The following is a 144,179-nucleotide window of genomic DNA, read 5'->3' on the forward strand; positions in this document are numbered from 1 at the left end:
GGAATAGAAAAATATTTCAAGTACACGGAAAGTAGCCATGGCTGGAAAATCACAGGTAAGTGGTTAGTTATTCGTGTCAAGCATACAGCTCTCAGGTTTTGCTGACAGGCCATGCAGAGCAAATGAGAGAAACAGAATGGTTTCTAATAAGAACATTTACCACCCCCCCGCGCCCCCCACCCACTCCCACTCAGCATCTCCTAACTTGATTGGCCCCCTTCATCCAGGCCACCGCAGAGAAAGGTGCTGCATAGTAAGGAGACTACATTGGCCACCAGGTGGACTTCACATTGGCCATTGGTTCCATTTGATGTGGCTGCAAATTGATGTGGTTATATTTTGAAAACAATAGGGACAATGGAGACTGCTAATACTGCTTTGCAAGCCATTGGTTGTGTTTTCCAAGGGACTACCAAGTTCTGTGATAACATATCCACAGAGAGGAAAGAATATAGATAGATGTAACGACACACAGAAAAATACCCTCACTTTGTACTGTTGATTTTGTACCATCCAGGTATTTAAGAGGGGGAGAAACAAGATAAATGGTGGTGGTAGGAAAAGCATGCAAACAGGGAGAAGTAGAGAAAGAGAAGAATTTGGGAGGGGCCTGTAAAAAAACGAGGGAAGACGGAAGTGCAACCAAACCCCAAAGAGTAAGTGAAATCGCTGTAAGAAGAGATTTCCTTTTGAATAAAACTCTGAGGTATGTTCTAAGTATAAAAGGAATAAGAAAAGAGAGACAAAAGAACACTTACTGAGAGGTACAGCTATCCAAAAAGGGAGGCAGAAGTAGAAAGAGGCAAAGTGTGCAAAGACTACACCAAGTAACCTTTAATGTAGTGGAAGGCTTCTTTTATTTTACTTCTTATGACTTGTCCCTTAGAAAAAGGTCCCTGCTTTGTCGGTCCATTGACCAAGGAACTAATTGTAGATAGCTGCCTCAGAGAAGACTTGGATTAAATGGCATCTTCCCTTTTAGAACTGAACTGGTCTAACCAAGTTATTTAAAAATTGCGCCAAAGTGCATAATTTCCCCATTCTCTTAAATTCTGTTAAACTACTTCGAGGAACTGAGAGTTATATTTTTATGTAATCTACACCCCAGAGTAATTTGTGGAGCTCTGGAAGGGAAATGTGAGTTCTGATGGTATCTCAGCTTGAAACACATGAAGCGGAACCTGAGGTCATACTCATAACCTATCAGGAATTAAGGAAGTGATTCCACTTGAAAGACCCTAATGTATGTTAAGACTGGAGGAGATAGGTCCCTCTCCAGAGCGGGTAGAAAGGGAGAATAAAGGTAGAGAGATGACCGAGAGGGAAAACAGTTACATGCATTGTGCCTGCGTAAGTGATCATCCTGTTGTGTCCTAAATTCTGAATCTGGATGTCATTGATATCCTGTTCAAACTTCCTCTGAATCTATTAAACTGTTGAAGCCACTGCTTGGTTCCTGCGTGGAGCTCCCAGTGTCGGTTAATACGTGTTTCTATTGGCCTGGGATCTCTGTTGCCACCAAGGCTGAAAGGAGCAAGCTGAGGGAAGATGAGACTGACTCTGGGCTGCCTCCAGCTCCTGGGGAGCATTGAGCTGCACGCTGCATCTGCCACATGCACCTTCCCACAGAATTCTTCACTCGCAGCAAGTGCTGGCTTTAGGTTATTTGTTGGAAGAGCACAGGCTGGGTTCGGAACCTGTTGTCCCTCCTCTGCTTCCTTAGATCCTGTGCATACCTTTCTGATCACTTCTCACGGCTTATTAGAAGGCAGGTTACCAAAGTGCCTTATTAAGAGTATGGCTTCTGGAGATAGACCACCTGTGTTCCCATACAGGTCCACCCTGTACTGGATATGTGACCTCGGGCAAGTTGCTTAACTTATCTGAGCCTCAGTTTCCACATCTGTGGAATGGAGATAATCATAATATCTACCTCCTAGAGTTGGAATGAAAAACTTAATAGTGTCACATGCTTGGAACACTGACTAAAATGTTAGCCATTCATGTTATTATAAATCTATCTTTTCTACCAGAATATGTTTCTAAAAGGCAGGGCAAATTTGTATATCCAATCCGTAGCATAATAGAATATTCAATGTTTATTGAATGTTACAAAGTAGTTTAGGTAGGTTTGGTTTTAGAGATATGGATCATAGGTATGGGGGTAGGTATACGAAAGAATTCAATATACTTTCATTTTAGACTATACATACATACATACATACATATATATATATATGTGCAAAGCTCAAAGGGCTGATCCACATTTGCTATTCATTCACTTAGTCACTTGGCAAATGTTTCTTGAACTCCTACTCGGTGCCAGGGATCAAGTGTTGGGTGAACCAAAGGGAGAAGATGTCTGCCCTTGAGGAGTTTAGTGGTGGAAGCTATCATAAAAGAATAAACACAAAAATAAACTTATGATTACAATTTGTCATAAGCGCTTTGACGGCAAAGAGGAGAGAATTAGGAAAGAGAAGGATCTTTTGTTGTCTTCAGGTCCCTGATCTGCAATACAATGGGGAAAAGACACTGCAAGATGGAAGAGAATTTGTATGTGTGCTTCTCGTAGTATGTTAACAAATACGAGTGATCAAGGTAGAGACATTTGTATAACTGATCTTTTGCTGGTTCTTCTTATGCTTTGGCTTAATCAACACATAAAGCTCCCTGATGTCCATGGCTGGTTAGCTCATTTGGTTAGCTAATGAGGTCAAGGTCAGAGGCCAGCATGGGTCAGCAAGCTTTTCTCCTTTCTGTGGCCGGATTGCACTCTTAACCTCAGTCATCTTTCAAAAGTGCGTGTTTGGTCACAGGAAGGCTGTGTCAAGAGAGTGTGTATAGAGGAGCCCCCAAATTACCTCACTTGCAAGCCTCACTGATAGTAGGTCTCTGCTGGCATTTTCTTATGTTAATGATAGCAGGCTGTATTTTATTATTCTCGGTCCCTAGGGAGGGGCTAGTCCCATTTTTGACAAACGTAGCCAATAATTTCAACAACTTAATTCCCCAAAAAGAAAACTGCCATTTCAAAATAAGCAAACCACTTTTAAATATCATCTGGGCTGGATGGGCGCTGTAGACTAGAGCAGCACTCCTCCAATGGCGATGTGCATAAGAATCACCCAGGGGTATGACTGAAATGTGGATTCTGGTGCAGTAGGTCTGGGTGGGGCTTGAGACCTGGCATTTCTGCCCAACTCCCAGGTAATGCTGTTGCCGCCTATGCACAAACCACATTGTGAAGGGAATGGGACTAAACAAACAGTAATAAATCACAGCTAAGTCCAGATTTTAGAAGTACAGCAAATACTAAGCCAAAGCATAGTGAGTCTGACCACTGGTACAACTTGCTGGAACTGCTTAGTGTTTAAGGCACTTCATTGTTTACAGAAAAGCTCTCCCCAAACAATGTTTCCTTTCAGCTTTTTTTCTTTTTCTTTTTTTTAAATGGTGTTTTGTTTTCCTGGGGGGGTAGGTATACGAAAGAATTCAATATACTTTCATTTTAGGCTATACATACATACATATATATATGCGCAAAGCTCAAAGGGCTGGGGCTGCAGCTAATTCCATGTTATGCAACATAAAATGCCTTTGAAACACACACAAAGCACTTTTATTTTATGGAGGAGATTTTAGTTTCATCTTCAACTTACTCCACCATATGTGACAAGTGCAGTAAAAATCTTTTGCATCTTCTGTATTTATTTTTGATAATAAAGGGAGACAGTTCCTTTTTCCCATTGCCCAGAAGAGGCTTATTCTCCTGCTGACATGTCTGCGTAACTCCTATTGATACTAAGATGATCGCGAGCATGAAGTTGCCAAAGAAACTGCTGGTCTGAGGAAATTTCCATGAGTGTGAAATCATGGGAATCAAAAGTGATGAGAAAGTCCCTTTAACCGTGTGAAAATTGCCAGGATTCTTATAGGAAAAGAGCCTAGAAATACCATGATTATCTCCTTTAACATTCAGTGAGATGCATTTCTATTACCTTTGGAGAAAACGGTCAAGCTCTGCTTAGTGCAAAATGCTTCGTTTATTTTTCTTCAAATGCTTTGGGTGGATATACATTTGTAAATTTTGTATTTTTATACTTTATTTAGTTCAATCTCAGCATTTAACAGGCAAGGACAGCCAAGTACAGAGGAGCTAAATGACCTTTTTAAGGTGTTACATCCAAGCTAGAGGCAGAGCCTGTCTTCTGGTCCTTTCCATTGCACCTCCATTCCTTGGGGGCCTTCAGATAGTCACAGGCACAGAAACTCAAAAACACATTCAAGAGAAGTTTGAGATTTGCACATATCTTGGTTCCTCAATTTATTTAAGCCGTCAATCAATAAATATTCAATTAGCTTCTACTAAAGCCTAGCACTGTTTTACATAATGTAGAGTAATTTAATATTTATTTATTGGTTCAGATTTTCTGTCAATAAACCACTTTGGGGTGCGTTAGGCACTATCGATTACTGAGTTAACTCTTGGAGCCCACTCGAGAGCTATTGATTATAACAAACTTCTCCAAATTTGAAACCTCCACCACTTTTCACTCCTTCGTCTCATCTCCCTCACGTAAATCAGTGGCTAAGGTTCTTTCCCAAGCGCCCTCTTACATCACTTCTTTCTTTTCTTCATCTACTTGTCTTGAAGGCCCTGTTACACAACTGTGACCTCTAGCCTGTGGTTGAGGCTTGGGGCCCTTCCTCCCAGAGCTCCCCCACACCCCTGACATCCCTATTCTCTTTTCCTTCAAAACGTACTTATCCTGTGTTTGCTAGGTAACTGAAGCTACTTTACCACTAACACCCTAGTTTCCTTCCTGCAATCTTTGACCTTGATTCTTCCAAACTTCTGCTACTGAGTGCCCTTGACTGAAGCATTTTCTCTCTCCTGTTTGTCCCTAGACATAGCTACTAAATCCAGGTTTCTAAAGTGTGGTCATCTGTATGCATGACCTATCCTGCCTGGAACCATACTAGAAATGCTGCCGGCGACTAATAAGTGCCTCCCTCTTCTTTTTCTGTCTCTCCTACATATATAAAAGCTGGAAGAAGTCCCTAATGATTAACTTTCCATATATGTAAAATGAGGACAATAATTGTACCAATAATTTCATAAGGTTTTGTAAAGTTTAGCTATTATTATTACTGAGAAAAATTCCAAGCTAGGAATAGTTAATTTTATTGTCTTCTATCACCTGGCATCATTTCATATATGCTAGTTTCATTTTTTTTAAAAGGAAATAATAAATACTGTGAGGAAAAGACAATGTTTTGCATTTTAGAACTCCCCCCACTCTTTACTCAATTGCCTAGCATGGAGCTGTGATCCCAGTGGGTGTCAGCAGTAGTGATCAGCTGGTTCCCACCCATGCAGGCTACTGGCCAGGGTATATGCTTATTGCTAGGGCATCTGTTCTGATGGGTCAGTGTTTGTGCTACATAGTCTTGACAAATATTCACACATCACCCCCTGCTTGATTTACTTATGGTAACTGGAGTTTGACATTGACCAAGTGAAAAAGTTAAAATAGATTAAAGGCATATAGACTTTTGCTTTCTCCCTTCCACCTCCATAATATGAATTCCGTATTAAAAATAAGTTATAACTATAGTTGGAATCCCTCTCATGGCCTACCTTATTACATTGTGCCTGGGTTTTAACAGAATGTTATGGGAAAGGGGGCAGAAATAACGAGAGAAATACAGAGATGGCAGGAGGCTGCAGGTGCAAGCTACACCTGGATTCCCACACTGGCACTGCGCTGAGATCTAAGGCAAGTGCCTGCGCCTCCACCCCTGGCCTGCGGATGGCGCTGTGGGTGGAGCCCACACTTGGGAACTCTAGCTGAACAACAGGCATTTGACATTGATAATAGTAAAAAAAAAGCCAGGCAGCTTAGTGTTACCTTCATGCACGTCTCCCTCAGCAAGTCATTGTTACACTGTCCATTTAACACTGTTGAAGAAAAACAGACTCATGTCTTAGGATGTTTTCCTTTGGAGGGAGACCCCTTTCAGCTTTACATGTAACTGCTCCTAAGCATGACTTAACGTTTAACATTTCTCTTCCCAATTCACCACCGAATTTCCCCGAATCCCAATATGATGTTGAACACTGGGTCAGGGAATAGAGGGTGGTGAATTAAACGTAATACTCTTCAGACTGGAGGACATGGGGGCCCTGGGAAATCCCAAGGACTCTGCGCTGACTTCAGCCTCTGAAGTTTGGGGAGTTTGGCAGACACCATAGAAAAGCTCCCTTCATCTCTTAAATTGTTTGAGTTCCATGGCAACAGCAGCCTTAGAAACTTGAGAGAGAGGGATGGGGAGAGCGGGGGATGGTTGAGAAGGAGATAAGAAAAGATGACCGAATAGGCCTGGGATTTTATATGCGGCGCTCAACTTGAGAGAGAAGGAAACGAGTGGGGAGGAATGCCCAAGACCGCCGCCGGGGTGATCTCATACCAGCCAAAAGGCAAACGAGGGCCTGGCCGCCAGCTGAAAGGAACAAAGGCGGTAGGTGGGTGGATGTAACGAAGGGAGGGAGGGAGACAACTCGCCCACGCTTGCGAAGCGCTTCAGCCTGCGTGTGACAGCCCGGAGTTCTGGCACGGAGAGGGGATGCATCCCAACCCACAAAGGCTCTGGCCCAAAGAATGGCCCGGCGCGTAATTCAGCGCAGGCCCCTTGACCACACTGGAGTTGTAGCCTTTTGTGTTAGCTACAACAATGGAGGGGGAGAAATCAGGCCGTAGGCTCGCGGCGCAGACGGGCTGGTGCGGATGTGTCTCGGCCCTGGCGGCAACGTGTGCTGCCTTTCGGGACGTTGCCCGGCAACCGGACGCTGCCCGCCTGTGCCTGCCGAGCCCATTGAAAGCCGCGCAGCCGGGTGAAAGGGAGAGCCGCGCTGTTCACAGGCCAGGCTAGGGGAAGAGGAAACAAAGGACAGGGAGCTGGGGCAGGGATTGCGTGGGACCATGGGAAGGCCTCACATCGTATGATGGGAGACATCGGGAGTCCCCTTTTCTGAAGGGCCTGAGTTGGTACCCTGCCTTGGCCCAGCGCGTGGACTGCTTGAACAAATATAGCTCTTCCTCCATCTTCAAGTTCACGGCATTCCTAGGCCAGATGTTGTATTAAACTGTCTGGCTATTGTGTAAAACATGTAAACAGCCCCATACAAACAACAAAAACAAATCCTGTTCAAGTGACCAGCTGAAATTCATTTGTTAGGCAGGAATATTTTCCAAAGTTGGATCATGCACCTGGTGGAGAAATAGACAGATGCTCACCATACAAAACTGTTTGCTAAGTGCAATGTGGTATCTTGGATTGCATCGTGAAACATTAGTGGAAAAACTAGTGATATACAGTCTGTAGCTTAGCAAATAGTAATGTAACAATGTTAATTTCTTACTTTAGACTGGGAGTCAGCAAATTTTTCAGTTAAAGACCGAAAAGTAAAGACTTTGGGCTTTGTGGACTCCATGGTCTCTGTTGCAACTATTCAGCTCTACCATAATAGTGGTAAAGGTCGGCAGACAATACGTAAAGGAATGGGCGTGACTGTGTTCCTATCAAATTTTGTTTATGGACACTGAATTTTGAATTTCACATGCTTTTTATGTGTCATGAAATATTATTCTTCTTTGGATTTTTTTCAACCATTTAAACATATAAAACTCCTTCTTTGATTCTAGGCCCTACAAAAACAGGCAGGAGGCCAGATTTGGTCTGTAGGCTGCTGTAGTTTGTCATCCCCTGGTTTAGACAAAGGACCAAGGTTATGTAAGATGTAAACATAGGGAGAAATTGATTAAGTGTATAGGAGAACTCTCTGTGCTTTCTTTGCAACTTCTTTGTAAATCTAAGGTTATTCCAAAGTAAAAAGTTTGTTAAAAAATATTTAAATGGAAAGCTTTTTAGATGGAATGTTTGGAAAGGGGTTTGTTATGGGGAGAGGGAAAAATCAGTGTTTGTAGCATGTGTGTGTCTGTGTGTGTGTATTGGAGACATAAAGCATGTTTTTCTTCGTATTTCTTGACATGTGGTACTAAGACCTCCTGAAATGAAACTCTTTGCTACATCACTATATTGGTAATCAAGCCACTAACATCAAACAGCCTGAAAAGAAAATAGCGGAACTCTTTGACCCTGAGGGTTGGACAAGTAGTATTTTGAACTCCCACTGAACCAGGATGGGAGACACCGGGACAAAGAATCAAAACCATTTTGCTCTAATAGGAAACTAGAAAATTCTTGGCTAGCTCGTTTTTAACTGCACACCCACTTATGTGCACACACGCTCCTTTTTTCTTTCCTAATCTGGCTAACATCTATACCAAATAGAGCACACACGAGGCTTTGCTTTACAAACCAGGATATGTTTTCCTTTCCTGATTTTACTAGTTGTACAAGTACAGAATATTCTTTATATTTGCTAAAAGTGTTGTGATATTACAAGACCCTCTCCTGACTTTCTTTCAAATTGAGTTCTAAAACATTCTGTCTTCGGCTGGGCACTACCAGTTAAGACTGGGTGATGAAAAAGTACAGGAGAGCGTTTAACATAAAGCATGCCCTCTTCCTGACTGCGATCCTAGAAGGGTAGGGATGCAGTGTGAAGATGATATCAAAGTTCACGGGTAGCTGACTGGTGTAACACCATGCATGGTGGGCAGAGGAGAGCTCAGTAATGCACCTAATGCTGAAAGTGAAGGAAAAACCTGTAATAGTGTTTCTCGGCAAAGTGTGAATCAACTGGAAATGAGATTTCAGGCATTTTCCATCGCCCCTCTCTTCTAATTTCCTTTCCTGAACTCACACTCTCACCTACAACACATTAAGACTTTGTTTTTTCAACCAGGGATGTTTCAGGACTCATTTATTCAACAACTCTTTTCAAGCCTGGACTTTCCCTGTGCTATGGATTGGCCCTGGATTGGGGCTGGAGATATGAAGATGAATTAAAGATGGCTCCTAGCCTCCAGTGTCAAGGGACTCTGGGTGCAAACAAGGCCGAGTTCTCCAGTGTTGTTGGTGGACACCAGTGTCAGGATCACCAGGGAAGGTTTATTTACAAACGCAATCTCCTGGGCCTACTCCACACTCACTGACTCAAAATCTCTGTACAGGGAAAGGGACTCTGCATTTTTAGCAAATTCCTCAAGTGAATATTTTTCTCACTAAACATTTGAGATCCACTGGAAATGTGAACAGATGTGAAAATGTCTTAAGTACAGTGATGCTGGTATGAACTGGTTATTATGGAAGCACAGAAAAGGGGTGAGGGTAGGGTCAAAAGGGAAGTTCTCTAAAAATGACACCTGAGCCTAATCTTAAAGAAAGGGAAAACAAAGGTAGGGCTGAGGGTGAGGAATAGCATGATAAAGGGAATGGGGACAGGAAACAGAATCCTGAAGTGTGAAAAACCACACTCTCATGTAGCTGGAGTGTAAGCAGCAAAGAGGAATGACTGGCTAATGGTGGACTTTCAGGCCTTGTGGTAGACAGTGGAAAACTTATTTTGAGCAAGGGATCCTCCTTTATGTCACTCTGCTGAATTATAAGTTCAAGTCCATTCCTCCAATAAGGGTATATATAACAGGCTTGGCCTTTTCCCTCACATTGTATTCTCTGTAACACAGAAATGTGGAATAAAAATGTGTTCTATGTCAAAGGGCAATAGCAGATAAGGGCTTATTAGGTCACTTAGGCCACTCTGCTTACAGACTCAGACATTCCTGGAAGCAGAGCTGTCTTCCTTTTGATTAGAATAAGGCTGTGAGCTCTGTGATGTATAACAAGGAAGATTTGGGTTATCCTTTGGTGCTTTTAACAGAAGGCAGGCAATACCTCTATTTGGGGGGATGGTTATGAGGTAGTTATGGGAATAGAAATATGGTCTCCCCTGGCCTCCCAACCTCTATTTCTAGTTTGGCCTATCATTGCATCCTCATCAGCATTTCTGTCTTCTTCCAATGTTTCTTTTTCTGGACTTTAGCAGGTGGCCTTGGCATTGCAAGACTTTGATTCTTCTGAAAATGAGATGATTGGGTGGTCAGCCTTATCTTCTTTCCCATGGTTTCATGTTTCCTTCCAGGTTCATCTGGTTTCTTTGACTACCCTATTTTAGGAATGAGGCATTTTGCTGGGTCAAGTGCATGAATGAATGTAGCCAGGGCAGCTAATCTAGACAAAAAATACTCAACATGCAAACTTACCAACAGCTGCAGAGACCATTATCTGCGTTGTTTTCCTTCATGAGCTAGAGAAGAACCTCAATTCATCAAAATAGTTGAAGACACTTGAAAAGTTAGCACTGACCATTCGGCTCCTGGAAGAGAGAAACATTTGTTTTGTGCTAAAAGTGACCCTTGGTGTCTTTCAGTAAGAAGCCATAGATTTAGGTGAAAGCAGAATGGTGCCCAGTTATATAAAGGTAGAGAAGAGGGTTTTGAGGGGTGGAGAAATAAAGGAACAAATAAATACATTCCCATTTCACCCTTACACATCCATGCCCATTTCCATGGAGCAGTTGTGCAAAAAATAAAATTCGAGTTCAGAGTATCTCAGCATAGGCTCTATTGACATTTTGGGCAAGATGATTCTTTCCTGTGGAAGGGCTATTCTGTGTGCTGTAGGATGTTTAGCAGCATCTCTGGCCTCTACCCATGGACTGCCAGTAGCAACACCCACTCCCGCCCTCCGAGTTGAGACCAGTCAAAAATGTTTCCAGACATTGCCAAATGTCCCCTGAGAGGTAAAACCAGCCCCTGTTGAGAACCACTGCTCTGGTAGAATCACTTATCACTTTCATAAATCAAGCAGTATCCAAAGTGTCTATGGTAGTGATGGGAGGGCAGGATGCTCCAGTGGCTGCATATTTGTGGTTGGCAGCTTTCATAGCATATCAGGCTTAAGTGGACATGGAGCACAGCTTCATCTCAAGAATGTGACAGTCACAGCTGTGAGTTGCAGGATGGTTGAAAGAAGCAAATCCTTTTGGATAGGATATCCTGTGAGCATAATATGTGACATTCATTGGTTTTAGAAGTAGCTTTCAAGTTCTTTTTCTTCTGCGGCTTTGTGCTGTTTCTGTCCTCAAGCATATAATTTCAATTCTTCACAGTTCATAGGAGTTGCAGGAGAAACATTTTTTCTCCCTTTGTGTAATATGTGGGTCTCCTTGACAATATACTGGTATTCATAAAAAAGAGAAATTCACTTAAACTTCTCGCTTGTGTTACTTGATTTTACCCAGACTCGGAGAATGTTCCGTATTCCAGGTCCCATTAATCTTATGGGGAAAATTAAGCTGTAGACTGGTACATCCTTCAGTAGGAAATTCCCATGGTTCCCAGCCCCTAGGGTGGGTCTCTGTGCTGAATCTGGAGGAAATCCATGCTCCCTTCTCCAAACTGTGTTAAGCCTTTCCTTTGCTCTTATCGGGCCTGCCCTGCCTTTTAATACAATAAGGTCTAAACAATGAAAAAGTAATGGTGAGATTTAGACCAAAAAATCACAAAGGAAGGAAATTTTGAATTACTGCTTTCACTCAGGCTCTCATTCAACGGGTCCCAGTGTTATCAAAAGATCAGGGAATCGTATTATACATCCCACAGCATATAATTATCTATGAATATGCTATTATAGGCTTAGAATCTTAAAATATTTCAATCCCTGAAGTGTTAGGTAAAAAATTCCAGAGTACTAGCCAGGGATGTCTTAGAGATCCCGGAAATAAATTATGGGTTCAATTGTGATTAAACTTAGCAGAATGCAGTTAAGATTGGTAGTTACAATGTCTTTGGTCTTTGAGCAAATTTAATGTGGTGTAGACTTTGACATCACGCTTAGATATTCTGACCTTCTTCCGTTTTTTATATTGTCATTACGGTCGAATGTGCATTGACATATTGACGTTAGTATGTAGGGATCAAGTTGCTTCATCTTTCCAATACTGACATTAGTTATGTCTCTTTTAAAGCAGCAGTTTAGATCTGTGGGGTTTTTTTGTTGTAAGTTAGTGATTGTAGTTTCACTCTATTCTCATGAGTGTAATTTAACACTGTTGGGCTTACCTTGGCATGTGAGATAGTCATAATAACATTAAACTTCAAAATCTCTGGGACAAAATCTAGGGTTTGAGTTTCCTAACTCTTTGCAGAGCTGTAACTTAGCTGGGAAATTACACTTCAATTGAACATTCTGTAATGCTCTGAGGTACTGCAATAAACGAGTGTGAAAATGCCAAGCACATCCCGTCCTGGCACTTCTTATTAAGCATATAACATTCTTGAGTGAAAGTAATATCTCGGAGTAATTTGGTTATTAAGGCAATAATAGCATATCTTGTCCTGGTGATAAAATTACCTTTTGTTAAGTTTTCCTCCCTCATTTTAATAGCTGCATTAAGAAAGATGCATAATGAATTTTCTCTGAAAAGACTGCCTGTTCCACATTATTTTCTTCTATCTGATTCTACTACTATGTCTAAGGCTGGATGACAAAGTCCCAGCCCTAGGGCTAGTAAATCCAAAGATTTTACATAAATAATTAATAAACGAAAGACTTCTTAAGTCAGACCTAGGAGGATACATTCCAAGTGCTTATTCATAGGTGGTGGGGATACAGATGAGTTGTTATAAGTGTTTTCTTTGTGCTTATCTATGTTTTCAAAATTTTCTGAAGTTAGTATATATTATTATGTATTTCAAAAGTATTATTGTAGGAGTGTTAATGGATCCAGCTTCCTAACAGTTTCAAACTATTCAACCACAGAAATTCAGTAAAAGTTTTTTTATCTATGGAGATATTTTGATTGCTTAAAAATGCATACAGGCAATATTTTCACTCCTAAAGCTTGTTTAACTGAGAAAGGACCAAGTCATTCTTAGCTTTTGGTTTGAGATATTCCTAGGGAGATGTGAGTTTATAGGTATTCATTTAAGTATCTCAGATGGATCATATTGAAACAAATGAAAGAATTAATTATGCATTCAATTGACTTGCTTTTTTAGGATAAGTGATGCTTGGAATGTATTCAGATACATTCCTGATAAGTTGTTTTAATTTGGTTAAATATGATTTAAGAAGGCCATATCTACACAAGAGCAGCCCTGTATTGTAAAAGTGTGAGAAAATGAGTAAAGTTACCTGCCATTCAGTTTGCTGCAAACTTTCATGTTCTTTCTGTGCATCTATTATTATTTAGTTTTTTATTAAAAAAATGAAAAAGGAAAAAGAAAAACCTAAGTAGGAAGCAAAAATTCATCTTAATAGCCAGTTAGTCAACAGTGTATGTTGAGTACTGAATATATACAAGTCATTTGCCTGAGCACTGTGGAGAGTTCAAAGCCATATAAATTTCTTACAATCGCAGAACCTGACACATAATAGGTGCTTAATAGACATTTGTTTAGAGTGAATGCATGAAGTCATAAAAGATAAATCATGATAATGAATAAATAAATGTAGAAATTCAGAGAAGGGAACCCTGATTTTCATTTGGCTTTTGTTAAAATTTTTTCTTTGTACTTATCTGTGTTTTCAAAACTTTCCACCAAGAAGGTGGAACTTCAGCTTGGTCTTGAAATATGGGTATTTCTTAGGTGGAGAAGGCAGGGAACAGAGGCCTCAACTCAAAGGCCCTAGATTCACAAAGATCAGATCTTTCCCGAGTAGAGGGGGGAGGGCGTACTTTGGAAGAGAAAGGGAAAGTGGTCAGATAGAAAAAGAACAGTTCAGCTGCAGAGATAAACCCAGCCCTGCTCACTCCACATCTGTGTTAGGTAGACCCCAAATTATGTCTTGAGGGCACTCTTGGGGAGGTCTTCAGGGAGTTCCTTGAGGTGTCTGGCCTTCTATTTAATTTCTGGTTCTTGTCTAACTTCTCCCCTGCTCACAAATGTAACTCACTCCTGTCCCAGCTGGGCTGACAGTTTAGGACAGATGCCGCTGGCTACAGGGTTCTTCTCATGGGTATGCGTTCAGACTCACTGTGGCTCAGAGCTTAAGGAAAACTGAGTGGAGAAAACCAGCCAAAGGGAAGGATGTCTGAAGACTTTCTCTAGCTAGTGGTTTTCATGGGAAAAAATACACAGTGACCATAAGATAAATGCTTATGTATCGTGATGTCATATATATATATCATAGTCACTAGGTTTTATATATATATATATACACATACAAACATATCTTTAAATTTATTATGTTAAATTATATCTATTTCATATAATAATACGTATGTATTCACAAAATTTACCCTAAAGAATACTTACTCTAATTCCATATCCTTACAACTTGGGGCACTCTGATATATTCTGAAATACTCTGTTTTGTATTTCATCTTTAAAAATGCTCATCTTGGGGCTGGCCCTGTGATGTAGTGGTTAAGTTCAGCACGCTTCACTTCAGTGGCCTGGGTTCGTGGGTTCAGATCCTGGTCATGGACCTATACCACTCATCAGCCATGCCGTGGCAGCAGCCCACATATAAAGTGAAGAAAGATTGGCATAGATGTTAGCTCAGGGCTAATTGTCCTCAAGTGAAATAGAAGAATATTGGCAACAGATGTTAGCTCAGGGCCAACCTTCTTCAGGAAAAATAAGTATATAAATAAAAATTCTCATCTTGACTCACTGAATTTGTTTAATACCCCATAATGAGTCTACCCATAGCCTGAAAAACTTGGCTGTAGTAAAAGTTTCTCAAACATCAGTGTGCATCAGAATTACTTGAGAAGCTTTTTATAAAACTAAATTCCTGAGGCCCCTTCCCCAAAGATTCTGATTCATTACATCTTGGGGGAGGCCCAGGAATCTACATATTTTAATGAACGACCCTAGTTTATATTGACAGTATATAGATCACATTTTGAGGACCATGATGTCCAGAGATTTAAAAAAAAATCTATCCCCAAATTAAGTTGGACCAGCCAAAAATGGATCCTGTTGTTTTGGAGCCTCTCATTTCCATTAGTCTCACTAATTTTTACTTTTTCTCCTGGTGTTATGCCAACTGCCTACATTACGGGATGTATTTACTCTAAGAATATTGTTGAGGACAGTTATTGTTCACCAGAGAGTACAATATCTTTTGTCTGCAGACCATGGAGAGAAATTTCTCTCTGTTCTTGGTATCAGGGACTATTGGACTTATCCTGAGAAATGGTTTGTCGTTTATCCTATTTACACAGTGATTCAAGTACGAGATCGTGTTCTCCTCACAGCATGCATTTTGTATGACAACCGTACTCTTGGCTTTATCTTATTTTCTAACCATAGCTATTCCTTTGTTCCAATTTCGTGATCAGCTTATTTTAAATCTTATGTTATCCTGTATGAAGTTTTGTAAACTCCCTGAAATTCTATTTTGGAAGAAGGGAGATATATAAGCAAAGAATAAAAATAATAGAGACAAATCCTTAGGAGTCATCTAATCGATGTTGTGGTTCCATTATCAAGCCTTCTGCCCGTGGTTGTCTTCCTTTCTCCCGGGACTGCTTTCACTCCTTTCAGTCTTATTCCCACAGCTGAACAACTTCAGTCCATAACTACCCTATTGGTTAGTCTTTTTGCCTTTAGTTTGCCCTGAATTTATTCATCTTGTGTAATTCCTTCAGACCAATCTTCGTAAAAACTGTCTTCCGTCTTGTCCTCCTTCTGCTTAAAGACCTTTAATGGTTCTTTATCCTGTCCAAGCCCCTTGGCCTTGAACAGGGGGTCCTCTTCAGTCTGATCTCATTCGACTTCTGTGATGACTTGACGTATCCTTGTACTTCACTCAGGTCTAGCACAGTACCAGGTATCAAGGGTAGCGCTCCATACATGTTGATTTCAGATGTAATCTGCTCAAATTCTACTGCCCTTTTATATTTAGACTTTGAAGACGATTTTTTTAAAGTAACATGATTAAAAGTTAGATATATTCAATATTGAGACTCAAAGAGGCAGATACAATCTTTGTCTTCAGTTAACTCACACCTTTGTCGGGGAGAAAGGATCTCTACATAGAAAGAAAATAATGATGTTGAGTACATTCTGCTAAGGTCCATATGAGAGGTCCGACAGTATGTTAGATTCATGTTCAGAGTGAAGAGTGTTTACTGTCTTACACATATGCTCTACATATCTAATTGTACCTCTCAATGGACACTCATTTCGAAGGTCCCAGAAAGAAAAACCAACTCATGGAAGAGTGACTGAAGAAGCAGGTTCATTGGAGAAAAGCTATTCATGTTATCTGTAAAAACAAAAACTTTTAGAAGCATTGCTTCATTTAATATCTTCACCTAACTTACTAAGCATTTAAAAAATGTATTAATCTTCCTCTCTTTCTTCTCAATGTAGTAGAATAGGCTTAAAGTATGATTAAGTTAATGATATCTAGAGATGACGGGCTAAAGCAAGTTAAACACTGGGTAAACTGCCCTTTGGTTAAGAATCCCGTAACTGAAGAGGTCATCAATAGATCGCCAGGGAAAACCGCAAAGGTGCTTAAGTTTGCCATGAAAATAAATAAAGGTCCACGTGCCCAGAATCTAAAAACCTAGTCACACAAAGTCAACCCCATGATATTCAGACAATGTCTAAGAGAATGGGTTATATTTGCTCATTTGCCTTTTTTAGAGCCCTAGAAGGCCACACTTGTTTTAAGCAGCTGCAAAATTAAGTAGATTTTTAGAACAAAATCAAGATTGGCTGGAACATCCTCATTCTCATCAAATAGTCTAAGTCCCAGATGCTCTATGATGCGCTCATAAATAATGTGTGTTCTGTTCTAGGAGCTGACATTTGCAAGGAGATGCTTGGTAAAACTGTAGATATAAATACCTTCTTGTAGAAATATGGTGTGCTGTCTTTCACATAAGAAGATAGTGTTCCTGACCTACCATCCTTTATTCTGAGGCTTTTCTCTCTGTGTACTCTCACCTTGTTACCCTCATAACCAAGCACATATTTGCCAAAAGAACAATTCATGGAACAAAACAAAATGACATGGGCTGCACAAACTTAGTTTATCACTCTGTGGTAGCCAACTGAGCTAACCAGTAAAAGACCCTTAGATTGGAAAATGCCTTAATCTGGTTCAGGGCAAAAGAAATATTTATATTATATAAATTCCATTTTCCCTCAATCTTTGCATTATATACATCTGAAAAACAGCTTTCTTTGTTTAATACAATAAACTACACATATTTGAGTATACAATTTGATAAATTTTGACATACGTATACACCCATGTAATCTCTTCCACAATCAAGGTAATGAACATATTCCGTATTCATTACTCCCAAAAGTTTCCTCATGTAAACACTACCCTCCACCTTTGCCAGGATCCCCAGGCAACTACTGATTTGCTTTCTGTCACTATAGATTAGTTTGCATTTTCTAGAATTTTATGTAAAGTAACCATACAATATGTACTCTTGTTTTGTCTGGCTTCTTTGACTCAGGAATTAACTTTGCAATTCACCCAGAGTATAGCATTATCAGTAGTTCGTTCCTCTTTATTGTGGAGGAGTGTTTCATTGTATGGCTATGCTATAATGGTTTATCCATACACCTATTGAAGGATATTCAGATTGTTTCTAGTTTGTGGCAATTACAAATAAAGCTGCTATGAATATTCATGTATAAGTCTTTATATAGATATATGCTTTCATTTCACTTGGGTAAATATTTAGGAATGGAATGTCTAGATCATGGAGTAGGTCTATATAGCTTTTTAAGAAACTGAAACTATTTTCCAAGGTGGTTGTGCAGTCATGCATTGCTTAACAACGGGAATACATTTTGAGAAATTCGTCATTAGGAGATTTCCTCATTGTGCGAAGATCATAGAGTGTACTTACACAAATAGATGGTATAGCCTACTACGTACCTAGGCTATGTGGTACTAATCTTAGGGGACTACTGTCATATATATGGTCTGTTGTTGACAAAAACATCATTAAATGTGTGTGCCTGTACTATTTTACATTCCCCTCAGTAGCGTGTGAGAGTTCCAGTTCTACACATCACAAATGCTTGGAATGATGAGTCTTTTTAGAAGTATCTTCTTTAATCTCCAAATATTTTAGAATTTTCCAGCTATCTCTTATTAATTTCTAGTTTAATTCCTAGTTTCTAGTTTAATTGTGGTCTGAGAACATACTTTATATGATTTCTATTCTTTTAAATTTGTTTAGGTGTGTGTTATGGCCTAGAATATGGTCTGTCTTTGTGAATATTCCATGTGACCTTAAGAAGAATGTGTATTCTGCTATAAATGTTAATTAGATCCAGTAGATTGATGGTACTGTTTAGTTCAACTATATTCTTACTGATTTTCTGCCTGCTGGATCTATCTATCAGTTACTGAAAGACGGGTGTTGAAGTCTCCGACTATAATATTTGTCTATTTCTTCTTGCAGTTCTGTGAGTTTTCGCCTTGTGTATTGTGATGCTCTGCTGTTCAATGTGTACATATTAAGGAGTCTTATATCTCCTTGGAGAATTGACCCCTTTATTATTGTGTCATGCCTTTCTTTATTCCTGAAACTGGTCCTTGTTCTGCAGTCTGCTTTATCTGAAACTAATATAATTACTCCAGTTTTCTTTTGATTAGCATTAGTATGGTATATCTTTTTCCATCCCCTTTATCTTTCCCTTTTTCTGCCTTCTCTGGTTTTAATTCAGCATTTAATATGATTCCATTTCTTCTCCTCTCTAAGCACATTAATTATACTTCTTTAAAGAATTTTTTTAGCAGTTGCCCTAGAGTTTGTAATATACATTTGAAACTAATCTAAGTCCGCTTTCAGATAACACTGTACCACCTCATGGGCAATTGGTAATGAATTCTTTCAGCTTTTTTATGTTTGAAAAAAAATTTATTTTGCCTTTGTTCAGAGAGATATTTTCCCAGGGTATAGAATGCTAGGCTGATAGTCTTTTGTTTCATTTCATTAAAGATGTTTCTCCACTGTCTTCTCACTTGCATTGTTTCTAATGAAAAATCTGCTGCCATTCTTATCTTTGCTCCTCTGTATCTAATGGGTCTTTTTTTTCCTCTGGCTGCTTTTATGATTTGTCTCTTCATCGCTGGTTTTGAGCAATTTGATTATCATGTATCTATACCAACTAACCAAAACTATACCAACTAACCACAACTTGGTATAGTTTTGTTTGTTTCTTGTGCTTGGGGTTTGTTGAGAGTCTTGGATCTGGGGTTTTAAAGTTTTTCATCAAATTTAGAAAAATTTTGTCTGTTAGCTCTTCAAATATTTTTTTTCTATCCCTGTAAATCATTTCAGGGATTCCAATTACATGTATATTATGCCCCTTGAAGTTGTCCCACAGCTCATTTGTTCCCTTTTCTTTCTTTTTGGATTCTTTTTATCTTTGCATTTCATCTTGGGTAGTTTCTATTGCTGTCTTCAAGTTGACTAATCTTTTGTTCTGTCATGTCTACTCAGTTGTTGATCCCATCCGGTATATTTTCACTTCACACATTTTTATTTCAAACATTGTAGTTTTCATCTCTAGAAGCTTTATTTATTCTTTTAATGTATATCTTCCGTTACTCTACTTAACTTTATGCAATATGGAAAACAGTTAAAATATTTATTTTAATGTTGTTGTCTGCTAATTCCAACATCTGTGTTTCAATTGATTGATTTTTTTCTCCTCATCATGGGTTGCATTTTTCTGCTTCTTTACATGTAACTTTTGACTGGGTGCCAGACATTGTGATTTTACCTTGTTGGGTAGGAATAGTGTGAATCATGAGGTTTTCCAGTCTAGCTGGTGGTAACAGGCACTAATCTCTACACTATATGAACACTAGGCATTGTTCCCTCTAATCCTTTCAGGTGGCTTTTTCCCCTGGCTTGAGCTTGGGTAGCTTTCTTACATGCATCTGCTTATCAGTACTCAGCTGAATTCTCAAGGGGGCCCCTCTGCACATCTCTAGAATGCTCTCTCTGTTCAGTTCTCTCCTCTCTACATTTTATATTATGAAATATAGCTGTCTTGATCTCCCTAGAGTTTCAGCTCCATCTCTTCAACTCAGTGGGGATGGGGGAGTCACTGGGCTCTGCTTTGGGTCATTCTCTGTGTGCTGCAGCTTGAAAATCCTCAAAGCAATAAGTTGGGGTAATTATAGTGGGGCCAGTAATTCTTCGTTGTAGGAAGCTGGAGTGCATTGGAGGATATTTACCACCATCCCTGGCCTCTATCTGCTAATAACATTGCCATTAGTTGTGACACCCAAAAATGTCTCCAGACATTGCCAAATATCCCCTAAGGGCCAAAATTGCTCCCAGTTGAGAACCATTGATTTAGAAATTTGAACACAGACTTCTCAACTTGGTATTTAAGCCTCCAAAATATATTCCCAACTAACCTCTTCCAGCCTCATCATCTAGCCTTTTACTCATTCCATTCTCTAGCCAAACAACTGCTTGCTGCTCTCCTATCGAGCTTTGAATACCAGTGCCCCTGTGCCCCTTCTCATGCTATTCTCTCTGCCTGAAATGCCCTCCCTTGTCTCTCTGTCTATAGAAATTCTCCCTCTTTTAAAAGACCCATTACAAACATCAACTTTCCCATGAAGGCCTTTCTGATTTTCTAACCTGGTATGATTTTCCTCTAGTAGTGGATTTGTCTCACTCTTCCCCTTAGTAATTGTAAGCTTCTTGATGTACCTTTTTCTTGCTTTCTGCACGTGACACTACCCTAAACTACACATAGCAGGTGATAAACATATATTTATTGAATTGTTTGTGATTTTTATGTATTGAGGTTACATTAAAAAACTGTATATCTATTACAATTCAATAATAAAAAGACAACCTAATTAAAAAGTGGGCAAAGGATCTAAATAGATATTTCTCCAAAGAAGATATACAAATGGCCAATAAGTGCATGAAAAGATGTTCAACATAATTAGTCATTAGGGAAATGCAAATCAAAACCACTATGAGATACCACTTCATACCCACTGTGATGGCTGTAATCAAAAAGACTGATAATAACAAGTATTGACAAGGATGTAGAGAAATTGAAACTCTCATATACTTCTGGTGGGAATGTAAAATGGTGCAGCTGCTTTGGTGAAAAGTCTGGCAGTTTCTCGAATGGTTAAACATAGAGTAACCATATGATCTACTAATTCCCCTCCTAGCTGTAAACAGATCTAAGAGAAATGAAACATATGTCCTCCCCAAAACTTGTATATGAATGTTCATAGCAACATTATTCATAATATCACCAAAATGGAAACAACCCAAATGCCTATCAACAGATAAGTGGATAAATAAAATGTGGTCTATCCCAAGAATGGAATGTTTTTCTTCAATAAGAAGAAATAAAGTAGTGATTCCTGCTCTAATGTGGATGATCCTTAAAAACATATACTGAGTGAAAGAAGCTGGTCACAAAAGACCGCAGATTGTATGATCCCATTTATATGAAATGTCCAGAATAGACAAATCTATAGTGACAGAAAGTAGATTGGTGGTTGCGCAGAGCTCGAGGGGATAGGAAGATTGTGGGGTGATGGCTAAAGGGTGGGGGTTTCATTTTGGGGTAATAAATGTGTTCTAAAATTGATTGTGGTAATTGATGCAAGACTTGGAATATGCTAAAAGCCATTGAATTGTGCATTTTAAGTGGGTGAATTGTATGGTTTGTGATTTATATCTCAATAAAACTGTTTTACAAAGATATGTCTGTAATTAAGATTAAAAGAGAAATATGTAATATATGAAGTATGTAACATATGAAATATCAATATAAATAAACTATCTTGATAAAAAATAAAAGTCCTTTTTTGTGAGAAAACAATTGGATAGCAAAGCCAGTTTTTTTGGCAAGAAGAAAATTGCTCAAGCTTTCACAAATCTGCCTCTAGACTAAACAGAGGAATTCTACTAGGATGGATGCCATTAATTTTTGCTAAGACATCATCCTTTTTGGCACATTGTTATTAAGCTTTGGCTCATTACCACTTCTCACAAAATTGGTAAGAGTCCCACCTGATCACTCTCCGTTATTGTATTATTTGAATATCCAGCCAAGGCTTGTCTTCAGTCTTTGCAAATAGCAAAAAAGCCATTACTTTCTCCATTCATAATATGATCATCCTGAGGTAAATAAGGTGGGTTTTACTTGTATAAAGAACAAGTGCTTGAGGCAGAAAAAGTAAGAGGCAGACTTGAAGATCAGATCTGATATACTCTCCTCTGCTTTCCTGACAGGCTCCTGACTTTGGCTGTACCCCTTCAGGTGGACAATTAGATGTTATGTGTCCTTTGTGTGAACTGCAGTAGATTTACATCCTTTTTTTTTTTTATAAGGAAGATTGGCCCTGAGCTAACATCTGTTGCCAATCTTCCTCCTTTCTTCTTTTTTCTCCCCCAAACCTCAGTACATAGTTGCATATCCTAGTTGTAAGTCCTTCTAGTTCTTCTGTGTGGGATGCCACCACAGCATGGCTTGATGAGTGGTGTGTAGGTCTGTGCCTAGGATCTGAACCAGCAAACCCTGGGCCACAAAAGTGGAGCATGCAAACTTAACCACTATGCCACCAGGCCGGCCACAGATTTATGTCTTGAGTTTCATGGGTAGAAACACTCAGAGAAATAGGAACAATGTTTCAGAGGACTCCAAACCAATTTTTAAAATAATTTTGTTACCTGCTGCAGAAAACTTTATTTACGTAAAGAGTGATAGAGTTGATTAGGTATTTAAAATAGTGTAAATCTACATTTTTGATATTATGACAACTAGGCACTTCCTTTTTCTCCTTCTGTTATGATCAGTAGAGTGAAAACATCAGCTATTTTAACTCTTGCCATTAGGAATACTTTATGTTATTAACTGGGATATTTTTCAAATACAAAAATAAATAATATGTTGTACACGTTTGTTTTTAAGACAGGCATTTTAAAGACCACATGTTAATAAACCGTTGAAATAGCATCAGGTTAATTCTAAGAATTTTTCAGGAAAAAATGCATCTTGCTGGAAATCCTTCCTGTGTATGTATGTGTGTGTGTGAGTATGTGCTTCACTGCAAGATGTACAAGGGGTAATTGTACCCCTCTGATGGTTAATTAGTTTGAGATAATCTGTTTTACTGGAAGAGCCAAAAATATAAATGAAAAGAGTTTTGAATTTTTTTTTTTTAGCTAGCTTTATCTTAGTGTGTATGTAGTAAAAGCAAATCGAAGGCTGCTTGGCTGGGAACCTCTTGGTAAAGTGATCAGCTTGATATGAGTCTTTTTGATAACCCACCTGATTTTGGGTGGAGGATAGCCCAGCTCTTCAGGATTTGCTTCCACTCCCCAGGGTCTGATAAACTTGCAAATTCTAAGTTTATATGGCAGCACCTGCAGGCAAATAATAAGCAATGGGGAAAATACACTATTCAGGGGAAACCCGAAAACAAGAAACGGAACAAAAATATGTGGGAATAGAACACATTTGAATTTTGAACTGGAAAAGAGTTTAGAGATAATCTCGTTCAACATTTTAATTTTGATCATGGAGAAAAACGGGTCCCAAAGAGGTTAAATGAAATATCCCAGATCAATAGAGAGTTAATGGTGAAACCAGAATTGGAACCCAACACTGTGCAGTGTTTTTAATCCTATACCAATTATTTATTCACTTGGTCATTCATTCATTAATTTTGCAACTATTTATTCAGTGCTTATGATGCTCTAGGTTTGTGGCTGGTGCTTGGCTTACAATAGTGAATAAAACATAAAATGGTTCTTATCCTCATGGATCTTACAGTTTGGTAATGGAGACTGATATTAATCTCTCTTTCTTGTGTAAACACACAATTATGAACTCTGGAGGATAGAGACAGGGTGCTGTAAGAACACATAATAGGGAGGCCTTGATAGTGGGGGCAGTCAGGGATGGGTCCCCACCTTGTATAAATCCACACCCCGCTTTCCTTGTCCCTCAAGTCTACCTTCTTATTTTGACTTCTAGGCCTGAATGTGTCTATGTTCACCTTCTCTCTGCCTGAAATAAATTCTCTTCACTTTGTTACGTGGCAGACATCCACTTATCTTTCTGGGCCCTTAAATGTCGTTTCCACAGAATGGCCTTCCTTGACCACCCAGACTAGATTACACACCCCCATTATACAATTCTCATAGCACCATACACTTTTCCATAGTAACACTTCCCACGATTAATTGTGCAGTTGTTCATTTAAGATCTGCCCTCCTCACTAGGCTGAAATCTCCTTGAAGGCAGAGACCATGTCTGCCCTGCTCAGTCCTCTGAACAGCCCTGTCACATAGCAGACACTCAACAAATATTCACTAAATGACTGATTGAGTGAGTGACTCTGTCTCTGAACTGTCATTAATAATGTTGACCACTCTTTTCCTCGAAACCTCAAGAGTCCACGAAGCCAGAAGGAACTCGATTCATGTAAGGGACACCTTCCCTGCTGCCCTTTTTCCTTACTCTTCTGACTGTCCTCAATTCTTATAGTTCTTGACATAAAACAATCCTCTCCCTAGACTTTGTTTTCTTCTTTTAGTCTTTGGAAGAATCAGCTAAAGTTAGCCCAGGCATCTAATTAATTTTGGTTGCAAATGAGAAGCTCCTTATTTGAAGTTGGTCTGTCCACATGCCTCTCCTCATGTACTGACTGACATGCTCTGGAAAAAAGAAACTTCCTCCAGCTGACAGTGTTGTGAATGTTCCTCCAGAATATACATTTCCTTGACGTGTCTGGGCAGGAGCATGTTCTGATGATAAGGAAGTTCTGTCAGCATGTACTGGTCCATGCTTTCCTGAAATGGCCTAACTTCCTGGTACAGATAGAGATACAAAGGAAGAGTGGTTCAGAACAAAAATAAGTTTTAAAAATGAGAAATATCAAGAATTGCAGAAGTCTGAAGGGGAAACCCATGGAAAAAGCAATGTGCTGATATAGGAAACAAAAGATAATAAAAAAAGCATAAGTGAATTTTCATAGGCTATCCAAACTTTAGATATTGGCTATGTTTATGTAATGAGAACACATTCATGCATCTTACTTGTCCTTCTTCAACTTGGTTCAACACATTAATGAACATGTGTTGAGTACCTACTCTGTGTAAATCTATCAGGACTATGGAAATGAGTAAGACCTGACTCCCTTCAGAAAAATAATCTAGTAGAGGATGTAGACATGTTGACTATAATGCCAAGTATAAACAATGTCCACCAAACAAGAGGCGCAAACAAAATGTAATAGGAGCTCAGAAGAGTGCATGGCAATTGTGACCAAGAGGAATCAGTGATGTTCTTCATGGAGGCTTTAGCATTTAGTTAGGCTAAAGAGAGTGGGTTTCAACAGTCAGATGTGGTAGGGCAGAAGGAATGGTGGCAGGAAGAATGGGGGATATGAAGCATGCAGGAGAAGAGAATATTCCAGCCTGAGAGAATGGCTTGACTGAAACCATAGAGTTATGGCACATTTGAAAACAGTTGAGTTGACCCTAAGGTGTATGTTGTGGGGCTGGAGAGGCTTGATAGGGGATAAGAATAGAAAAGTATTTGAAGCCAAATTGTAGCAGGTCTTCAGTTCCATGTTAAGGAGATTGGATTGGATTCAAGTAAGCTGGAGGCTTTGGAAAGTTCATGAAACTCAAAGTGTTTAATCATCCTCCAAACCCATAAACTCTATGGACATCTATTTTAATTTACTTCCATTTTATCCTTTTTAGATTTTTTTCATGGAATAGTTTTGGTAAATGTTTATCTTTTTTGTTTCTGTATCCCTGGCACTTTAGCACACAGTCTAGCTCATATAGGCATTCAATTAATCTGTTGAGTGCTGTTTGCATACCCCCTGGGCCTTGTTTATACACAAATTAAAAACTCCTATCACAACACATCGACTCAATTCCGTACAAGTGACCAATCTGGACCATTCAGGCTAAACGAACCTTTTCTACTAGCCTGTTTTCTAACCTATCTGCATAATCAAGCCGGATTTCTAATTCATCTTGCTTTTCTGGACATAGTCCACTGAAGTTCCTTTTGCATTTTCCTTTGGATTGCCAACGTTCTATTTGGTAAGAAGACAGCCGACCTAGGTAATTGGAGAGGAAAAAGAAAAAAAATGTTTTTTCACCATGAGCAGTCCTTCAGTTCCTTGTAATTTTCCTGATAATTGCTTTAACCTTGCACTTCAAGTTGCCTACCTTAGTTTTTACATTTCAGGGTCTGATGCACAATTCATTGGAATTCAGTTGTCATGTTACCTTTGAACCTTCAAAGAAGAAAAGCTTTCACTCCTGCATAGTCACATATGCCTGAACGGCTTGCCTTTTTACATACAGAACAGGCTTGGTCGCCTTTGCAGAAAATTAAATAACTCATCCTTTTTATGCCAGTGCCAAACATCAAAAGGGCCAACTACCTACTGTGTGGTGTTCAAAGACCAGCTTAAAGAAATCAAAAGAGGAATGAAAGCCAAGGTTTCTGCAAAGCAAATGCTTGCAAGAAAACTCTGGTAGTCATGGAGTAAAATCCATCTTCATAGTTTCGCTTGCTGCTTTTAGATACATTGGGCTAATTTTCCTATTGCTTGTCTTATTCCCAGGGGTAAATTAGGTACTTTTGCCGTTTTGGAAATAAAATTAACCTAGGCCTTTCTGATGAGATGCACAGTAAAAATGTATCATAATGCCAAAGTCAGGGAAAGGAGATGACACTTCTGTGGGAAGAATGTTATGACCCAGGGTATGGCTGAGTCCATGGAATGCTTTCCATGGGGCGGGATAGTACCACAGGAGCCTGTTGGATTAGTGTAGTTTATGTCACCCATTAAAACTTCTGTCTTCCATGAAACCATCTCTGTTTCCCATTGGTTCTGGGCTGAGTTGGGAGCTGGCTTGGACCTCACTCCTCCATGGCTTTGCTTTCTGTCTCCCTCTCTTGCTAATGTGCCAAGTCTTTGTCATCAACACCTGTCTGTGCCTGTCAAAGACAGTAGCCTCTGGCTCTGTTCATTCTTTCTTCCTTTCCTTCCTTCGTTCCTTCTTTCTTTCCTTTCTCTCTCTAGCAACAGTAACCAAAGTTCGTTTGGAGATGTCTTGTCTTTTATTTGTGTGAGACAGGAATGTTTCCAGTAATAAACAGACAAAAAGTCTTAGAACCGGACTAATTTGGTGGGAGAGGAACAGAGAGGAGGGGAAAGAGTGCAGGGCATTGATATCTCCACCTTTCTGCTCCCACCTGCTGCTGTTCTAGACACTATGTGTCACTGAGCCTGACCCACTCACTGTCCCAGGCACAGTCCTGATGAACGGGCAGCTCTGTGTGCCTTGGTTTTGTACCATGTGACCTTGTTCTTCCGAGTATAATTGATTGGACCAAGACAGGATACTTGTGCCAAAAACAATCTGTAGACTGGCCAGTGCCCTGTGGTATGGCCTGGCAGAAAAAGATGTGCTGGGTCAATTATATTCTCTCCTTGAAGGATTTCAACAGAGATATACTCAGAATTTCTAGAAGGAGCTGAAGCTGAAAGGTCATCAAATTAAGTGAGACTTAAGATGCCTTAAGTGGCCTGTATTTGTGAGGAAGCAGAAGATGTGAGGCAGAGAAAAGATACATGGAGTCAAACACTGGAGTGAAGACCACTAAAATTGTAAGTGAGGGGTCCTGCCTTGGATTTAGAACTGTTCAGTTCAGGGTCTGTGAGGCCTGGAACTATTATAAAAGTGTTATGAGATTCTCTCTCCCTGTTAGCCACGTGGATCCTTTGAATAAACCCTTTTCTTGTGCCGGCCTGAGGGAGTGCATGTTAGAAATGCTCTCAGCTGCAAGGAAGAGAAAACTCAACTGGCAGTGTCTTAAACTTAAGGGCATTTATTATTTACGTTACAAGAATTCCAGTTCCACGGTTGGTTCTGCAGCTTCATGATGCCGTGAAAGATCCAGGAGCCTTTGCCCTCCTGCACTGCCTTGTTGCCTGAGGTCACTGCAGTTCCGGGCTTCACAGGACAGTGCCTTCAGCAGATAGGGAGAGAAGTGGGCAAAAAAGGACCCTTTCTCCTTGAACTCTTATGATAATTTTTCTTTTAGCAGGGAAAAGAGTCTTCCCAGAAAGCCCTTGGCAGATGTCTCCCTGTGTTTCATTGGTCAAGACTGGGTCATATGCCCACCCCGGGTCAGTCACCAGCAAACTAGATTTGGATTTCCTATTGGATTAGACCCACTGTGATTCATGTCCTGAGGCTGGGCCCATTGCTGCCCATAAGAAATTGGAATGCTTTTGGCAAGAAGGGAGAATCGCTGTTGGATGGGCAACTAGCTATCACAGACTAGGTTCTCTGGAAGCAGATGATAAAATCGAATTTGGCATGTGAGATGTTTATTCAGACCAAAACCTGTAAAAGGAGAGAAGCCTAAAGAGTCATAACATCTAAATATAATATGGTATCCTGGATGTGATCCTGAAACAGAACAAGGATATTAGGTAAAAAATGAGGAAATCTAAATAAGCCATGGACTTTAGTTAATAGTAATGTATCAATATTGGTTCATTAATTGTAACAAAAGTATTATACTAATATAAGATGTTAGTAATGGGGAAACTGGGTGTGAGGTATATGGGAGCTCTTTGTATTGTCTTCTCCATTTTTCTGTACATCAAAAACTATTCTAAAAAATAAAGTCTTTTATAAGACAAACAAACAAACACCTGTCAAAGGAAAGGGAGGTAACAGAATTGGGCAGAAGAAAATGTTGAACCACAATGCAAGCCCGAAAGAATCTTGGCCAACCCCCTGGGGGGCTCTGGAGAGAGTATTGCCTGTGTGCATTTCCCATGTTGAACTAAAGCCTCTGGCCCTTATCCCACAGCCTCACTCAGTCACTAGATGCAGACTATGCCAGGAAGGCACAGTCCTGGGTAAAGTGGCTTTCTCTGGCTGAGGCTGGCCCTGAAGGAGCTGACAGAAGGAGGCCGACTGTCATTGGTCACACTCCTCGCAGCTAGGTGGTGAGTCCCTCTTTGAGAGGGGACCTGGGTGATGTATCTCTGTGTTCACCACACCAGCAGTGTGTATCTCAGTGAATCTCTGTGATAGACATGGAGACGTGCCGCAGATCCATCTTCAGGAAGGACCTCTTGCCTCAGCTGTTGGAGATGCAGCCATTCTGATACTTGGAAGGGCCTAGGTGGGAGAGACCCCAGTGAAAATGCTTGGGGAACTCCGTACCAACCACCGCAGTCATCTCATAGTCATGGGGTATCTGTGATCACGGAGACAATGCAAAAATTTCCAAGAACTATACGACTGGGGTCACAGTCTCAGGCTATTTATGAACTGTCTTTATTCCAAAATTGCATGTGCAAGTTGGTTATTTGGAACCCTAAATATATTTTTTCCATAGCAATAGTAAGTAATAATTAAGTTTCCTGGTAAGCCCACAAAATACCTCAATGCACTTGAAGTATAGTATGATTTCACCTTTACCAATTGCTATATATAAAACTGTTTGTTCACAGTAAGATACATTCTGGAGTCTGGGAAGGGACCCATTCCCTCACTGTAGGTGGTCCAAGATACAGCCACAGAAGAGAAGGAAGCAATTTATCTCTTACATCAGAGAATCAAAGAAGGTTGGACTGAGAGTTAGGGGCCCTGGGTTATAATTCTGGCTTGGCTGCTTTTTTTTTTTTTTTTATCACTGTTAGGGTATCTTTTTCTGTTCTGTCAAAGGATGGGGTCTAAGCAGATCATCCCTAGAGCCTCTTCTGTCTCTAGCATTAAGTATCTCTCTAGAGCGGTCACAAAAATAAACTGAATTAGGAAACAAAAAACATTTGTATACAATAGGACAAGAACATGGTTAAAAATTCATATTTTCCTGCAGCTTCTTCACATGCAAGAATTACGTGGTGTCATAATTCGTTACATGAGCCACCATACTAAATCTAATGTGGATTTCCCCTGAATATAACAATGAGGCCTCTGTCTTTCTCCAAAGGACTGGGCTTGTTTAGAGCAGAGCCATGCCTTAGTCAGGGAACAGGGTGAAAACAGTGAAATCCCCCTTCCCTCTGAGCCCTGCCCAAGGTAAGAACAAACCTTCTACAGAGTAGAAGGCCATTCCTCAATGCCTTTGCTAATGTGGTTGCTTTTAGTCACACAAGATATCTTGGGAACTCCTGGGATCTGAGCAGAGGGAGTGATCCCCTATTTGCGCCTGCCCCAGCCTGGTCTGGCCTAGACTTGGTCCTCTTCACCTCCCGGCCCCTCAGCCAGCCTGGTGATTCCGTTCCCACTCTTCTACTGGAGTATCTAAGGATACTCATAGTCCAAGGGGCCAGTGTCAGTGCCTTTGATGCATTTATTCAGAACAGAGCTTGTGTTGGTAATGTGAGGTTCTTAATATTCATACCCGAGTATAATTTTGAAACTCTCATTTCCATATATAAGTTATAAGTTAAGCAATTTATGGTTGTCATTAGAAGTCTCTATGTAAAGTTATTTGTAGGACCATAAGGAATAGGATCATAGCTATGGTTATCTAGGTCATTCAGGAAATAGTGTCAACTTTGGGATGAATTTCAAAGGTGACTGAGGTTGACGTCCCTGCCTTTGCCTAAGTTGTCTGGGAATTTAGACAGAGCTGACATGCCTCAGAAAAATAAAATATTTATTCTACTTAAATGTATGGCTTAAGATCTACTCCCTAAGATCACACAAATATTTCACTGATCACTGATCTGTGCTTTGTCATTGAGGCTCCTTGAGACTTAACAAGTCATTGAAATTTGCTTAGCTTCAGTTTCTTCATTCATGAACTCAGGGATGATAAAAGTTTCCAAAACAGTGCAATTTTTTCATATTTCTATTTTTAGTCTTTTGGATGGTAGATTCTCAATTCCTTGTGGGTACCTAATATAGAAGAAATTTACATCTAATTCCTCCAAATCTTAAGGGTGCGTCAGCATTGACAGTGGTCATTAATGTGCAGGGATCATTTGCTAGTGCCATCAAGTCAATTCTGACTCCTAGCGACCCTGTGTACAGCAGAGAGGAGCCCTTTCTGATCTTTTTGCGTCATTCTGTCACCTTCTGGTACTCTATCAGACAATGCTCCACTGTTATTCACAGCGTTTTCATGGCCAATGTTTTCGGAAGTGGGTGGCCAGGTCCTTCTTCCTAGTTTGTCTTAGTCTGGAAGTTCTGCTAAAACCTGTCCACCATGGGTGACCCTGCTGGTATTTGAAATACTGGTGGCATAGCTTTCAGCAACACACAGCCACCATAGTATGACAACGGAGAGTTGAGTGGTGTGGTTCCCTGACTGGGAAATGAACCTGGGCAGTGGTAGTGAGAATGCTGAATCTTAACCATTAGACCACTAGATCATAGATGCCTACATATTACTACTAGCCAGTAGTTTCAAAATTTCCTCCCTGATGCATCTTTTTACCAGTGCTAATACCTAGTAGAAAGATGTTTGTGTCTGTGCTATTCAAGAAGAATCAAATAATACTCCCCCTTTTTTCTAGTAATTTCATCTATCGAATGCAGAAATCTTGCTTGCTTTTCTCCCCAGTGTGTACCCTCCTCTCTTCTGCAATTGAACAGGCTGCAGTATGATCTAAAATGCATGCATCGAGCTGGAAGTTAGGTAGACCCAGCTGTTAGCTTTGGCTTTGTCACCAACTAGTTGTGGGTCCAGCATACCCTGGTTGCTTGACAAACATTAAATGTAACTTCCTTAAATTCTCTTGGCCTCAATTTTCTTATTTGACACGGAAGACAGTTTTCACCAGTGGCAGATACTATTGATTGGCTAATCCTGTAGTCATTTCAATCCCCTCTTCCCTGCCTACTTCTCAGTACAGAATAGAGACTGGAAATGAAATATGACTTTACTCAGCCTCCCTTTGCAGCTAGGCCTGGCTCATGTGACCCAAGGGACAGTCTGCAGAAGGGATTTTGGGAAGGATTATTGTCCTAGATAAAGTGGTGGCAACACGGGAAGAAAGCCTGTTCCCTGCCTTCTGCTTCCTGCCTTGAAAGCAGCTGGAATTGTGATGACCATCTTGCCTCCACGTCTAAACAAGTGTGAGGATGAAAAGCCAACACTCTGAGGATGGTGTGGCCTAGAGACAGTAAGAGGCTGGGCCCTTAGTCATACTACTGAGCCGTTTCACCAACCTTTGAACTCCTTACCCGTGGACTTATTATTATATGAAGTAATCACATCTTTAGTTCTTAAACAAAGTCAAATTTAGCTCTTAAACAAAGTCGGGTTTTCTCCTTCTTGCAGCCAAAATCGCATCTGGAGGCATCTTAACTACTATAAAGTGATATCTCTAAAGACACTTTGTTCTACAGTTCTTTCTCCTCCAGTATCGACTGAATCAAATATTTTCTCAGTATTGTCTAATTATAGATGAGTTTCCTTTTCTTTCCTGTGTTCTCTAGTAGAGGTGCTAAAGAGCATTGAAATAACAACAAAGTTAATTAATAGGAGAAAAAGAAGTAAGGAATTAAGATTTCAAAATAACCTACATTTATATACTTAGAAAATAATCCAGAGGAAAATACACTGGGGAAGCTGGAGTGCCTTGGGGGGGCTGATCTGCATTTCCTTTCTCTATGCCTGGAAGACCTAGGAGGCTGTGTGAGCAGGAATACAACAAGAATTTACTGAGTCACTCTCTCCATCCTATAAAAGAACTTCAGCCTCGACAACTCCCCTCCCCAAATAATTTTTACATAACTTGAGGTAAAGTTCGCTTTCATATACAGATGGAATTCCAGTGAAGAAAGTTACATCAGGACAATGGGGGAAAGAAAAATGGTTTTGTATTTGCATTGTATCTCTAATCCTGGTATCTGATAGCCCTTTACGAAGTCCAAGAAAATGGAATTGAAAAGAGACTGCGGAAGCACCTGTTCAAAGTCATTTTTGAGCTTCCCACATGGAGTGCTGTCTGGTTTCCTCTGACAGGCAGAGTTCTCAGTAGCATCAAGAGGGACAGTATAGGTCTGCTTGAGAACAGAGTTTTTACCTCAGCATCTGTGAAGGTTTTGCTCTATTTGAGTTGCTGTGAACAATGGGGCTTTCCATAGACATACATTATAACCATATATATCAGGGTGACTAATACAACTCTTCTCTGGGCGTTCTTCTCGTAATTCACCTGACCTGATGTGAATACTCTGGGTGTGCCTTCTGGTGAGTTTGTATGTTTGAGTAATCAAAGCCTTTCAGGCCTCACCAAAAAATGTGTTTTTGAGTAGATAGTTTTTAGATCATAATTTGAAAACAATGGATGGAATAGTCAAAGTCATTGGTGAAACAAAATTATGTTGAAAGAGTATGTCTCAACCATGCTGCCTTATTTGTTTATTTATTTTTTTGCTAATCTCACACCCACAGAGAGGCATAAATCCTCTCCCTTTGGGTGCATGTTTATCAGTTCGCACATTTATCTAAATTTTCAGTCAAAGAAGAAATGCAGTAGCTCTTGAGTTTAGTACAAATGTAAGAACTCTGGCCCAGAGTGGACCAGTGGCGAGAGAAGTGAAGAATGACTGGTCCTGAGCCACTTTCATCACCTCTCTGGGCCTGAGTTCCTAATCCGTAAAGTGGGGCAACGGTCCTAAAATGATCTTTAGGATGATTCCTTACAGCGCTATCATGCCGTGATGCTGTTGAGTCTTCTGAATAAGGCTAAAGCCCTTCATTATTTTTTTTCTAAAATTTTTTTTAATTGCTGAAAGTGATTTCAAAGGAACAAATCCCTTGTAGCTTCAAAAAGATTTTGAGTAATTGCTATTTCTCCACACTGTTTTCTGTAGGCAATGTAGATCCTGAGCAAGCTCCCACTGTATTCCTTTGGGACTTGGTTTCTCCTTAAAAATAGTGATGCCTACCATGGACTATAATATGATAACCATTTTTAGGATAGTACTGAAGCCAAGACTTTCTTTTTTGAAAATAGTTCTACAATCATGTTTCAGTGCGTGTATTATAATAAAACCTGGGGATTTGTTTCAAATATAAACAGGATGCAAAAAATTGTTTTTAGAGAAGGCAGGAGGAAACTTTGGGAGGTGGTGGATATATTTATGACATAGATTGTAGTGATGGTTTCACGGGTGTATACCTGTTACCAAACTCATAGACTTGTATGTGTTAAAATATATACAGCTTTTTATATATCAATCATACCTCAATAAAGTGGTTTAGAGAATTATTTTTACATTTCTTTAGCATATCATTGTTAATTGGTAGGAAGCATTAGAATTACGTGATAATATGTTTACGGAGCCCATGTTAGCTTGTATAAGAGAATTCTTTTGTAGAAAAATTAAAAACCTCAAGAATATAAGTAATAACTACCTTTTAAAAACAAGTTCTGGCAGTATGCTAAGTACTCTATGGAACATGAGAGAAACACAATTCATGATAATGACAATGATGATGAAAATTGCCATCATTAATTGAATGTCTACTATACGCTAATTGATTATTATCCAGAATTATTTCTAATTTTTATAACAATAATATGAAGAAAATATTATTAGCTCCCTTTTAGAGATAAAGAAATTGAGACTTAGAAATGCTAGCGAATAGCACTGGCATTTGAACTCAGGTCTGCCAGACTCTTCCATTAGGCCAGGCTGAAAGGCATTTCTGCAGATCATTTTTGCAAAAATAATTGATATACATTAAGGAGGCCTGTTAGACCCAAAGCATGATATGCAATACTCTAAGATAAGCAGTCTGAAGGAAAGTACTATTTTAATAGAAAAGAAAACATTACAAGAGAGGATAGAGACACAAAAAATAGTAGCAAACACTTGTGTGGTGCCATTTTGTATGAGGCACTGTTGTAAGTGCTTTATGAATATCAGTACATTTAAAGCTCATAGCAACCTTATGGGATAGATGTTATTATTATCACCCTGGTTTTCCAGATTAACAAACAGAGGCATAGAGGGGTTAAATACCTTGCTGAAGGTCACTTAGCTAGTAAATGGTAGAGCTGGGATTTGATCCCTGGCAATTCGGCTCCAGAGTCCATGCTCTTAATCCCCTCACCCTGCTACCTTTGTCTTATGTTTAATTCCTCTTACCAGATACGATCTAATAGCCTGTCCTACTGAACCTCTTGTAAACCACGGTAAGAAGGCATTTGAAGATCCCTGACATGTCCATATTGCTTTTCTTTGGAGCTGAAGGAGGGACTATTGCCCCTCTCATGGCTGGAAGATTGCTGTGTAGTCATACAATCCCCATGCAACACCATCTGCCTCCAAGGGGTGGATTGGTAGAGCTGCCATGATCATAACCTTCCTTTCTCCATCCAGTCTCCTCCTTGGCCAGTTAAAGAAAGAAAGAGAGAGAAAGAAAAAGAGAGAGAGGAAGCACAGGAACCCGCTACACAACATTAAGGGTCAATGCGATGAGGGACCAGCTTGGGCTGCAGGTGTCCAGGAGGGCTTCACTGCAGATGTAGGATGAAGCTGGGCCTTGAAGAATGAGTACAGTTTGGCCAGGCCATCAGGGGAAGGAAAGATGGTCAGAAGGCAGAAGAGAGGCACTGTGGCTGAAGGGGCGCCATCTTTCCTGCTCCCCCTGCATCTGTTTATGACTGGCATCCTGCTGCTACTGCTGAGTGCCTCTGATTGATCCTCCCTGGAGTCCCGGCCTTTCCTTAGGCTCAAGAAGCTGGATGGCTAACACATTCCTGCATGCAAAATGGGCGATCTGTGTCCAATGAGACATTTGTCTTCTAGTGAGTTCTCCATGAAGAAATGAAAACGCTGTATTTGAAGAAAGTCAAGGGAGTAGCTACAAACTACTAAGCATTGACACAATGACTGGATGGATTGAAGCCTTAGGCTATTAAAGACCCAGTAATTACATAGTACAATAACATAAAATTGGACAAGGGTTACAGTTTACTCTGCACACAGGAGCTCATGACAACCACAATATTCCTTTGCAGAAGTACATCAAGTCTTGTACATGTCTCAAATGAGTTTTCTCATCTGTAAAATGGGGATAATGACTGTATCTACCTCAGTGGGTTGTTGTGAAGATTAAGTGACTCAATATACATAAAGTGCTTAGACTAATGCCTGTTGGTTTATATTGCATACATGGAGAGATGTTCTTAGAGGGAGGTGCTAGTTAGCTAGCTAGCAGAAGTGATACCGGCCATGTGTATTTTGAAAGAGGTGAGTTTCAGAAATGGGGCCCAGAGGGACAAATTCTTTTCCAGGGCCTAATAGGCGATATTTAGGAGAAGACATGCTAAATCTCCGTTTCTTTAAGGCTGTAAAATGAGCCACTTTCTTGAAGAAATGTCACGTGATCCAGGTCTGGATCATTTGAGCGTGGTGAGGTATATAAGAAATAGAATTTGCCTTGTTTTACATACATTTTTAACAAACTAGTAGTTGTTTAACAAAGCTTTATTATTCTTAACATGAAGGAAAAACCAATGAAAGTCTATAAAAAATGATCCCAGTACGACGACTCAGTAGCTTTCCTTGTTTTCGAAAATTATCTGCACTTTGGGGAGGGGGAAAAATGAGGTCAGAAGGATTACAAAGGGGGCTTCAATTAGATCTGTGACATCTTATTTCTTAAAACAAAGGAGTTGGGGGCCGGTGCTGTGGCCGAGGGGTTAAGTTTGTGACCTCCGCTTCGGCGGCCCAGGGTTTTGCTGGTTCGGATCCTGGCCGTGGACATGGCACTGCTCGTCAGGCCACGCTGAGGTGGCATCCCACATGCCACAACTAGAAGGACCCACAACTAAAAATACACAACTATGTACGGGAGGCTTTGGGGAGAAAAAGGAAAAATAAAAAATAAATCTTAAAAAAAAGACACAAAGGAGTTGAAGCCAAAAGGCATAATGTTAACTTTTGTTTAATCTGGGCACTATTAGATTATTTTCTGCATATTTGAAAATTTTTATCCTTCATCTAAAGATATGTAGCCCCTAGCTCATTTTCTCTTGCCATATAACCAATTTTGCACCATATTCCGCCCCCCACTCCCACTTTGGTTCCACAAATCTCTCCATCCCAACTAGAAACAGTAGAGTGTTTTGCATCTTTCTCTTTGGGGATTTCCACTTCAGTCTGACCAGTTTCGGTAAATACTAACCCCATTTTTCCTTTCATCTCAGCCAACCCACTTGGTAGCAACTATTTGCAGGGCTTCACTCTGAAGGTAAAATGTCTGCACCCGCTCCCCACTGACGCAGCAGAGATCTGAAACCTAGTAAAAACGAAACTTCCAGAGCAGCCTTGGTCGGTATGAGTATCAACACTAGGGAGAGCAGTGGGTAGAAGTGTTGTGGGGGAAGCAAGGCAGTCAAGCTGGGAGATGAGGAAAATGACACCAAACGGGCAGAGGGCTGGGAATGGGGGCATTTGGCAGCCAGGTCAAGGCCTCACTCGGTTACCTTGGTGATGAGAAGACAAACAAGGAGGCAGCTTGTTGATTGGATACGAGCTGGCCAGATGACTTATTAGCCCAGCTGGCTTCCAGCCTGATGCTGACTTGAGTCAACATGCAACTCAAGTTTGTTGGTTTCTATAGAGGAATGAGGGCCCTTGAGTTCCACAGACTCTAGGGACAGCTCTCTATGCTGGCAAACTTGTAACTAGCAGTGAGCCCAGCACATAGTAGGTCCTCCCAAGTGCTTGTTGACTGACTGAAGGACCATTGCCAATGCAGATGCACCCTTCATTATAAATATAAAAATTGATAGTAGCCTTTCAGTGCATATAGACTTATTGATGTCCCTGTATCCTGCTTGTTGTACGGAGTGGCCAGGGGCTGTGCTCCCTGGTGGAAATGTTAGGGTGTATGAAACTATGCTGTAAAGCCTGTCCTTTCACACTTACCACGTCAGTTTCCTCTTGACTTCTCATGGTGAATCCTTTTTTCAAATATAAGGCCCTGAAAGAGGCTTCTGCAGGCTATTGTAAGCCTGGCCAGGACCTTGTGGGCTTTCAATGAGTCCTGTGATGAGTTCCAGTTGGTTGGCATATACAAAAAACAGCTGTGATTTCCAGAGAACTTAAATCCCTGACTGTTGAAATTTGTTATCTTTAACTCTGCATTGTCTTTTATCTCTTGCTTTAGATAACAGGCTTCACTGTTGTGCTTTTTACGATCAAATACACTAATTACAGACCACCTTTTGACTGTTTTGCTATCTCAATGCACCCACTTTGAGTCGTTCTCTTCAAACAGTTTGCTTCCAATACTTTAATTATGACTTCCCAATGGCATCTTAAACTTGCTTGAGAAAGTTGAAAAGAATATTTTTGAAAATCTATGCATGGCTTTTCATTGATTTAATCTTTTATTCAATAAAAATGTAAGGAATCCCTCACTAACTGTGTCATCCTGGATTAGTTGCTTATCCATCTCTCTCTCTGCCTCAGTGTCCTCCCATGCAAAATAGAGCCGGTCATAGTACTTATCTCAGAGGTTGCTATAGAGATTAAATGCTTAACTTAAAAAGCTTGCCCTCAAGAATATGACCATCTAGTTGGGGTGATATTGACTATAAATGATGTTAAATAACCACCCAGAGTTGAGTTGCCAAGTGAGGGTATGGATGACAAATACTCAGGAGTGGTTAGCCCCTCTCTCTAGCTCAGAGATGGTTTTCCGCATTCAGTCCCATCCTTGTCCTTGCTCTACTCCCAGACCAGGCAGAGCCTCCTGCAGTGCTCTGCCCCCACCACACACCGGCTCAACTCCCAGCTCATCCAAAGACCCCATCGGCTCCCCGTTCTGCCTCCCAGCTCTGCCTAAGCAAGCGGTGTTCCCGGCCAAGCCCTGTTCAAGGCTGGTGGTGTCCCCACCTTCCTCTCAAACAGCACAGACAGGTCTCTTCTCTCAGAAAACCACCCTTTTCCTCCCACTCTGACACAGGCTTGACTAGTGAGGAAGTCTCTTCCTGGGTTTCCCAGAGCAAAACTCTTGTTTGCTTTTTACTAAAGACTTGTAACTAGCTTTGGCCATTAACAGATGTCATCCTGAGAACGCCAGGATGCTGGGGTTAGAAAACGGGGTGCTGGGCGAAGGGGGTGTCATTTGTCTCACTTGTCGTGGCGAAGGACAATCAACTTTTGATGTCAGTCAGGAAATAAGCCCCTCTATGGTCTGAATTTGTTTACCCTAGATTTATTTTTCTTTTCTGTTGCTCTGTGTCCTTGAGGTTGCTGATTTTAGATATTCCTGCAGTTTGCCCTTTAAGCCCAAACGACATTGATTTTCTTTTCTTCTCTTAGCTAGTCATTTTATTCTCTATGATGTTCCAATGGTACTCTGGACCAGTATTTCTATTACTTGCTGTAATGCAGTTTCTGCACCTCTTTAAGGTTATGAAACGAACTAACCTTGTTTTAAGATCTTTGGGATGCCAGATGTTAGGCGGGTTTCTTATCACTGTGAAGCACTGGAAAGGTATAGTGAATGACAGGTACAATCTAAAATTTAATGGTTTGTGGTGCTTATCTTTCCATCAGAGTTCAGCAAGAATATGTGGTGTTTCTTACGGAGCCTCAGCATCAGACAAAGGCGTAGATCTGTCACTCAGCTGCACGACGGCTATGAGACAAACAGCACACCTCCAGTTTATTAATTCAAACTGGCAAAATGAGCTAATTCCTGCCCTAACCGTAGGCATCCAGAAAAGAGATGATGTGCAATCCCAGATTCCCAGGAACTGGAAGGAGGCCATCCCGGGAGGGAGGGAGTGTATCTCTCCATTGACGCCTCTCCCCAACCCCCAATGTGGGCAAACTGGTTGAAACAAACACTGAGGGTAAAGACATCTTGAAAAGGAAATTTGCTGAGAAGTATGGGCCAAGGCTTCTGCATCCTGCTGTCTGGGAGGGAGCGAGGTGGTGGCAGCCAACAGGTGAGTCCTTCTTTCTTTCTTCCCTTCAGATTCTCCATGGGAGGTCTGAACTCAGGGTACTCAATTTCCTCATATTTTGACAGGGTGTGTCAGTTCAAAGGCATAGAGCAGAGCTTCAGCACCGGGGGAAATTGAACTTATTAACGTATTCCACTGCACACATTGGAAAGCCCACAAGACGATTTGCATGCCTAATGACTGTGCGTAAGTCCTCTTGCCCCAGTACACACTTCCCGAGTCTCTAAACCCTTCCTCATCTCTTGCATTTCTGATCCCCTGTAGCATCTGATCTGAATCACATACCCCTACTCTAGTTAGTGCAGCTACAGCCCTGGAAGTGCTCACGGTCAAGTGGGCTTAGCTATTGTACACAGGTACTTGTGTACAAATCACTGCCTCCCCAGCAGATTATGCATTCATTGAATGCAGGCAGGATCCCTATTAGTTTTATATTCCTGAAGCACCTAACACAATGCCTAGGCGGGTGAAAGCAGAGTTACAGTGTTAATCCCTGTCTCCCGGATCAGACAGTTTGAATGAGAGAAATAGGAAGAATAGAGAAGGCTCTGATGGTGTCTTCAGGGGGACAGTCTTCCCAGTGGCACCTTGCCTGAAAGCCATCCTTTCCAAAGCCACAGTGCTGGGAAGATGGCCTTTCAATATGCCGAGAGATGAGAGCAGGGGGATGAGTGCTTCCCAAGGGTCAGGGCATACTGAAGATGGAACATGGAGCCATATGTGAGGGTTGGTCAGACCACAAAGATGTATGGTCAGCAAGAGGTCACTGGTCCGTATGACCACAAACCTCAAGGGGACACTTAGTGTTGCCCAGTGATAAATTTCCAGTCAACTCACTCTCTATTCTCTTAGATGTCCATTTTACACCTTCTCTCTCCTAAACCATCAATACCACCTCCTCCTTCCTTGTTCTCAGCTGATGACCTTGCTTCTTATTTCTTACTAAGAAAATAGAAGGAATTGGAAGAGAGCTTCCACCACCTTAACTACCTACCCGTCTCTATCCGTGTCCATCTTCCCTGTCTTCCCTCTGGTAGGCCGGAATGAACTGACTGTGCTCCTATCTAAGGCTAACTCCTCTCTCCTGCATGACTGGCCTCTTTCTCTTTCCCACATTATTAGTTTTTTCCCTCTCTACTGGATCATTCCCATCAGCCCGCAAATCAAAACATAGCAAAGCCTTCCTTGACCCCATGTTCCCTTCTAGCTGCATCCTCGGTTTTCTGCTTCTTATTATAGCAAAATATTCAAAAGAGTTATATTTCATCCTTGACTCCATTTCCTTTCCTCCCTTTCTATCTCTTGAACCCATTTAAACTGGTCTTCATCCACACAACCCTGCCAAAACTATTCCCTTCAAGGTCACCAATGAGCTCCGCATCGCTAAATCCAGTGGTCAGCTCTCATGTGGACGTCACCACAGTTGATTACTCCCTCTTTTTTGAAACTCTTTCTTCACGTAGCCATTGGGGCCACTCTCTGAATCCCCTCCCACCTCATTCAGGCACATTTGTTGCATCCTCTGAACTCTAAATGATGGTAGGACCTTCTGCTCAGCACTTGGACGTCTTCATCCACATTGACAGTCACTCAAGGTGATCTCATCCAGGTCCATGACTTTAAATGCCATGTATATACTGATAATTCCCTAATTTATAACTCCAGTCCTGACCTCTCCTCCAAACTCCAGAGCTGAAAATCCATTGCCTACTTGTCGTCTCCACTTGGATATAGAATAAGCATCTCAAATTAACATTTACAAAAACAAACTTCTGACATTTTACTGCCTTCATATTGCAATCCAAGCCATAATTGTCTCTTGCATAGACAGCTGGAATTGCCCATTAATGCTGTTCCCTGCTTTCACTTTCACCCTCTACGGTGTACACTCCACACAGCAATGAGAGTGATCCTCTTAAAAGTAAGTCAGATCATGTTATTTTGCTGCTCAAACTCTCCCATGGCTTCCCATTTCTTTCAGAAGAAACTCTAAAGTCCTTACCGTGATCTATAAGGCTGTCTCAGTCCATTCGGGCTGCTAACACAAAGTACCGCAGACTAGGTGGCTTATAAACAACAGAAGTTTATTTCTCACAGTCCTGGAGGCTGGAAGCCCGAGATCAGGGTGCCAGAACGGCCGAGTTCTGGTGAGGGCTCGTTACAGACTACTGACTTCTCCTCACACAGTGGAAGGAGCAAGGGAGCTTTTTGGGGTCTCTTTTATAAGGGCACTAATCCCGTTCATGAGGGCTCCACGCTCATCGCCTACTTCAAGCTCCACCTCCTAATACCATCAACATGTGGATTTTTGGGGGACACAAGCATCCAGCCCATAACAACGCCCTAACTAGTCTGGCCCTCTGCCACCTCTCTGCTCTCATGTCCTATCCCTGCCCTCATCCTCACTCCACTCTGGGCACCTGGACCTCTATAGCCCTTTAACCACTCTAAGAAACCCCCTCCTCAGGCCTTTGCATTTGTTGTTGCCTCTGCCAGGAGGGCTCCTCCCCTGACATCCATATGCCTTACTCCCTACTTCCTTCGTGCTCAAACATCACCTTTTCAGAGATTATTTCCCTGACTACGGCCCACTCTATACTAATTAACCCTCCTCCCCTCATTCCCTCTCACTCTCTATCCTTTACCCTGCTTTACATATATAGATATATATATATATAAAATTTATTTATTTATTTATTTATTTTTGAGGAAGATTAGCCCTGAGCTAACTGCTGCCAAGCCTCCTCTTTTTGCTGAGGAAGACTGGCCCTGAGCTAACATCCATACCTATCTCCCTCTATTTTACATGTGGGACGCCTGCCACAGCATGGTTTGATAAGCGGTGTGTAGGTCCACACTCGGGATCCGAACTAGCAAACCCTGGGCCACCGAAGTGGAACGTCCACACTTAACCACTGCACTACCGGGCCGGCCCCTATATATATATACATATATTTTATAACTCTTATCATTTGACGTTTATATAGAACAGGATCCTGGTAGGAAACAGATGACACTTTCCTTGGGGTAATTTAATGAAAGAACTATTTTCAAGGATGTGGGGAGAGTTAAGAGAACCAACCAGGGATGGTTAAGCATCCAGCATTTGGCCATGGTGGGAAGCTATTTTAAGGAAAGTGTGGTGACCCTGAAGGGACAATGGAAATGGTTAAGTATCCAGGGTTTGTCCATAGTGGGAAGCTATTTTAAGGAAAGCATGACGACCCTGAAGGGACAAGGGAAGGAAGCTGATACTGGAACCCACAGAGAGCTGTAGCCATGGTGGAGAGGCCTTCCATCAGGACACGTGGCCCTAGGTAGAGGAACATAGTTGCTGCCAAGTCACCACCTGGTAGAGGGAGGACCAGGGGAGTAAACACCTTCTTTTTCTTCTGACCTTCCATCTCCTGCTGGTGCCACACATTGGCCAAACCCACCCAGAAGCCAGATGTCAAGGAAGCCCAAGCAATGCAATAGATAGAAGTCCGCCTCTTGGGGCACAGAGCAAGGTGGAGGAGGGTGGGGAGTGGATCTGGAGTAGCAAAGAGAGACTGTCCAGCACACATTGTCTATCTGTTTGTTGATAGTCTTTTTCTCTCACTAGATTGTAAGCCCCATGGAAGCAGGAACTAAAAAAGTGCCAGGCACAAAGAAGGTGCTCAATAAATGTTTTTAAAGTGAATGAATGGGTGACATGTGGGCATGTAGTGAAGTGGCAGCAAGGTGTGATCTGTGAGGTCATGGCCCTGTGACCCTATGTCTAAAGGTGAGGAGTCACTTGGAGAACCAGGAAATCTGACAGCCATTTTCAAGGGTAAGTGGTCAAAACTGGACACAAAGCACATCCCAGAGCAGGCATCCCAAAACTGAGCCGACTAGGACATGATGCAGAACACACAAATGTGCTGAGACTGTGAAAAACTGCCAGCTGCGACAGCAACAGCAGCTAGAGCAGAGAAAATTTGCTGGTAAATTGAGAAAGTTCTTGTATTATAATCACCAGAAAACAAAAAACACAGAGAGTCCTCGAGAGCCCTGGAGTCTGATCAAGAAGATTAGCATGAAAGCACAAAGCGGATAAACTGGATCCCCTCTGTGGCATACCCATGGTTGGGGTATACAGGGTCCCACTCATTTACATGCACTTGGTGCTGCAGGATCTGGTAGGCAGACCTGGTGCCTGTACCATTTCCACACCAAAAAGTCTAATTATATTTGCACTTTGTGATTTTTAAGGAGAGCCTATGGAAGATTTCATAGGGAAAACAGAGGTAATTTCTATTGTGCAATACACAGCAAACAACTGCAGATATGGTCCCCAGACAAATTTGATTGCCCAAATCCCCTTCTCCTTCTCCATCTCTTTCACCTTTTTCACCAGAAAGCTCAGTTCAGTCCCCAACTTGTATACCTCCTCAGTCTGCAAAACAAAGGCCCTCTCTGAAGGGCAGTTTAGGGAACACCTATTGCTGCCAGAGAAGGTGCCTTAGGGGTTCCACCCCCAATTCAATGGAGCAAATAAAATATTTATCCCGAGCACCCACATGGTCTTCCTGACAAGAGGACCATAAATGGAATTTTCTCTAACTCATGAGATGTATGAAAAAATTACCTAGGACAGTAGGTTGTTAAACAACCTACGTGTAGCTCATTCATTTTCTTCCTTTGCATCACATTCATTTTGTGGCTTCTTAAATCTCAAGTAAAAGAAGCCCTTCAGGTACTGTCAACCAGATGCCCCAAGCTGGGTAGACTCCACTCACCACCCAGCACTGATGTATGTGCTGAACTAGGGGAGCCCTGTTTGAGGCCGCCAGGCTGCCTGTTCCACAGATGCCGGCTACAGCTCAGGCACCAGCTGTGTGACATGGGACCCAGCTGGAGGGAATACAACAGAGCAAGAGGCACTGACCTGTAAGCACCCTCAGCTTCTCTTCAATACCAGTGTGGAAGCAAAAGATTGTGTCAAAATGCCTGGTGGAGATAAGGCAGGTGATGGTGGGGAAGGGAGACAGCGTGTGAACGAGAAGAATCAGATTGGAAAGTCTTCTGGAGTATGCGTGTAACCAGGGGTCCAAGATGCAGTTTACGTGAGAGGCCGGGTACAAGACTGAGGTGCATTTTGCCTTTTGGGGAGACATCTAAATCTTCTGTGTTACTGAAGAGCTTGCTGTGCTCACAGGATAGAGAGAAACATTCAAGATGTCTTTGAAGCTAACTCAGAATTAGCCAGTAACAAGGCAGAGGGGAGGCCAGTCTGGCTGAAGCAGTGAGCAGGGGAAATCTAGCTGAGGGCCAGAGGTGGGGAGAAGGCAGGTGATAGGGAGGCTTGGGAAGCACACTGGCTAGAAAGGACATCATCATCCTACTCTGCGTTTGAGTGGCCTTGACAGTGGTGTTTCATTTGACCTAAGGGCCGTGATCCAGAGAAGCAGCAGTAACCCACATTTGGATAAAGTCATACTTTCTCTGAAAATTCCCTTAAAAATCCAGTGATTCTCAAGTTTTGTGATTTTTAAAAAAAGACTACATTTACTGTAGAGTTCATGCTCTTATTTATGCCCTGTGATATGAATGCACCTTCTTTCAACAAATTCACCATGTCCACTTTTCCCTGCAGAGTTAATATAGGTGTGCTGCATCATCTGTACTCTAGAGTATATGACCAGCCTTCAAAATCCTTGTAACTGTCTTGCCCTTTGGGCCCACGTTGAATCAAAATAAGCCTAGAATTGAATCAGTGAGCATGAGGGAGATGGAGAAGCCACGGCTGGGTGTAAACTCCCAGAGGAATCTGCAGGTGTTGCTTTACTCCAGTTGGCTGACATTCCCAAGCATTCACTCCGTTCTCCAGATTCAAAGATGGAGGCTGGAGAAAGTCTCACATCCGTACTGCACTTAGACTGCCCTGAGCTCCAGGAGCAGGGATGGCCCTGGGAGCTAGCCTGTGGAGGGAAGCAGAAGAATCAGACTGCAGTTGAGTGGACCTCCCTTAAACAGAGACATGATCTGGATCCACATGGGCCACACCGTGAAATGGTAGAGCCACACATGGCATGGTGCATCCTGTGGATGGGTGAATTCATGAAGCCAAATTCTGTTAAGGTGCAACACGACTTTGTACATCTAAAAGCACTGGATAACTTGAATTTTGGCCTGGGAGACAGACTCTTGCTAATGAAGTTTCAGCAAACTCCTTTGAACTGTTGAGAGTGTCTGAGGCGGCGAGCAAGGGGCAGCTGGTGGACAGTCCGTAGACTAACTCGACCGTGGGAAGCTTCTAAACTCTGCCCTGCACACAACTGCTCGGCCCAGGGCAGCTGCTTCGAAAGGAAAAAAATAATTAGACACCACAAGGCTCCCCTATGGCTTAAGATTCTCTTCGCCTCCTGGTCTAACGCAGCCCTCACTGGTATGTGGTGCTTTGGGCTACGATTCTTTGCGTTTCTGCCTCATTCAAGATGTCTTTGAAGCTAGACTCAGTGTAAGCCAGGCTGGGATAATAGAGGGCAGGTTGTAGCTTGATCTCCATTTATATTTGCAAAGGTTGCTTAAAGAAGAAAAGCTATTTGCGGCATCCCAACACCCAGGTAACATGAATGCTGCCACAAATTGCCTCCTGGGCAGAGTAGTTCTGGGTGGTCGTCTGGCCCTTATCCTTGGCTCACCTTACCAATTCCTTTAGTCTATCTCCCTCCCTCCCTTCTTCTTTCCTTCCTTTCTTTCTTTTTTTCCTTTTCCTTGTTCATCTATTTTACATAGGGTCTGACCCTGTCACTGCCCTAGGTTTGATTAACTTAGGCAAAACCTTCATCGTACCCAGCTGCTGATTTCAGATGGAGACTGGGGAGATAAAAAACTGTCAAGAGGAGAAAATGGATGAGCAGCCGATAAATGGGGGAAATCGCAATTTGCTCAGGCACAGCCTGCCACTTGCCTGGCTTATAATTAGAGGCATAAGGAATGTGTTTTTCCTCTCAGTTTCAGACTCTGTTTTTATTTTTCACAGAAACATCTGAATCCCGTCTTTCGTGTGATCTTGTGCTATTTTGCTGGCAGTTTCACAATAGTGACCAACTTAGGGACCGCAGAGAGAAGCTAGATATCTCTGCCAGAGAAAACGCATTCCTGAACCTGACATCTGGGCCTTGCAGCTGGAGAGAAGAAGACAAAAAAGAAAAAATCCTGAGTGTCATCAAAGGCAGTTGATGGTGCCAAGTGAGTATGGAAATCACATACAGTACAGATGCCATTTTCAACATCAGACAAATAATGCGGCTATTTAGGAAAAACAAAGATGTGCTTAGAAATTGATCATCCGTGTACGTGCCGTGAAAATGTCTGTAGCTTCCAGAGAGTGATAGGAACGGGCTGAGTGCTCGTTTCCAAATGACTCACATTCTTCTCTAACTGTGATTCTGAAAGAGGAGGGCTGAAGTAATCAGATCCACCTCTCCCCACCCCCCCTTTATGAAAACAGGAGGAAAAAAAGTCATAACTTGAAATAAAGCTCTACAAACACTCTCTCCAGTGGACAGTTAAGTTTTTCAGATTTATGCTGGCTCTCCTTGTAGGCAGCATTTTAGATTGCTTTGTATGACAGACAAGGGAATATGAAAGCAAGAAAGTACACCCTGTTATCTACAGGCCAGGATCAATCACAAAGAATTAGTGCATTGTGCCCCATTTCAGGGAGGAGGAGGAGCAGGGAAAGAGGAAATTGGAAATGCTAATGAGCATGAAAGCACCTTGCTCCTCTTGCCTTTCTTTCCTCTTCTGAGTTAGATCTGTTCAAGATTAGAGGCTCCAGGATGCCTAGAGCCGCCATTGTGCAGGTTAGAGGCACTGTACGGTCACTTTGGGTGACTCTGCAGTGAAGGTTGGAGGAAGTGTGGGGCAAACACCAGCTCCAGGCCCAGGAACAGACATTTCAGAAAAAGGCTCTACTATCTTTTCAAAATTTTTGTTATTTGCAAAACTCACATCTTCAGGAGAGAGGCCTTTTCTTTGTGAAAGCGTCTCTGCCGAGGAGAAAGCCGGCAGGAATGGGATTCCTTCAGTCTAAAAGACGACTTGAAACAGGGAATCTCGTGTTTCCGTGGGAAGAGCAGGTGGGTTTAAGTTAAGTAGTTCTTGTTTTTAACTGCTCCTTTATAATTCTTATTTTTGTTTATGTTTAAAGGGAAATCACAACTTGGTGAAAATGATGTTCCAGAACTTCTGGGTATCGAGAACCGAGCATGCTCAGTGGCATCTCTAGAATTTCTTTGTGGGAAGGCTTAGGGGTGGAGAGCTGTTAGAATAGGGGTGACTAGGGGACCTGGCTTGAAGCTGTGCTTCTGTAGCAAGGACACTGTTGTCACTCAGATTATACAATTATTTGTAGTGGCTTGAAGAACTGTTGAAGCTAAAGCCCCTAAACCTCCACCTTGACGTCACCACTGATCTCATCTTGAGTCTGTGTTTCTCAAAGTGGGCACCACTGGCATTTTGGAAGGGACTGTTTTTCTGTATGTAGGTCTATCTTGTGCTGCAGGACTTTCAGTGTTCCAGGCCCTGCTCACCAAATGCCAGGGAACCAAACTAATCATTCCCACATTTCCAAATGCCCTCATTGAGAACTGTTAGCTCTGTTTCAATCCTCAGGCAGATGCTTTTTCCTTAGAGGAGCATTTGGGTGAGAAATGAATAAACGTATGCAAAGCAAGGCAGAGTCACTGAGAGACAGAGTTATTTGCATTTTTTCCACCACTTCTGTACCATTCACATGCACAATACATGCCTATCAGTAACAGCTCTCATTAAAAGGAATTGTTTTCCATTGATTTAGGAAAAGAGTGGGGTTAAATTTGAAAAAGTCCTCCCTTAGATTCAGCACCCTTATGGGTCCATACCTACCCCCTACCTCTGATTGAATGTTCTGGTCAATCGAAAGTGCGCTGGATTAGGAAGCCAACTTGTCATAAAATAGCTGTCATATTATACAAGTCTTTTACCCTCTTTATGCCTCAACTACTTCATGTACAAGATGTGGATAATAATCCACATTCTACCTACTTCATAGGGTTGTGAGGACAAAACTATTAATATAAAAGTGCTTTGAGGAGTTTAAAGCATAATAGATAAAATGGCGCAACCGCTATGAAAGATGGATGGAGGTTTCTCAAAAAGTTAAATGATAATGTGTCTTGGTGTGGGTCTCTTTGGGTTCATCTTTTTGGGAACTCTCTGTGCTTTCTGGACTTGGATGTCTGTTTCCTTCATCAGGTTAGAGAAGTTTTCAGCCATTGTTTTTTCAAGTAGGTTTTCTGTCCCTTTCTCTCTTCTGGAGTCCGTATAATGTGAATGTTTGTACCCTTGATGTTGTCCCAGGGGTCCCTTAAGCTATCTTCATTTTTTTACATTTTTTTTCTTTTTGCTGTTCCAATTGGGTGATTTCCACTACCTTGTTATCCAGACCACTGATTCATTCTTCTGTGTCATCTAATCTGCTGTTGATTCACTCTAGTGTCTTATTCATTTCAGTTATTGTATTCTTCAGCTCTGGTTGGTTCATTTTTATATTTTCTGTTTCTTCGTTGAAGTTCTCACTGCATTCATCCATTCTTCCCCTGAGTTTGGTGAGCATCTTTATGACCATTACTTTAAACTCTTTTTGTGATGGATTGCTTATCTCCATTTTGTTTAGGTCTTTTTCTGAGGTTTTGTCTTATTCTTCCATTTGGAACATATTCCTTTGTCTCCTCATTTTGAGTAACTCTGTTTTTGTTTCTATGTATTAGATGATCAGCTACATCTCCTGGTCTCAAAGAGGTGGCCTTATGTAGAAGGCCTCCTGTGGGGCCTAGTAGTGCAATCCCTCCTGGTCACCAGAGCCAAGTGCTCCAGGTGTGTCCCCTTTGTAGGCTGTGGGTACCCTCCTGTTGTGCCTGGGCCAAAACTACAGGCATGCTGGTGTGCAGGGCTGGCCCCCTGGGCTTGGAGCCACATCGGAGGGGCTCCAGTACCAATGGGGGCTGCTCACTAGGTGGGGCAGGGTGGGAGCCACTGGGGTAGGTCTACAGCGGGATGCTGGGGGCAAGGTGAGCAGTGCTAGCAAGGTAGATGGAGAGTGTTAGAAATGGTGCTCACCAGACCCAGGCCAGCTAGTTAGAAGAAGAGTAACAACAATATGGCACCCACCGGCATTTCTGTCCCAAGAGAAAGTTCCAACAGATCCTTGCCTCTTTGGTACATGCCCCAAAATTAGTCAATGAATCTCCTTCATGTATAACCCAGCACTCTTCAAACTGCACTGGGACTCAGAGTGAGTGAGTTTATTCCTGTGCCCTTTAAGAGTGGAGTTCTGGTTCCCTACAGCCCTTCAAAGGGCTCCCCTGGATGTAAGCCCTGCTGAGTTTCAAAGCTAGACATTATAGGGCCTTGTCTGCCCAGTGCAGGTCCCTAGGGCTGGGAGCCCAGTGTGGGGCTTGGGCCCCTTGCTCATCCCGGAGAATCTCCATGGCTGTGATTTCCCTCCTGCTTGTGGGTCACTGTGCTGGGGGAGTGGGTCTTGACTAGACTGCGTCACTGTTCCTCCTACAAGTCTAGATGTGGCTTTTTCTTTATATGCTTAGTTGTGGAAAATCTGTTCTGCTAGTCTTCAGGTCATTCTCAGCCATAGTTGTTCTAAATGTAGTTATAGTTGTGGTGTGTCCGTGGGAGGAGGTGAGCTCAGGATCTTCCTACTCCACCATCTTGATCTCACTCTCAAAAATTAAAAATAGAACTGCCACTTGAGCCAGCAATCCCACTTCTGGGTATTTATCCAGAAATTTGAAAGCAGGGTCTTGAGGAGATACTTACATGTGCATGTTCATAGCAACATTAATCACAATAACCAAGAGGTGGAAGTAACCCAAGTGTCCACTAATGGATGAATGGGTAAACCAAATGTGGTATACATACAACAGAATATTAGTCAGTCTTAAAAGGTTAGGAAATCTTGTCACATCCCACAATATGGATGAACCTTAAAGAGATTATGCTAAGTAAAATAAACCAGTCACAAAAAGACAAATACTGTGTGATTCCACTTATATGAAATATCTAAAGTAGTCAAATTCATAGAAACAGAAAGTAGAATGGTGGTTACCAGGGGTTGGGAGGAGTGGGGAAATGGAGTTATTGTTCAATAGATATAGAGTTTCAGATTTGCAAGATGAAAAAGTTCTGGAGATCTGTTTTACAATGTGAATATACTTAACACCATTGAACTGTACATTTAAAAATGTTTAAGATCATAAATTTTATGTCACATGTTTTTTACCACAATTAAAAAAAAAGCATGATAGAAACAGAAGGTATTGCTATCAATCATAACCCAGAGATTGGAGGAACAATGAAAACACTTGCTTATTTCCCAAGCTGGGTAAGTTATATTAGTAGGTCCACTGGCCATGGATTCCTCCAGAACATTTTATAGAGGAATACATAAGGGATAAATCAGGTAGGGAATTAATTTTAAAAAGTAATTCTTTTTTTTTAAAATTTTAGTGAGGAAGATTGGCCCTGAGCCAACATCTGTTGCCAATCTTCCTCTTTTTGCTTCGGGAAGATTGTCGCTGAGCTAACGTCCGTGTCAATCTTCCTCTCTTTTGTATGTGAGACTCCACCTCAGCATGACTTGATGAGTGGTGTGTAGGTCTGCACCCAGGATCTGAACCTTCAAATCCCAGGCCGCTGAAGTGGAGTGTGTGAACTTAACCACTATGCCACTGGGCCAGACCCTAAAAAGTATTTCTTAAAGTGGGAAATATACTAGAATTCCCTAAGGAGGCCTTTTTCAGAATACAAAGGGCTGCCATGACAAAATACCACAGACTGGGTGCTTTAACAACAGAAATTTATTTTCTCAGAGTTCTGGAGGCTGGAAGTCCAATATCAAGGTGTTGGCAGGTTTGGTTTCTCCTGAGGCCTCTCTCCTTGGCTTACAGATGGCTGCCTTCTCACTGTGAGCTCACATGGTCTTTTCTCTGTGTGTGCTCATCCCTGATATTGCTTTCTCTTCTTATAAGGACATCAGCCATATTGGATTAGGGCCCCACCTTTATAACTTCATTTAACCTTAATTACCTTTTTAAAGGCCCTGTCTCCAAATACAGTCACATGGAAGGTTAGGCTGCAACATATGAATTTTAGGGGGATGCATTTCAGTCCACAACACTTGACCAATTGGCCATATTGGGGCCAGGCTTTGACTCACAAACTAGTGAGGAAAGGAGACCATGCCAGCAACAGTGGCAGAGGCCATGTGAGCTCCTGGTTCAGAAGTCATAATGCGGCTGGCAGCAGTGGAGACTGGCATAAATTTGAGCTCCAGGCTCAAAAGTTGCTCAGAAATGGCACAAAAATGGCAAGGCAAACTAAAATGCCTGGTGCTTGGTAGCAGCCATGATCAACACATCAGACCAGTTCTGCAATAAAGTGGGCATTATTCCTAGACGTTTAACTTCAAGTGTGATTCTCCAGTCTTCTTACCAATTCTACTTTGCCTTATGTAAATGACGTTTATGGTACTTGAGTAAAATAATGTGGTTCTTGTCACTTATCTGGTATAAATAATTAGTTATTTTCAGTATGACTTGTATGTCATGAATATGTCTATACAAAGTGTTTTGTTCAAATACATTTTAATGCCCATTGAAATAATAGTGATTTGGATACTTCCAAGAACAAGAAAACATCTTTGTGACTGAGGTCATCTTCATAGTATTAGAAATGGCTTGACCAAGTTGTGGGGCCTGGGTCTCTTATTCTTTTACACAAACTCCTTTTCTACCTAATCACCTAAAGTTGACTTCCACTGCTTGAAATAAAAAATCCCAATGCCTAGATTGTGGCGACAGTCCCCCAACCTGGTACCTATACTCTAATTTATCTTGAAAGTTATTGTCAAACAAATATTCCTGAAACACTGCTTTCATCATGTCTACCTCTGTTTACAAATTCTTAGGGAAACTTGGATGCTATTATCTTAGCTTTTTGTCCTGTCAGTTGCAAGTATCAGAATATGAATTCAAACTAGCATAAGCCAAAAAGATCATTTATTGGCTGACATAGTTATGAAGTCCAAGGAGGTGGATAAAACTTAAGGCATTCAGGTATGGCTGCAGTCAAGGGCTCAAATTCTGTCTTTAGGGCTATGTCTTTCTTTATTCCTAACTCAGAGTGTCAGCAAAGATAGACTCTGATTACTTGACACTTGAGGGAGAAAGAGATGGAGATACTCTGTTTGTCTGTCTGTCTCTCTTTCCGGAACTCTGATTGGTCCTGCATAAGTCATGTGTTCTTTACTGGGCTAATCAATGTCCAGAGGGATGGATTCTAATGAGCCAGCCTGGGCTGTGCACTAGCTGATAAGGTGGGAAAGGTGGCCGTAGTCCCTGTAGGTCAGTGAATGCCAATTTCTCAAAAGAAAAAAATATCTCTACGGAATCATTTCAGAAAGACATCAGCTTTGGGGAGCAGTGTGTTCTCTACCCCTCCAAATCACGCTGGCTGGATTCCTGTTCTGCCTGGTGTTCTGGACACTGATGATGACTCTGGGCTTTCCCAGGAAGAAGCTGCCTGTGTCTGAGGGAAACAAGCTTTCTCTGAAAGTGAGTGAAGATTGTCCTTCTGGGCCAAAGGGCTGTGTGCTGTGTTTCTGCTTTTCCGTACTACGTCATGGCTTTTGAAGCTATATTAATTCACTTTTCACTAGTGTTGGCAACATCACCAACCCCTCTTTCCACTTACAGCCCCGCAGGAAGCCCTCTGTGTTCTTTTGACAGCCCACCCCTTGCACCCAGAGAGAATTGGACCCATTGTTTCATGGGATTTCCTTTAGGCTAATCTGAGGAGTGTGAAAGAACCCATTTAAAGAGGTCTGATGAATAAGGACAAACTAAAGATCAAACTCAGGCACAGTCAAAAGCTGTTTGTTAACAGGCAAGATGTTCTTCAAAGCCTTTATCAGGAGCCAGGGGACACTTATCTTGCAGCATGAGGTGGAGCAAGTAGGCGGGTCTAGGAACATTCATTTGAAGTTCTGAACAGATGACGACTGGCCTGGCAGCTGGGCTCAGAATGATCAGGAAGTCACTTTGGTGAAGTGGGCAGCACTGGTAGATAAGGGTCTGGGGAAAATAGCAAGTCACGTTGTGGGTAATGTTTGTTGGAGAAGTCTTCCGAACCCTCCTGTCCTTGCACCCGCTTCCAGGAAGGAGCCACACGCTGCAAGTTAGAGAAGCTTTTTTTGAATTTTGGATCCCTGGTGTAGGAAATTGAGCTGACCTGGTGTCATATAAGCTTGTACCTGATTTTTGGATGATAAGTGAATACACTGAGGCATTGGCTTCCTTAAACCAGCACTAGGCTGTGGCATGATCGTGCATTCAGGGCCGGCTTCTCTAATACCTGCTATTAACAGCCATAGGTAACATTTGTTGAATGCCTACCATATGCCAGGCCGGCACTGTGCCCAGATAACCTCATTTGAGCTTCACCACACCCTACATTCTTATTGTCCCCATTTTACAGATGTAGGAACCGAGATCGTGTGAAGTTCATGCAGTCTACTTAAAGTTTCATAGCTATTCATTCAGTAATAGAGCTGCGAGCTGAAACTCTATGGCTTGCTACATCCAAAGCCTGTGCTCTTAATTGCTGTCATACTGCTATTCTAGCTAGACCCACCAATGACTTCATCTCCCTTTTCCTTAGAAAACAGAAACTGAGTTATTCTCATCTCAAACCCCAGTCCTAGATGGAGAGTCTGAGGCACAGAGAGGGTAGAGTGACTCACCTGGAGCTATGATGGTTCACAGAATTGACCAGAAGGGATGGATTTTTTTTCTTATTGTAAAAGACAAGCTGTGAGTCAAACACCAACAGATTTAAAGACATGGGGGTGGTGATGGAAGAAAGCTTACCCAGAATTCAGAGTTACTCAGGTACCCATTTGAGTTAGGTATGTAATGATTCCTAGCAGCATACACACGTTTTGATATCACTCCTTAAAGGAACAACAACTACAAACTGTGTTGCTCCAAACAGTGGCCATTCTTCACATGCAGCTATTCAAATTCAAATAATTGAAATAAAATTTAAAAATCATCCGTTCTGTCAGCCACTTTTCAAGCGCCCAATAGCAGATACAGAGCATTCCCATCACTGCAGAAAGATCTATTGGACAGCACTGCTCAAAACCTCCCTGGACACATGCTCCATGCTGGGGACTGCCCCGTTTCTCTGCTGGTCTTCATTGCAAAACTCTTTGAAAGAGTCAGCTCTACTTGTTATCTCCACTTCCCCACCTACCTTTCTCTCCTCAGTCCACTCTATTCAAACTTTCCATATCAACCACTTCACTGAACTCTTTCTTTCCAGAGTCATTAATGATTCACATTTTGCCAAAGCCAATGGTCAATGTTCTTACCTTGTCCATCCTTTCCACTGCATTGGATGCTGTTGGTCACACTCTCCTTCTTCAAACACTTTCTTCTCCGAGCTTCTGGAAGACCACACTGTCTTGGTTCTCCTCCTACCTAAATGAGACACACGGTAGTCTCCTTTAGTCCCTTCTCCTCCCCAGTAAGACCTCTCATTGTGGGGTCCCTGGTCCTCGGACTCCCTATCTTAAGTATCTACATTCCTCCACAGGTGATCTCAACAGCCAGAAAGCAGAAAGCATAGCACACAGCTCCCAGGCTTCAAGCCCTCCAATGGCTTTCCATTGCAACTGGAATAAAATCCAAGGGCCTGCATGAGATAGCCTCTGCCTTCCGCTCCCACTGTTCCGTCTGTGCTGGTTTTCTCTCTGTCCTTTAGCTAGGCTGTTTACTCCTGGCTCAGAGCCATTGGTTCAGACTGCTTGCTTCCAGATCTTTCAATGTCTGTTCGTTGTCATCATTTGGGTCTTAACTCAAGTATCATCTCTCAGAAAAGTGATTCTTGACCACTCTACATACAGCAGCTCTCCCCATCATGCACTAATATATCTTGTGTCATTTGATTTATTCATGGAATTTATTAGCAATTGAAATTTCCTTGTTTATTTATGTTTTATGGTCTTTCTGACATTGGTATACAAACTCCTTGGGGGCAGGGCCTCTGTTTCTCTTGCTCACCACTGTGTCCGCAGTATCTACCACAATGCTTGGCACATAGTAGGTGCTCATTTAAGGCTTCTTAGCTTAAAATGTTTGCTGACTAACAATTTGACCAGGAGTCAGAGTGGGGACATTAGGACTATAGTGGATTCAGTCCAGAGTCAGTCACAAGCAGAGGAAGAATCACTTACAGTTTGTGGGATGTATAGCTAGGAATGGAGAGCTTTGTTGAGTGAACGCTTCGCCCCTGGCCAGCTGGGCATGGCCCATGTTTTAGACCTATTTCCTCCATATTTTGTGACTCTATCTATTCCTTGACAATGTCAATTTCCCTTAACTTTTTTGCTGATTTCCTCTCAGAGATGTTAACCCAACATCAATATGACTTTGGACAAACTATTCACGGGCCTTGGTTTTCCTACCCATAAAGTGATTTGGTTTTTGGTAGAGAATTCTGAAACTGTCTTTCAGCATTGTATTTCTAATTATTAAATGTCACTTTAAAGAGCCTCAGGTCATACTCTTTCTGAAAAGTAATGTAACAATAATTTATAAAGGACTTTAAAAAGAATTTCACTTTTAGAACTTTAGCCTAAAGAAATAGTCAGAAATTTGAACAGAGATTTAGTCACAACTATGTTCATCTTAGAATTATTGCTAACAATTAAAATGTCAGACACAACTTAAATAATCGAAATAAGGAAGACTAAATAAATGCAAGTACTTATATTTTTGAATATTATATTAGAATATATTTGAATATTGGAATAAAAATTCCAACAACCATTGGAAATGAAGATTTCCAAAAAAAACTGATCATGAGAAAAAAAATTTACAGTGCAGTATGAAATTGTTTATAATCTCAATCTGCAAAATGCATATGTTCATGGGAAAAAAACCTGGAGGAAATTAACTTGTAATTATCTCTGGGTCATGAGATTAGCTATTTTTTTGTATTTGTTATTATTTTCCAAGTAATCTTCAATGGATATATCGGTCTTTTGGCAGCCAGTGAATTGCACTGTTAGGCAGGAATGGATTCCAGTGCTGTGAGTTTGGAGTCTGAAGTCTTAGGTTTGGTACAGTTTAGCTCAACAAAAATTTATCGAATGCCTTTTATGAGTCAGGTGCTGTGCTGTGAGCCGGGGATAAAACACGGGTAAGGCAGAGTCTGACCAAGAGCAGACTGAAAACTGAAAATCTGCCATAGAGGTAATTGCAGGCACTGTGGGAGCCCAGGAGAGAAGGAGAGGGTGTTTGGGAGAGAGGGATGAATGGAACACAGAGCTTCAGAAACAGCATCCTGAAGGTGCTGGGTCCCAGTTCTGGTCCTACTTGCTTGCTTGTGGCCTTGGACCAGTCATTTAACCTCTCAGCTTCTCAGTTCCCCATCTGTGAAATGGCAATAACACTACCAGGTCGTTTTACTGAACCAGGTTGTGATTTTTGCAGATTGCATCGAGACAGAGTATAGAAATGCCTTTGGTACCTGAGAAGTGCTATCAGGCGCTGCCGGACTTGACCAAAAGACAGCAGGAAGTAGAAGCCTTGATTTAACGTTTAACAGAGCAGCAAGGCCAGGGGCCAGTTGGATGACAATTCTCTTGTGTCTTGGATGAGCTTGCCACTTCTCCCTGCCTCTGAGCCTAGCAGCTATTTTGTGGTGTATTATTGCTCAAAAGAAATGCAAAAAAGCTGATGTGGGGATAAAATGGGACTCTTCAGCAGATTCTCAGCTTCCACATTGTACTGTCCCCTCCCTCCAGCTTCAGCTCTGGGGGTGACCTTCTGAAATCATTATGTTCTTTGACCCAGAAGAAATTGTGCTGCAGTTGAGGATCCAACGCCCTATTGTTTTGAAATTATCAAGCCTGGGTACTAACTGGAATTAGACTGGGGGGCTTGTGAGGCTGGTTGCATTGATGTTCAGTTTGCAGCTGTTTAAGCTGGATTCTTTTGTGTCAGTGGCATGTCCCATTGGTCCCAGTCCCTGGGCCACCACACATTTTGGAGCAAAAGGGAAAGGCTGAAGCTTCTCCTTCCATGGCCAGATCTCAAATCTGCTTACTTGGAAAGGCAATGGCACCGGGGACGGGATTTGGTAGTTCCCTCAAAGAGTCCGAGTGTCTGCTTCTTCGTTCTTCTTTGGAGTAGTGCTGGCTCTTTCCTAGGAATCCTTGCATACAGTAGTTGGTTCATTCTCTCTCCCTCAGAACTTTCTCCTATCTCCTCTCTCCCCTTCCCTCCCTTTCATTTTCAGTAGATATTTATTGAGAATCCATTATGCATCTGGCATTGTGTAGCCTCTGTGGGGAAAAAAATTGAAAATGCCACCGAAAGTTTTAGATAAATACTATGGAACTTTTGGCGAGCTTCATGGAGGTCTCTCGGGTAAGGCTTCATGGAAAAGGGGTCTTCTCAGCTGAGTTTTACAGTAAAGCTAGAATCTGGATAGCCCAAAAAAGAGGAGGGAATAGTCCAAACAAGGGCGTGGAAGTGGGGACTGTGAATTCGTCCCAAGTAGGGTGGAGAGTAAGGTGTCAGAGCAGACAAATGTTGGCCTGCCTTCATTTCTCCTGTCTCTCGCAGGGGATGGATAAACCTCACTCAGCCATGAGAATTCCATTTCTTAGCATGGAACTTTCTTCCCCTTCTCTGGTTCTGAAGGAGTAATCTTTGTACACCTGGGCTCTTCCAAACATTTCACCTGCTGGCTGAAGAATTTTGACAGAAAAAGATGACAGTGGCAACATTAATACCTGCAGTTTAAAGACGGTATTTCCTTCTAAGTTACAAAAAACATTAACGTCATAATTAGCAACACCCATTTTTTTTTACGAGCCTGCTCTCTCTGTGTGACTCTAAAAAAGCAATTTTATCATTGCAGTCCCAGACCTTAAGAAGCTTCATTGTACACTTCTACAAGCCAACAAGTGCCTTGAAAATGGGGACTGGGTCTTATTTATTCTTGTAACCTTAACATGGTATTTCATAAAAATTTGTTGAATGACGGTCCTAATGTGAACAGACAGATAAGGGCATGTATTCTGAAAAATCCGGGAATAAGAATAAAGTGGTATCAGCCTCATTTTCCGGGAAGATAAATTAGACAAAGCACATGAAGAGCTTTGCTCAGCCTTTCCGTCAAAATTTGACAAGGTTCTCTTCTGAGTTTTGGCTCCGTGGCAAGCTCTGCACGGCCTTGGCAGAGCAGGGCCTGTCGTGTCTGCCACATGGCTGCTCCCCTGCAGAGCCAAAGGATGAGGCCATTTGGAGACAATCACCTTCTGTCCCTGGGCTTTGACATCTGGAAGGTGGACGACCAACAGGCCTTGGCCAGCCCTCTTGGCCCTCCAGCTTGCTGCATGTTTGTTGGAAGCAGTTTTTCAGAAGAAAGCCATGGTGGCGAAGGTCACCTTCTGGACAAATAATTCCGGTCCAGGGGCACCAGCTGCAATAGGGAGTTTGAGGCAATGAACAAATGAGCAAATGACTTTGTCTTAAAAGAAAAGAAGATTTTGACAGAGCTGTGGCTGTCCTTTGCTCAATAGGATTGGCACTCTGTAGAGAAGCGACTGAGGATGGCTTGGTTAGAATCCAATTTTAGGAATTAGTTCTACTCACAATAAGGCGCGTTAATAGGTCCCATGTTGAGCAGGCAGAATTCCCTGTCTCAGGTGCCAAGTGCCAATTAATGAAATCAACATTCAGGCCCCACAGGTAAACAACCAGTCGGGGTCCATTCTCCCAGAGCTGTAGGCAGGCATTTCCCTCAGTAGCACAGACTGTAGATAAATAGACTGTAAGCTCCAAGAAGACAGGAGTTATGCCTGTTTTGTTCACCACTGTAGTTCCAGTTGCCTGGCTTGCCCTTAGCACCTGTATTAGATTGCAAAGAAACCCCGGTAAGTCTTCCCCTCCCTCCATCCTTGCCCCTTGCAATATGACTTTGCAACTCCTGGCTTTGGGACTTGCTTTGGCCATACAATGGGGCAGAAGCTATATGGTGTCAGTTCTGGGCCTGGACTTCAAGAGGCCTTGCACACTTCTGCTCTCCTTCTTGGGGCCTGCAGAGCCTCCATGTGAATGAGCTCAGGCTGGCCTGCTGCAGAGTGAGAGCCACAAGGTTTGGTCACTCTTACCACCCCGAATGACAACCAGCCAACCCCCAGAAGTATAGCTGCCTCGATGGCCAGTAGCTGACCACAGATGCATGAGTGAGTCTAGCTGAGATCAGAAGAATTGTCCAGCTGGGTCCAACCTGAAAGGTCACCCAAAGAAGTGCAAACTAAAGAAATGGTGATTGCTGTAAGTCGTTAATTTGGAGTAGTTTGTTATGCTGTAAAAGCTAACTGATTAAGCACCCAATATATGTTTACTGAGAGATGGATGGGTTATTGACTGGATGTCACCCAACCTTAAATTGCTTATCCACTCACTTTCTTTTATATTATCCTTTTATTTTCTTCCTAACACTTACCATAAGCAGAAACTATCTTGTTCACTTATTGGTTTAATTATTTACTATCCCCTTTTCCAGTATTGAAGCCCCATAAGGGTAGGAGGAAATCTTGCTTATCTTATGTTAACATTCCTATGGCCTAGAACAGTTCTTAGCACATAGTGGGCTCTCAATAAATATGTACTGAATGAGTGAGTTGATTTCATTAATGTCACTTATAGTGAGGCTACGTGAGCCAAGAACTTGGATATCACATATCTTGGCTCAAGTGTCCTCTGCTCTTTGTTTTCCTTGGAGGGGAGGACACAAGCTTTCCTTGACCCTCTCAGGGTCCCTGGCTGGGTCTGAAAATTAAACTGACAAGACAGATGAACAGCAGAAAAGCATACAAATTTATTTCGTGTAAGTTTTACCTGACACAGGAGCCTTCATAAGGAAATGAAGACCTGAAGAAACGGTTAACTCTGAGTGTTCTTATGCTAGGTTTGATGAAGAGTGGACGGTTGTGTAGAAATGTGATCAGGGAAAGAGTACGAGGTAAGTGTAGTAGACTGAGGGAAACTTACCAAGGCCTGTTTGTTCCCATTCTTCTGGGCCTCCCTTTGTCTGCAGAGAGCACGATGCTTCTTTCCTTTGCGTGTGGAGAGGGCACCTCTCACTTGAGGGTTTTATGACCTGTTTTATGGGAGAAGGGGCGTTGCTCAGAGTGACCTTCCTGCTTCTGCTGTTTTCTCAAACACCTTCAGCTTAAAATATTCGCTATGCCAAGGTGCTATATTTTGGAGTAATATGTTCTGAACCCCATTATCCTTAATTCCTTTCTTTGTAAATTAGCACTTATTGGGGCCTGGCAGATGAAAATAAAGATCCCTACATTCGTGGAGATAGTGTTATATTTCTTTTCTTCTACTTCAATTCTTAGGCCCTTATTGCCCTTCCCCAATAATTTTTAATTATCTGTGTTTAGATGAGGAAAGCCTTTGGTTTGCTTGAATTTTCTCCATTAAAATCACCACCAGTGGGGTTCTATTCAACAGGTATAAATTTTCAGTTAAGCAAGATGATTAAGTTCTAGCAATCTGCTGCACAACACTGTGCCTACGGTTGACAATACTGTATTGTACACTTAAAAATTTGTTGAGAGGGTAGATCTCCTGTTGAGTGTTCTTACCACAATTTTTTAAAAAAGAAATGTAATATAATACGGCTGCAATTTATTAGGATTGATAGAGTTCAGAACATAATGCCTCAAAATATGGCACCTTGGCATATTGAAATTTTTTTTTTTTTTTTTTTTTTTTGCTTAGGAAGATCTGCCCTGAGCTAACATCTGTGCCAATCTTCCCCTATTTTGTATGCAGGTCACCACCAGAGCATGGCTGCCAATGAATGGTGTAGGTCAAAACCTACTCCCAGGAACTGAACCCAGGCCACTGAAGCGGAACCTGCTCAACTTAGCTGCTAGGCCATGGAAACGGCCCCTTGAATATTTTAAGCTGAAGGAATTTGAGAAACAGCAGGTGCAGGAAAGACTCTCTAACTTCTCTCTCCTCTCTTGAAGCATAAATCCCTCATGTGAGAGGAATGCTCCCTATACCCAGCAGAAAGGAGCATCCTTATCTCCGAAGACAAAGAGACACCAAGAAGAATCCTAACAAACAGCCTCCGCAAAGTTACCCCAGTTTATCACACCCTTTTGTCCTATCATATTTTTCCACAACTTCCCACTTTTCATCAAATCTTCTATTAAAAAATGCTGAAGTTGAACTCTTTCTTCAGGTCTCCATTTCCTTATGAAGGCTGTTGTGTCATGTAAACTCATATTAAATAAATTTGTATGTTCTTCTCTTGTTCATTTGTCCTTTGTCAGTTCAATTTATGGTGCCCCAGCTGGAGAGCCTAGGAGGGTAGTAGGGAAAGGAATTTTTCAGCCACTACAAAATGATATTAAAAAGAGTACAGTGGCAGTTTTTCTGACTCTAAAGACTGGTTCTTTGGATATGATCAGAGTCTGATAGCAGAAACATTGCTCATGGTATTCACAAATACATCCTTAGCAATTAAAAAAAACACTGGGCTGGCCCAGTGGTGTAGTGGTTAAGTTTGCACGTTCCGCTTCGAGGGCCCGGGGTTCGCCAGTTTGGATCCCGGGCATGGACATGACACTGCTTGTCAAACCATGCTGTGGTAGGCGTCCCATATATACATATATATATATATATATATATATATATATATAAATATATATAAATATATATATATATAAAACTAGAGGAAGATGGGCACGGATGTTAGCTCAGGGCCAATCTTCCTCAGCAAAAAGAGGAGGATTGGCTGCAAATGTTAGCTCAGGGCTAATCTTCCTCAAAAAAAATAAAAACTAAAAACTTTTTTTTTAACAAAAGCATCACCACCACCATCAGTAGCATCATCAACAACAATAGCCACAGCAACCAAGGTTAGTTTCTAAGATTTCCTTTCTCTTCCTTCCCCTGCTCTTACCTCAGATATTTATCTTGGCTTCTTGGTATTATTTACCTTAAACATTTCCTTTATTTACTCATGTTTATCCTCTACCTTAGATCCAAGTGGACAGAGAAATTACACAGAAGACAATGGAGACTTGCACTTTAAAGATTTCCGCTTAAAAATCAGAATTGTATTTATCTGGAAAAAATTCTTATAATGCGACATACACAAAAGGAAGTCTATCTCCTATTTCTCATCAACTATTGTTAGTGAGTTATCTCTAGGTTTTGTAAGGAACAAAAAGTATAATTATTATTTTAGTATACATCTCCATTTTGGAAACAGTATAGCGCAATAAATGAGTAGATTTGGACTTGGGTTGGAGTCTTACTGTAAAATGGCCAAACTCGTGGTAGATTTCTTTTCCCCTTTAGGGTCAGGGACTCCAGCATCTAAACATCAACTGGAATAAAGAGATGAACCTCGACTTTCCCAGAAAGCCTTTGTGTTATTTAAACCTGTTGCCCTCCACCTCTTGGGCTGAGAAAAAATATCTAGGAGTCAAAGGAATGGATTACTTTCTTGCATAGTTCAGTGGAGGAGAAGTTATCCTTGATCCTCTTAGGGTCCCTGGCAGGGTCTGAAAATTAAACTGACAAAGACAGATGAACAGGAGAAAAGCATACAGATTAATTTCATGTAAGTTTTACATGACACAGGAGCCTTTGTGAAGAAATGAAGACTCAAAGAAACAATTAAGCCATTAAGTATTTTTGTATTAGTTGTGGTGAAGAGTGGACAGTTGTGGAGGAACAGGGCAGGTTAAGGGGTGTGAGGTAAGCTTGGTAACCTGAGGGTAATTAGCAATCCCTTTGTCTACAGAGATAAGGATGCTTGTTTCCTTTCCAGGTAGGAGGGCACCTCTCGCCTGAGGGTTTTATGATTTGTTTCAGGGGAGAAGGGCAGAGGAAGGTCAGAGTCGCCCTCCTGCTTCTGCTGCACTCTCAAACTCCTTCACCTTCAAATATCCAGTATGCCAAGGTGCCATATTTTGGGGTAGCACGTGCTGAACCCTACCATTAGACATTTCAGAAACTTTTGGCATCGCCACAGATTATAGTCATTTTTGCTTTAGGAGGAGGGAAGAGGAGCTAGAAAAGGAAAAGGAAACTTCTTTTTCACTGCTCAGATTACCCCTCCCAGATAATTGCCCACATGGCTTCTCTTCAAGCCTGACTCTGACCATGAGCCGCACATGTCATATGGGACACAAAATATGTGGCTGGCGGACTGCCCAATACTCAGAAAACCTCGTATGGAGGGATTCAGCTGGGTCGGTGAAATCTCTCAATTTTTAAGACAGTGTGTGTCGGTTCCCTTGAAAATTTATGTTTGCTACTATCTTTCTTTTCACTCTTCCTTTCCACGTGGGGCTTGCACATCAAGTGTCTCTTCCTTGGTCTGTCTTTTGGACCATTTATTTGGCTTTCAAATCAGCTGATCAGAGCGCTGACTTCAGGGGGCGAGTGAAAAGAAAGGAATCCAGCGGAAGGCTCACCTGCACCTCTTCCTGTCATTGACGTTGTCAGGAGGGATTTATTAAGCACTGACTTGTGCTTAATCTCCCCTGTAGCCTAAATTTATTGTGGAGAAATCTCAGACTTTAGTGGGTATCCGAGTGTTTCAGATTCATTTGCAGACGAGCCTTCATGGCAATTCGAATGTTTGAAGACAATGTTCCACAAATTCTTCTGCTTTTATTCACTTATGACCTGTCATTATGGGTTTAGAAATTGAGTGCCTTAGACTTACACTTGTTGAGCAAATTTTTATAAAGATCTCATTCCAGAAAGTGAACCTAAGTGGCATTTTTAAGGTAATCTTTTTGCTCTGGCCAGTACACCCAGCCTCTGCTTCCCATTTGCCCGTGTCAGTGGCCTGACCCTTGCTTGCACGCAGCCAGGACAGCAGATCCTGGAAAGCCCAAGGACGGGGATCAAAATGTGGATGACAGGAAGCTCAGCAGGAGGATATTAACACTAATTAGAATACTTTTTCCTGACCACAGATAATGATGGCTTTCTTTGTTCAGCATCCTGAGTAAATCCCCTCACTACAGATTTCCATACTCTGAACCAATCTGAGCATCTGGACGAAACTGCTGTTATGGCCGAATTAGCCATTCCAATTAGAGAAAGTAGGCAGCCGCCTTGTGTTTCGATTCCCCGATCATCTGCAGTAACTGGATTTAAGGGGGGTTTATGAAGCCGTTCCTAGAAGGAAGAAGCATTAACTATGACATGACCTATTAAGCATGTGCAGAAGTTATGAGCTCAGGAAGGGTAGGGACACACATAAGTATTTTGAATTGACACAATTTTTTTCTCGTCACTGTGTTGGCTCTGTGCTGAATTAATTCCACTTTTATCTTGCTTTTAAATAAAAATTTATGGATGGCAGCTGAGGTCCTTCTTAGGGTCTTTATGATTTGGGATTAAGATCCTTAAGTGCCTGGGCAACTCATTAGCATATGCACTCTAGCCACTTGTATGGAGTCAGTGGAGGACAGGAAATGAGGGAGAAGGATGGAGAAGAACAAAGGAAAAATAGGTAGCCATTTTTAGATAATATATTTAAATAAAAATAATAATAATTTTTAAACTCTTATTATTATTTTGCTGGAGCAATTAAAGGGCCTCCTTTAAGAGCTAAAGAATGCACGCTACCTCCAAGTATAGCAGAATAAGCATCTTGTCCAAAATGTAAATTCATTTTGAAAGTAAGGGTTAAAACATCTAATTCAAATTCTAAACCTCGAATTAAAAAAATTTAAAAACAATTAAAAATACAAACAACATTCTGTGAGGCAAAAATCCATCCAGCTAGTTGGATTTGTGCTTGTTGTTCAGGGCTGAATGGATGTGAAGATCAGTGTGCAACCTTGAGCCCTTGACCAAAACCCACATCCCAAATGCTTCCATGCCAGACTGTCTCCTTTCCACCCCCACCGATGATGAGGTACCAGAGGGCGTGAATCTCAGGATGCCCCTTCCTTGGCAGAGTCTCTGCCATGGCTGTCACCTGCTGAAGCAACCTCGCAGGGAAGTAGTCATGTAAAGTCATACAGCACCGAGCATGAGGAGTTTTTGTAATGCAGTTCCTTCAACAAGGGTTTGAACTGGCCTACCCCTGACCTTTGGGGATCTGGGCCAAAGTGCAAATGGAGGCCACAGGCCACCCTTTTCTTTCCATTTCCAGTTCTGTCCCATGCCTTGAGGACTTCTTCTCCCTTGGAGCTGGGGACACCCCAGCAGGCACATCCAAATTCCATTCCCCACCTCTACCCCCAAACAGCTGTGCCTTGGCTGCCCTTGGACCTAGGAATGTACATATTGATGAGATGGTCTGCCCTCAGATGGGTGGCTCAGCGAAAAGTCACTTGGGGCCCTGGCAGTAGGCTAGGGTTGTTAGGGCATGGATTTACGAGGTCCTGGGTGCCAAGGGTATGAACCAATGAGGTCTTGGGTGCTGAGAGCATGGCCTAGGGCACCTGAGGCACGGATTCTGGTAGGCTTTCCTTTCAGTCCCGTGGACTCCTTATCAGTGTGGACCCCTCTACAGGGCATGGGGTCCCTGCGGCCTAGGTGTAAGGGCAATCCTGGACTTGAGAGCTACCACTCTGTTAGCCTCCTGATATTTTCTGTGAACCGGATAGCCGAGTCAGGGAAAACAGACACTACACAATTTTAGAATAGCTTCTTAAAGTGGTCATAAGGATTTTCCCAAAAGGAGAGTCTTGGACCCTTCCTTGGCACCTTTTAGGCATTTAACAAGTTTTCTCTCATCTCTGAGCTGCACCTGCCCTGCAATGGCCCTTCCACAGTGCTGAAAAGAAATACTGAGACAATGAAAAGCTGGTCAAGAACGTCTCTGGTGCACAACAAACATTTCTCTGTAAGTCATCGTATGGATGATTGACATATCTCAGTAAGATTCATACAGGGCTATTGATAGAGAGGAACTTGATACCACCAGATGTTAAATATATTTATTTACTCAATACAGTTTACAACAAATTTGGCATAATTTACAGCATATGAGCTGAGGGGTTGTGGGGAGGCAGGTAAAAGTCAGCTCATGTGGGTGAGCCTGTTTTTTTAATTAACTGAATCAGTCAAGATGGGGCTTTATTTTATGTCTGTGCATATGCTTCAGTGTTCCTCGGAAAACTGGCACATAGCTAGACATCAGGAAGGAAGAAATTGATGCGGACTCTAGCTTCTATGTCTACAGAGTCCCCGAGGGCAAGACTTCATCTTGTTCATAATCACAGAACCTGACACTTACCAGGTGCTTCATAGATGCTTGATGGAGAACTATAGACGGAACTGAAGCAAAAGGATGATTAGTGAAGAATGCAATTAGTGGGCTCTAAAGATGATGCTCATTGATGAGGACAGCAATTGAATATTGACTTGCATTCTGTGTTAAGTACAGAGAAAACATTTTCCTGTTTCTTTGACTTTAGATTGTTTACATGTAAATTGGAGATTTGAATCAGAAAATCCCAAAAGTCCTTCTATATCTAAAATGCTGATGATCTATTCCCAATTATTGCACCCAGAAAGTGTTATACCTTAGTCAATAAATGTTCAGTACTCATTAGTTTGGGTACCTGGCTAACCCTATTAGCTTGTTGGGGATGTGGAATAAATATAATATAGTCTCCACCCTCAGGAGTCAGAGAGAAAAAAGAACATAAAATGCAATGAGAAAACAGCTTAGTGTTCAATTGTGGGCTCCAAAGATGGCTTTGTGAGTGGGGAGTCTTGAAGAATGGGGACAACTTGGGTAACTAGGTAATGGGAGAAATGTCAATCCAAATCGAAGATCAAAAGGTAGGAACACACTGACATGTTTGGGAACTCTGAGAATGTGGACATGATTTTAGAATGAGACTTAGAGAGAAATAAGTTTGGACAGATAGGCTAAAAACAGATTCTAAAGACTCTGGAGGAAAGTAGAAAGAAGAAAAAGCAGTAGAGATACATTATCAGTGTCTGTATCCTCATCTTAATAAGCCTCTCCTTAGCATTTATACAATGGGCCAACCTTCTGGAAATGCCCTCTGCTCTTGGTGTTCACAAGATCACACATTTTTTAGCCTTCCTGCTACCTCACTGGTCTTCTCAGTCTTTGCAAGCTCATCCTCCTCTACCTAACCTCCGAGTGTTGGAGGCCCTCAGTGTTCAGTCCTTGGCCATCTTCTGTATCTACTGTACTGGATTTAATCCAGACTTTTAATTTCAAATGCCATCTGCATGGAGACAACTCCAAAATATCTGGCCTCATCCTACCCCTTGGGCTCCTCAGACTCATATTTCCATGTGCCTACTTGACCGCTCCACTTAGATATCCCACAGGAACCTCTCACTTACAAATTCATCATTCCCACTTATGCACTGATCACTCCTCATTGTGGCTGAGGCTGCTGGTTGTCCGCCAAAGTCCTTTCTACTCTTCTTCCTTTAGTAAAAGAACTCTGCAATTTCAGCTTGGTATACATTGGCCCAGTCAAGGGCTACATTTCATAGCCTCCGTTTCAGTTAAGTGTGATCACGTGGCTATGCTCTCACCACTGAGATGTTGATAGAAGTGATGTGTGCCACTTCCAGTTGGTGGACCCAGAACTGTGCTTTCCTTGCTGGCTGGGGTGCAGTTGGGAGGGCTGAGGCTGGAACAGCTAACTTAGATCCAAAGACAGAAACTTTGCATTTAGGAGGCAAAGATGTCCTACCAATCTTGTCTCTACCTATGGCTTATTATGTGAGTGAGAAATGGTTCCATATTCTTTCAGCCACTAAGCTTAGGGACCATTTTGTATAGCAGCTTAGACTGTACCCCTAACTAATCTACCTGATCTTCCCCATCTCAGTAAATGGTGTCTTCATCCACTTAATTTCTTGAGCCAGAAACCTGTTGATACTCATCCTTCTTCTTCAGATCCACTTTATCAGTAAGTCCTGTTGATCGTACCAAAAAATATATGTCTCAAATCCATCTACAACCTAAATTCATGCACGCCCACTCCATTACCTCCTGACTAGCCACCTTATTTTGTTTTTGACCCCTTCTCCTGACTTCAGCCAGAGATGGCTTTAAAAACTTAAATGCATTATGTCACGTTCCTGTTTGAAACCTCTCAGTCCCTTCTCATTTTCTTAAGATAAAGTTCTAAGTCCTGAAGTTGACCGTCTATGACAAGGTTTCTGCTTTCTTCCCCAACCTCATCCTGTGTCACTTTCTCCTTGCTCACCAGTCTTCAGCCACAGTGGCCTTCTTTCCATTTCAGTTCTGCAAATGCTCCAAGCTCTTTCCCACTCTGGGCCTCTGCTCACGTGCTGTCTCTACTGGGAAAGCCCTTGAGTTTATTCTTTGTCAGGCAGGAGCCTAGTCATTCTGCAGGCTTCAGCTTAACCTCCTCTTCCTCAGCTCTCCAATTGTATTTCATAACAATCTATTTTTTTCATTTATGGTACATCACAATTCATAATTATACATAGATGGAGGCTCTGTTTGTTTAATGTCTGTCTTCCCCACTAGACTGGAAGTTCTCTGGGGGCAGGGGCAGTGTTGGTATTGTTCACCTGCATACACTCAACACTATCATGGTGACTTTCACCTAGGAACTGCTCAATACATCTAATACTTCCTGAAATGAAACAAGTAGTAGAGGAATCTGATGAGAGCAGAGGTTAAGGAAAATGTATTTGGATGAAATACATAAAATGGATTTTAGTTGGAGAGAGCCTGGACGTATTGGTTTCTTAGGGCTGCTGTAACAAATTACTATAAACTAGAGGCCTTAAAACAACAGAAATTCATTCTCTCACAGGTATGAAGTTCAAAAGTCTGAAACCAAGGTGTCCCCAGGGCCAAGTCTCTAGGGGAGGATCCTTCCTTGCCTCTCTGGCTTCTGGGGGTTGCCAGCAGTCCTTGGAATTCCTTGGCTTGTGGCAGCATCACTCTAATCCTGCCTCTGCTGTCACATGGCACTCTCCCTGTGTGTCTCTTCTCTCTCTGTGTCTCTTCTCTCTCTGTGTCTCTTCCCTTAAGGACAGCAGTCATATTGGATTTATGGCCTAGCCTATTCCAATATGACCTTGTCTTAACTAATTACACCTTGAAAGACCCTATTTCTAAATAAGGTTACATTTCAAGGCTCCAGGTAGACATGAGTTTTTGGAGGACGCTATTTACCCAGTACACTGGAAGTATAAGGAAACCAGTTTGCAGTATTCCAGGCGGGAGGTGAAAAAGGCCTGATCCATGCTGCAGTGATAACCAAGAGGACAGGGTTAGATCAAGTGATATTTAAGAAATGACAGGCCCTAGAATTTTAGGGCTGGAGGAGACAGGAGACCTTAGAGGCGTTCGAGTCTAATGCTTCTCAAAGTAGGCTTCTTATACTCTTCAAATGAGGTGCCTCAGGGGTCGCTAGGAAGAGGGGGACCTAAGGAAGCTTTTCCAGGTCTACCACCACTTGTTTAACCAGAACAATTTATAATTTTGTGTTTTACATGCTGGGTGTCCACATAAGATTTTGTTTGAAGATTGGTTTTGTTACAAATTTTGTCTAAATGTCTTATTTCACTGATGGGGAAACTGCAGCCAATTAAAGAACAAGACAGAGATTCAGAAGTAAATTGTGCGGTGTGGGACTGTTGGATTTAAGAATGTGGGGAGATGGTGACAGAGGAGTCTGGAAAGCTTTCATGAAAGACAAGAGGTTTAAACCTAATGGCCACCCTTGTGAAATACCATGAGAAAACAAAGTTCAGTTGTCTTTGTTCTATGAACCACAGTTCTTCTGGACAGAGACCTGGGTGTGGCCCTGTCCCTCAAGGGGGACTCTAGGATGTGGTGGAAGGAGCCGGGTGATCTGGGAGTAATTCTGTCCTGTGCTGGTCACTGAGAAACAGACTGGACACAAGGACAAAGGAGAGGGAAGTGCCACAGATGGCATCCAGGTTTCACTAGTAAAAGATGAGGCGACAGGATAGTGTGGCAGATGGGAAAACGTGGTTTGCCAAGATCTAGTTTATGGAGGATCCTTTTCTGTTTTGGATGCATTGAGTTTGAAGTTACAGTGGAAAACTAAAATTTTGGCAAGTAAACTTGGAAGAATTAAGAATTTTTATGAGTCTATTTTGTAGTTTCCATGAGTTTTTCATTTCAATGACAGACAAAGTAGTGTCTCCTATTCCGTGGTGTCCTCCCCAGAGTGCCCATTTTGGAATGCACACCATGGAGCTTAAAGGGACCGTGATCTCTCACCTGAACCACATACTCTCTGGCTGAGTGGTCTTCCCAAATCTACTCAGGTTCATCATTTTAATTTCTTCTCCACACTATAGTCAGAGTTATCATTTTGAAACACAAACCCGATCATGTTACCCAGCCCTGCTTCGAAACACTTTTTACTGCTCTTAGAGCAAAAATGAATGTCCTTGATGTGCCTTAGAAGATGTACCTGTGCAGGTAGGTCTGACCCCTGTCTTGACTCCCTAGTCTCATCTGGCATCACTTCTCCCCTGGCCTTTGAGAGCTAGCTACACAGTCTTAGTTTTGCTGACTTTTTCCTGTCCCAGGGCCTTTGCGCATGTCCTTCATGCTGTTATTTCCTACATCCCTTACCCTTTCCAACACACATTCATCCTTCAGATGCCAGCGTGGTCAACACTTCTTAGGGGCTCCTTTCCTGACCTAGGTCTAAGTATGTTTAGGTCAGTTTCCTTTGTTTCTTTCAGAGCACTAAGCTCAGTTCATAAATATGTATTTATTGTCCTGGTTATTTGTTTAATGTTTAGCTCTCCTACTGTAGGTCTGTATGAGCAGGGGTTTTATACGTTTCACTGTGTTCAGCACCTAGCACAGCACCTGGCATGTAGTAATGGAATGAATGAATGCATAAAAGCCATGACTCCAAAGGTTTTATTTCTTTAGATTCCATGTCCTAATGTTGCATTAAAAAGCAAAACTTTTTTTTTTTGGCAAATACTGTTTTTGCCTATAAGAGCATGTCACACTTTAACAAAAATTTAAAGTTTAAAACTTCTTTCCACTGTGTAAATATTTGGTAAGTTAGTGTTATATATATAGGGTGTTGAAAATGCATTTTCTTAAAGACCAAAACTTTGGCTATTAAAGCACTTGCTGAGAGACATTCCTATGCTTTAAGAGTAAAGAACTCGTTTGTCCTGACTTTAAAAACACCTCTCTAGAAAACCAGGTTCCTCTTGTACCTTTTGAAGGTTGTAACAGTCATGGAGGTGCTGCTCTAAACTCCCTTCCAAAAAGAACTTGCCTTCAGCCCAAATAGCTGACAGTCTCCAGCTGTGAGCACCTTCAGGCCCCACCTCAGCTTTTTAGCAGAAGCCATTATGCTGGCACTTTCCAGGCAGCCCCCAGCCAACGGCGGAACATGGTTGGAATACCAGGGCGTGGACATTTCTGCCTAATGTGAGACTTCTCTGACAGGCACCCTTTCCTCTGGAGCCCCGAGTTGGGTTGACCAACACTTTTTTGGGTCTACACTGCAGTCTGCGGCTCTTTCTTCCAAAACCTGCTTCCTCTCCAAGACCGCAGTCTGAAGGCCTTCTCTTCCCAACCCCCTTCCTCTCCTTTGATCTTTCATGGCCTAGAGCCTCCGTTAGACCTCTTGCACTCCTCACTCTGTCTCAGCATCTGCTTCCCAAAACATCCAACCAACACAGAGGGCTTCCAGCAATGATGTTAAATTAAAATGTTAGGATTTTAATTATTTTGGTTTTTCAATTATCCTTGCCTAGCTCATTCTCTCTCAAGATTTTTAGTAGCTCAATTTATAAGGCCTACTTCTGAAACGAAGAACAATTCCAGAAAAAGAATTCCTTTGGTACTAGTCTGTAAGCTCCATGAGACCTAATTGTCACTGTCGTATCCCAGCGCTTGACACATGGTAGGTGCCCAATGAAGATCTGTTGAATGATTGAATGTATATCTTAAGAACCAGTTTTTTTTCCCCTGTTTATACTAAGTAGAAGAGATAAGAACAAGACTTACTATAATAGCCCTTTAGATAGAGGCTGTATTACATTGGTGGGGCTGTCATAACAAAGCACCATACACTGGGGGGCTTAAACAACAGAAATTTCTTTTCCCACAGTTCTGGAGGCAGGAAGTCTGAATTCAAGGTGTCCTCAGGGTTGATTTCTTCCGAGGTCTCTCTTCGTGGCTTGTGAGTGGTTGTCTTCTCCCTGTGTCTTCACGTAGTCTTTCCTCGGTACAGGTCTGTGTCCTAATTTCTTCTTCTTAGAAGAACATCGGTCACGTTGGGTTAGGGTCCACCCTAGAGACCTGATTTTATCTGAATTACGTCTTTAGAGACCCCATTTGCAAATACAGTCACATTCTGAGATACTAGGGGTTAGGACTTGAACACATGAATTTTTTTAGTTGGTGGGGACAATTTAGCCCATAACAGAGGCCTATAAAAGCGTGCCAATAAGCAACTCTTCAGTTTAAAGTGTTTTAACTTGTGTTGGACACTATTGGAAATAAAAATAAATTACAATAAAATAATATGAAAAATAAAAATTATATGAAACAAGGCAAAAATTTAATACTGCTCCTCAGATATCTAATTGATAGCCAAAGAGTTAGATAAATATATCTAAAAAGCAGACAATGAGGTGTAAGACCAAAATTCCTCGGTATGTCCTGGGTGGACTTGTAATGCATGACCCAGTAAATCATATATCGTAAAGAGAAACAATATACCACTCATAAATGACTTTATGCTTGAAACTACCAATGGGGATTTCTTTACCATGTGGATTTAAAATCTAAATCAAACTAGATTAATATCTTTTTCATTAAAAACATATATTTTTGAAGAGAATTTATATCCACAGTAGGACAGTTTGTTTCCCATAATAATAAAAATTGTTACTTATTAAAATATTAATTTCATTTTAACCATAGAGAAAATGTTAATTTTTCCTTTCTAGTCCCTGTTGTCTACCTGATTTCTGAGCCTATCTCAAGTAATAAAAGTAACAGACTTGCGGTATCCTCTCCACAAAAGGGAACATCGGTCTTTTTTGCGGGCATTTCCCAGCTTGGAAGCTTGCATTATGTTACATGCTGTAAACTACCATTGTTGTGTGCTCTATATTTTGGGGACTTATTAGAATGAAGGAAGTTCTTCCCCAACATGACATTTCCTTTCTAATACAATACAAAAATGGAGTATTTAGGGTTGACTACTTACACATTGTTCCCCTTTCAGGCCCCACAGTATTGCCGTCATATATGAATGCCTAGCCCTTTCAGAGATTTCCTTTAGGGTTTTCTAGTATGTTTACTTTCCTGTGGCTTTTGAAAGACTTGACCTCTCTGGGAGAAGTCCTTTGAGAGACCTCAGATCCATATCACCTCCATGAGATCCTGAACGGGCCAGCCTTGTAAAGATGGCGCCGTGATGAGATATTGGTTTGAAACAGCTTCACTCACCAGAAGCTACTGCCACACAGCCCTGAATTCCATTTCCCTATATTTATGGACTTCTCTAGAATGCTTCCTTGAGATCATGACCTTCAGTTCAGAAACACTGGACTGTATCAAAGGCTCTACTGGGAATATCATGTTAAGATTTCCACTACTAGTAAATTCTACTACTAGATTCTAAATATCTTGAGGGTAATATACATGTCTGATCATTTTTTAATATCCTACAAATGTCTACTTCAGTTTAGTTCAACAATCATTTGTTTAGCACCTACTTGGACCCTGAGCTGATTAAAAAAAACAGGAAAAGACCAGGCTCCCATCTTGGAGTGTCTGTAGCCTGGGAAGAAGCTTGTATACTTCTTTCCTCCCTGCCCTACCCTCTTAAAATAAGCCGTTTGTCTTTCCATTATTCATTATGTAAGTTTGGAAAATACTAAGAAATCAAAAGGAAAAAATCTGTCTAAATCAATCAAAAAGCCTATTACTTAACTGCTAATAAAATTTTAATTTATCTGGGGCCGTCCCTGTGGCTGAGTGGTTAAGTTCACGCACTCCACTGCGGTGGCCCAGGGTTTCGCTGGGCGTGCACATGGCACCGCTCCTCAGGCCATGCTGAGGCGGCGTCCCACATGCCACAACTAGAAGGACCCACAACTGAAATATGCAACTACGTATTGGGGGCATTTGGAGAGAAAAAGTAGGAGGAAAAAAAAGGAAGATTTGTAACGGTTGTTAGCTCAAGTGTCAATCTTTAAAAAAAAAATTTTAATTTGTCTTTTGTTATATGCAGAGACTTTTAAAAACATTTATACGATAGTATGCACAGCAGAAGCAGCATGTAACCTACTTCTTTCGTTTCACACTTCATATTTTCCGGTAACCTTTGCAAACATCATTTAAGAAGCTAGATAATATTCCACTGTATAGATTCACCATAGTTTCCTTAATCCTCATTTTGCTGCAAGATATTTAGGTGATTTCCTGTCTTTTGTTATTCTAAATGCAAAATTCAACTTTGTGCACAAGACGCTTTTAATATGTAGGATCGTTTCCTGAAATGAAATGTCCAGAAATTGTTTCTCTGTATATGAGGGGATGAGCATCGAAGTTTCCAGGGCATTTGCCAGTGGCTTTGGAAGAGGCTGGTCTCTTTACGTCTGACCAGCAGTGCTCAGTCATGCCTGGTGCACAGGGTCCTTGTACTGGGGGCACTGTCATTTGAAAAATGTTTGCTAGTTTGACTAGTGACAAACAAGCAGTGTGTTGTTATTTTGATTTTTATTTATTTGATTGCCAGTCAAGTTGAACATTTCCTCATATTTTTGTTTACCCGTTTTATTTCCCCTTTTACGACTAGCACTTTGTGTCCTTTCCCACTTTATTTCTCATTTCTGCCACATCTCTCTTCTTTTCCACGCCATATTAATAGGGTTTCGGCTCAGCCAGGGATTTTTTCCAGGGGCCTTTTAGCCCATTTAGCTTGTCTTTACTCTGGACCACGGCGACTGAGCAGTCATTTTTGTATTGTCATACAGATAAAACAGAAAACCCTCTTTAAAACAGAAAGCACTTGACCATTTCTTCAGCTTCTTCTTGCATCTTCTCACCTGAGACGGAAGTTGAGCCTCTCGCCTTGGGAAGAATGTTCTATAGAGTAATGAAGTTCACTTGGAGACATTTTTAGGAAGAGACGTAATAGTGGCAGCCCCTTGCAGATTAATTCCGACACTGCCAGGAGGCACCTGAAGACTAACAGGGAAGAGCAGAATTATCCTCATTGCCTCCAAAGCTGGGGTCAGGTCCAAAAACACTTTCTGCACCACTGATTTTTCTTGAGCTTTTGTGGCTCAGTTTGTGCCTGTGAAAGACTATTCATTGCTGTGGATTATGGCTTTTTCTTTTGTCCTATTTACTAACTGTCTGGAGAGTCGCTGTTGTGACTGGTGATTATCACTCTGGAGGAGCAAAGCTCGTGTGGCCCATGCCCAAGGCAGGTTAGTGTGCCTTAACAACTTTTATTAGCGAGCCGTCTCTGTTCCAGCCACAGGGAGTTATAAAAGGAGATGCCTCCTTCACTTGTGCTCCAGGAGATGAGAGTGGGAGAGCACAAAGGTGGATAAAAAAGGCCACTCTGTTATCCAGACCTTTCTTCCCCGAATAATAGAACCAGTAAATCAGCGGGATCTTGCTAAACAATCTGGCAACAACCAGCACACAGACCCACATTGAGGTCCTACCTGTGAAAGCAGTGTGGGAATGGTAAAGTGCTTTATAAGGGGTAGTGCAGACTATTTTTGCAAACAGTCGAAGGTCACTTGTTCACTGGGGTTCTGGGTACCTTAAACGTAAAGGGTAGACTTTCATCTATTTAGAGTTTCACTTATTCATTCATGTTTATTGAATTTCTACTGTTTTAAGCATTGTCTAGACCAGCGGTCAGCAAACTACAGCCAGCAAGTCAGATTTGACCTGCCACCTGTTTTGTTTTGTTTTGTTTTGCTGGGAGAGTTTCACCCTGAGTTAACATCTGTTGCCAATCTTCCTCTCTCTCTCTTTTTTCTTTTCCTCCCCCAAACCCAAGCACATAGTTGTATATTCTAGTCGTAGGTTCTTTTAGTTCTTCTATGTGAGCCGCTGCCCCAGCATGGCTACTGAGAGATGAGTGTGGGCTTCTGCACCCAGGAACCAAACCTGGGCCGCTGAAGCAGAGTGCACCCAACTTTAACCACAGGCCATCAGAGCTGGCCCTACCTCTTTTTTTATAACCAGGGAGCAAAGAATGGTTTTTACACTTTTATAAAAAGGTTGAAAAAGAATAATATTGGTATGTGAAAATTATTTGAAATTCAAATTTCAGTGTCCACGAAAAATGTTTTATTGCAACACGGCCACTCTTATTTGTTTATGCATTGTTTCTGGATGCACTCCTGCTACAACGACAGAGTTGAGTAGTTTCAACAGAAACTGTCTGGCCCACTGAGCCTAAAATATTTACTATCTGGCCCTTTATACAAAAAGCTTTCAACTTCTGTTCTAGACACTGGAAACACAGCTATGCACAAGATAGACATAGCCCTTACATTTAGAGAGCTTACATCCATGTGCAACATCACTTTAAAGATGACCCCAGTGGGGCTCACCCTTGATCCTGGCTTTAGAAACATCAGGTTCTAATCAACTGAGCTAACCTTATATAATTTTAGCCAACATTAGCACAACCTTATGGAGTCTGATTATTTTTTTCATCAAATTAAATAAAATCTATTAATTAACTATGTTTGACTGCAAAGGTCTCTGCATTTAAGACATTAAACTAGTTAGGAAGCAAAATTTATTAAAAAATGAAAAAAGATTAATGGTAATGATACACACAATAGCTGCTTTTAACTTTTCAAAAGCCTTTTATTTGTGCTACCATATATGCTGCAGACTTCACGCGCTAAGAATTTAGGATGGAAAAGCTCACGTTGGACAGAGGAAGTAGGATGTGGCCCAAAACGATGGTCTTGATTTCCTCCTTCAATCCCAGGGGCCTAACAAGGTGTCTCTGAGGACGGAAGGTCAAGAAACTGCCTTTAGGGCTCTTTCCCATATTAGTGGTTTGGCAGAATTTCTGCCCTTATCTTCATGACCTGAACAGACAGCTTCCCTTGGGCTGGGGAAACAGGAAGACCAGGATTGGAAGCTCCTCATCCAGGCTGTGAGGTGGGCAGGGATCTACTCTCCCAAAGGAGGAATCAGCAAAAGCAAGACTGAGGGGGTAATAACTAATAGGAAAACTGGGTAGGCGGGTGGAAACTCTGATTTCTTAAAATGTAAGGAAGTCGGAAAGTCTGAGAGTCCTTTAGCTACCTTTCCAGCTTGTCTAGAACACCAAAGGATTACATCTTCCGCTGTACTATGAGCAACTATCATACCTGCCTGGCCCAGGATGTTGTTCAATAAAAAGTTCAATAAAAAAACACCTGAAAGAATGAAGGAAGGAAGTCAAGTCACACACCAACATTAATTGGAACGCTTAGAGTCTGGTGTGCTCTCAGGAATAGAAACGTATGGGTGTTTATTCATTCACTCATTCAATAAATATTTATTGAGTTTCTATTATATGCCAGGCACTGAAACCCATTTTATTTCAACAACTAAGAGTGCAAATCTTTCTAAAACGTCAGTGCCTGCTTTGTTGCTTCAAAAAGTATAATCAGGCGAGTGTCCACTATTGGACCCTGAAGAGGACTGAAGAGCATAGAGGTTCTTTTTGACTTCCTGGTTATTATCCTGGCTACCATATTATTTTATTAGAAAATAATAAAGGTACTGTAGTGCTTAAGAAGGAACACTCTGTTATCAGACTGCCTGGGTTCAAATCCAGTCTTTGCCACTAATTAAAAAGGTGACGTTGGGTAAATCTTGCCTCAGTTTCTCTGTCTGTAAAACAGACAAATAATAATACCTACTGTGTATGGCTGTTGTGAAGATTAAATAAGCAAAGTACTTTGGTATATAAGAAGTCCTCATGGTGAATGGTAACTGTTTTTGTTATCGCGTAGGATTCAACGTAGAAAAGATAGAGAAGTTTGGACCGAACATACTGAGAACTTGAGGACATGCTCCAGCTCTTAGTCCTTCTGCCTTAATGCCATTTATAGTATGCATAGTGGAAAGAGCACAACCCCTTTATTTGCAGTTCAACATCTTTGACCACGCCCTTGCCTGAAAATGGAGATAGTGATAAAGTAGTCCCCCCTTCCCTCCGTTTCACTTTTCGTGGTTTCAGTTACCCTCAGTCAACCTTGGCGGAAAAATAGTAAATGAAAAATTCCAGAAATAAACAATTCCTAAGCTTTAAATTGCCTGCCATTCTGAGTAGCGTGATGAAATCTCGCCCCGTCTCACCCGGGACGTGAAACATCCCTTTGTCCAGCTTATCCACACTATAAACGCTACCCGTTAGTAACTTAGCAGTCCGCTCAGTTAACAGATCGACTGTCATGGTATCACAGTGCTTGCGTTCAAGTAACCCTTATTTTACTTAGTAAGGACCCCAAAGCACAGGAGTAGCGATGGCAATTTGGGTATGCCAAAGAGAAGCCGTAAAGTGCTTCTGTTAAGTGAAGACAAAGTTCTTGACTTAATAAGGAAAGAAAAAAAATTGTATGCTGATCTATGCTAAGATCTGTGGTGACTTTTGTTACAGTATATTCTTATAGTTGTTCTATTTTACTATTAGTTATTGTTAATTTCTTACTGTGCCTAATTGATAAATTAGACTTTATCATACGTGTGTATGTACAGGAAAAAACACGGGGTTTGGTACTATCTGCAGTTTCAGGCATCCACTGGGGGTCTTGGAACGCATCACCTGTGGATAAGAGGGGCTACTTTATCCTACTGATGGGGCTCTTGTGAGGATCACATGTGCCTGGAATTGAGTGAGCTCTCAATAAATATTACTAGCCTTCTGACAGAGTCAAATATGAGGAAGTAATTCCCTTTAATTAAGAGTGTTGATGAGTTGGGTTCTAGTTAATTGAACTGAAATATGTAAATCAACTTAATCGTGGACCAGCTCTGCCAGATAAACACCTAGCACCTGGTATTGTTTGGTTGAGTACCTTTATTTGTTTGATTTTGAAAAATTCTTTCTCCTTCTGTGGCTTCTTAACATTGCAGATCCCTCCAGTCAGCCTGCAAGCAGTTTGCATTTTCAGTTGAAAGAGAGATTTTCAGAAGGTTTTAGAAGATTCTAATTGTCGGGGCTGGCCCCGTGGCCGAGTGGTTAAGTTCGCGCGCTCCGCTGCAGGCGGCCCAGTGTTTCGTTGGTTCGAATCCTGGGTGCGGACATGGCACTGCTCGTCAGACCACGCTGAGGCAGCGTCCCACATGCCACAACCAGAAGGACCCACAACGAAGAATAGACAACTATGTACTGGGGGGCTTTGGGGAGAAAAAGGAAAAAAATAAAAATCTTTAAAAAAAAAAAAAAAAAAAAAAGAAGATTCTAATTGTCGGACTTAGGATTGATTTAAATTAATTCAAGTCAGTTGCATACAGTGGAACAATGGGCTGATACCTCATCACTTCTTATTTATTTTTTAAATAAAAGGAGAAAAATGGGAAGTGTTCCAAATTGAGTCACAGGCCATGGTGAGGATTAAATGAGGAAACATTGTGGTCATTAGAGAGAGAGATACTGGATAGGAACTAAGGAATCCTCAGCGGTCACCTTTCACCATTTATTTCTTTTTGTGGAATGTCTTCCTAGCATAGCATGAGAGGAGAAGACAAACAGAAAGACATGTTAACGTTATGACAAATTAACGGTGAAATAAGGGTGGGCAGAATTGTGTGCATTGAGTAAGGTAGGGGTAAGAACACATTGAAATGAGACGGAATAAAGGAGGCTAAAGGGAGACTTTAGAACCTCGTCCAACGATAATTTCATGGAATTATACTGGTTGCATGTATCCTTATTTTGGTAATTATTATCATCCCACGGCCCTCAGCTTTAAACAGTGAGTTCTGTTGACACTTTGGTCTGGATAACTGTTGTGGGATCCTGTTCTCTGCATTGTAGAAGGTTTCGCAGCATCCCTGGCCCCTACCTACTAGACGCCAGCAGCACCTCATCTACCCCTGTCCTCCCAGTATGATAACCCAAAAAGTTTCCAGATCTTACCAAATGTTCCCTGGAGGACAAAATTACCCCCAGTTGAGAACCACTGCTTTGAAAGTATTTGTTTCAACTACTTTATGGGCCCCTGAGGCAACAACATCCCTCTTCGGTTGTGCTCCTTGGAAGGTCATTCCTCCAGTTAGTTTCTCTCCAGCACTGACCTGCTGAGCCACATTGGCAGCCAGGTGGAGACCTCCGCAAAGCAGGCTGGGTAAATCCCTGGTGCCCGGCTGCAACACCACATTTCTAAGTGTTGGGGACGCCTGGATTATTTTCCAAAGTAACGTGAATTTTGTCTCCAGTGGTCCTGGCTCCTCCTAAGTGAATACTATATGGGAATAATGACAACTCAATTCTGTTTGTGGAGCCCTTATTTACTATCTGACAACAAGCTAGGAGAAAGTCACACTTAGTTGAATATTAAAATAAAGGCTGTAGGTTATCCTTTCAAAAGAGTACCCCAGAATTATTATTTTAATATAAGCGTAACCACAAAAGGGGGCTGAGAAGCCCACAGTAGGAGGAGGTGAATTGCCAAGTGGCATTTTAGGGAAACAAAGGCTTTGCAAGATAAAAAACATCCATTTTCCTCTCCAGTTACAGGCTTAATGTTATTAATAACTCAGATGTCGTATTTACGCCATTATTGGCAGCATGCATACAATTTAAATATTTTAGCTTCCATTATACAACTTGGTCTACATGACCGACCTTCAAGGGTCCCATTCATAAGGGATGAGGAGAGAAAACAATCAGCTACTTCATGCAAGCGCTGGCCGGCAGACTGAGTTTCCCAGCCTTGTCGGACAAACCACGACACAGGGAACTCTTTGGAGCCTCTTGGAACATGGCAGGGTCGGGACAGAGAATGACGGGGGCGGGTGGCTTTCAGAGCAGCAAAAGGGCCAAGGCTTTTTTCTTTTTGAAAAAGAGATATCCCACCTTTGTTCCAAGGGAGAATGAAATACCCATTAAGACTGGTGACACTGGGAATTTAGTTTCTGCTGGGTTCCTTTTGTTGTGACTCCAGGGCAGAGGAGAGGAATCCGGAGGGACGAAGTTTCACGCCAAGATGAGAAAGAAAAAGAATTCCTTCTGAGGATTTTGTCTATTGTCTCCTCGAGAATAAATATTTATAGAGAAAGTTCAAGTGAAGGCTTTTACAATGGTCATGGCTTTAAGACTAAGCTTTTGAGAAAGGACATGTAAAACTATGCTTAAATGAAGGATGATCCAATTAGGCTTCCCAGGGAAAACCAAGAAACCTCAAGATAATTTCCTATCTAAAATCTAATTGTGTTCTCAAGTGGAATAGGAATACCACTCTGAATTATCCCAGATCCATAGACTGCAGCAAAAATGTACAGCCAAATTGGATTCTATTTTAAGTAATTAAGTTATTTCCCTTCACAGGATCTATAATTTGCCTTCAACAAATGTGATTTGCCTCAGAAAGATACGACAGTGCAGTTTTTCCTCCAAAATGGATTTTCTGTGCCAGAACCAATTATGAAAAGTTGACCAAATATTGCCTTAATTATATCCTGGTTATTATCTTTGAGTGCATGCCTGGAGTGCCCTGTTTGTGTTCCAAAGTGAGATAGGTATGACTACAATAGTTTAGAAATTATCTTTAAATGGAGACCGGACCTGAAATTTACTCAAGAGCCTGGGGCTTGCACAATGGTAGTGTAAATAGCTATGGGTGATGTTACATAAGACTCCAAAATCTTGTGCAAAATATGAGCAATGAGGAGCTTGCTTCAGTGGATCTCTTCTCTGAGCTCTAACAGCTCCAAGTTAACTTTTATCTGCTTGGCTGAACCCTTGAGGTGCTAGGTGTTGCAATAGAGTAAGAATAAGTGTTGAGATTTGCATAGAAGATATTGCAAGAGGAGTATTTCTGGCATGGTTAATTTTATGAAGAAAACATTCACTTTTGGCTTTATTTTCAATAACATTTCAGTTGACTTATGACCAGGTGTTCTGGGGAACAGCGGGTAATCGTTAAGAGCAAGGGATGGGCGATAAATGGAATCAGCTCCTGGTATGTCTCCTTGGAAGTGCAAAGTTATGGAAAGTCTCGGAACCTCAGTTCCCTTGTCTGTGAAAAGAGAGTGATGCTAACTACACTGAAGGATTAATGAGAAAAGGCTACAAGGCCTGGCACCACAGAGACCTTGATCACACACGGGATAGTAGTAGTAAAATCTACAACATGGTATTGCACATGTTTAAGCACATTAATTCTTCAGAAAGAGCTTTCATAGGAACAAGTACTGCCTGGACACTTCTAAACTTCTATGAGTTGAAAGTGATTTAAGCATCAGAGTTTGAAGTCACATTGCCTGGTTTGAAATATTAGCTGTGCTACTTACCACGCGCCTTTGACCAAGTCACGTAGGCTTTCTGCGCCTCAGTTTCTTGCTGTGCAAAATGTAATCAGAGAACCAGAGCATATCATAGACTAGTCATAAGGGTTAAGTAAAATGTGACAACTAAAAATAGCTAGGACACGACCTGGCAGGCCATAAATGTATCTATTATTGTTATTTTTGACTTCGGCCAGGCAAAGGAATGTCAACGGAAATGACAACATAACACTAAGTAAGTTTATCACATACTTTTATTAACAACTTAATACAAGACTGTACATTACAGGCGCTGCTATCAACCCACTTCCGAAAACTGAAAAACGAGCATTTCTATACCACTTCAGGCTTTGGTTGTAAGTGCCAACTTTTACAGCGAAAGTCACATGGTGTATCCAAACAATTTTAAGAACAGGCAAAAGAAAATGTTCCACTGGAATGGAGAGATTATTTATGCACAAACAGCTGAGGATCGCTTCTAGCTTAAGTGATTCACTGTACACTCTGGAATGTTCAGTTCCCTTTTCTATGGTCCTACAGTCTGACATACAGCAACTAAGAACTTGTCCACAGGTCCTGCCTAGACGCTCATCAACGCGAAACAAAAAAATATTTATATAAATAAGTCAATTAAACCTTACAAAAACTAAAGAAACACAAGAAAAAAATCCAACCGTCAACAAAAACTGTACAGTATTGGTCAGTCTTTTATATCTGAAAAAATGTGTAACAAAAAAAGTTCTTTAATGTCGAAAAGTCTTTTACATCAGCGTTAGCTGGAGTGAAAACTTGAAGACTCAGACTCAGTTGAAACAGAAGAATGTCCACCCCGCTTGCCCTTGGAGAGGATCTTGAGGCTGGAGCCTCTGCTCACAGAGGTGAGTGCATGCTGGGCAGAGGTTTTAAATTTGGCTCCAAGGAAGGCATAGAGGATGGGATTCAGGCAACAGTGGAAAAAGGCTAGGGCCTCGGTGATAGAAATCCACTTGTGCACAGTGCTCTCAAACTCACATCCTCGCTGGATGATTTCCAGGAGGATGAAGGAGTCGATGCTGATCCCAATGTAGTAGGGCAGCCAGCAGGCGAAGAAAGCCAGGATGAGGATAACTGTGGTCTTTAGGGCCTTGCGTTTCTGGTAGCCCTTGGAGTGGGAGAGCTTGGAGATGATAACGCAATAGCAGGATAGGATGACGATGCCTGGCAGGATAAGGCCGACCATTATGTGCTGAAACTGGAACACCACCAACCACAAGTCACTGGGGTAGAAACGGTCACAGATATACCTCCCATCCCCCTCCCTGACGTTGGCAAAGATGAAGTCGGGAATAGTCAGCAGAAGAGCAGGTATCCAGACACCAACATAGACCACTTTTTCAGCCAACAGCTTCCTTGGCTTCTGACTGTTGGTGGCGTGGACGATAGCCAGGTACCGGTCCAGACTGATGAAGGCCAGGATGAGGACACTGCTGTAGAGGTTGACTGTGTAGATGACATGAACCGCCTTGCACAGGAACTTCCCAAAGTACCAGTTTGCCACAGCATCAACTGCCCAGAAGGGAAGGGTGAGGACAAAGAGGAGGTCTGCCACCGACAGGTGCAGCCTGTACTTGTCCGTCATGCTTCTCAGTTTCTTCTGGTAACCCATGACCAGGATGACCAATCCATTGCCCACTATGCCAGTCAGGAAGATGATGAAGTAGACAGTGGGCAGGAAGATCTGGTTGAAATGGGCATTCTCCTCCCGGAAGCAGGGCTCTTTCAGGGAGTCATAATCCCCAGAGCCCACGTCATCCTCCGTGTAGTTATCTGAAGTGTATATCTGCAAAGAGGCAAGGTAATGGACATTCACTTTCAAGTTCAGCAAGTATTCCCCAAGTGCAAAAACACGTTTCTGATATTTTAAAAAGGCAATTTATAAAACCCAAATCCTGCTCTGGCTGAAGTACTGGGGAAGGGCCTGAGAGTTATTATAGAATCCTCCACCTTCCTCCCCACCTTCCCCCATAGTCACTTCATTATCCCGTTTTAGTAGAAACGATTACAAAATTCTTTGTTTAGAACAAAAGGGCCTGAGACTCTGAGGGTTTCAAAGTCACATCTCTGCTAACTCTTCTGCGGCTCACTAGAGGGAAGAAAAAAACCAAACCACAACACAAAGACGCCACTCCTAGGCAGCGAGGAGTGAGGGGGAGGGGGTGAGAGGGAGGTGGTGAGGGCGTGGAATCTCCAGTTCTGAGGAGCGGGGATTAAGTTTCCGAATGAAGATTCGCCAGAAAGGGAAGAGGGGAGGAAGGACCACCGAGGGATGGCAAAGACTGTTATTCTCCTAAGGCACAAAACATTGTTTTCCCCATGCTGTCTAAACACAAACCATTCTGTACTTCAAGCAACATGTAGTGGGGAAGGAGATTGGAGCGTGGAAGCCAAGGGCCTTTGGTGCTTGGGGTATTGGGCGGCGCGGGGGGAGGAGGCGTCAGAAGAGGGTTAACCCCCCCACCCCCACCCCAGCTGGCGCTCCTCAGGGGCATGAGTCTCTTTTGCCATACCCTTGTTTATCACTTGGCGCGTTTGGGTCGTTAGGGAGCGCAGCATTTTCCAGGGAGGGGAAGGTCACGGGGTCTGCACTCGTGGTCCTCGCCCCAAGTTTCATTTCCTCACTCTACCGGGTCTCTTCCCACCCCGCTACTGGTGCAGTTAATGGGTCGGAGGTCTGCAGCTGCAAGTTTCCAGGCGGAGCGCGCGTGGGGAGCAGCGTGGTCCAGCTCCGAGCCTCCGCCGCCGCCTACCACGCCCACGTCGGTGGCCCGCGCGCAGCGGCTCCCGGGGCTCAGCCCGCTGCACGCGAGGCTGTCCCGCAGGATGCTGGCGAGAGACTGGGCGGCTCCCCGCGAGCGCCTTTGAATTGCGCGCCGCTGGGGGAAACGATGAGCCTCCCTACTACGGGGTTTTCAAAAGGCTTCAGGAAACCACCGACGGTTAAACGGCGCAATTGGGCTGGGTGAGAGCCAAACGGTCTTCCCACTTGCACCTGCCTGTCTGCGCCGCAGCGACCCGCAGCCCAGGTGCCCTCTCAACCCTCACTTCACCACCAGTTCCCGCCGCGCACACCTCGGGGTGCTGCCGCGCGGTGACTGCTTATATTCCTTCGACCTCTGCACGACCCCAAACTCCCGAACCCCGGGGTCCATTCGCGGCGCATGGGACGCTCGTGAGGTCTCTCTCTCAATCCCAAGGGCTGCTCCCAGCTACGGCTAGCACTCAGACCCCTCGGGCGAGCGGCATGGTGGGTCCGACCGCCTTTCCCGCCCTCTGCTCCCTGTGCCCGGGTACTGGCACAGCTGTACCGGCCGCGCAGAGTTTAACTAACACGCGCCCAACGGCCAAGAGTGGTCCCCAAGCGCCTTTGCCCGAAGTTAGCCAAGAGCGCGGTCTGCCTCTGGGTACTCAGCCCGGGCGCGCCGCCCTCCGCCTCTAAATTCAGATCATGTAATTCGCTCCAAAGAAATCACTGCTCCGCCGAGGAAGAGATCCACGGTCTGAGTCCCGGGGTAGCGCGCACGCCTTCTCTGCGCTTGTGCACAGAATGTTCTCACGTTTGCAAACAGCGTGCAAGCCTAGCGCGCACCGCAAGACTCAGAGGGGAGACACCGAAACGGTCGTTCCAATCTTTTCTCCTCTATTTACAGAGAAAAAGATTCCACCCCCCATGTAGCCAAGCACACGAACAGTCCTTTCCACGCCCCCTCTCCAAGACACGGACACCTCCAATATTCTGGTAGCTTCTGCACGCTCGGAGAGTGGTTGCGCTCTAAGTTCGTGTGTTTATACATTTAAGAAAAAACAGGTTGAGACTGGACTTACACGGAACCCGTCCATGGTAACCGCTCGCTCTCCAGCCGCGACGGCTATCGGAGCACTCAAGTCCTCGGAGTCACTTTGCTACCTGCTGCTGCAGCCAACAAACTGAACTTTCCAGTCGAAGATGGACTTTTATAAAAACACGCTCTGTGGGCGGCGCATGCGCTGCGCGGGTGGGCGGGCGGGACTGGGCGGAGGAAGGTGGGGGGCGGAGGGAGATGGGAGATGGAGGATGGGGGATGGGGGTGCTGTTGCGGGGTGGCAGACGACGGGGAGGAGTCGTCTCGGTTGGGACGAGCCCTTGGCGGCCAGGTTGGGATAAGCCTGGGAAGTCCCTGAGCCGCTGTTTCCCTTGCTGTCGTCTCGTGAGTCTCCGGCAACTCGGACGCGCTCCCCAACTTGGGAAAGCTAGACGCGCCTGCAGAGAGGAGGGAAGCTCGGACGACCGACGCGTCCCTGTGTGGCGCATCCATCCTTGCTCACGTGGATGGAATTCCAGACCCAGGAATGCTACAAAGGAAAACACCGAGGCCCAGAGAGGAGAAGTGACTTGCCTGAGTAGCCCAACCAGTAGGCGGCAATGCTGGAGCTGGGTCTAATATCTGACTCCAGTCCCTGCTCTTTCAGCAGATGCAGTCTATTCAGAAAAGAAAATAAGTAACGATCCTTTTTTTTTTTTTTTTAAGAGCACAACTGTATATAGCTATACATGCACATCCACAGTAATAGCATCAGGGTCAGGTGTAGACAATCAGGAAACGCTTTCAGAAGAAGATAGGATGATGTGGCATAATTCTGGAGGGGGACCGTGATAGAGAAGTAGATGTGTATTCCAGGGTAACCAATTAGTGAATAGCACTTTAAAAAATTAATTTTTTTAGTATTATAAAATAATTTTATATTTAATTAAATATTAATTAAAATAATTATATTATTATAAATATATTTGCTTTATTATAAATTTAGCGTAGCTCCTTTTGTAACAGATTACAAGGTACTTGCACAGAATTACTCATTCATTCTCGCTACACCTTGCAGGTTTTACCATTAGAGGGATGCATTTAGTCAACAGATATTTACTGCGTGCCGCGCACGGTTCTAGGCGCTGGGATACAGCAGTGAGCCGGAGAGCAAGGGCCCCAGGCGGAGGAAAAGGAAGCAGGCCCTCCGAGATGAAATGCCTGGGTTGGTCCCGGATTCCACGCCGGGCTTGAACTGAGATCTTCGGGTCCCACATCCGGAGTCTTCCACGACTCCATGTGAGGACAAGCGTTGGCACCGCTAAGAAATTAGGTTGAAGAGCCGGGCGGGGTGGAGTCGGGGTGGGAGCCGGACGTTTAAAGGAGTCCCAGACGGGCTGGTGTTCGCTGTGGACGCCCAGACAGTGCTTTCCAGCCTCGCGCCACTTCCCGCCGGCGCGGAGCCTGGGTGGGACTGAGAAATAGTGCGACCGCAGGAGCGGTGACCGCAGGGGTGACAGCAGGGACCGAAGTGCGAGCACCAGCCGGCGAAAGCGATGATTCCGCTGCGACAGGGATCCCAGATTCCCCCACCCTGAGACGGTCTCATGAAGAGGACTTACCCAGGCTGGACCCTAAACACCACGCCCCCTTTCTTCCAGATAAAACTTTTCAGCCTGGAGGATGCCAGAGGTAGTTCGGAGGCTGGAAGCCTTTTCTGAACAGAGCACGATGTTTCCCTTTTGTCTGGGTCCCTTCCCTAATGTTTGTCGATGACAGTCCTCATCTACTGAAAGCTGATGCTGGGGTCAGGAGGTGGGGCTCTCAGAAACTGCCAATTTAGGACACAATAATGACTACATAAAATCAATCATAATATGACATTATGTAGAATTTTAAAGAAACTTTAAAAGGCACTTTTAGTTTTATAAAATCATTAATAAAACTTCAGGATCCTCACATTTTCATAAACTCGGTAGGAGGGGCGTTCTATCTGTTAAAGGACTGGAATTTCAGACAGGTTCCATGACTCGCTTTTTATGAAGCTTGGTAGTGGCAGAATCGATATGTTTTCACCCAGAATGTCAGCTGCATTGTACCTTGAAACTCTTCTCTTCACAAAGGCTAAAACCTGAAAGGTGGAATCTCACAAACCTGCCCGAAAGAGGAGAGAGGATAAATCCAGAGTAAAATGATTTGCACAATAAATATTTGTGGGTTGTTTGCAGACAAAAGAAATCTCTTTCCTTTATCAGAGGACTCCTTGAGATCCTTTTAGTTGTATCTGCTAAAAGGAAGCAGATAATTCATAGAACAATGAAATGCTGTTTGGTGACTATCAAATTAGGCAAAAAACTTTCTTTTCAAAGATAATATTCCGTCTCAGGATTTGATAAGACCAGCTGTCTCTCCCTGTGGCTGGTGGGAATGTGGGTTGGAAAGCAACTTTGTCTGTATTCAGCAGGAACCCTAGAACAGTAATTCTATAGAAACTTATCCTAAGGAAACAGGATTTATGTCACAGAGGTACTCATGGAAGCATTATGTATAATAGTGAAATGTCTGAACAGCCCATAGTGAAATGTCTGAACAGCCCTAAATGTCCACAGTTAGTGGAATAGTTGAGAAGATTTTGGTACATCTGCATGTGGATTTCCATGTGGTTATTGCAAATGATGTTTGTGAAGAATTTTTAATGACATGGGGACATGCTTGCGAAAAATTAGGTGCAAAAAGCAGGATTCAAAACTGTGTATGTAGTGTGATGTCAGTTGTGCTGAAATATGTGTTAGAAATTGATTAGAAGGAAAACTGAAATGTTTATAGGAGTTTTCATGGAGTACAGAATTATATTTGGTTTTTAGTTTCTCCCTTGCATTTTTCTGTGCTTTCCAAATTTTCTATAATAGACATGATTTTCATGTTCAGAAAAAAAGTCAATAAATATGTTAAAAAAGAAAACAGAATGCCTCCCTTCTCATACCTTTCCACTTCCTAAAGTATTCATTAGATATGATGACTTTTTCCATAATAGTCCTCCTTTCCTCTTTCCAGGGAATGACGTCCCTTTATTTTGCCCTGCCTCAACTGCTTTTCTCAACTACTCCACGATGTTCTGAAAAACGAAACAAAACAAAGAGCTGGGATCACACAGTGAGGACCTGCACCCAATCTGTCTGGCTCCAAAGCCCGGGCTGTCTCTACGACATCACAACGTCCCCTTTCTCTGACCACTGGGATTCACCCTCTGAAAGCTCCCTGCCCTCAAAGGTCATTTGGCATTTACTTACACACTGCTTTGAGTGGCATCTCTTGTGAGGTTACTCAATTTTTAAATGAGTGTACATCTTTACTCTTCTCTCTGAAATATCTGAGGTTCCTTAAAGTGAATGCTGAGATATCCTCTATGCAGCAAGCCCACTCATGAACAATAATGGGCTTCCTAATCATTTACTGAACCTTTATTGAATGAATTAATGACTTTCCTGTGTGGCTCTGGCAACAGAGCTAGGCTTAGGGGCTGTCAGGGCTTTGGCAGGGTCCCCAGGTTCTCAGGCTGGCTTCAGCCCAGGGAATAACTAGCCTTGGCCACGGTTTGGAGGGGATGCTTGCAAACTCAGTGACACACAGAGTGGCAAGCATTCTGTCACCTCCTGTTGCTCGCTCTGCAGCTGGTTGATTCGTGTGTGAGCGTGTGTGCATGTGTGTATCTGTGTGTGTATGACAGAAAGCTGTACTCTGTCCCCTATAGGCTTGAATCCAGTTGGGGAGAAAGCTTAGGGACAGACCTCCTCCCGATGGTGGATGGCAGGAGGCAGCAGCACTAACGGCCTTCTGAAGGTACCAGATCCCCCGTCCTCTCACCAGTCCCTCCTCTGTCTCTTAAAAGAAAAATGGCCACTTTTGTTTTTGAAAGAGAAAAAAAGTACACACTTCCTTGATGGCAGTAGGGGCTATTCAAATGGACAAAGTTAATGTTTTCCCAAGTGATTAAAAAAAAAAAGAGGCTATTCCCCAAAGGGCATGTAATTCTAGCAGAGGGTTACAAATCTCAAAGAGACGATGCTATTAAATGTCAACTATTTCCACGATGGTGTTAGGTGGGAGACATGGTCCCTCACCGGGCTGCATGCGCCCACTCCTCCTTCCCCAACCCTCTGTCTCCAACACCTTCAAGTGGAAAGTAAAGCTGAACCTTCCATCTTGCATCTAGATACCAATTTAGGAAAATTATCACTTGTTTTCTGGGTACTATTTTCTTCCTAAATCTGTCATATCTTGAATTTTTAAAAGGTCTGACTTCACTGAATTGAGATTATTGGTGATTTCCATTGAAGATTTGTAACAGTCAGCAAAATTTCCTGTACAAAGAGAAAACCTAGACTGATAAACAAATACAGCCAATTTAGAGTCACCCTGGTAAGTCCTTTTAACAAACCAGCCACTTAATTAATAAGGCAACGGTTATTACTTGACTAGTTCCACTGCCAGGAGGATGCATTGCTCTCAGAGTTTGCTGTGCTCATGTGGCAGATGTGGTGTGGCTTTGTGGGTCTGAAGAACAACAACAAGCAGATTCACTGCTGTTGCCTCAATAATTATGGTGTCAAGCTGGGAAAGAGGGCACGACTCTAGGAAATAATTGAGTGAGCAAGTCCTGTTCTCCATGGAAAAGGCCTGTCATTGTTTTCCTTAAACTAGTAATTTATTGGCAGTGACCTCAAGCAGCTATATAACAGGAGGAAGTGCCTAGAGCCCTGTGGACAGTCTGCTTTCTAAAGAGAACTATGCAACCCATGGCAGAGCCAGGGCACTCCCAGAAATGTGGTGATCTGATCACCCGTACAGATGGGCTTTGAGAGCTTGCTGAGAACATTCTACCAAGAGTTTTCTATTAGTAGGACAGGGTGGGAATTATTTGTGTGTCTATGTATTTGCATGTCTGTGTGTTTGTGTGTGTGTGTTTGTGTGTAGGGGGATCCATTCAATATTCTTGCCTTAGCAGTTTTCTAAATCCAAAGCCATGATTAGGCCATTGGAGCTACTTGTAGATCTAAGACACAAGTGACAAACTCTAAAATACTGCAGGTATTGTAAATGAATGAGGCAATAGGGAGTGGTGGGGACTAGAGAGAACTGGAGGGTGCATGCCCTGTCTAAAGGAGTAGTCCCTAGCCTTAATGGCCCTATGCAGGAATTTGAGCCATATCTTCCAATTTTTAAAGAGAAGCTGAAAGTGCTGATTGTTTCATGCGAAGTCTTTCAACTTTAAAATGTTGATTCAAAACAGACGAGCAAGCAAATAAACAAAAACTCTACAAGCTTTCAGTTTACACTGGCCTAAGGTGTTGGCACTAGGAATTGAAAGAAAGATGGGGATTTGGGAGACCCGGAAGGATGGAACAGACACACTCAAGGGCAGCAATGGAAATAGTCAGAACTAGCCTCAGAATCGTTTTGGCGTGGCCTGTGTGCTATAATTTGTCCATCATTCCAAGACTGAAATTAGTCACTTTGGATTCCCTGAGTCGATACCCCCTTGTGGCTCCAGCTTTACTCAGGTTAATATTTGGGACCCTGAAGAGAATTAACTCAACCTCCCTGTGACTCTGTTATATTCTCCCAACTCAGGCTCTCAGCTTTCTCATCTACCTTGATGCATGAATGCTGGGCTGTTATTTCTTTCAGCTATTGGAGAACAACAGCCTTCAGGAAGGGGGACATTCCTCCTTCTTCTCTTTAAACAGGAGGGCTGACAGGAGAAAGGAGGATCGCCAGCTGAACAGTGCAGCTTAGTAGTTCAGAGCATGGGTCCTCGGAGCCAGCACGTATGGGCGCTTGAGCGCTGAGTGTACACATCTCTTCCAACTCGACATTCAGGGACATCACGTTAGTAGCTTAAAATCGACCACGGTGGGAATATGTACACCACAGAAATCTACAAATGCTATAAATCAGGACTTATTTCTTCATTTCTTTACTGAGAGCTGGTTTACCAGAGCATGATTTACCAGTCTAGAGGCTGGGCAAGCATATCTCTAAGTCTGTTTCCTTAGCTGTAATATCCAGATAATAATAGCATTTCACCTTTTGGTTTTTTTTGGGAGGATTAAATATGATAATGCGTGTGAAATCTTTAGCACAGTGAGGGCACCTAGTAAGTGCTGAATAAACATTACCGATTATTAACATAGGCTTATATCTCAGCTGCTAAAATGTCTTTCTTGCCGGTGGAGGGCTTTGATTAACCAGTCACATGGCTTTTTCCACCGTTACCCACGAAAGTGAAGTAAAGGGAAATGGAGCCTTAAATAAAGTGTGAAATGTTCTAATTGTGGGGCAGAAGAGAGACATATGTGATGGAGGAAGGAAAGAGAAGTAATAAAGTTTCTCCTACGTGCCGTGAAAGCGCCTCCCCCTCTCACCCCTCCCCGTGGTTACTCAGATTCGGGGTTGAAACAGAGCTTTGAACCCATTTGGTCTCTGTTCCAAGGAGCTCTTTCCACAGCCACACAAGGTGGTCCCATCTCTGAACGCTCCCAGGGATGGGCAGCCCATTCCTCAGAAAGGCAGCCCGTCCCTGCTGGGCAAACCTGATCCCCAGACAGCCCTTTTTCCTAGCCACCTGCCTCCCTATTTTCTATCCACTGGGTTGAACTTAGCTCGAGCTTGGCTGGATGCGACAGCATGCGAGGAAGCCAAAGCGAGCAGCAGCCAAAACCATCATGAGGCGAAAGCAAAAACCTGCCCTTCCCAAGACACTTATTTCTGCAGCCTCAGAGATGAGTCTAATGAGAGGCCTCTTTGTTCCATTAGCTGGTTAGAGAGCGGAACCAGGCCAGGTTAGGATTTCTTTTTGTAAAGGAAATTATCTCCAAACATGGAAGATTTGGGGATTAAGTGACTCAAAAGATTTAGTGCTGGACTTTTTAAGGCCTCCTGAGACTTTCAGATGTACTCGCTGTAGAGAAAATGTGGGAAAGCAGCAGCTTCAGAAGCAGGCTAATAAAGAGCGAGATTAATTCCACCTTTGCTTGGTTTTACATTAGAGGAAACAGGTTAAAAGGAAGACTTAAAAAATTGTCTGAAGATCCGTGCCCAAACAGGTTCCTTTTTAGCAGGTGCTGATGGCTGCCTGGAGAAAACATTGTTTTATCGTCTAGCTGCCCGTCCAACGCCTTCCAACCAAAGGCTCAGGGCTTTTCTGGGAATCTCTGTAAACTGGGCATGGCTCTGTGTGGGAGCAGTTTTTTACAAGGAGGAAATGAAATCGTTTTCAGAGTCGTTTAAAAATGCCAAGGTAGAGTGTTTCAGGTTTTTTTTTCTTGGTTTTCCACTCATTTATGCCTGTGGTCAACCGGTTGCGGCTTCATCCCCTGGGCTGGCTTCACTCGGGTCCGGTTTGTGGAGGGCTGCCCTCCGTGGCCCTGCTTGCCTTTGGAAGCCACGGTGGGGCAGCTCTCAGAGGGAGCAGGCGTTGGACGTCCTGTTTCTGCCTCGTTGTCCCTTTATGGTTCGGAAACCAGCTCATGTGCACATGGTTTATTGCTTATTTGGAGGCAGAGAAGAATGACCTCTGCGGCAACACTTTGAACAATTCCAAACAATGGGAATGCATCCTTTCCACAAACAGGTCTCCATCTGCCAGTCCAGATTGCTGAGAGCTTTATCTCTGATGGTAAATGGGAGGGCATTCCAGCGCCATCTTCAAGCTTCTCCCCAACTGATTTAAATTAGGCTCCTCAAGACTGAATAGGATTTTTCTTCTCTGCCGTGTCAAACTGGCTATTTGCCAGGCTAAAAAAAACCACCCCACTCCTTCACCCAGAGCCCCTCCCCCAACTTCTCTCTCTCTCTCTCCCCCCCGTACACACACAAACACACACACACGCACACCGTCATAACCAACCACCCCAGAAACTCAAGTCCTCTAGGGTATCTGAATTTTTCATGTCCTAGCACCTCCTGCTTTCTCTCTTCTCTGTCATATGCTTGCTCTGTGCCCCAGCATCAATTCTAGAAAGGGGAAGGCCCACTTGGTCCTGCCATGAATTTCTATCTAGGCTTCTCTGTAAGAGTTTGGGTGCTGAGCGCTGCCAGACTAGCCTAGAAAGTGAGAAGGGCTCCTCCGTCCCTGGGAGGCAAAGACTTCCTCTACCCTTTTATGCTAAACGTCAACATTTAATTGGCCTTCCTTTCTGATAGGTCCCATGAGAAATCTCTGGCCTCTTCCCGGAAAGCATGGATGCACAAAAGATACATCTTCTGCCCATTCCCCATCGGCCAAGAGGGTTTTGTTGATCTTTACTTCCTTTCTGTAGTTTGTGTTGTGAAAACAATAGGTTGTTTTCCAAATCTGGAAAAATACATGATTAGGAATGTTTTTTCAAACTGTACACTTTATTTTCTTCTTGAAAAATCTCTGCTTTACCCCGACCTTGAATCAGAGAGAACCATTTAGAATAGTCTGATTTTCTGACCTGTTGTCTGCAGTCTCTGGCCCATGCCTTTGTGTCCCCCGTGAACAGAACGAGCTGTCTTGGATGAATTCTGCAAAAGAAAAAGCTGAAAATGGAGGGTGTGAGGCATCCACAAGAATCAGAAACTGGCAACAATAAGCCAATACAAAGTCAGAGTTTCTCTTCCACCCCTGAGTGTCCCATTTGTTGTAAGTATACAGAATTCTCCTCTTTTTTTCTTGAGAGCAAGGGAAGTGGGTTTTACCATGTAAGCTCTCCTTCTCTGTGTTGCCGGGGGCAGACGTGTATTTGCATGTGTGTCTGTGTTTCTTCACTGGCCAGTCAGTGTCCTGGGTCCCGTAATCTCCTTGGTTCTGAATCCCCTTCCAGAATTTCCACAGAAGTTGAGGCAGCTACAGAATGCCAGGTGTGCCTGTCCAGTGATAATGGACACCCCCATGCCCCCAGGGGAGGACCCTAGAGAGTCCCTGAGGTGCTGCTACCCTGGTCGTCTGCAGAAGACCTGGCTTCTGGAGGGGAAGACTGTGAGGAGCTAAAAAGAATTCTACCTGGAGAACCATATATGCACAGACATGGAAGCGTAAAGCAGCAGACTGTGTCCTGGAAACTGGAGTAAACGGGTTTCCCTGAGCGTTACTCGGCATTAAGGGAGTAATGGAAACGTGAGTGAGCACCAAATGAGACGACCATGTAAGACGAGGAGTTTGCAAACTCTAAAGTGCCAGATAACTCTCAGGGAATTCTGTTGACTATTTATCTTGCAAGATTGATAATGAGGACGATACAAAGTATAAGGCTACTTTGCAAACTGGAAGAATATTAATTAAAAGTTAATTATTATAGAGATAAGATGTTTTAATTAAATCTAGATGAAGTGTTACACGAAGGCAAATTTCTACCCATTACGGTTTCACAAATCACAGGCACCAAGTTTCGACCTGAAGAGCCCCGCACCTGCTGTGAGAGGTGCAGGAGGTAATGAGGTGATAGAATCTGCCACTGGGATCACGTCAAGGTTGGTGTTAAGTCCTGTCATGGTGCGAGCACGTTTCTCTGGTTCTTCTCTGCATATCTGGAACACACCCTCTCACACTGCCCAGGATCTGTCCCCAGCATTTTATTTAATTGTTTTCATTTCTCTGTATGACTTGTCTTCTCCTTTTTTGGTGGATTCTCTTCCTGCTCTCTCTGGCCCCATCTGAGATCCTTCTCTTTTGCTTCCGAGACCTCTTCTTCCCTTCCTTCCACAAACCAGTTTGACTGCCTGCGATGTGCAGAGCGTTGCTAGGTGCTGAGATCCATGCTAGGTGAACAGCACACAGTCCTTAGTATTAAGCCACTGAAATCTGGCATGGGAGAGAATATAGGAACGTAGATAACAGTACTATCAGCCGGAGCAGGACAGACAGCATAAGCGAAGTAGGAACAAGTCCAGTAGGGAAGGAGGAGATCTTCCACACAGGAGATATCTATGAAGAATGGGCAGGATTTTTGACTTGGAAAGAATTTGACAGGAAGGAGAACATTCTGACTGGAATAAGAAAGCATGAATAGAAGATTGGAGCCTGGAACAAGGATGAGCCAGTTTGATTGGAATATAGGTTGGAGTTCTGTCTGGAGAAGTACATTGAGGCTAGAGCATTGGGGTTTTACAGGCAAGGCTAAGAGGCCCGGACTTTATTCTCTAAAGTAATAGCAAAACTGTGAAGATTTCGAGTTGGAGAATAATATGGTTCCGAGATATGCTTTAGAATAATTAATCTGTAAGTGGAGTATAGAATGGGTTGGAAGGACGACGCTGAGGTGGAGAGAGCAGACGGAAACCTATTTGGACAGCTCAGGTGGGACATTGTAAAGTTCTGGGCTAGCTGGATAGTGGCGGGAATTGGAGGGAGGCTCAGAGAAGAGATCTTGGGGCACTAGCATCTGGTGACTCACTGGTGTGAAGTTGAGGCAGAAGGAGGGGGTCAGAGTGACGGAAATTTCAGCGAAGCTGTGATGAATAGAGGTGAGGAGAGAGGCTGAGTGGGGACGTGATGCTGTTTAGAGAAAGTCTGAAGGCTTATCCTTTTATTTTTCAAAGTTTGGGTGTTGGTTTCTCACCAACACCTGCATCTGACTTGTGGGCTTTTGCGCAGCACAGGGCGTCCAATGATATGCATCCTTTTACTGATGTCATTGGGGGACTTCATCTGATTGCATATCTTTAAAAGATAACCATCAGAGGTGGCAAAACTTGGCAGACCGAAAAAAAAAAGTGGGTTTCAAGATCCTTCCTTTACACCTCTAAAGCCTCTGCCTGCGTATGATTTCGAGTTGACTCTCGGGGTAGGACACTATGTCAGACCAAAGCAAATCAATATGTGGTTATTGAACACCAATTAGAGCTGGGTTCTATGCGCAGAGCTATAGGAGAAGAGGCAGAAAGAGAGAAGCAACCGTCTTTAGAAACTTAGATGAGAATTCGTATCAGCATCTGTACTATAGTAGCAGTTCAGCTAGAATCATCTGTAACTTTTATGGTCACAGATGAATTATACAGAAAACAAGGAGTTGGTGGCACCCTCGCTCCTCAGACCTACAGAATCAGAATCACCAGGGTTGGGGCCCAGTAGCTCAGAGGGAGGAAGTCATTTCAAACCAATATGCCCCAGGGAAAGCTTTGCAGAAGAGATGGAATCTGAGCTGTGCCTTACAGAGAGGCCACAGTGCCACTCACCCTCCGGTTTGGCATGTTGCTGGAATGTCCTACCCAAGACACTTGAAGTTAAAATAATTTCAAGATCCCTTAACTGCAAAGATAACTTTTAGCAGAACATTGAAAATAAATTGCTCTACACTTGTGCCTTTATTTGTAATAGTCCCTTTTCAAGGAAAGTAGGCACCCATTCCTTCCGGACCTTGCCTCCGTCATAACGGTTGCTTTGCTGAGTGCTCTGGTCTACCTTTGGGTGTCCAACTTTGGTTCTCAGAGTGCAGCTCAAGACTGATCCTAGATATAATTGCTATAAGCAGAGTTTATTTTCAGATCCATTTTCTCTTTCATTCTTGGCCTCAGATCACTTTTCTGGCCTTGTGGTTTCTTACCGGTGGCTCATTTCAAACACTGCCACAATTCCACAATTGGATTCTTTGGGTGATATTTACTGTTAAGGAGCAAGTAAGTTTAGGTGGACGGGCCCTGACAGAGTGCCACATGCTGGTTCCCAATCTTGGGGCAGTGGACCCCCAGGAAAGTTATTGTAAAGGGTCCAGATATTCTCAAGTCCCAAGTCTTACTTCAGACTGAGTAAATAATGCATAACAACTTTTCAAATGCATGTGGATGTTTTGGTGATTAATAAAATAGCAAACTTATTTGAAACTGTCTTGAATTCATAGTTTTGCTTGTTTGTTTTGGGTTTTTTTGTGTGTGCATTTAAGAATGTTCTTCATTAACAAACACTTAACAGCATGATCGGCTTTCATTGGTGATTCGTGAAACTTTGTGGTTGTTAAAAGTGATCTTGTTTAGCAGAGGAAGGGCAGCCCTGGAGGGAGCGTAGTTTTTGTGTGGGGCCCCAAGCCTACCCCTACTGGGGCTGCCAGAGAGAGAGCGTAGAGACGACCAATATGGAATAGGACTGAAGGAATGTTTCTCTGTACACCGATTACTACTCAGCTTGCAGGAGGGAGCTACCAACCAGCAACCAAGCAAATAAGAGGGCTGGTTTTGGGAGGCAGCTTCCAGGTCCTCTAAACCTACTTCCGACCCTTATGGAAGCTTCCCATAGGGTGAACATCTAGTTTGGTCCAGGTCCCCACACATCAGGGAGTTGACTACCATGTAAAATTCAGGTCCTTGGACCTCACCCTTGGTGTTCCTGATTTGGTAGGGCTGAGGTGGGGTCTTTGGCATTTGTGTTTTTAAAAAATGCTCTGGTTCTGATGTCATCCAGAGTTGAGACAGAAGTCTGCTAGGAAAGGACAAAAATACTCTGTTACAATGCTTTTTGTTTGTGAAGTGCTCACTAGTGCATGAACAGCGTCATGGTGAGGCTCCTGTGGGCTTTGTATTCACACCCCTTTTCTTACTTCTCACACCCACCCTGGTAGATAGATCCCTATTTCAGAAAACGAATGAATTAGGGCCCAGGGAAGTGAAACCAATGTGCCGGCTGGCGAGTGACAGTTGGAACCCTAATGTACAAATGAAACCAGGGAACACTGGGTGTGACAAGCTCTTAAGAAGGGACAAACAGTTGTGACCTTGAACCCACAATTGAAACATAAAATAGGCGCTAGTCGGACACTGATGCTGCTGAAATCCGGGGAGGGGTGATTCTCTTGAAGAAGCTTCTAACACACCCAATTCCTCCGGCCATCCAGTCTATCTTTGGCAAAGGAACGGAATCAGTTAGTTTAAGACCTTGGGCTCTGAGCTAAGAGACCTGGGTTCACTAACTCAGGGGCTTTGGGCAAGTTACTTGATGTTTTAGAGCCTCAGTTTCCTCATCAAAATGGAGATAATGCAAAGTGGTGCCTACCTCTTGTCATGAATCTAGCCATCAACATCAACGTTTATGACACACCTGCTCTGTGCTGGTCCTGGCCTGGGAAGGCCACTCTCTCGAAGCTGATAGAAGCCCAGGTCGAGGATGTAGGGGAAAGAGGAGGACAAAGGCATCAGAAGCTCACATCGTTCTTTGTGTGAAGGTGTGTGGGACCAGGGAAGCTAGATGTTTGCATGCTCTCTCTTATCCCCCATAGCACGTAGGTGCCTCACTGGGTTCCCCCAGAGGCTGGTGGTGAATAGCAAGATGGCAGCCACCCTTTCTTATGGCTGCTCCAGGGTAGGGGTGACAAAGGGCTGCTTCCAATGCAGCAGTCCACCTACCACGTCTCCTGCCTGGTCCCTGAGGAGTGAATTTCTCATTAGGAGAGACTCTTCTTTTGGTCACATGGATCCCAAAGTTCACTGGGACTTGGGTTGTGTGAGATGCCCCTTAGAAGTTCAAATCCGCTCCCAGATGGCCCCTGAGAGAGGGATGGCTCCCACAGTGAGGCCAATCATTTGACGTATCCTCATCTGCATGGGACCTGGCTGCCTTGTGCGCAATGACGTCTTAGCCCATGGGACTGTTAAGGTCTCTAAACCTATAACCTCCAGGTGACCTTCCCCTGGGGAGCAGCAGCTCTATCATGAGCCTGTCCAGGGCTCTTATTTAGAGATGAGTCATACTCTACTCAGTCTGCTCTAGGTTGGAGTAGAATGCCACCAGCAACTGTCCGGGACTGCCTACCAGCTAGGCATCCATAAGAATACATCTCCTTTCTTTTCCAGCCTCTCATTTTCCTGGCATTTCCTCCAAGTTAACATCTCGCTGGAATGGCATGAGTTGACGCGAAATGTCTGCGGTGTTTTACGCAGCATGCGGCTGTCTACACGGTGAGTCTCTGTTCCTCCTTCACACCCCCTTCCTGGACAAATCATTTTGCTCCTTGATTTTGATAAACCTGTGGATGAGGCATAAGATAGCAGAAACCGAGCCCTCTCTGTTGTTGGTAATTATAGTTCTTCTTCTCGGAACTCCTTTTTTTTTTTGTAAATGCCTACCAGGTGCCCCCAAGTGAAAGATGATACTCGTTTGTTTGGTAGAGGCATCCAGATAAGAAGAGTCAGAACAAACAACTCCCCAAGAGAAGTGGTTTCCTTGGTCACTGAGTCACCACATTAAACGTTCACCCTGGCTCACCGGCTGAAATGAGTCAGTGGTCCTTTCAGAATTCCCTTTAGCGCAGTGTATCAAAGAAAGCTGTGATTGAGATCACAATTCGTTTTTTCTTCACCGCAGCTGACTATTTTGCATTTTCCCAAGGTGAAACTCAGCCTGTCTCTTCAGGTGTTGAGAAAGAGTCAACACTTCAAAGTAGAGAAGGGGCGACAAATCCAGCTACCAAAGGGAAGCCCGAAAGCTTTCTTTGCAAGTGTAGGAAAATGCTTCTCAAAATCAGATTCTGAAGCTGAGCTGGTGGTTCGCAGTGTGCAGCTTTCTCGTGGCTTGGATGTTCTCTAATTCTCTTCTTTTTAAAGGGCGACACATCTTCTTTCTGGTTGCTATCGTCCTCTTAGCATCCCTGATCTCCTAGAGTCTGGCCTCATCTGACTTACCCGACAGCACCTTCCTGACTCTCTTCATCAAGTTACTGTTCCACCCATGGGAGTCTCCTCAGTGACCTCTCACTAGCACCCACCGTGGTGATTTTTCTATGGGGGAGGGGGCTTATCCACCCATTTCTGGGCCACCTTCGGCATTGATGTAAATCCTTCCCATCTTTGAGCCTATCTCCAATCCAACTTGCTGGCTAAAATGTTCTCGATAAACATTCAACTCCTTCCTTTCCCAAATGTTACTGAGCACCCACTGGCATTAGACATGGAATACAGCAGTGCACAAGGCTGACCAGGAACCTATCCTCACAGCGCTCACGGGGACCCAGACAAGTGCACAGGCACTTACAGCCCAACCTGAACCAAACCCAGGAGGGCTTCTCGAAAGAGGTGACCTCAAAACCAAGATAAAATGAGTAAGTTAACCAGAGAAGGGAGCACAGAGGGAGAGCATTTTGCTTTTCATTGCACTTGCTCTATTAAGCATCTCCTTGCACCCTGCTTTGCATTTAGCTTGTAGTATTTGTATGCTTAATGTGTACATGTTGTTCCCTTCGAGATATTGTAACTTCTTGAGGGCAAGAATGTGTGGCAGTTTTCCACTTATCCTTCTCAGAGCTTAGCAGTGAGCACTTTGCAAGGAAGGAAAGTAGCATCTATTATGCCTGCTGTGTGCCCATCACTCTGTGTGTAAGTGGTTCTTTAAGTTACTCTGTTACTGAAAGGAATTGGAGGTGGAAGGGCTAGGGCAGTATCCTCAGCCTGCAAGTCAGGATGCTGAGTAGTTGGGCGACAGTGGGTGAATCTCTAAATTTCCTCTGGGCCTTAATTTCTGCATCTGTGGAATGAAGGGAGTCCACTACAGCTCCTTCCAGCTCTGTGATCTGCTTTTTCCTGCGGCCTCGCAGGGCCAGCTGGTTGCTGTTGAACCTGTGGAAAGACAACTGCAGAAGGCAGTTCACGGGTTAAGTCAGGAAACCCAACGTGGAAATGAAACCGCAGCCCCAAATGGGTAAGTGCCGGGCCAGTTGGAGACCAAGGAAAGGATGTCTCTGAGAAACGACCCCGACATGAGCCCCAGCGCCTCCATCGCCTTCTCTGTGCCCTGTGCTAGGCATGCTCAGTGCAAGCTGCCAACCAGGGAGGAACAATGCTCGCTCGGGCTTTGTTCCAAGGGGCCAGTGGAGCAGCAATACCTGCGGTCTTGTAACCTAGGCTACGGAAATAGCAAGGGGGTGCGCAGAAGGCAAGCTGATGAGATAGACAGTGCTGGGTACAGACGCACACAGTAGAGCTTTGGTGCTATAAACACCTAGTTCAGGACATCATGTACTTACTAATTCAAGGGTGGCTCCCCTTTTCTCTCTCTCAAACTTTTCAAAACAGGAAGAAAGTTTTGTTCAACTGCAGACACCAATAACCTACGTCCTTCTAGAGAGATCTTTTTGGAAGCCATCCAAGAAAGCCACCTTCACTAAAGGGGATGCTAATCACTTTTTTTTTTTTCTCTTTCTCTTTTTTCTTTTCACTCTGAGCTTCTGGTAGCATTTTGGAAGGTTGGCACCAGGCCATGTGAAACCACAGTGGGGTGTTAGGTAATCATGTTCTCATTAAAATGCTGTTCTGTGGTTTAATTTTCAACGGTTTCTTTGCAGCCTGGAAACACGCTATATTTCTGAGGCAAAGAGAGACTTTGTCACACAGGCAAAAAGGCACAGGCAAAAAGGCGGGAAGACGAGCTGCCCATAGGACACTTCCTCATATGTTTCCAGAAAAGAAGTAGCCACTTTCATTCCAGAGAAGGCAAACTGAGCATGAGTGTGGCCCTCCTGGGGATTCCTAGAGATTGATGATCTTTAATTGACCCTGGGGAGAAATGCCTCAAAAGCCTTCTAAGGACCCTTCAGATTGAAAGTATCAAGTAATATCTATCTATGACCATTTGTCCGCTCGGTCACTGAGTCAAGCACTTTATTGAATGTCTACCAAATACCAGGCACTGGACTAGGCCCTAAGGACAAACAGAAGCCACTGTCCATGAGGAAATTGCCACCAGTTGGGGTGGCAGGTGAGTAACTGAGCAACGCAGTACAGTGGGGTAAGTGAGCCCCGTTTCTTTTCATCCTCACCTCCAGGGAATTCCCACTTGGGGCCTTTTGAATTTTTTCAGTGAAGACAGCAAACTAAAACCCAGGGTTATCATTTTCTTTTTTGAAAAATAGGATGATGAAGCCTCCAAATGTCTGCATTAGGTGTCTTTTGGGAACTGCCCCTGACTTCTCCCTTCCTTGCGGCCGACCTGTTCCCACCTGACCAACTCTGGCTCTGTGACCGTGACAGGTCCTTGACTCGGCCGCTCCTGCTCTGCTGTTTGTACATTCCCAGCAGTAGGATCTTGGCTTCCTTCCTAGGTTTTCAATTCGGATCTCAGCTCCCATGAGACCTCACAGAATCTGGGCTGGCCCCTGTCCTGTCGTGTCAGAGTGACAGACAGAACAGCACCCAGGAATGCTGTGCAGGTATGATGAAGATGGCCCCAGGTAAACGGAACTGACTAAATTTGGCCCCAGATAAACTGACAGACCAGTTCGGCCCCAGGTCTGATTTGAGCATTTCAAATCAAGTGAGTATTACTATTCTCAGAGTGAAAATTCTACCTGTTCCAGAAATGAGTGAAAAAGGAATCCATCTTTGGATCTTTTTTTCCTCTCCAACTTTCTTTCTCTTTCCTCTCCATCTGCCCTCACTCTTTGAGCTTTCTCTTTTCCTCTCTTTTGTTGGCAGTGTCATTGTATGCACACGAATGGAGAAGTTTGCACAGTTACTTTTGGCATTTGTTTTGAAGGATTCAGGTTTTCACAAAGCCCCTACAATAGGTTGAAATTTAGAAGTGCCTTGTTTTTCCTCTCTCAACAATTAAGCCCTTGACTGAATTGAGACATCTGTGCAGGAGTCTTTAAAAACATGTTGAAATCAATGTGAAGGCTTTGGATTTAATTAAAAACCCTCTCATTGGTGAACATTTTTGAGGCAAGACAAATTTGCTGCCACTTCACTGGAGGTATTTTGTATACCCCAAAAGGTGAATGTGGAGTGAGCCGGACTGATTTAATGCTAGTTTCTCAAAACACCGACATTAAAGCAGGTAAAAATCAGTGTGGTTTTCTTCGTGGGGGGTTTCACTTTGACTTTCAATATTGAATCTGAGGGTTTGATGAACCCAGAAATGCAAAGTGAAACTTGGGAGTGTGAGTGCCTACCAAGCCAAACAGACTTCTATGAATGGAAGTTGAGTTTCTTATCAGATGTCACCCTCTACTCTTCATAAAAAATACGGTCCCTTGTCTTCAAGGAACTTACATTTAAAACAAGGTATATTGCAATCAACCATTATAGTAAGGCATTTTCTGGTCTTTCTCCTCAAAGTCCCGTGCTCATATGGACTGCTTTATTCAAACCAGAGGTACCATGTTTGGAGAGTGGGTTGCAAGGCCTTCCTCCCCACTGTCTTCTGGAAGATTGGAGGAAGAGGAGCAGTGACAGGCGAGTGCTCTGCCTAACGTTGTTACCGTGTCTGGGTGAGGTCCCCCCCCCCCCCCCCCCCCCCCCCCCCGCTTTGGCTGTGGCAGCTCTAGAAATCAATGGGAAAGCCAGAGAATGTGGAAGGGAGGCCCTGGGCCACCAAAAATGCATTTTTCTGTCTTGCCACTTTTGACTCATTAGGCTCAAGTAAATCAAGAAAATAGCTTAATGGAAGCCCACCCAGTATATGGATCTTGAGTGCACATTGAACATCTTCAATACTGAATTCACTCAGACTCCTGAAAGTTTTGTGAGAAAACGTACAGAAGAACCTTTCATTTTCATAATAGTTTAAACAGATTTGGTGTTCAAGGAGGATGTCTGGGTGCTTGCCTTTTCAATGAATGCAACCCTCAGGTCCTAAATTCCGAGAGTCAGGGTACCTGAGTCAGAAAGGCACTCTCTGGTCTATCCGCCTCCCCCCCCCCCCCCCCCAATTACTTGCTTACAGTAGTAAAGTTTAGCTGAGGAGGGATCAAAATCACTCAGTGATGGAATGGCAAGGTGCTGTTGCATAGCTGGTGAGAGAGTTTACACATGTGCAGACTTTCAGACGTGATTGACAGAGCAGTGTGTGTGAATCAAACCCCGCGTTCTGTTTTGCAGTCACAAAGAACCCTTTCCCTTTGAAACCCAAGAAGGTCCCCTTCTCTGGACCTGTGGAGGGAATTAGGCAGCAAATAACCACGAATATTTTTTTTTAATCCATTAAAAGTTTAATTGATGAAGCATTTATGGAGTATTTAGGAATTTTAGGATGGCTTTCTTAACCTACCTTCCAAACGCAGCCACCTGTGGAGCAGCACTAATGCTAACAGGTATGTTGTTTTCTCTAAATCCTCTGATCTGACCTTGGTTATTATTTAAACTTTAAATAAATTTATTTTTATTTAATTAGATGATATTAAGAGAGAACTGACCCAGTGATCAAAGGCCCTCTTTCCCTGATAATAATTCAGACCAGAATCCTGCATAGAGATTAGTGACACTATGGAACAAAGATTTTGTGTTTGACTTTCAGAAATGGTTGTGCAAATATTCAGTCAGAAAACCCTTTTAATGGCCAGAGATGGAGGAGTTGACAATGGGGAAAGGCCAGGTGGACCTGAGCCGGGATGAGTGGTTTCTTGGCAGGGAGCCCATTTTCATGATGAAAGCTAGGAAAATTTGCTTGGGGAGAGTAATCCAATGATATGAAAGGATTAGGCAGGTTTACATTTAGCAAACTGTAAACCATAAATCTGCATGGTCTACCTCTTCCCCACACCGGCAGCTGCTTTGCTTGTAAAATAGAGCAACCAAATTTAAATAAGAGAAGAAACTACAGAGAGAGGGTGGGAGGAAGGAAGCACCGGGTGTTTCAAAACGATATTGCGTGCAGACAGACCGAATTTGCTAGCAGTAATTCCTGGTCAGCGTTAACAGAAAACTCATCTCAGCAAAGAGAACGGCTCCCCAGCATCACCCCAAAGACAAGTGGAAACTCCTACCACCTTGAACCTGCACAGACTCCAAGTTCACCTTCCACCCCTTGCTCCTATTGGTCCAGCCACTTAATTATTTCACCTCTGAATACTTAGCTGTTAGTGACACTAATTAAAATTTGCCTTGCCCTCAGATGTATTATGAAGCTGTTTGTAAAATGCTGTAAAGGCAAATTGTTCCAAGAGCTATTAATTCTGGTAAAGGCCGTGTCAGCTTCAGTTATGTGCTCATAAATGCAAACCCACCCTGGTCAATAATCTCCAGGGATGGTCTAAATTGCACAGCTGGCTTTTTAGAAAATGTGTGTGGAGGAACATAAAAAGATTGCTGAAAATGCCTAAGTGAGGTTAGATAATAAATGGAACTGTACTGAGCAGGGGGAGGGTGGAACAAAGAAGTCGTTACTGGGCATCAGATATGTACTAACTGTATGAAGGGACGATTTAGGCTGGGTTAGCAAGGTATTTGGGAGGAGATTATTAAAATATGAAGTCAGCACAAAGCATAATAAGATTGATGAAACAGGTTCCCAGCAATGCCTGCTCCAGGCCCTTTTTCTTTTGCTGGCTGCTCTCCTTTACCGCCTAGAAGGACTAGGGAAATGAAGTTGGAAGATGACTCCTCCAGCCACCAGTTTGCTGGGTCTGTAGACTTGCACCTCAGGACTCCTTCTCCATAAGATTATTTCACGTAATAGAAATATATGCATATATCTATATCTATATCTATAAACCATATTCAGTCTTGCAAGTAGACAGCAAAACTAACTCACCAGTATACATGGCTTTCTCATATGATGGATGCATAGGTACATGATGGATAAATAGATAAATGGATGAATGGAAGAATAAGTAAAAGCTTCATTCATCCACTTATTCAGCAAATATTTAGTAAGTTTGTACTAATGTGCCTGGCATTCTTCTAGGCAATGGGGGTATGAGGTGAAGAGACAAGGTCCCCGAATTCATTGAGCTTATATTCTAGTCAGGAGGACAAGCAACAAACAAGTAGACAAGCGCACATGATAATGACAATTAAGAGCTATGAAGATAAAAACACAGGGTAAAGTAATAAAAATGGACAGAATAATTAGATAAATTTATAGCCCCCCCCACCCAAGGGCTCCAAATAAGTTGTGGCTTTCAAACTTGATTTCAACAACAGGATCTATCTTTTCAGTTGAAAATACGTGTCCTAGGGGGAAATCTCAATATTTAATAGAGGTAAAAGCGTATCCAGTCTAGTTGAAAGGAGTGTGTGTGTGTGTGTGTGCACACACATAGATGTTAGACCCCTATACACCAATTTAGGTAAATTATAACAAACTGTTATGAAATTGTATTCATCACAAAGTAAAAATAAAGCACAATGTTAAAAATCAAATGATAATTGTCTCATTGCAATGAGATGGATGATGTTGCCGGCAATCTCTCATTAAAACATCCATAATCTGTTTGTGTCAAGCATTTAAGTCATTGATCTGGGTTGTACCAGGTCACTTTCTTTACTTATTCTTTGTTTGTTTCATCTTTTCTTATATTTTTATTTCTTTTCCTATTTTTATTAAGTTAGAAAATCACATCTCACAATTATGAAGATTTGGGGAAAAGCACGTATGTTTGCTTCTGGATATTTCATTCATACACAGATCCAGAAATTGTGGTGAGGGTTCTTTCTGAAGACTGTGTCTGACGTTTGTCAGATGCTCAGTAGATGAGCTTATCATACTCAATTCTGGAGAACTGGATGCTGCAAACCAGGAGGTAATGACAGACAGATTCCTAGTCTATTCTTGGGTTCCATTTGGCTTCGAAAAGTGTTTATTTGTGTCTTATTGCCAAATTCCAGTGTACTTTTAAATATATAAAGTAATACATAATAGGTTTTGTTTAAAAAAAACCCAGCCAAAACATTGATATGCTGGTAACAAATCAATTTGTTTTTCGGCATTTTTGAGCAGTTTACACCATGGTTCAATGTTAAAAAAAGAAAATCCCAATATCTTATCCTTTGTGTGACCATGCAGGTTCAGGCTGTTGAAGATACTGAATACATCAGCGAGATATGCCCTTATAGCAAGCCACTTGAAATCATAGAAATGGTCATGAAGAAATTATTTTTTATCTCATCTCTCATTTCAAAACCTCCTTCCTTGTGAATAGCCAACGTATATCATTATCTATCAGTGACTGCAATGTCATCCTGTTCCAATGTTCACCATTTCCTTTGTGCTAGGTGCTGTGATGTCCACCACCCAGATCCCCCTCCAGGAATGAAACACTTATTCCCCATCCCCCACCTCCGAGTTGTTGGAAGTGCAACTGGAAGACAGCTCTCAGCCATCGTGCCCTCTTTGGGGATGCCTCTGCTGAAGCAAAGTGGCTCTCCCAAAGTTACGTCTCCTTCCGAGGGCTGACTGGTCCCTGTGGTGGTAGAGAGGCTCCATTCCCTACCCCAAATGGAGACAACTCTGAAGGGTCATCCCTGACCTTCAGAACTTCCCATGGGGTTGACTTAGTACTGGATCACAGCTCAAATTCTCCCTCTGCCTAATTCTGCTTCCTTTCTCTCTTTTTGTAAGTGTTGCCTCTAATAGTAAGCCCTGATAAATGTCCTGCATGTTAACATCTGTCTCAAATCTACTTCCTGGGGCATCCAACATGTAATAGCTGGTACCAGAGAAGATAGGAGAAGACAGTCACCGGGATGGGAGTCTGGGTCTAGATCACATGCTGTCTGGTGGTAATGAGGACCCTACCACTGGTGGTAGGTGGAGCACAGATAGCCCCTGGCTCAATGTGGCAGCACAATTGTTAAAACTCTTACTGGTGGTGAACTGGGATGATACACACGGGTGGAAAACAACGTGATAGCTCATGTAGTATATTATGCTTTTGAGAAATATGGGGGAAATGGTAACTTTAAGGACAGTGGAACTTGGTGGCTGTAACTAAACTCCACTCTGGAAAAAGAACCAAAATCTGGGAATGGTTACCTGGCAGTTAAAATCTAATTGTGTGATCCAGAGGGCCTCCTTGGTAGCATACACAAAGGGTTTTCACCTCCTTCAGCATGAGAGAAAGCTGAGGATCAGGCCCAGGATCTCATTGTCAGAGTAGCTGATCTCTAAAGAAGGTTAAACTCCCCAACCAAGGCTAGTTTGCTTTACAAGGTTAAGGCCTTGATTGGGAAAGAATGGGACCGTGAGATATGAGCTGGGGATATCTGGGTTGATGTATCCAAATATCTTGAATCCTGAGACTCACCTGAACCCTCTGAACCTGCACAGGTGGCCCACATCTCCCTACTAAGGATGGGAGCTTCCCACTTGCCTGAAGATGACATAGAGACCTCTCCTTGTAATGCAGCTCTTCCTTCCCCTCCTTTCCTGTCCATTAGGTCAGTGACTAGGGCTGAGTCATAACATAACCCAGCTGAGGACATGTATGCCCAGGAAGGGGACTGCAGGACCTAGCCAACTTGTACCAGCAGGATCCAGGAGAGGATTGGATTCCAAGAATGCTGGACTGAGGAGGGCAGGACATACGTTTGATAAAAGAGAGTTTATTGATATGGGAGCACTCTTCTGAACACACTAGTAAGGATCCCCAGGAAATGGTATGAACACGCTGCTACGATGGCTTCTAGAAGCATGGAAAAAGTGGTAGTCAACACTAACTGAAGTAGAAATGACAGAATTGCTGCGGCAGGTGGTGAAAGAAGGAATTAAAAGGCTCAGAGAAGTGGGCATGAGAGAGTGGATATACTATGTAAGGGTAAAAAACCCACAAGATGATTATGTTCTACGGAAGGGCCAGGAGGATGCACTATTGACCAAAGCAATATGGAATGTGCTGGAGAGAGAAGCATCTGCATCATTAAGAAGCTCAGTGGTATTTGTGTTCCTGTATCCCAGGCTGACAGTAGGAGATACTGTTACAGAACTGGGTTCACAGATAACAGTGAAGATCAAAGGAACCCAAACCAGTAGAGGCTGTTGGCAATGCTTTGCTGTCAGAAGCCAGGTGGGGACAATTATTGCAATGAATAGCAAGGTCCAATGGCATCCAAGGGGGATTGACCTGAAGAAGGTTTTACAAATAGTTAATAGAACTCTGTCCTTTGGGGCAAAACAGATGGGTAGCCCATAAGTGTACTGCTCAAGGAAATCATGGGTGGGTGATCAGGAGGCTGAGAGTCATTGTTCCAATAAAAATTCATGCTCCCTTGCCAAATTTCTAGACCTGAGTCAATTTTTTGGATCCGGAATCCATCTTCTGAAGGAGAGTTCATGTCCCCGGGGGGAAGGATCCTGAAACACCTCAGTGTGTTCAAAAATGAATCCCCCAGTCCTTCCCCAAAGAGACCTATGGCCACTTACTCTGATAGTTTTACACTGGGAAAAGGGGAATACTCAAACATTTTTAAGGACTGTTGGACAAAGAGTCAGAGTTGACATTGATACCTGGAGACCTGAAATATCATCATGGGCCTTCTTTTAGAGTGGGAGTATATGAAAGCTAGGTAATACATGGAGTGTCTGTGGTCATTTCCCCAGTTCCTGAACGTGTAATTGTAATAGCTATACTTGGTGTTTGGCACAACACTCGCATTAAGTCCTTGGCCTGTGGGGTAAGAGATATGGCAGTGAGGAAGGTCAAGTGGAAGCTCCTGAACTGGCCTCTCTCCACCCTGCCCACTGATAAGACAACAAATTAAAAATAATATTGCATTCTGAGAGTAATGGCAGATATTGGTACCACCCTTAAAGACACCAAGTGGTGGTCTCGATCATATCTACGTTTAATTTACCAATTTGGAACCTGAACACAGCAGATGGATCCTGAAAAGTGACAGTGGACCACTGCATACTTAACCAACTAGTAGCCCCAATTGCAACTTTGTTGAGCAGGTTAGCATGGCCTTAGGTATATAATATGTGGTCATTGTTCAGGCTAATCCTTTCTTTTCCAATCCTATTGGAAAAGAGGATCAGAAACAGGTTACATTGACTTGGAAAGGGCAAGAGTATCCTTTTACAGTTTTGCCCCAGGGCTGTATTAACTCCCCCGCCCTCTGTCATAAAATAGTCTGGGCTATCGGGGAAATCCCATAGAAGATCAATTTTGTTCACTATATCAACAATTATCATGTTAATCAGATTAGATAAGTCTCCCCTTGGTAAGATGCATACACTCCAGAGAGTGGGAGATAAACCCTACAAAGATTCAACACCTGCCACACCAGTAACACTTTTAAGTGTTCCTGCTCTGGGGCATGTCAGGATGTCCCCTCAAGAGTAAGGGACAAGTTATTAAATCATTGCCTCCTACCACAAAGAAGGAAGCACAATGCACAACTCTTGGTAGTCTGCCTCTGTTTCTGGAGGCAGCATATTCCATACCTAGGAGTATCACTCTTGTTCATATAGTAGGTGACATGGAAGGCTGCCAGCTTTGACTGGTGCCCAGGGCACCAAAGGGCACTGCAGCAGGTACAGGTTTGGGCTAGATGACCAGGTAGGCCCAATGGTATTGGAGGTATCAGTGGTGGGAAAAGATGCTTTGTGTAGTTTGTGATAAACCCAGTAGGAGAATTACAGTATAGATCCCTAGGTTTCTGGAACAAGGCAATGCCATCTGCACTGAGAATTATATACCTTCTGGAAAATAGCTTGTGGGCCCTAGTAGACTTTGTGCTTGACCATGGCACATCAAGTGACCAGATGGCCATAAGTGCCCATAACGGACTGAATTCTGTCAGACTCCTAAGGTTGGGAAGGCCCAATAACAGTCCATAATAAACTAAAAGTGGCATATCTAGGACTGAGCATCAATAGGATTAGAAGGCACAAATAAGCTGCAGAGACAGGGAGTCCAGAGCCACATGTCATCTGTCATGTTAGTATCAGTGCCCCTCCCTCAGCTCACTTCCAGGACTACATAGGGATCCTTTATGACCAGCTGAAAAAAAGAAAAACCCTGAGCTTGTTTCCTGTGTGGGCCGACTTGGCACCTGTGTTGAAAATCATAGCGGTTGCACTCAGCTCTTCTTAGGGTGTCCTTGAAAGAAGTGGTGGTGGAAAATCCTCCCAAGGAGTAGAGCTTCGAGTGGTATACTTTTTTCTGGAAGAAGTGGCTCAGAAGTTAGGATATACATGGACTCAAGATCAGTGGTGAATGGGTTGATTGGCTATTCATGGGCCTGCGAGGAGAAAGATTGGAAGTTCAGGAACAAGGAGGGCTGGGGTAAATTCATGTGGGTAGACACATAGGATTAAAAAAGAAGGAAAAATATCTTTGTTTTTTATGATAAAGCATTTACCATGGAAGAGGCACTAAACAACCAGGTAGACAGAGTGACTTGGCCAGTTGACATCAGCCAGCCTCTGTCATTAACCGTCCCAGCGTTAGCCCAATGGGGCATGAATAAAGTAGCTATGGTGGGAAGGATGGAGCCTGTGCATGGGCACAACAGCATAGAAATTTGCGCTTCTCATCCCCAGAACTCAGGGTCCCAAAGGAGACCATGAACACTTCTGTCAGAGGACAGCAAGAGTCTCATTGAATGATAAACTAGGGCTGCTGCCCTCATGCTTCTTGTGCCAATGGGTCAGCAGGTAAGAAGAGGGGTCACCATTTGGCAGAGGTAATTGGTCCTGATCATGAGGAGGAGATAAGGCTGCTGTTACACAATGAGGGCAGGGAGGAATATGGCACCCAGGTGACCCACCGACTTTGATGGTGAATGGACAAGTTCAGCCATCCTGATCTGAGAAGAGGATGGTACCAGGGGCTCAGCCCCTTCACATGTGAGGTGTGGGTCATGCCGCCAGGTAAGCCAGTGAGACCAACTGATGCACTAGCTGAGGGGGAGGTGGATCCAAAATGAGTTGTAGAGGCGGGAAATGACAGGATTAGTTACAGCCCTGAGACCAGCTGCGGTGATAGGGGCTATGGCTCATCTCACTAACCTGCCTCTCCTGGGTTTCCCCCAGGCATCCTGTGGGAGCTGCTCCCAGAGCTTACACAAAGAAGTGGATCTGAGCAGTGCAACGGGTGGAGTGTGCTGGACAACATGATACTCTTCCCAGATCTTCCCTACGGATGAAGGACAAATTCCTCTTGCTGCTGGGAACGCTCCTGGAAGATGGCTCTCAGCTGTTAGCCCCTTCAAGAGATTGCTTTGGCTGAGGAAACTTCCTTGCCCAAAGGACAGCTTACATCCAACGACCCATCAATGAGGGGGTATGAAGTTTTGTCCCCTCATCTCAATTCAGTTAAACTCCGAAGACCTATCTCCTAGGGCCACACCTCCCTGGGGGACAAGCTGAGGACTTTGTTGGAATGCATTGCAGCTCAACTTCTGCCTCTGCCCAATCTTGCTTCCTTTCTCCCCCTTCAGCAGATGTTGATACCAAGCATATGCCTTAATAAACATCCTGTATGCTAATCTCCATCCCAGAGACTGCTTCTTGGGGAACACTTTCAAAACTGAATCAAGACCATCCAGGCCTGTGGCCAACAGCCAACTGATCTCTTTGAGGGAAGCAGTGAATAGACTGGTGTTCAGATGTGCCCTCTTCAGTTCACTGGGAATTCCTTCCTTGATGCTCACAGAGGTGGAACTTCACCAAAACGGATGCCAATGTGCTCTCCCACTTTACATCTTGGCTCACAAAATAAGTCTTGTTCAAATGAAAATAGTCTTCATGTAGAGCATGGATTTACAGAGATAAACAGAAATCAGGTAGAGCATAGCTCAGTTAAAATAAGTCTTGTAGATTGTGGTTACGATTACACAACGTTATATATTTATTTAATGCCACTGCATTGGATCTCTAAAAATGGTTAAAATGGGAGACTTTATGTTATATATATTTTACCACAATTAAAAAAGAATCAGTAATGTAATATACTAAAAACCATTGACTTGTATACTTTAAGTGGATGAATTGTATGGTATATGAATTATATCTCAATAAAGCTGTTCAGGCAAAAGAGTCTTGGGGGAGAAAATCATCAAGTACTTTTCTTTCATATATTTGGTGCCCCTACTGAACTGAATTTTATCCATATATAAAGAGAGATATCTGCACAGACAGTATACTACTTTTCTCCCACGTTATATACTGTTGATATTATGCAACATCTACCAATGTTCTTTTCTTATGGTATTTTATTTTTAATTTATTTATATTTATTTTATTATTTTTTTTTGGTGAGGAAGATTGGCCCTGAGCTAACATCTGTTGCCAATCTTCCTCTCTTGGATTCCTGCTTAAGGAAGACTGTCACTGAGCTAACATCTGTGCCAATCTTCCTCTATTTTATGTAGGATGCCACCACAGTGTGGCTTGATGAGTGGTGCTAGATCCGCAGCTGGGATCCGAACCGGTGAACACTGAACCACCAAAGTGGAGTGTGCGAACTTAACCTATGCCACTGGGCTGGCCCCTATTTTTATTTTTTAAATTTTATTTATTTATTCCTTATTGAGGTAACATTGGTTTATAACATTATATTGATTTCAGGTGTACATCATTATATTTTAACTACTGGATATACTACATCATGTTCACCACCAAATGTGTAATTTCCATCCATCACTACAAATGTACCCCTTTACCCCTTCTGCACTCCTCCACCCCCTTCCCCTTTGGTAACCACCAATCTGTTCTCCATATCTATGTGTTTGTTTGTTTTTTATCTTTCTCATATGAGTGAAATCATACTATATTTGTTTCTGTCTGACTTTATTTCACTTAGCATGATACCCTCTAGGTCCATCCATGCTGTTGCATATGGCAAGATTTCATCTTTTTTATGGATAAATAGTACTCCATTGTATATACATACCACATCTTCTTTCTCCATTCATCCATCAACGGACACTTAAGTTGTTTCCATGTCTTGGCTATTGTAAATAATGCTACAATAAATACACAAGTGCATATATTTGTTGAAATTAATGTTTTTGTGTTCTTTGGATAAATACTCAGAAGTGGAATAGCTGGATCATATGGTAGTTCTATTCCTTTTTCTTTTTTTTTTTTTTGAGGAAGATTAGCCCTGAGCTAACTGTTGCCAATCCTCCTCTTTTTGCTGAGGAAGACTGGCCCTGAGCTAACATCCATGCCCATCTTCCTCTACTTTCTATGTGGGATGCCTACCACAGCATGGCTTGCCAAGCGGTGCCATGTCTGCACCCGGGATCCAAACCAGCGAACCCCAGGCCGTTGAGGCGGACCGTGCGAACTTAACCGCTGTGCCACCGGGCTGGCCCCAAGGTAGTTCTATTCTTAATTTTTTGAGGAGTCTCCATACTGTTTTCCATAGTGTCTGCATCAATTTACATTCCTACCAGCAGTGTACAAGGATTCCCTCTTCTCCACATCCTCTCCAACACTTGTTACTTCTTGTCTTTTTAATAATAGCTATTCAGATGGATGTAAGATGACATCTCATTATGGTCTACCAATGTTCTTTAATAAGGAAACTTTGCTGATAGTTCTGCTTTCTTTCCAAACATAATATTTATCCTTACCTTTGTAGCTTTGTACCTCTTACAAACTTCTTGGCAATAGTGCAGCGTATATCTATTTTTCTCTGAGGAGTGCATCCTTTACGACCCTCTGTAGTTTTGGTTTCCCCATCATCTTTAGCAACAGAATTTATCAATTTTGTATTGGGAAGCACTTACAGTGTTTGTACTTTTTCTGGAAATCTTTATTGTTCTATTAGAAAGGTCATTGCACTTTGTTGGCAAATAACACTGAAGCTCTCATGGCTTCCTGCTGTTATTGGAAAACATTTTTATCACAGATGCCACCCTGGAGGTCTAGGGGCGAACATATCACCAGTCCAACAAAGTCCAGTTTTCAGGTTTTTCTGGTCATATTTCCTATTCTTGACTTTCAGACTTACATTTTTGTTAGCTTGAGCATCACAGTCATATTCTCCCTTCTGCCAGCATATACTAGTTTAGCTCCTTTCTTTTATCCTTGAATCTCTTCTTATATTAAAATGTTATCCTGAGTTATGGTATTTACATTATTATTTTCATCACTACCACTTTTGAGCCATTGATCAATTTTTGTTAATTAGAATCATAGTATCAACAACTAAAAATACAAATTCAATAAACAAAAACAATGACATGTTAGCTGAGACAAACTACACACCATGTAACTGAATGTTGGCTGACGTGGACTGACGGGTGGCTGGGGTAACCCAGGGGTCTGAGGATCTCACTGGAGTGACCACACCTGGTCTTTTCTTTTTCCCTCTCTCTTCTTCCTGTCTTTTCCTTGTTGATCCTAGGGGACTCCTCACCCACCTTCTTCCCCTTCTCTCCTTCTCCCAGTCCTCTGTTTCCTTTTTGAGAATTATGGCATTAAAATCAAAGAGACTTTGGAGATCTTTAGGTCCAATGACTTCATTTTACAGATGAAGAAACTGAAGTCCAGAGAGATTCAATGAAGTAAGCCAAGACAGAGGGACCAGACCTGGTCTCCTGGCTCCTCTGACTCGTGGACACTGTGTTCCCATTTTGCCATGAAGCCACTAAGCCTTCTCCTTCCGCTCTTCCTCCTGGCCCTTTCTTGGCTCTGACAGTGGTTGGACCCATAGTGATTAAGGTGGTTTGTTATGAGGGCTAAGGAAGTAGGGGGTAAGGGAGTCAAACTTCCCTCCTCTGTCTCCTCTCACCCCTGTGAGTGAAAACTCAGTCACTCACAATGTCTGTGCATTCTCCCTCCTAAAATACCTATCAAACTTACTCAGTCCTTTCTATACTGGTATCATTGCCCTCGTTCACGCTGTCATCATCTTTCTCCTGTACTATTTAAACACCTCTTTTCTAGTCTCTTTGCTTTTAAGGACTACTTCAAACTCTGAAGTCCAAAATCCAAATATCCATCCATCATGGTGCTGCCTGGAATGGTCTCATAGAGTCACTCTTGTCTCTACTCTTAGATGATTCTTAACTCCTACAAGATAAAGTCCAATCTTTGAGCAGCGCACCTGATCAAAGTTTCTTTGTGGCCTGGACCCTGCCCTCCTGCCTAGTCTTATCCCCAACACTCTGGACATTAGTCAGGCTAAGTTATGATATATTAACAAACAACTCCAAAACCTCCTTAACCTTGTGGCTTAATACAACAAAGGTTTATTTCTTAGTTATACAGTTTGCTGCAAATCTGGCTGTCTCTCCAGAGGACCTGTTCTCCATGCCGTAACTCAGGGATCCAGCTGCTTTGACCATGTGATATTTCCGTTTCACCTGGTCTCCTCCACGATTGCCATGGAGAAAGAAGAGAGAGCTGGAAGGTGGGCCTGAGCTCTTTTGTGCTTCAGCATGAAAGTGACAGCCACAGCCCACTGGCCAGAGTTTCTCGCTTAATTTCAAAGGGGCTGGGAAATGTAGGCACTGTTTAGGGAGTGCTACTATTTCTGTCATGATCTCTCCTTGTAACTGGAGCTCTGGAAACACCCGACCACTAGTTCCCTGAACATAAACTCTTTTAAAGCCTCCATGCCTTTCCACCGAGGCATTCCACCCTGCCTAGAATATCTTTCTTGCTGACCTGACAAACTCCTACAAACCTAAGTCTTTATTTCTTCTAAGCCATCCCTGACTTTCCCAAGCCAACTTAGTAGTTCATCCTCCAATGTCCCCACTGCATCTTGCAGTTACCTCCATCACAGTTCTTTTTATATTGTTATAATAACGTGCCTGGCTGTTTCCCTCTAAAGGGAAATCTCTTTGTGAATAGAGAGAGTGTATTTTCATCTTTACATTCTCAGTTTTAACATAGTGGTAAATAGAGACCCTTCATACCTGTGTTTGAATAAATGAATGAAGAAATAAATGAAAGAAATGACTACAAAACTATCCAATTTTTTCCCATCCTACCACCACCACCTTAGCCCATGTAATCACCTTCTCTTGACTGGACAACCACATAGACCCTTTCTGGTAGTCTTCTTCCGTTCTTGCCCCTGTCCAATCCATTCTCCACTCAGGAACCACATCATTATGAAACATGAATCAGAGTGGGCTTCCTATCCTTGCAATAAAATCCAAACATCTGAATTCCTTCCCATGACCCGCTGCCTGCCAATCTGGCCTGATCTCGCTCTCTTATACTGTGGCTCCCACACTGGCTTCCCCTCAGTTCCCTGAACAGACTGATTTTTCTTTCCCCAGGGTTTTCTCAGGGCTGATTCCTGTGCCTGGAATGCTCCTACTTCCTCTTCTCTCTTGGTTAGTTCTTTCTCAGTCCTTAAGCTTAAATGTCACTTCTGTAGCAGTCACAACTGTTTTGTTTTGATTGCAAATGAGAAAATCCCACTCAAACTACCCCAAATAATAATGGGAATCTACTGGCTCCTGTATCTAGCAAGTCCAGAAACAGCGCTGGCTTCAAGAAAGGCTTGATCTATGTCACTGAAGACCCTTTTTCTCTTTCACTATACAGCTGAAGCTCTTTCCTCACGGTTATAAAACAGCTGTCACTGTTTGGGACTCACATGCTCACACCAAAATCTCCAGGAGGAGACAGAGGCTCTCCTCTGCTAGCTCCTACTCAAGTCCAGGGATTCAGGGTCCCTCATTGGCCTAAACTGCATCACCATGTCTAAACCAATCACCTTGGAGGGACCTGAAAGCAGAGGGGAGGGATTGGACTTGCTTAAGCCAATCAGGACCCTCCCTGGGAGATGAGGGTGGGACCACACATAAACAAACAACATGGCTGTATGTAAGGGAGGGTTGAAATTCCCAAAGGATGTAGAGTACTTTTGGTAGGAAAATGTTTGGAATGTGACCAAAAAAAAAAAAAGTCCATCATACTTTCTCAGAGGAGCCTTCAAGGGCCACCTCATCTAAGAAAGTCCCCTCTGTTATCTTCTATTGCTGAATCCTACTCACTTCCCTCGTGGCACCTGCTGCTCTTTGTAAATATTTATTTTGTTCATTTACTTGTTTATGATCTGAAGCTCCCACAGGCTCCAGTTTCACAGAAGCAGATTCCATGTCTGATTTTTCACCTAGTGCTGGAACATACCAGAAAATTCAATAAATATGTTTTTAATGAGAGAAAAAGAACAATTTTCTTCTTTTTCCAGTTTAGTCCTGGGTTTTACCAAGGGCTGAGGGAGAAGAGAAGTGGGAAGGATACGGGTGAACATGAGCCCTGTGAGTGTCAATTTGGCTTTTCTTTGTTTGGATGCTTAGTCCTCTTTCCCTTCCAACAATTCCTCAAATTCCCTATCCCCAGATCTTTTCTTATTAACCCACTTGCTCCTGGCACTCTGGTAATTTTATGCTCCTTTGAGTTTTTTTTTTTTTTTTAAAACCTAGGTTGAATTAGAGTCTCAAAAGGAATCTTGATTTTTAAAAGAGAGTTAGTTAAACTATGCTTTTCCAGAGAGAGAAACCAAGTCTTCTCTCTTGTGTTTTCCGAGCTCTACAAATGTAGTGGGTGAAAACTCAATTTCCCTCCTGGAAACTGAGACTGAAGTGGATGCCAGACAGTAGAAAGACAGAGAAAATTTAGGAGCGAGCCAGGAAAAAGAAAAAACCACAAGGAAAGCACAAAGGTTGGTAAACAGTGAAGTGGGAGGTCTTTTGGGTGAAAGAGACATAGTTCAATAGAAAGAAAGTTAGGGACCGGCCCCATGGGGGAGTGGCTAAGTTTGCATGCTCCGCTTCAGCAGCCAGGGTTTTGCTGGTTTGGATCCTGGGCATGCACCTAGCACTGCTCATCAAGCCATGCTGAGGCAGAGTCCCACATAGTAGAACCAGAAGGACCCACAACTAGGATATGCAACTATGTACTGGGGGGGCTTTGGAGAGAAGAAGAAAAAAAAAGAAAACAAAAATCATGGGCCACAGATGTTAGCTCAGGGCCAATCTTTAAGAAGAGAAAGAAAGTTAGAATAAACTTGGGAAATGACAACTCAAGAGCTTATGAAATAGAAATAGAGCTGGAGGAATCTTCCTTCCTTTTTACATTTATCCATTTAGTTGTCAACAATAGTTGAGCACCTAGTCTGTGCCAGACACCCGTCTAGCTGAGGATATTGGGGAGAACAAAATGTACCAGTTCTTGCCAACGTGGAGCTCATAGTCTAGTGAGGGAGGAGAGGCAATGAGCAAATAAGTAGATAGAGACATGGACTGCTGATACAGATGTCAGGCAGAAATCCCAGATCTGCTGTTACTCCCTCCTGAGACCCCACAGAATGAAATAATGGCCCTTTTTAAAGGCACAGATACTCATGGATAAGGAAAATGGGAGAGGAGGCAACAGGATCAAGTGTGGGAGCTGGAAGGCACACCTGAGAAGACTGGTCCTCAGTGGGCAGAGGGGAAAGCTGGGATCCAACCTGGTTTACACTCCTCATCTCCCAAAGTGCAGGGCTGGTGGTGTCGAGTGAATCGGGAATGGAGTGTGTGTGTGTGTGCATGTGTGTGTGTAGGGAACAGAAGATAAAATAAAGAGGATTGGTTCAGAGTCGGCTCTCCAGACCTCTCTGAGAGCTGGGCACCTCTGGCAGAAGACTGGAGCTTTATTCTCTGGAGAAGACTTTGGCCCAGCTGAGGATGGCAGACTGGATGCAAACAGGGGGATTAAGTGAGTGGATGTGTACAGATGCTGAGGCTCCCTTTCCCCAAGAGTGACGGCAGCCAGGCCTATACCCTCCAGGAGGAGTTTGCAGAAGGATTCTCTGGAGAGTCTGACCATCTCAAGGGAGAAAAACCTAAAGATCTTGATATTGGGGTTTTCCAACCAGCTAGTTCAGCCTGGTCACACCACACAGTGAAACTCTCCAGTCTGTAAGCCCCACCTGTGCATTCCGAGCTATCAACCAGCATGTTAGTTCCCTGTTCCTCAGAGGGACAGATGGCCAAGGATTACCAGACATCTGAGGGAAGGCTCTGATAAGAAAGACCAAACAAAACCCAAAAGCACAGAGAAAAGCAGCTTGCAGGAAACAGACTATGCAGGGAGAAGAAAACTTTTAACAGAGAGGGAGAGGGAGGGAGAAAATTCTAGTTAAATACTCAAAGAGATAAACGATATGCAGCTCCAAAATAAGAACAGGACGCTGTATAAAAAAAGTAATATTCAGAGAACGAAAAGGAGCTGTTGGAAATGAAAAATATGATGGCAAAATGAAAAACTCAGTAGGATAATTGGAAAGTTGAAGAAACCTCTCAAAAAGTAGAATAAAAAGGTGAAGAGGTGGATTAATAGCAGAGGAGAGATGAGAAACTTAGAGGAGCAATCCAGGAGGTCCAAATAACAGAGATTTCAGAACGGGAGAAGAGAGGCAACAAAGGAGAGGGGCTCGTCAAAGAAAGAGTTCAATAAAAATTCCCAGAATGGAAAAATACGAGTTTCCAGAATGAAAAGGCCACCAAGTACCCATCACAATTGCACAATGGGTGAAAAGAGTCCCACACTCAGCTCGTCAGATAGCAAAAATATGCCACTGACAAAGGATCGTTAATTAGTATGGTTTCTATTGAGAAACTTTGGAAGCTGGAAGACAATGGAGCAATGCCTTCAAAATCCTGAAGGAAAATGATTGCAGGCCTCAAATTCGACTTCCAGCCAAATTATCAATGAGCTGTTAGGGCAGAATAAAAGCATTTTGAGGGGTGCAAAGTCTCCAAAAAAAAAAAAAAATGTCTTCCAGGCAGCGTTTCTCAGGAAGCCTTGGGAGCATGTGCTCCAGCAAAATGACCGAGTAAACCCAGAGAAATACAGGTGTCGGAGCCAGGAAACAGAAGATGCCTGCGATGATGGTGCAGAGCGAGTCCAGGAGGTAAGCAACCTCCCAGATATTCAGGGAAATCATTTTAGATTGGACCCTGTCAGAAGGCAAAGCAGGGAGAGTGTCCCAAGAAATTAAAATGATAGGACACACGATGTGTCTGAATATCTGTGGAGAAGATTTAGGTTCACTGGTGAAGTTTGGTTTTTATTGCTGATAAGGACACAGAAATAAGAAACAATAAAATAGGAAACTATAAAATTAGTAACTCTAGGCAAAACAGGAATAATTGAAAAGAAAAAGTAATACTATAATGTTATATGATTCGTTGCGTTTGCGCAGTCAATTCTGTAATACTGGGTGTTGACCTATATCTGAAGGACAGAAGGATGGAAAGCGTGTGGCTGTGTGGTGGGGGCAGAGGGAAGAGAGAATTAAAATCCTCAACTTCCACACTGGGAAATCAATAGCTAATGCCTAAACGTATTTTTTGTTTTGATTTGTATAGATTTGGAGGCAATAACCAAAAAAACAAGAAAGAGGAGTCAGTTAGAGTTGTTGAAAGTGCTTGGCTTGGGCGGGGCATGTGGAAAGGGTAGGAAATTGCGCTTCTCATAATAAGCCTTGTAGAGCTAATCGATTATTTAACTCTGTGCATGATTAACATTGAAAAAGAGTAAGACGGAAAGAAAGGAAAATACTAGAAAGAAATATAGAAAAATGTTAGTTGTTTATCTCTGGGTTTATGGTAATGGACTATTTTTATTTTCTTATCTGTACTTTTCCGTGTTGTCGGCATTGTCTAAAATGAACATGGCTTAATTTTAAAATCATAAAACCCACATTTTAGGTTAAGGATTGAGAGAGTTATAGTGAAAATAACTAGTTTTGATAGGTGGATTTGGGAAGGCTTCACTGATGGTGACGTGGTTAAATCTTTGAGGGAGCAAACTACATGGGTACTCAGAGGATGAGCATTCCAAAAAGATGTGCAAATGTCCTGGGGTGGGAAGGAGCTTGGTGCCCATGAGGATCAACAGCACAGAGGCCATGTGTGTGATAGATATGGAGGGTGACAGAAGACGAAGTCAGAGAGTGGGCTAGGGGCCAGACCCTGTAGAATCTTATGAGGCATGTTAAAGACTTTAGATTTTACCCTGACTACTAAGGGAAGCCATTACAGTTTTGAGGAGAAAAGAGACATGATCTACTTTTTAATTAGCTGCGGTGGGAGGTGGCGGGGGAGGGAGTGGCAAGAGTGGAAACTGGGAGATGATTCAGGAGGCCCTTGCTCTAGTCCAGATGAAGGATTCTTCAAAGTTAATCACTAATGTTCAAAAAATGTTTATTTTCTTTTAGCAGCAGAAATCTTATTTCAAAGGAAATCTTACATCGATCCCTCATCTATAAAACATGAAAGTGAAGCATGAAAGTGAAGGGGCTCTAGTTGAAGTGGGAGGTGGGGGATCCAGAGCCCCCTGTCTCCCCCCTCATCCCTGCCTCATGGTCCTGGTGTCCCTGGGAGGGGTGCCTTTGAACCTAGGGTTCTGCAGATCGCCCCTGGAAAACTTGGGTTCCACCCAGCTCCCTCCTTTGATTGAGGAGGTCCAGGGCCGGGGGGAGTGGGATGAGGACCGGGGATTGGGTAGGAGCGCTTCCCGGGGAGGGGGGGGGGGGTTCATGCTATGGGAAGAGTGGGAGGTAGGAAAAAAGAATCACGTTCCAGGCCCCTGTGAGGCAGAGCAATGCTCAGGCTTCTTCGCTCCCGCTTAGGGCCCTTCCCACTGCACCTTACCGCTTCTGGCTGCTCTCAGGCCAAGTGTGGTATGTCAGGTTTTTACCATGTCTACACTCTCCACGCCCCCAGCCATTCCCCAAGGGAACATGCTTGAACCCATAGGACAAGGCGTGGCAGGGGGGCAAGCGAGGACAACCAGTGTGGTCTCTTCTGTAGGGAGGAGCATCGAGCTTCTCTCTAAACCGCCGGCCCATGGCATGCTAGTAAATGTTTGACAGCTGCTCTCTGAAAGAAAGAAGAAAAGAGGCAAAGAAGGGAGGGGCCTTGATTTGTAGCACTTGCAGATTTCCATGGTGTACACTGTCCCATCACACCGGGTTTAATGGAACCCGGGTCAAGTGGCTGAAGCCAAGGGTGGGGAGTTGCGCATCACGATATAGTTTTCCTGCCGCACAGATGCGACAGAGGAAATAACCTCCTGAGCTTAGATAGTAGCAAAATGTAGTCACATAATTAGAAAGTGATGTTTTGAGTATTTATTACCTTTACTTTTAATTTAATTTAATTTTTAACTTTTTAATGACTGTGTTTAGCAACCAGCTGGCACAATTTCTGAAAAGTTAACAGTTGGCTCTCATGAGCCAGTTTGAGCCAGCACCCCACTGCCCAAACTCTCAAAAAAACCCTCTGGATTTTGAGTTAAGAATGTGTCTGTAAACAAACTGTGGCACATCTATACAGAGGAACACTGCTCGGTCATATACAGGAATGGACTACTGATACCCCAAAACCTCGAGTGAATCTCAAAGGCGTTATGCCACATCAGAGGAGACTGTATTAAAAGGTTACACACATATGACTCCACTTTTCTGATACGCTTGACAGGCATTACTACCACGATGGAGAACAGAGCAGTGGTGGCCAGGGGTTATGAATGGCAGGAAGGAGCTGCAGATGCAAATGCCTATGAGGGGGCCAGTGGATAATGTAAGTGGAAGACAATAGGGAATGGTGGGGACTGTGAGAAACTAGTGAGTTTCCACCTGCCTAAATGGAGCAGCTTCAGCTTCTGCCTCAGCTGATGGCTACCATGCTGGATTGTGGGTCTAATTTGTCTGATCTTTTGGGTTTTAAGATAAGTGGGAACTCCAGACTTTTTAAAGGTGAAATTTCCTTTTTTGTAAGGACTCACTATCAGAAACCAAAAACACGTCTGTGAATCGTATTTAGCCCAGGGGCTGCCAGTTGGCAGTGCTGGATAGGTTGCTCTGCACCGTCGTTTTGAATTTGTTGGGCCAGGATTGTAAACTCTGATAATCAGTTTCTTTGTCAGAGATTGCATCAGAGATTTGGAAATAACTTTGAAGGTTCTTTCACCACTGAACGTAAAATTAAACCCTGCTTTGACCCATTTGAAAATTGTGCAATTGAAGTACTACGTGCTACCGTGGTTGTGGTTGTCAGAATCCACACGTGGGGAAGAGGACGTGGTACTGAAGCGGACTCAAATGGCTCTGCTCCCCTCCCCGGTGGCCCTGTGGGAGGGAGCACCTGGAAATGTGTCATTTAGTCTGTTACAGATCATAGCCTCTCATAAACGAGCCTGACTTCTCTGCACACACATTACCGATTTTGTGATAATGAGTGAGAACTGAGGCCATCACTCATCCCCATTGCCAGACCATGATTGATGCTCTTGCACACTTAGATTTACACATGGCATGTAACAGGGGAAGGCCCGTTATAAAGGGCTGAAAAGTGGCATCAGAGTAGGAACAACACACCTCCAGAGCGGGAAGCTGGGGAACGGAGTGCAAAGGTGAGTGGGACAGATGAGCCCATGAGTTGGTGGGCACGGTCTCAGGCTGGAAGGATGCTCCCCTCCCCACTTCTGTACAATTGCATTACATACCAGCCTTGCTCACGCAGGTAGGAGCCCTGTTTGGGAGTCTGTAGGTGTGGTCCTGGGCCTGGGAGGGGACTAGAAAGGGGCTTGCCCAAAGGAGCTTGACTTCTCAGGGTTGCATCCCAGAAAGCCCCAGACCCAGGCTGAAGGAGGGTAATAGGAAGAAATCTGTAAATTCAAGAGTCTCACTCCTGGGGCCTCCCAACCCAGGAGGGGAAGTCAGGCCTTTTCTTGCCAGTAACTGTGGCAGCCAGAGCTTTCCCCCAACATGGTTTCCCTTCCCCACTTCATTTAACAACCAAAACTTGTTTTTTAGAGGGAACCTATTCCGTGTAGTTTGGGAAGAAAAGTGACCTCCCTCTCCCTTCTAGAAATAGGGCATATAACCAGCCCCCTCTAATCAGAGCCCCTGTTCTCCGGGCTTCAGTGATTAGGTCAGGGATGGACTTGTGACTCCAGCTGGTATAGTCTGGGCTCTTCCTGAGACTTGCGCTGAACTAAATAGAAAGCACCGCTCTCCTCCGTGAGTATTAGATGTAAGAACGGTGTAACCCAGAGCATCTTGCCACCATAAGGAAGAGTCTGTGAATGGAAAATTGAACTGATAGGTGCATTTAAATGGTCTTGAAGCTCTTGATTGAGCCCCTGGATACAGCCCTACCTGAAGGTGTGCTTCATACCTGAACTGGTTCATATCCTGCTTCTTCCAGATACTGACTAAAAGACTTTGGGCAAATTACTTAATTTCTTTGAGTCTCAGTTTACTCATCTGTAAAATGTAAAATGGAATAATAATACCTTCCTTGAGAAGGCACAGAGCAGGCATTCTGTTATCATTATTATCCATCCACAGGAATATGATGATAACATTGCTTGAGAAAAATCATCTCAGAGGAATTAGTGGTAACTGTTAATATTTTTATAAATAGCATTCAGAATCACCACCTAATCCAGTTCTCATACTTTTCACCAAAATACTTCTGGGAACAGAAGAGGGAAAATTATCCTGAGGGTGGGAGTCTGGAGGAGGGTAATGACCCAAAGTGGCCTCTTGCAAATGAGAAATCAATATGTCTAAACTTATAAAGTTTTTTGCATTCTAGTCTGTGGTAAATTCAGGCCTATTTTAACGTGAAGATGTTTTGAATTACCTACAAGTTAAATTGCTTGCAGCCCTCTTCTCCTTACCCGACACACAATAGGCAGCGGCTGGTTTATCATGTGGCTCCATGTGCCCTGCTGCCACCCCATCATAGGCACCCCTCACTGTTGCCCCGTGGGAATATGTGCCCCCAGTTGGGCAAGCACAGCCTGAGGGCATTCTGAGTGGCAGTGGGCTTGGAAATGATGTCTTACTCAATGCTGTGTCACAAAGCGGGGGCTCCTAGGTTCCCCACAGCACCGGAGTGGGAATGGGGGTGATGTCACCGATGCATTCCCTAGGCAGCTGGAAGGAAGTTTAAAGGTGCTTAACACTCCCTTGAGGCTGTTTTTCAGAGCTGTGTTGGAAAGAGATGCCGGTATCAACCGGCCTGAATCAGATCGAGCCCCACTGCAAGGCAGTGCCTGTGCAGGTGACTGAAGATGACCAGAAAACGCCCTTTTCCTCATCTTAATGCTATACTCTCCGTCCGAGGAGAAGGCTAGGCCTATTATGTGAGAGCGTGTTTTCAGATTGCGCCTGCGCCAGCTAATACCCCCTCTACATGTGATGGCAGAACTTCCCTTTTAAATATTCCTTCCCCATCCAAAATAAAAGACGCCTGCTTCCCTTTGTGCAGGGACAGCCATGACTTTGGAAATGAGTCTGTGTGGTCTCCTATTTGCTGCAAATCTACTTTACTCTGTGTGACAACTGCTTCTGGTGGAGAGTCTGATTTTAACTAGCCAGGAAGCGAATTCACTTTGGCTCAGTACAGTGAGCGGACCCGGGGCAGCCTCCCCCTGCCTAATTTGGCAAACATGCGCTAGAGGCAACGTTTCTTACGTAATTCTGTCACCAAGATGAAGAAAAGGCAGGACAAAGATGTGGAGAAGTACATCAGTCAGGGTATGAAATCCCAAAAGAATGTTCCTCCCAATAGGCTGTCCCGGAACGATGCTGGCAGGGGGAGAACCAGATACAGTAGACCAAGCATGAGAGTCAACAGGCTGAGAAATGGGGACAACAGAGCAGGGAAGGAAGGTCCTTGGTCACTGAGAGTGAATTGCATGCATTTGGGGAGTAGGGCTGATGAAAAGCTTTAGAACTGGGCACCCTGTAGTCTTTGAATACGACCAGGGTGAGATATATGAGCATCGAATCTGCTGGAGTTGACCTGGAGCCTGCTGCCTGGGCCATATGGTTTCCCTGACCCATAAAAGTCACTAAGTGAGGAAGTAATTTACTGCTAGAGATCACTGTCCACCCCAGAATATCCTGGCGTGTTCGCTTCATTGTTTCCTTAATAAGGGAATGGGAGAGGAGCGGGGCTGCGATGGGGGAGGCAGGGCAGCGAACGGCTTGGGCTTATTTGTTCTCACAGACACGGAAGACTGGGAAGCGGCTGCTTCTGCTGCTTGTTCACAGGGCTTTTCCCTGCTCCGTAAATTGTGGGAGAGGGCGAGCTGGGAACATAAAGAGGAAAAAGAGGTCATGAACCTCAAATGGGTAACGTGGGATTTGCACATTTTGAAGAGAGGACATTTCATAAATGGCAAGTCATTCCGGAACCCGGGGAAGGAGGCCAACAAGTTCTAATGAATTGATGCCATAAAGGAGAGGACCATTTCCTCCGCTAAACATCGCAAGAAACGTGAAAACATCACCTGCTGCTGACCTTGCCATGGAAGCTGGAATTCCGACAGGGATTCCTTGGCTGGGGGAGCTGCCCTGTGGAACAATGAGCCCCAGACAAAGGCCCTGAGGCTGAGCTGGAAGACCAGGCAGCCCGGGGCCTTGAAAATTTGCGGGTGCAAGGGAGCATCTCTTCTTCTTCTTTTGTAAATAGCCCCAGCCTTCACTTCAGCAATTATTTTAGTGATTGCATCCTGGGTTTCTTACCTCAGCCTTATCTGAAGATGTTATCTGTGTGAACTTGAAATGGGAACATTGCTCCAACATCTTGTCTGATCTGCTTCTGCTTTTAGAATAAAAACCACATGTACCGACACTAAGAACATTTTTGACTTTCTGTTTTCCAGGCTGTGTGAAAACAGATTCTGCTGGATTGCTACCCAGACATTAAAAAAACTCCCTCAGAGTGTTCCTGACTAGCCCCGGCCATTTTAACCAGCCCATGGGCTAAATGAACCCTGGGGTCATTTGTCAGCCCTCTGGCAGGCAGTGCTTTAAGAAGTTAGGCCCACCTTAAAGTGCGTCCAAATACTTCCTCAGAACAAACATTTCACATGGGCCCACACAGCCCGCACAACCCGTAAGGCCTCTGTCTTCTCTCAGATTGAATTGCACTAGCCATGTCCTCTTAGGCCCCTGCCCATGGATCTTTCCAGCTTCGGGTAATTAAAGACCTGGGTACTACCTAGAGGGTTTGTATCTGGGAAGGAGGAGATAAAAATCTGGACGAGGATACAAGCTCCAGCCATTCCCTTAAATAGCGGTCATTTGACTTCTAGGGTGGTCTGGGGAGAAGGCAGGGCTAGGAGTCACATGTAGAACTCAGAGGAGACGGGTGTGGGTCTTAGTGCTCTATCTCGTGTGTCAGTTTTAGCACTTGCAATTGTGCATCCTTGACCTTTCCAATGAAACTGTTTCGCTTTATGAAAAGATCTGGGGCTGTGGAGCCAGGTGACCCAGGTTTAAATTCCAGCTATATCCTTACCTAGCTGTGTGACTTTGGGCAAGTTTCTTAACCTCTCTGTGTCTTAGTATCCTAAGCCGAAAAGCTAGGCTCATAGTGCTTACCTCAAATGGATTGTTATGAGGATCAAAATCTGGGGCACGGCTGGGAAGAACCTGGGATGAATCCTTTGTGTGTGGTCCAGCAGGGCCTCCCTCTCTCTCTCCATAATACCAGAGGTGCCAAGGCCCCACTCACTTAGTCTATCATGTGTGGCCTTTAGCTCCATAAGAAGGGACCGCTCATCCTCTGAGACATGTGGGAAGGGAGAGAGCACTGGGGGGGTGAGAGAGAGAATCCAGGGAGAAGAGACGGAGACTGGCAGAACCAGTTCAGCAGGTTATAGGGTGAAAGGTGAGGCTTTGGAGCCATATGTTGCTTGTCTGGGACACTAGCCATCTGATCTTGGGTAATCTATGTATTTCCAATGATACGTCAGTTACCACATCTATAAATGGGGATGATATCTAATTGGAACAGCTGACTCAATGAGATACTGCAAAGTGCCCAGAATGTGCAGGCTCTCAGTGGACTCACTGCATATCGTTGTCATCTTCATCCACATTTTATGCTCACGGGGGGCCTCTGGGTAGCCCAGGGACTTGAAGAGAGGGACCACTGTTTGGAGGAGCCACGTATAATGTAGTAGTAAGAGGCAGCAAGGGCTCAGTAGAAGTGAGACAGACAGGGTTCACAGTGGACCAAGTCCATGATGCTCAGTGATGTCCAGCAACATCGCTGCCCAGGATCAGAACTAGAGACCACAGAGCCAGGTGAGGGGATCCAGGACTGGGGCCTGGCCTTCAGACTTAGTGGAGGGCTAGAGGAGGACAGGGAACAGGTTGCTGCTGTGGTCTGCACTGCTGACAGCTGCACAAGGGGAAGGCAGAGAGGTTGAGTCCAGAGAGGTCTTGGTGACGGTGAATAGCTGACACCAAGGTGGAGTGGAAGGATGCTGTCAGGAGGGAGAGGCCCCAGGTGGGTGCTCAGCAGGGAAGCAGCCCAGAGATCCTAATTGGAAATGAGGCCATGATGCAGGGACTATGGGGTCAACAGGTCTGATGTGTTGTCAATAGGGATGTTGAAGTCTTGAGAATTCCTGGGTAGCCAGAAATAATATGGACTACAGTTAGCCAAGAATGAAGAACTGGGTCATGGTGGGCGGGGCGGTCAGCAGTTAAGAAAAGCCGTGATGTGAAGAGATGGCTTTGCTAGACCTAGCAAGTCCTCTAGGGAGAGGGCTATGCTATGGTGGGCAAGATCTTGAGCAGAGATGTGCATATTGTGTTTGGCTTACACATTACTTAAAAAAAAAAACTGAGCCAACATTTACATATTTTTATGAAAAAAACAATCTTGAGTTCCATAAAAGCAGGATTAGCTGGCAATCCTGTATCTGTATTCCCATACATCAACACTCCACTGTCCCCATTAGAAGGGGATGTGATTTTTAGTTTGCCACACTCCTCACCATTCCATGTTGTCCCCAACACTGAGTTTAAGTGTCATTTGTTATTTATTTTTGAACTGTCCTTTGGTTTCTCTATGGTAGGGAAATATATGTGCATGTAGAAACATGCACCTGAAGGCATTTGAGTTTGTGACCTTGATTTGGAGCAAGGGCTGTATCAATGAAGCTAGGCCTTGATCCAGTGGCAGAAGAGAGGACCACAGTTGTCCCCAGGAGCACCTTGTGACCATAGTAGAGGAGGGGCACAGGGAGACAGAGGTACTGAGTCAAAAAGGACTGAAAGAGGGTTCAGGAAAGTTACAAAAATAAGGAAACCACTGTTTCTAGGGTTTCTTGCTTGCGTCCCTTGAGAATCTTGTTTATTCAAAGTGGTCGTAATGAGCTCCCTTCTCTGTCATGAGCCTTGAGGCAATGGGACTTAGGGGCTTTGCGGCAGATCCTTCTGGTTGCCTGCCCAGTGCGGGGCTATGAGACCTCCCACTCCATCTACTTCTTTCTTGCTGGCAGAACCTACCCTCTGCTATAGAAGCTGAAAAAGTCAGATTTTCCATTTTCCAGTCTTCCTTACAACTAAGACTTGGGCACTATTTTGGTTTCCTTACGCTGCTATAACAGAATAGACTGGGTGGTTTGTAAACAACAGACGTTTATTTCTCACAGTTCTGGAGGCTGGGAAGTCCAAGATCATGGTGCTGGCAGATCCAATGTCTTGGGAAGGCCAGCTTCCTCATGGACAGTGCCTTCTCATGGTGGAAGGGGCCAGGAGATTTCTTGGGCTTCTTTTATAAGAGCAATAATCCTGTTTATGAGGGCTCTGCTTGCATGATTTAGCTCCTGAAGGCCCCCTCTCCTAGTACTGTCACTTTGGGGGTTAGAATTTCAACGCATGAATTTTGAGGCGATACAAACATTCAATCTATAGCAGGCATATAGTTCAATGATGGCCAGTAGGGCTTGAGGGAAAGTTTCCTGGGGGGATTTGGGGAAAGGTTTTCTTCCCTAATAAAGCATGGCTCATGAGAGAAGGCATCCGTTTTCTTCATCCAGATGTGATTGTGTTCACATAGAATGACTTAACCATGACACTGGTCTTGTGCCCGTGAGAGGACAAACTGAAGGATCTAGCCAGCACGCTGAGACTGACAGAATGGAAAGCTGCCAAGAGCCTGGGTCCTTGATGACATTTTTTTTCTGGTGATGAAGATCGTCCCTGAGCTAACATCTGTGCCAATCTTCCTCTATCTTGTATGTGGGATGCCACTCAGCACGGCTTGATGAGTGGTGTTGTAGGTCCATGCCTGGGATCCAAATCTGTGATCCCTGGGCCACTGAAGTGGCGTGCATGAACTTAACCACCACACCACTGGGCTGGGCCCTGATGACATTTTTGAGTCACTGAAGAACCTTGTGCCGTCCACCTCTGAAATTTTTTATGTGCAGTAATACATTTTTGTCATTGCTTAGGCTACTTTAAGTTGGATATACTGTTACTCGCAGCCAAAAGCATCCTAATGGATAAGGACTTCATCCAGAGTTGGGCTTATTAATGGAGTGTGTAAGCCAGTGAGCTGGGAACACTCTCAGCAACCGGATGAACACAGTGTGTTCTCCTAGTGGATCCATCTAACTTGACGATAGCTTAAACAGTGCTTTCAAATGAAAACAAACGTGGATAATATTGGTGTAGCGTATAAAATTCACAAAATAAAACGGGAGTCTTGAGACTTCTTCCAGGCGAGGATCCCGGAAGCTTGGGATATTACACGATGTAAGGACATAGTATTTCTCTATCTATTGAGCACAAGACATAAGACAATTCAAATTTGTTAGACATTAGAGATTGTCAGACATAAGGAAGGATTGTGTCTATTGTGGTTATTAAAGGGAGTCTAAATTGGAAACACATAGGACGATGGAATGTGAGAGCTTTGGAAGCTTTAAAGAGAAGGGGATTGTGGTTTCACATGCAGTTTGCCTGGCCTTGTTTCCCCAGCTTTCTAGGTCCTTGTCAATGTCTTGCCATTGTTTTGTATTTGTGAAGAATAATGATTTTTTTTTCTTAGATGTTGATTGCATTCCAGACTCTCCAATATTTCTTTGGTTATTTATCCTTTGTTTTAATTCAATGTGCTACTCAAAATGCCGCCCTGGAGCTTTCCTTTAAGCGGTTCATGTGAATGAAAGCAGAAAATTGCCAGGAGTCAGCCAAATGTTGAGACAGATTGTAAATACCTGTAGGGAGAGTGTTTAAGCATTTCCGATAGGAAGGATACTGTAAATTTTACGTGCAAGGGCTCCGCATCAAAGGCCAAACCCCAGCTTTTCTTCCCACTTTAAGACTTCTTAGACAAGGTCAGCACAAAGGATCTACTGTTTCTGCAGGCATTTACGTTACCACTCTATCTTGTTATTCCTGACTTCTTGCCAATCATATTGAGAATTTCTCAAGGGGAGTCAAAAAAGAATAACCAAACCAGCTTTGCCTCCTTGACAGCAAAGAATAGAAAGGAAAGGCCCTCTCCCAGAGACAGGCTTTTCTTTTCTTTTTCTTCTTTATTTTAGCTGCATGTTTTAACTTGACATGCTGCCTTTGACAACCCCAGGAGTCCAAGCTGATGAAAAGCTGAGTTAATTTTCTCTTCCACAGCTCAACCTCACATTAACTTTTTCTTTTTAAATAGGAATTTTGGAGAGGCATTGGTTTAGGAAATAGACTCATCAGACTTCTTTTCTGGGTTACAAACCCGTACTCCAGGCCCCTAGACTGAGGACGTGGTTGCTACCTTTGTTCTGTCAGCAATGGCGGGTGTGATGGGTGACAAAGGAGGGTGGAAGGAGGAAGGGAATGTCTCTGACAAGCTGTGTTTCAGGGACATTTGTTCCCCCTTTTGAAGAAGGTTGATCTTGTGTTAGCTGGTTCTTCCAGGCGAGACCTGGTCTGCTCTGTTGTAGCAGTCTTCTGCTTTAGGCTTCAGCCTCTCAGCAAGCCAGAGTGAGTCCTTTTTCCCGCATGCACTCATTCAGTCAACAAATTCGTTAAGCACTAATCATTGCTGCAATAGCTAGCAGTCTGGGAGGACTTTCTACGCCATTTCTCAGGAGGAGGAGCGGAGTGGAGTGGTTAAGAGCATGGAGTCTGAAGCCCGATTGCTCGGGCTTGGATCCTAACTAGCTGAATGACCTTGGCCAAGTCACTAAACCTCTGTCGGCTCTGGATAGTAGCTTCCTGTGAGGACGGAATGAGGCATGGCATCCTCAGAGTCCAGCCCAGCACCCGGGAGGACAATACAAGCTGGTAGATGGTCATTGTTGGAACCCTTGTCGTCAATGTTCAGGAACTCACAAACATGGCTGCCCTTCTGGTGGAGTTCTCCTCTGCTGAGCATTTTCTTACCTTTTCTCCATCTTGTGTCCTCTTCTGCCCACAGTGAGTCACCAAGTGAACACTCAATGTCTCCCAGGAGCTCTGCATTGTGCTCAGTGCTGTGGGGTGACAAAAATACGGGGTGAAGCTGAGCCTTCAAGGGGGTCTGCTGTCTGAATGGAACTGTATGCTGACACACACAGCACGAGGCAGGCCCTAATGTATGCTGATTTGTGTGCTAACCAGTGGGAGAGAGCCAGGGGGAGTTGGCATGTTAGGAAGGGGGTAGAGCAGGGCTGGATCCCATGCCTGGTCTCCACAGGACCCTGGGGAAGTCATTGTCCCTCTTGGGGCCTCACTTTCCCCATCTGTAAAACCAGAGGGTTGGCTAATAGTTTTCAAACATTTTTAGATCAGGACCCATAGTAAGAAGTGTCCACAATTTTATACTGTGACCCTCAGAGCTACATACATAAGTGAAACCAAAGTTTTATAAAACAATAATTACCCTTACTATGTGGAATTCTCTATGTTTTCTACTTTAAAAAAAATGCTGGTCATAACCCTTTATATTGACTTCCTGACCCCCTAATGCTTCAGTTGGAAAAACACTAGCTTGTCCCTTTGGGGCCTTTCAGCCTGAACTTCCTATAATTTTAGAGCTACATGGGCTGTATGGATTTAAGAGAAGAAGGAGCAATTAATCCCCTATGGTAATGACTGACTAAAGTCCAGTTAGATTAATTTTTTAAAAATTATATACATGGTTGGCTCTCATACCAGCATTCTGGAACTCAAGACGTCGTCCAATGGAAAAGAAGAGGCTATTGTTGGGCCTCTGCTGGAGCACCATGAGGCTGTGAACGGTTACGGTGCGCACTGCTCATCTGAATTGGGTTTTCGTATGCAGAAAGAGAAGAAAGAATCCTGTCATCAAAGTTTGTTCGTGCTCTGTAGAGTATGAGAATTCTGGAAAACAACCACTATCCTCAGAAGAAGAAAAAAAAAAAAGCCAGTTTATTTTAGTCCCTAAATGGATCCAGTCCTGTGAATTAGGGGCCTTGGGAGAACTCACTTCCCTGCCTATGTAAATGTTTGTTTTTGCCCTAATGTGTTTGTCCATTTGCTTGACTGCTCAGGAGATAGTCATCTAGAAACACAAGCTTCAGGAGAAACTTAAAAAACAACCAGAACAAACAAAACCCACCATTTCATGCCCCGCCCCCACAGAAAACCCAACCTCCGACCTCCCCTTCCAACATCTTTAAGCCGCACTTTAGTTCACTTTTCATAGAGAAAATTCACATCCCAATGGGCCCTTTGGGACTCTGCTCTGTGCTAGGGCTTCCCAACACCCAGGCGTTTCAGTAAAGCGCCTTCATGTTATCCTGAATCAAATTGATTAGAAGACTTCTCTACTTCTTTTTTTTTACAGATGGCTCTCTCTTGCTCTTTGAACCCTAAGGAAACTTCTGGAATTTTCAGTGACTTTCTGAGATCAAATGGCCTTTTAAACATCTTGAGCCTTTCAAAGTGCTCCCCTCAACCTGAAGCAAAGCCTGATCAACATCTGTAGAGACAGGCCCTTTGGGAAAATGTCAGCCAGAAGCTTCATGGAGGCAGACTTTGGCTTAAAGAAGTCAAGGCTGCTTTTCTGCCCTTCCTATCTGTTGTCTGGCTTAGATTTTGGTTCAGAACACAGGATTCTGAGTCAGTGGGTTGGGCAACTTTCTGAACTTCCCATGCCTCTGTAAAATGGATGAACAATGGTATTGAATTTATAGGATTAAATTATATAATGCACACGCAGTGTTTAGAACCACATGGTAAGTTACTCAGTAAAGAGCCGCCACTAGTTTTACTGTTAACCTCCACAAAATTCCAGGAAGAAGGTGGAGAATTGAAAGATGGAGATGGAGAGAATGATGCTAAAGGAGGTACCACTTGCCTAAGACCATGTCGAAAATCCAGGTGGCTGGAACCAAGATGGCGTTTTGGCTCCTCTGACGCAGCCCATTCATCTAACCAGGGCACGGGAGGGAGGCGGCCAGGCAGTCTCTGTGGAAAGTGGGCAAGAGTGGGGTCTTTGGGAAATGGGGATAGAAACACCAACCCTGCAGGTTGCTAAAAAAGATGAGCAAACCATTGGATAAAGCATTTGATTGAAACGGCACACAGTAGGGGCTTGATCAATGATGACTATAATCATAGCCTTCTCTTACCACAGCTGGGCCCCTTGTCAGAGCCTCTCTGAATTTCTGAATTCAGAGCCTTCCTCAAGGTAAGGAAATGGCAGTTTGCTTGAATACAATGGTCTTTTTAAGGCAGTTCAGATGTTTATCTTATTCTAATATTTACCCTATTGAATAGGATTTGGGTGGCTTATTTTTCTATTCCTCTGGGGAGTGAGGTTTCACTGTGTTAAGTTGACTATCAACTTTTAAATGAAAAATGGATAAAACTGAGAGAAAACCCTCTTCTGATCCAGGGGAGAAAAAAGCTCTGATAAAATCTGGCCTGGATTCTTCTCTACCCACAACCTTGGGGGCAGGGAGCCCAGGGGGAAAAGCTGGGAGGGGTTCGGATTGGCTGAGACAACTGTAGAGGTTTAGCAGGAACGGTCCAGGTCTGCGGCCAGGAGTACCTGGGAGGTTCTAGTACCCGATTGCACATCAGCGGATAGCAACTTGTCCTGAGCTCGGAGCCCCACTGTTGACTGAGCTAGAACTCCTATCCCCGACCCCCAGGTGCCCCAGGTCCTGCCAGCCTTCTTGTTTTAGCTGAGGTTAAGTCCTACACCATTTGTTTTTTTCCCAGTTTGGCTGAAATCAGCTCCAGGAAATGGGGTCTATAACAGCTCCTTGAAGTAAGGAAGACAATGGCCAAATGAGCCTGTGGGTGTAGGTATGTGTTCAGCTATCAGTACTTCTTAGAGTGGAAGACTTTAACCTGTGGTATCCTTCAGAACCACCACCGAAAGTTTTCCCTTCAGATAAGACTCAACACAAGTGTGTATTCAGAATATCCCAAAGTTTTGAGTGTTTCTTCTTTGCCAGGACTGTCAAGAACTAGATAACAGTATTACTTAGTTAATCCTCTCAATAACTCTATAAAGTAGGGTTTTGCTAATGAAGAAACTGAGGCACAGTGAACTTAGGTCACTTTGGGATCAAACTGAGTGACAGAGCCAGGGTTGGAAAGCACGTCTACACAGCTCTCAGCACGATACTCCTCTGGGAGCAGTTCTCGGAATCTGAACATGCGGTGGGTGTGTAGAGGTGGTGGGTTATATTTCCCTCAGTAAGCTTTCATCAGGTTAAAGGGATAGCACTGGCCAGATAAAGTGAGAGGAGAACAATATTGCTTGTAAGATTAGGATTTAGGTCCCGGCATGTGTTGTCTGTGTGGTTCAAACTAAAATTCTTTCAATTTCCAAGATACTGGGAGGCAGAGAGGGCCCTTGGCCACTTTCACTCAACCTGAGCAATTTCATTTGTCTTTTTAGTTGACGTGGAAGCTGTGGGCAAGTGGTCCAGAGAGAAAAGACTGGAATTTTACCAGACAGCGGGCATCTTTCTAGTCTGCACCTTTCCTGGTGGCTGAGGCGTTCTGAAAAGAGAAAATAGACAGTTGCTGCCCTTGAGCTCATGAGAAAAAGTCTCAGAGCAATGCTTAGGTGTTATACTATCAAGGCTCCTCTTCCTCCAAACTTCTACCTCCAAACATGAGAATTTCCCAAGTGAAGTTTAGAAGTCTCCCCTTAGCACAGATTTGCTTACTCATTTTGGTCAATCCATAGGTGTCTACTGAGAACTATCTATGTGCCAGGCACTGTTCTGGAAGCTGGATACAAGAATGAAAAGATGGACAGATTTGATGGCATTAACAACAACAACAACAAAAACTCTGATATAGTGAAAGATGATACAAACAACATTAAAATTAATCAAGAGTAGGAGACAATAGTACAATGTATGTCAATTAACAGGTCAATATCCGTAATATGTAAAGATAACCTATTAGTAAGAAAAAGACACACCCAATAGAAAAATGGGCCAAGAATAAGAACAGGTTATTCCCAGGAAAAAAAGTGGCCATTGCCTTGGATTCAGAATTTAGCAAGGGGGGGAAAATCATTCACAAGTGATAAGTGCTGTAAACAGAAACAGGTTCAGAGGAGCCACATCACCTGTGTGTCGGTTTCTGAAGTTCGAAGGTAACAAAAGTCAACTGAGTAAAAATTACCCTTAACAGATCCCTTAGATCCTCTGTGTGCAGTATACGTGATTTTGTGTATACAAGCCTTTATCTCTCGGTATTTGAGAAGCACTGGGACAGACTACATGAAGGAACAGAGGGAATTCAGAGATCTGGAGATTCAATCAGTACTGCCCTTAAAGATGATGGAGGGATGTAGGCTGCTTTGAGGCCTGTTGGGTTTGAGGTGCCCTGGGGACCTCCGGTTGGAGCTGTCCAACACAGAGTTGTGAACAGGGACCTAGGCTTAGCTCAGAGGTGGGGAGAGAGAGGCTGGACCTTGCAGTAAGTATCAGCTGCTCCTGTGAGTAGAAGGGCCTAGACCGGGAGTAACGAGGCATGACTTGTTTTCTCAGTTATGTGGTGAGGTCTTCCTGTGAACTCACCTCTAAGGTGTGAATGAGCTTATCAACATCCTTCCGCCCCTGAAGGCAGAGCTGCTGGAGACCCCTAGGTGTCTGGCCCAAAGCAGGAGGCCCTGAAAGGGGCTGAGAGGGGACCCTGGAAGATACCACTTGACTACTTTTCACTGAAGTGACCCTATCTCTACACAGGAATTGGTGGGAGGTGGGAGCGAAGGTAAGGAGGGGGGAGACACACCGTGGCTCCCTCTGGCTGCCCGTGTAGTGTGCCCTTCTTCAGGGTCCCCAGGAACCAAGGCGGAGGACTCAACTGTCCATAAAAATCATCTGGGGCGTTTATTAAACTGCCTAATCATGGACTTTATCCTCAAAGACTTTGAAGCTGCATTAGTTTAGCTTAATATCTTGAAATCTGCATTTTGATAAGCACTCCAAGGGTTACTAACGCAGGATTCAAAATGGGTTACAGATCCACACAATATAGACATATATTAAAAAATATGAGGAAGATAAAGGTCAGAAGATCCTTTGGAAAACATTGGCCCTAAAGACGGTCCGAAGGACTGAAGCCACAGTGTGCGGATGTTTAGTAATGGGCGTGGCTTTGTTGAAAGGTGCTTTGGCTCTTTGCCTTCAGCCTGCACTGAGAGATGTTAACAGAATCATGCGTGAGACCCGCTGTTGTATTCGCTGAAGGGCTGTGGGGAGGACCCAGCCCACCTCTGGAGCTTCCCTTCTGGAGAGCCACAGAGCAGTGTTCTTGGGTCCCAGTGCTGGGAGACTGTGCTGCTCCTCACTAACTCGTTTGCTCTTGTCTGGTGGGATATGGGAGTCTCCTAATTGGTCCTTTGGGTTTCTTGGTCTGCTCTCTCCTCTGGGAATCATGGCTATGTCGGTGGCCCACCCCTACAACTATGGTTTGCACTGTGTAACAATCACCTCCCCTCATCCCCAGGCTTCACGTCAATCTCTTACCTTTTGTTTTCCCTTCATGCTTTGTTACTACTTTTAAAAAATATTTTTTGAGGTAAAATTCACATAACATAAAATTCACTGTTTTAAAGTGTACAACTCAGGGGCTGGCCCCGTGGCCGAGTGGTTAAGTTCGCGCGCTCCGCTGCAGGCAGCCCAGTGTTTCGTCGGTTCGAATCCTGGGCGCGGACATGGCACTGCTCGTCAGACCACGCTGAGGCAGCATCCCACATGCCACAACTAGAGGAACCCACAACGAAGAATACACAACTATGTACCGGGGGGCTTTGGGGAGAAAAAGGAAAAAATAAAATCTTTAAAAAAAATAAAATAAAATAAAGTGTACAACTCAGTGGCTCTTAGTACATTCACAGTGTCGTGCAACCATCACCACTACCTAATTCCAGAATACTTTCATCACCTGAAAAAAGAGACCCCTTACCCATTAAGCAGTCACTCCCCATTTCCTCTTCCCCATGGTCCCTGGCAAGCGCTGATCTGATGTCTCTATGGATTTTCCTATTCTGGATATTTTCTGGAATGGGATCATACAACATGTGGCTTTTATGCCTGGCTTCTTTCACTTAGCACAGAGCTTTCAACGTTCATCCGTGTTATAGCATGTATCAGTACTTCATCCCCTTTCATGGCTGAATAATATTCCATTTTAAAGGCTATATCACATTTTGTTTATCCACTCATCAGTTGATAGACATTTAGGTTTCATCACTCTTTTTTAAACTGTACTTTTGCCTTGTATATAGCTGTTAGCCACCTCAAATTCTTTTTATAATAGGGTGGAATACAGGCAAATAAAATTCCTCTATGTCTCTATATGTGTAGCTGCATATGATTCTGTGCAATAATCACTAAAAATAGAATACTGTCATCATTCCTGAGCTCAGACAATACAATGTGGTTTCTAACTGTTCAGCAAAGTATCAGTCTATTCATTGTACCCAGTCCTGAGTCTCTCCTGGGTTCCCACATCCCACTTAGAGGTCAAGGCAGCCTGGGGATGCGAGCCGCTTGTCCTGGCGGTAACTGCTTACCTGATCCCCTGCTGCTCCCCAACAAGGACACCTCTTCCTTCTCAGAGGCAGGAACAAGAAAGAGGAGCGGGATTGGATGCTCTTCCCAAGTCCATCTTGCTCTTTACAGTAATGGTTGGGTTTCAGTTAAAATGAGGTCATGGGCTATTCAGATGACTGCGCAGTCTGTGGGGGAGGGTGAGTCACCTGCGTGCATGCAAAATGCCTGTGGCTGTTTGGTAGAACTTGGGCTCATGTCTTTGTTTGCTTCTGGGAGTGGGTTTAAGAGTGGGCAGCAGAGGCGTCACTGGGAATGAATGTGCTCCACACAGGATCCAAGATGACCTCCCTGCTTCCACTCTCTGTCTGGATTCATAGAAGAAAACCGTGTAAAAACAACACAGGAAAAAGTGAAGACCTCACTTATGTGCAGTGTCCCAAACCAGACGCTGGTGGTGGGATCCAGGCAAGGATGGGCAGCGGTGTCTTTAGGGCCATGCCCAGTTCAGCCACACTCTGCCTGGTCGGCAGTTCTGGTGGGCAGCTGAGGAGGCTGGGAGAGATTCTGTCTGGCTGTCCTCGGCTGCTGTTGATGGTTGTCCTACTGTCTCAGGAACAGCCAAAGGTGACAAGCTGGTCTCTGAAAAAACTGCAGTGTCGAGAATCAATTGAAGACATTCAAGGATGGGCCAATTCCTCATGGCTTTTTTTTATGGGGGGGTTGATGAGCCTGACTGGGGGCACAAATACCTAACCTTTGAACTCTTACCAGAAAGGGTCACTATGCAGTCCTGTGACAAGATCACTTAGAGCCACTCTGCAGATGTAAAATTCCAGGCCAGGTGAACTGAGCACTGGCTCCAGTGGGCACATTTTATGGTCTGATGATCTCTGGGACTGTCCTGCCCAGTTGAATCCCCACCCCGCCTGCCCCCGCAACTCTGTGAACAAGGTGGTGGTGGAAGGAGAGGGGCTGCCCACCCTCTTGGGCCAGCTGGGCTCGTTAGGTTGGGTCTCTGACCAAACAGGAGCTGTCAGAATTGGGATTCTTTAGAGGCCTGAGCTCGAACACGGTTGTTTCAGATCAGGGTTGCAGATCTCAGGAGAAGTAAGGCAATTGAGTGAAAGATCATTAGGGACAGCCCATGTTCCAGTTCCAGAGGGCTCAAGAGGAAACGGTAAGTGTAAAGAGCTAGAAGCAGGCTTGAGGGTTGAAGTTCAGGGTTGTAGAGCCAAGACTTGGAGGGTTAGCAATCAGGTAGGGAACTGAGTCAGAGTGTGTGTGCATGTGTACGCAGACATAGGGCGTTTGTGCGTGAGCACACGCGTAGGCTGAATGTGATGCATATGGGTGCATGTAGGGTTTTGTAAAGAGTATGCTGGAAGTGTTTATGTGTTTGAGACCAGTGTGAGACATGAATGTGAGTGGTGGGGCCCTGAGTACTTGTGTGAACTTTGGTGTGTGAATTTAGAGGCTGGCAGGTGTGTGATGATGTTTGGGTTGTGGGTTGGGCTGCTCGTGAACTTGTGCCTCACATGTGGTTGAGGCCAGCTGTGCTCAGTACCTTGCCTTCTGAGGGTTGCTGTTCTTAAAGGGCTGTTAGGAGTGGAGAAACTGGGGTTGCATTTAGACCTTTCTAGGGTTGCATTTATTAAAATTAATGGAGCAGTGAATGCACTGAGAGAGGTAAGGAGAATTACTGGAGCCTCAATAATAAACGTGTGCTGACAGTTCTCAGAAAAATTTCTCCCTCAAACCTCTGACTTCCTAGTTTCTAGTTCTAGCTTCTGAGTTCAGATGCCCTCCATAGGCTGTAAATTCAAAGGCGACTCATAGGTTTAAACTGCAAATTCATCAGTCAACACCTCTGATGGAACGCTCTTGGGGCAGAGGGAGGAGAATCATACTTGTCATGGGGTTGCGAGAGTTCTGTGGAGCTGCAGGTGAGCTCCAGGGAGGGAGTTGGGAGCTCTGAGTTCTGGATCGGGCTCTGCTGGGTGGCCATGGACAGACAGATGCTTCTAGTCCTAGTGTGTCATCTGCAAAACTAGAGTGTAGTTGGGAGTGGGTTCTCCAACCCCCTCCTCAAGTGTGGCAGTATCGGGATTGCAGGCCAACAGCCACCCGTGGTTTCAGGCTAGAAGGAAGATTGCCAGTAGTGTTGTGCTTCTTTTCCACCACTTTGAAAAGTGTAGCAATGCAGGTTTCTAGAAAAATGACCCATTGTTTCTAATGGACAAAGTCCTTTACTTTCCAGACCAATCGATACATGTTCACAAAATCAATATTTT

The 144,179-nt window shown here is 43.3% G+C and overlaps 1 protein-coding gene and 3 long non-coding RNA genes across 4 annotated transcripts; 3 read left to right on the forward strand and 1 right to left on the reverse strand.

Annotated features, from left to right (window-relative positions):
• Window positions 1–6,320: 6,320 nt before the first annotated feature.
• Window positions 6,321–62,431, forward strand: LOC139076601 (uncharacterized). The gene is made up of 3 exons (XR_011528338.1): window positions 6,321–6,525; window positions 46,991–47,199; window positions 61,938–62,431. It is a non-coding gene; the product is annotated as an uncharacterized lncRNA (long non-coding RNA).
• Window positions 62,432–83,879: 21,448 nt separating this feature from the next.
• CXCR4 (C-X-C motif chemokine receptor 4) lies at window positions 83,880–87,652 on the reverse strand. Its single transcript, XM_070579623.1, has 2 exons — window positions 87,505–87,652; window positions 83,880–85,462 (listed from the first exon to the last, which is right to left on the reverse strand). The coding sequence occupies exons 1-2, from the start codon at window positions 87,517–87,519 to the stop codon at window positions 84,416–84,418; spliced, it is 1,062 nt and encodes a 353-aa protein (XP_070435724.1). The 5' UTR covers window positions 87,520–87,652; the 3' UTR covers window positions 83,880–84,415.
• Window positions 87,653–87,711: 59 nt separating this feature from the next.
• On the forward strand, window positions 87,712–90,422 carry LOC139076602 (uncharacterized). Its single transcript, XR_011528339.1, has 2 exons — window positions 87,712–88,158; window positions 88,540–90,422. It is a non-coding gene; the product is annotated as an uncharacterized lncRNA (long non-coding RNA).
• Window positions 90,423–91,751: 1,329 nt separating this feature from the next.
• LOC139076603 (uncharacterized) lies at window positions 91,752–115,177 on the forward strand. The gene is made up of 5 exons (XR_011528340.1): window positions 91,752–91,880; window positions 95,955–96,129; window positions 101,265–101,369; window positions 103,748–104,160; window positions 114,157–115,177. It is a non-coding gene; the product is annotated as an uncharacterized lncRNA (long non-coding RNA).
• The last annotated feature ends 29,002 nt before the right edge of the window (window positions 115,178–144,179 follow it).

This window comes from Equus przewalskii, chromosome 17 (genome assembly GCF_037783145.1).
Source record: "Equus przewalskii isolate Varuska chromosome 17, EquPr2, whole genome shotgun sequence".
NCBI lineage: Eukaryota > Metazoa > Chordata > Mammalia > Perissodactyla > Equidae > Equus > Equus przewalskii.